We start from the raw sequence: 144,179 nt of genomic DNA, 5'->3' as shown, positions 1-144,179 counted from the left end.
ATGTGAATAGTAATGGTACCTACTTCCTAGGGTTTTTGTGAGGGTCAAATAAAATAATATATGAAGGACTTTGAAAATCTTGATTATACAAATGCTAGTATTATTTTTATATCCGAGTAGGGATTTCCATGATCTACTATTCTAAGAACTGTCAAAAAAAGAAACAAGATTAATTAAGTATTATGTTCACCCTTTTCTCTTTCACCTCTTAGAATCCCTGGCTTCCTTCAAGATTCAACTTAAGGGGGCAGCTGGGTAGCTCAGTGGATTGAGAGCCAGGCCTAGAGATGGGAGGTCCTAGGTTCAAATCCGGCCTCAGACACTTCCCAGCTGTGTGACCCTGGGCAAGTCACTTGACCCCCATTGCCTACCCTTACCACTCTTCCACCTATAAGTCAATACACAGAAGTTAAGGATTTAAAATAAAAAAAAAAAAGATTCAACTTAAGCACCAATTTTTGTAAGAGGCCTTCTTCAGTTCCCTTAATTGCCAATGCCTTGTTATCTAATATTATCTTGTATGTATCCAGTGCCTATTTCTATATTTTCATGTTGTCCCCCCTGACAGTCCCTGCTTTCAGGGAGCTTATATTCTATTTGTTTTTTGTCTTGGTATCCCTGGCACCTAGTACAACACATAACATTTAAAGGTACTTAAAAACTTTTTGTTGATTGATTATTGCTAGTTGGATATAATCATGTCTTTCCTTCATAAGTATTCTAGAACTTTGTTGGTAGGGTAGGAGACATTTTCACTATTTGAAATATAAGTTTGAAATATTTGCCTTTTCTCCTTTTGGAAAATTGGTAGATTTTCCACTCTCCAGTCCCATATCACATTTTCCATTTGACATGATTCCTGAAGATCATTAATTTAGTGATAACATCCACATATCTTTAGTACCCTGTGTCAGTGATGGAGAACCTATGGCACAGGTGCTAAAGATGGCACACAGAGTGCTCTCTGTTGGCATGTGGCCTCCTTACCCCCAAGTTGGCTACTAGAAAGGCAAAAAGACTCAGGCAAAGCTGCTCTCCTCCCCACCTCCACTGTGCCTAATGCCATTTTTTCATATCCCCACCCCTCTGCCCAGTAGCTCAATGGGAGTGCACAGGAAATAAAGTGGGCATCTTACAGGCAGCAGAACTGGAGGGGAACAGAATGCACGGCACTCAGTCTGGGGAGTGGGGCCTGGCACTCTGTCTCTAAAAGGTTTGCCATCACTGCCCTATGATGCTGCTTATCTGTGCCAAGTGACTTCAAGAAATTGAGGAATTTGTGGTGCTCAGATACCATTCTTCTTATTATTCTAAGCATTCAACTTTATGTTAATTATTTTTGCCTTGTCTTCTCCATGTGTAAGATATTTTATTTGACAGGAAAAATATAAGCAAAGTCAGAATTAAGTAGGTCAGACTTCTCAGCCAATTGTTATCTTACCATCCATACCAGAGGATACTAGTCCTTTTCTTATCTTCATCTTGCCTGCCACATAGCTAAAAAAGAAAACAAAACACTCTTGGAAGTTATTTTCAGCATTTATTTCAAACTTCAGCTTGAAATAAGTTTTGACCTTCCTTATTCTGTTCTTACAAGACTTTGCTACTTTTGGGGGGGATATTTGCCTTCAGCTTTGTCTTGCTTTGTTTTTTTCTCTTGAATATATCCTTTCAAAATCTGAATTGTTTGATAAGATTCTTGTTCAGTCAAACCAGTCTCTTTAGCTATCTCACTCTTTTCTTTCTTACAAAAATCAATCATGACATTGTCATCATAATTTTGTTTTGAGTGCCTTCTACTTACTAGAGGTGTTCCTCCTTTTTAGAGCCTCACTAAATAGAGCTTTAATATCGAAACCAGGGAAGGATAAAGCAAACAAAGAAATATGGACCATTATCACTAGAAAATATTGTTTCAAATTTTTTTATTACAAAATTTTTTTTAATTTAAAAAGTGCTCCAAAATAGTTTTAATATTATTCACTGTGATACTTTTAGAATCTCAGATCATGAAAGCATGCCTATATTATCTTTGAAAATTTGACATAATACAGTCTCCCTCTCCTTTTTTTCCCAAACTCTAAAATGGCATGTTCACTGACTCCAAGGATTTTATACTTTCCACTACATCAACTAGTTTATACTTACATGGTCAGAATCAGGTCTAGGATTATTCTCATAGAGTCTCCCTTCTTCTGGAAGGTAAAACTTTAACCGAAAAACAAGTCAATAATTCATCAGTTATTTTGCTTTTCTGTGGGAGAGAGACAGAGATAATGAAAACATAGACACGGAGGAGAAAATTGCAGAAGACACTTGTATAGTATGAATTCCTATTAGAATTATAGTGGAATGAGTGCTAAATTTGGAGATAGAAGTCCTAGGTCAAATCCTAGTTTTTCTGCTTACTGTCTATTTGGCCTGAGGCAAATTACATTGATGGTTCTCAGTATCCTCATTTGTAGAATTAGGGGATTAGCCTCAATGACCTTTATGTTCTCTTCTAATTCTATATATGTGACCCTTACCAAAATATACCCTATTGTATTTCACTTTGGGGGGATTTCCATATAGGCAAATAATTTTTTTGACATGCAGTGCTTCCCCATCTTCATTTCTACTTAACCTGAAATTACATCAGAATAAAAAAAAATGTAAAGGAACCTTAGAGGTCATCTATTCTCTTAACCAGAACATGAATTCCTTCTGTGATACACCCAAAAAGTAGTCATCTAGCCTTTTCTTGAAGACTTCCAGTGACAGGGCCAACCCATTCCATTTTTTGCTTCATTGGTAGATGATTCTGCCTTATATTATGCCAAAAATTGCTACTCCTTCTAACATCCACTTTATCCCCAATTTGTAACCTCTTATATCTATTAGGAGAGTAGGAGGTGTTCAGGGAGGACTAGCACCTCTGATCTGAGGGCTTACTAAGCCTTTTCCAGGGTTGCCCATCCACCTTGGGTGTCAACTTTTCACCTTGTGGCTCCAAAAAGCTATAGCATTGGTAGTGGCCACACCACCAAAATCTTTTTAACAGGTTGAGAGTGACAAGTGTCAACCTTATCAGTGAGTTAGGGAGACATTTGTCCCAAGCATCTGAAGACTTCTCTATGTGCAATGGGTGGATGAGAACAATTTGTTCCATGGGGCATGAAGATGGCTGAAGCAGGTATTGTGGAATGCTTAGAGTTTAGTTGGATAGTGAAGATGCCAAGTCATCTACTACATCCCAGACCAACATGAGTTATCTTGACTTTTGTCTTGCCATTGGACTTGGATGACTCTGGAACAGAGAGTAAAACCAATGACTTTGTACAACTAACTCTGCCTTACTTCAATCCAATTCATGTGTAAGTGTGCTCTTTTTATATGAAGAATGAGCAAGAATTATCTATTATACAGTATATATATATATTCCCCTTCCTTTTAAAAAAAACCCTTTTACTTGATCAACCATTCCCCTCAAGCTATTTTATATAATTCCTTCATATTGCAGATTGTTATATGCTGTTTATATATGTTGCCTTTCTTTTTCCTCCTCCCATTCATTTTTTAACTCTTTTCAATGTAGCTTTAATCCATTCAACTTTACTAAAGCTAATGTCTCCACAATGTTTCTTTTTATTTTTACATTGTATAGCAATGGTTCCCAAACTTTTTTGGCCTCCCGCCCCCTTTCCAGAAAAAATATTACTTAGCCGCCTGGAAATTAATTTTTTAAAATTTTAATAGCAATTAATAGGAAAGATAAATGCACTTGTGGCCATCACCTCTCCTCTGGATCGCTGCAGCAGCCACCAGGGGGTGGTAGCACCCACTTTGGAAATCGCTGTTGTATAGGATTTTCTTCTGCAATACTTGATGCAGCTAAGATCATAACTTCTAGATATGTTCTCTTCCCTGGGTTTTCATACTATTATGGTTTTAATCCAACCTGTCAATCTGGTTTCTTTTCAGCTTCCTTTGAGGATTCATCACGTATGTCCTATCACTGTTTCCTAGGCCTTCTCTCTCCATAATCTTGATAATCTCATAACCTCCCATGGATTCAACTAACATCTCTATGCAGATAATTTTAAAATCTATTTATCTGGTCCTTTTGCTTCTTTCTGAGCTCTAGTCTTGCACCTTCTACTATCTGTTTCATATCTATAATTAAATATCCTGTACTTATCTCAAATTCAATATATTCAAAAACAGAACTAAATGTCCTTCCTCTTAAATTCACTCCATCCTCCTAAATTTCCTATTTTTTGGGCTACTATACCCAGTTTCACAATCCAGGAGGTCCTCTTGACATTTAATTTTTACTCCTTCATATCTCATCAGTTGTAAAGTTGTTGATGTCACTACATCTCTTACATTTCTCTCCTTCTCACTCCATATCCACCCTATTTCAGGCCATCCTCATTTTTCTCAAACTATTGTAATAACTTCCCAATTTATTTTCCTAAATCTAGTCTCATTCCTCCATAATCTATGGTGAAAAAGCATCTGCTCCTCCACTTTGTATCCACTGCTCTGCTTGGTTTCAACTCTACAAAACAAAATACTTTTAGTGTTCCATTTTTGCCCCACTCTCATCTTTCCTGCAACCTTTTGTGTATTGTTTTCCTTCATTAGATTGTAAGCTCTTTAAGGGCAGGGACTGTCTTTTTATAAATTGTATTGCCAGCACTTAGCACAGAACCTGGTACAAAGTAGGCACTTAATAAATGTTTGTTGGATATTGGAAGTACTTATTGCATGTCAAGTACTGCATTAAACAAAGAGAGTACAAGACAGTCTCTTGTTTTAATTAAAATAGGAGTCTTGTCATAAGCTTAAGGATTTTATTATGAAATTATGGATAGGTAGAAGAAGGGAGAGAAGATGAAAGTGAGAGTACCCTAATATATATATATATATATATATATATATATATATATATAGAGAGAGAGAGAGAGAGAGAGAGAGAGAGAGAGAGAGAGAGAATGAGAGAGAGAGTTTTGTTTAACCTTTCATATGCCCTCCTGTACCAGTGTTCATGTTCACAATAATTTAGGCTGACAGTTATATGACGTCAGGTATGCAGGTAGTTGACAGGGGATGATGTCACTCACCTTCATGACTCCAGAGGGGGTAAAGATAAATTTCCTTCACACAATCTGCACTCAAGGATCTTGTATTTTTCTATAGGAAAACACATGCACAACATAGTGATGGCCAGGAAAATCAGAGTTCATGGTGCCTGGAATCTCAGGGCAAATATTAGCATGTCCTTTACAGAGTTAATAGCATTGATTTGATTACTATTCTTAGAGTTAGAAGTGGGGGTAAGGAGAAGGGTCCTAGCAAGGATACATTCTACCTGTGATGAAGTAATGAGGGAAGAAAGTGCTGAGGTCTCTAAACCCATCTATTCTCTCAAAATATTCACCAACGGGGACTGGCAGGGGAGATCTTAAGGTTGTGCTGTCAGAGCAATTAGAAAGAAGACACAACTCCCTTTGTAAGCAAGGAAAATGACTTATTTGTACTCTTTTCACTTAGAAGGCCAGTGAGAGTCATTCTTTGTTAGCAGAAACATGTATCTGCTAATAAACAATGTTATTCCCAGAGAGATGGCTACATATTCTTTATTGAGAAAAAAATCCAAATGCTATACTATTCAAAACCCTTCTTGATACTATGAATCAAGGTAGTATCAATATGGTATCCCTTAAAACCTGCATCTTCAGTAAGTAGCACTCCATAAGAATATTTTTTTTATCATTCCTTTTCCCTCTGCAAAATATATCTGCCATGAGTTCTATTTTCTTGGTACCTGGTTGGTATAATTTACTAATTTATTTTGGGTTGAGGAATTAAATGGTAGAATATGTTGGCTTTCCCAAGTAGTATCTTTGCATCTTTGACATATCTTCAAAGTTTCAACATAAAGTATAACTGTAGGGACTTCTACTATCATGTCATAATTCCTTTATGGTTTTTGTTGGGTATTGTTACTTGACTACTTTTATGTTTTTCTTTAGTTTCTTACATTTGTCCCAAGTGAAATTCAGTGAAAAAGTAAACTTAAGCATATTTCTCTGATCAAGATAACATTTTATTAACAGGTCATGAACCTGAGAATAAGACAGATTGATGACTGCCTCAGTTTCTAGACAAAGACCTAGAAATGAAGATACAACTCATTTTTATAAGCATAGAACAAAGAACAAAACAGAATTCACAAATTGGCTGACATCACAGGGGTGAGGGATTATAACTGGTTGTATTAAGGAAAGTGGGGTTACACATATACATGGGACCTTGGATCACCCTTCTTTATATTAAAGTAATTCTTTGAAAATTTATTGTATCCCAAGATCATCGATAGGGAAGGTGGGATAAAGACTCACTGGAGACTAGGAATTAAATTGGCAATGATGAAGCTAAAGATGGGGCAAGGATAACTGATCCACTTTTCAAGAGTAATATAAAAATGCCTTAATTTCTCAGAAGCTAAAGTTATGGAGAATAACAACAAACCCTGTAGATGATGTTGAGATAACAATTCTCACAGCATTAGACAGTTTTATGAAAGAATTGTACTTTTCAGATATAGTTCAGAATTTCTTTTGAATTAGCAGTGATTGTGGGAAAGGCTAAACCTTCAGTATCTAATAGCTCTAAGAGAGGGATTGAACTTTCATACTCATAAGTTTCTTCACTTACAGATAGAGAAGAGTCTGAGGTTTGTTATGTGGGGCTACAGAGTAAAATAATTTATAAAGTAAAATCAGATACAAAATACAGGATTGATAGTTAATTCTTGCATATTTCAAAGCACATTTTTAAATTGCCTTAATTTAAATTGCCTTAATTTCTCATAGGTTTTGGAAGCTTTTTATTTGTGTATAGTTGGATAGAAAAAACGTTAGTTTATTCTACCTAGCTGTAGTCAAATAATTTTAAACCGTGAATCTATTGGGCCTTTATTAGAGTTTTGACATTGAAGTCAGTTTTTATTAGGATCAGTCTCATTTACATGCATTATGGGATATCAGAAATGTCAGTTCTTTGAATCTTCCAGTGGATGGAAATTTAAGACAATAGTTTTTGCCATATTCACAGTCAAATGAAGGTTATATAGCTGACTAATGTTTTTCAGAAGGTATAGGTAAAGGGGGAAAGTTCATAACAAACATATCTTATGTTTATTCCATTTGCAAATTCATGCTCTTCAAAAAAAATTACTAAACTGATAATATATCTTACTTTTTTCTCTCTACATCATTCACAGTGAAAGGTAAACAGGAACCACAGCATTATATTTACTTTAAGTTAGTTAGGGAGACAGGCCTTGACTTCTTGGGTTGACTTTTCCAGAAGTCAGTTTGTACACACACATTGATGTACAATTTATATCAGTCAGTCTATCTCCCAGGTTCCATAACTCTCAGGGTCTCTTGTACTCTCTTTCTATATATACTATCTCCTTATTTTTAGCCCATCCTGCCTAGACCTGCTCTACAGTGCTTGGTTTATGGGGGCAAGTCCTAGATCATTACTCACAGCCTTAGAGTCAAGAAATGAGAATTAATTTACATATTAAAATTGATGAAGAATAGTAGCCATTGAGAAAGATAATACAAATGCTTTCATTAGGGAAAACTAAGTTGAAATGTTAAGTAGTTAGATGCTACATTTATGTATGGAAGCTCTAGATACAATCTTATTAGAACTCAGAGTTAGGCTTTCTTAAGAATGGAGCTCTGCCACTTCCCAGCTGTGTGACCCTGGGCAAGTCACTTGACCCCCATTGCCCACCCTTACCACTCTTCCACCTATGAGACAATACACCGAAGTACAAGGGTTTAAAAAAAATAGAAATAAATACCTAAAAAAAAAAAAAAGAATGGAGCTCTGGGGAAGCAGCTGGACAGCTCAGAGGACAGAGAACCAAGCCCAGAAATGGGAGGTTCTGGATTCAAATATGACCTCAAATACTTTCTAGGTGTATGACCCTGGGCAAGTCACTTAATCCCCATTGCCTAGCCTTTACTGTTCTTCTGCCTTGGAATCAATTGTCTCTAAGATTAGTGGTAAGGATTAAAAAAAAAAAAAAAGAATAGAGCTCTCCACTGCAATGCTTCACAGAATGTGGCCTCAATCAGTATAGTTTTATAAGAATGCTATTGGTAGTATATAACCAAACCCCACTACTTATCAAGGATGGTTATTTCTATATCCAGGGCAGCCAAGTGACACAGTGGATAGAGTTCTGGGTATGAGGTCAGAAAGATTCATCTCTCCAACTTCAAACTTGGCCTCAGACACATACTGGTTATGTGACGCCTGGACACATCACTTAATCCTGTTTGTCTTTGTTTTCTTATCTCTAAAATGAGATGGAGAAGGAACTCACTCATGTATCTTTGTCAAGAAAACACCAAATGGGGTCCTGAAGAGTCAAACAACTGAAAAACAATTTTTATGTCCCATTGCATCCCACACCTCCCTGTCCTGCCCCCCCCTGAACCCCAAGCAGAAACCTACTGCCTTCTGATTGGTTGAGAAAGGTAAATTCAGATGGTTAGAAATTATCATAGGTATAATGAATGGGGATAGGTGATTTCTCCCCTTTATACTCTTTTTCTGGTATCCCATCATGATGCAATGAAAGTAATCTAGGTTTAAAGTAAGAACACTTAGTTTCCATTTTGGTGTTGATATTCATTGCTCTTATGACCTTGGGCAAATAGATTCACCCTGTTGAGGCCTCATTGTCCTCATTTCTAAGTATTCCATGGCCTAATGTAGAGATGGAGGCAGGGCTCACCAACCCAAGCAAAATGATATGTAATATCCTTTCTATTCTATAGCTAAGTAAATCTCATTTTGTTAACTGTTATATGGTCTTGTGAAGAAAGACTCTCTTAGTTTATTTTTAATGTGTAATCACTCAGCAAACTTTAATCAAATCAAGAACTTAAAGTACCTAGCTAACCATTAAGAGAACTCACAAGTCACTTACTAGTTCATACCCCCAAAGGCCACAAGTACTGCCCCCCCACCTTGGACATTGCTAGGCAAATTGGGAAGTTGTGATTGGTTCCCATGAAGTGGGAGAAAGGAAGTGAGGTGGAAAAAGGACTATAAAAGAGGAGACCAAAGGACAAGATTCACTCTTTGCTTCCTTGGTTCTTTGGTGAGGAGACCCTCTCTTGGTTGGCTCTCTGGTGGGACACTCTTCAGTGGGAGCTCTGGTGAGATCCTTGCCAGTCTTAGCCTTGTGTGCGCTGAAGGTTCTTGATGGGTTTTCACCATCTCCTGGCTCTTTGGATTTCTACTTCTTAATTAGGACTTTGGATTCTGGTGAGACTCCCTTTCATATCTGCATTCGTGGTATAGGATTTGGGTATTTGTAGCTAGGTGATTTTTTTTTCCTAACTCTTTCCTATATTTCATATCTGTATCCAGTTGCAAATAAAAGCTGCTAACAGTTTTTCTGACTTAAGAGTTAATATTTTATAAATGATGACTACAATCTTACTTTTAGAATTCTCATACTTAGTCAAACCTAATTTTAAATCTTAAAGTCTTATAACAATTTTGAACCTGAAGCACTAAACCAGCCAGCCTCATCTATAACTAAAAAGGAGAGAGGGGCAAATACCCAATCCATTTTCTAATGAGTCTTTTTGAACTCTTCGCCTTAAGTCTATAAATAGATATATAAGGGTACTTTCAATGTTTAAAAAAAATCTTTGTTTCTTTGTTAGGGAAAGTAGGAATCACAGAAATTAGTGAGACAATATCACCATTATAAAGTCTCTGGTCTCTATACTATTCAAGGTTTATATAGTTTGAATTTGGGTTTTCTCAAGAGCCTCTCTTCTATTCATAACATTGTTCCTAAGGTACTAACTGTACTTGATATTATTCCTTCACTTAATGTTATACTTTATAAAAGTAGGGAACTTAGGATGTGCCTGTATTTGAATAGAACCTCTAATTAACCAAGAATAACAACCATCATTGCTATTAAGATTAAAAATATCATTGATCCAGCCATACCACTATTGGGTTTATACCCCAAAGCGATAATAAAGGAAAAAGACCCATACAAAAATATTTATAGCCTCGCTCTTTGTGGTGGCAAAAAATTGGAAAATGAGGGGATGTCCTTTGATTGGGGAATGACTAAACAAATTGGAGTATCTGCTGGTGATGGTATACTATTGTGCTAAAAGGAATACTGAACTTGAGGAATTCCATGTGAACTGGAATAACCTTCAGGAATTGATGCAGAATGAAAGGAGCAGAACCAGGATAACCATATACACAAAGACAGATACACTGTGGTAAAAGCGAATGTAATGGACTTCTCTACTAGCAGCAATGCGATGATTCAAGACATTCCTGAGACACCTATGAGAAAGAATGCTATCCACTTCCAGAGAAAGAACTGTGGGAGCAGAAACACAGAAGAAAAACAACTTCTTGATCACATGGGTCGGTGGAGATATGATTGGGGATGTAGACTCTAAATGATCACACTAGTGCAAATATCAATAATATGGAAATAGGTCTTGATTAATGTCATATGTAAAACCCAGTGGAATTGCATGTTGACTATTGGAGGGGGTGGAAGGAGGGGAGTGAAAGAACATGAATCATGTAACCATGAAAAATTTTTCTTACTTAATCAATAAAAAAGATTAAAAATATCATAAATGCAATGTAGCAGTTGGTAGTTTACATATTATTTGGCAATTTTGTAATATAACTATAGTTATAAAAGACAGACTAAATTTTTAAATGAAAAAATTATCTTACGTGTTGAAAAAGAAAAGAAAAAACCTTCAGTTTTAGGTAAAGATAACTTTTTTAAGAATTGTACAATGAGCCTTTTGGGAGAGAATGTATAACTATATTTGTTCCATTAGGTTTAGGATAAGCTAAAGAGAGTTTTTTCCTTTTTTTAAATATAAAATATCTTTATCATGATGATGCTATCATTTTATATATGAGTAAAAGTAGAATAAACAGTTCAAAATTAGGTAGAATCCTCTGAGAGAAGGGGACAAAAAGAAATCATAAAAATAAGTTAGTTACCAAGACCTTTTGGGGAGGAAAAGGGGAAATCTATGACTAAGGTAGATAGTCAACATCTGGCTAGAATTTTAAACTGGATAAATTATTGGAGAATCCTGGGGACAGAATTCTGAAAGGATATGAATGAGGACAGTAGACTATAGACAGAGTATAAACTAAAGTTAATAGCTTAAAAGACCATAACTTGTGTTTGTAAAGTTTGTCATTCTCAAATGTCTTTCATATGTAAAAATTTATATTAAAATGAAATATACAGGGGCAGCTACATAGCACAGTGAATAGAACACCAGGTCTGAAGTTGATAGGACCTGGCTTCAAATTTAGCCTCAGTCACTTCCTAGTGCTATGACTATGGGCAGGTCACTTAACCTCCTGCTTAATACTTGATGCTCTTCTATCTTAGAATTGATATTAAGACAGGTCAGGGTTTTAGAAATTACAAAACAAAGTATACCACCCTTTTTAAAAAAAACTATTACCAGTTATAAGAAATAAGATATGCATAGAGAATCTCCAAAATGAGTACAGAACTGAATTTTTTTAAACGAAAGGAAACATAAAAATCTCTAAAATGTCAGAAAATAGAGTTCAATGATAGTCAGAAATGATCCATTTTCCCCATAGTTTTCCCATTGCATGCCTGAAAATAGAAACATACCTTATGTCATTGCCTTTTTTTGGTCTCTTCCTTTATTGCCTTCAACCCCTAATGAGTTTGGGACAGGTTAGTTAGCTGGGTTTATCAGGGCTTAGGGTTTTAGATGAACAAAGAGCCACAACTGGGGAAGTGGTTAGCAATTAATAGAAGGGTATGAGTTTACTGGAAAACACTAAAGATACAAAGATAAAGGCAACTTAACCATGACTTAAGAGAAGTTATGGGGTTAGAGGGTTATGACATTAAACAGATACATACAATAAACTGTGGAGAATGAAGGGCTTACTAAATGTTTGTTTCTCTAGATGGTCTTAACCCATGGAAATGAAAATTTTTTCTTTCAGATTTTTCATTCAGTCTTGGCTTTCACCTTATTTACAAAGAAGAAAAAACTGGAAGTATTTTGATAGAGTTAAAAGAGAACTGGATTTGAAGATAAAAGTTGGGTTCAAATCTGGGCTGGGCAATTACCTAACTGTAACTTCCTTATCTTTAAAATAAGAGGATTGGCCTAGATAACTTCTAAAGTCCATTGAGTCCTAAAATTCTTTAATTCTAAATAACGCCTTGTCCTCGGAATAAAAAAAATACACACACACATATATGTAATTAGGAGTCTATGAACATTAATTTGCCATCATTTTATTATCCCTGGCTGTGATTTTTGAAAGGAGTATATATCCATTGATATCTTTTGTTGGTCTGTTTAATAGCCCTGATAGCTATTTAATTGCTATTGGTATACTTGTTTAGGATTTCCAGATCTGTCTGACTTCAAGGACTGCCTTATCCTTCTAAACAGACTGGGAATCATTACTATAATTCACTGTTTTCAAAAGGGTCCATTTCTACATGCTGAATGTCTTGATAACCATGAAAGATATAGTAGGTTGTATGAGCTGATACGGAACGAACAGAATCAGAACAATTTACACAAAGATCACAATAATGTATAGGGAAAAAAACTGAAAGACTTAAGGATTCTGATAAATACAAGGACCAATCAAAACTTCTAAATATTGTTGATGAAGCATTGATCTATAGTAATTTCTTGGAGGTAAAGAGACATATTTGTTGGTACAGCCAATGTACTAATTTGTTTTGCTCAACTATACTGATTGATTTTAAAGGAGGAGGAAGTTGTTGTATAGTAAAAGTGATTCAAAAAAAGGAAAGAAAAGAAAGAAAAAGATTCATGATTAAAAAAATATGGCAAAGAAGTTATAAAGACAGAAAAAACAGGGAAGTTTGCTTTTATGTTAAATTTAACAAGTCCATCAATTAATAAATCTTCCTGTCTTTGGTTTTGAAGCAGTTAATTGTTTTTAAGCTTATAATTAAAAATTAAATAAAATTAAGGAGGACAGCAGGCAAATATTGTCCAATGAGTTCCAGGGTAATCTTCGAAATCAGGAATATAAGAACATGCATTATTTTTTGTTTGTTTGTTTTGTTTTTAAACCTTTACCTTCTATTTTGATTCCAAGACAGAAGAGTGGTAAGGTAAGGGCTAGGCAATGGGGATTAAGTGACTTGCCCAGGGTCACACAACTAGGAAGTGTCTGAGGCCATATTTGAACCCAGGCCCTCCCATCTCTGAGCCTGTCAATCCACTGAGCCACCTAGCTGCTCCCTACATTGTTAAAAAATAAATTAAAAAAAAAAAGAAGAAAGAAAGAAAGAAAACTGGGGACAGCTGGGTGTTTCAGTGGATTGAGAATCAGGCCTGGAGATGGGGGGATCCTAGGTTCAAATTTGGCCTCAGATACCTCCCAGCAGTATGACCCTGGGCAAGTCACTTAACCCCCATCGCCTAGCCTTTACCACTGTTCTGCCTTGGAACCAATGCACAGTATTGATTCCAAGATGGAAGGTAAGGGTTTTAAAAAACAAAACAAAACAAAACTGTCTACTTGATATAATTTAACAAGCTTTTCACCTTGTGTGTGCCAAGCATTGTGTTGAGTCATGGGGATACAGAACAGAAATGAAGTAATTCATGGTGTCAAGGAGCTTATAGCATTCAAACTATTAGTAGCAGTGTCAAAAATAGAGGTATTCTCCATACTTATTTCTGAAGTGGGAAGTGGTTACAACTCTTTTCCAAAAACATTTTTTTTTCCAGAAAAGGTTTAGGAGTAAAAGTCAAAACCTGAGAAGAGCATGAGACTCTTAAATCCATTAACATTTCTCTTTAAAACAGCCTCAATCAAGCCACAAGCTACAAAAGTTGTTGATTTTAACATGAACATATTAGGTTGTATGTACACACACACATAGAGGTATCAATATCTTTATCTATAGTATAACATCTCACCATCTTATCATTGGATGAATTTATTTTCTATACTCCTTTTTATTTTCCATGATTCTTTCTCAATGATTTTTAGGTTAGTAAGCTTGTATTTGTCTTTTCTTTTTTATAAACCCTTATGTTCTGTCTTAAAATCAATACTAGGTATTGATTTCTAGGCAGAAGAGCAGTAAGGACTATGCAATTGGGGTTAAGTGACTTCTCCAGGGTCACTCGCTAGGAAGAGTCTGAGGCCACACTTGAATCCAAGACCTCCCATCTCCAGGCTGGGTCCTCTAGCCATTGTGCCACCTTGCTGTCCCTTTTTTATTTTTTAAACTTTGTAGTACAATGAATAGAGTGCTAGAACTGAAGTCAGGAAGAGCCAAGTTCAAATCTGATCTCTGATACTTCTTAGCTCTGTGACCCAGGGCAAATCACTTTCGATCTCCTCATTATAAAAGGAGGATAATAATAACATTTAATGTCTGTGGAAGTTTTTAGGATCAAATTAAATACTTGTAAAGGATTTTCCAAATCTCAATGTGCTATATAAATGCTAGTTATAATAATTATTAACAATAATAATAAAATATTTGGCAGAGAATCTTGGTTCATGTTTTAAGCACATGAAGGCAAAATTAGACAATGTACCCTTGAAGAAAGAGTGGTATAGTGGAAAAGATGCTGGTTTGGGGATCAGAGGACTTGAATTTAACTCCTGGTTCTGATTTACTAGTTGTATGACTTTGGGCAAATCACTTGACTGGTCCTCAAGTTCTTTATCTAGGTCCTATCAAGTTTTATATTTATGAGTCTCTTTCCTCATAGCTCTCAGCAGCATAACATCATCCCCCAAATTCTCCTAGTGGATACACTTTCTGAAAGAAGCTATTGAGGTGCACAGAAGGAAGCCACTAGGGTAGAGTGAAATGAAAGTCAGAAGGCTTTATTGATGTCTTTCTTTTTTTTTTTTAGGAAGGACATTGATAAAAGCCTGAAAGCATCTAGAGGAAAGCAACAGTCATAGGAAAAGGTCATGACATCATACTATATTTTGACCAGGTGAAGGATATGGGAATGTTTATCCCAGACTGGAATTATCCAAGTGGAATGAGCTTCCTTGGTCATAATGGCTACTTTAATCAAGGGTTGAATGACCTCTTCTCCAGGATATTGTTAAGAAGACTTAATGTTCAGGTATAGATGAACCTAGGTAAGTAATGTGTTTTCTTCCAAATCAGAGATTTGTCATTTCTATAATTCTCTACAATAACTTCTGGGGGAAAAAAATCTTCAAACTCTAACATTTTAGGAACCACTGAGTTTTTACAAATTTGGGAACATTAGCATCCTTTCATAATAACACCCATTTCAGGCTAGTATAAAAAAGTAATTATACTTAAGAGAATTTAATTTTCTTCTTTATGTATTCAAATTAATCCCTTAATCCAAGTTTTGTCAAAGAAATTTTTAAAGATAATAGAGATACTATTTTGGCCCCCTTTGCACCATTTGTAGCAATATATGCTTATAAAAGACATATTGATTTCTCAATTAAAAAAATGAGGCCTTTGAATAAAATATTTCCCTGACTCTGTGATCAAAATTCCAAATCTCCTTTTTAATGTAAAAAAAAAAATCAAGCATTTAAAAATTATAAATTCTGATCCTCTTCTTACAAAGTGTTTACTCAATTTAAGAAATTAAAATTTTTCTCTAAAATACTGTCAATTAAGAAATGATGTTATCCATCAATTAAAGAAGTACTAAATACATGACAGTAGACAAATGTGATATAATACCACTGACCCTATAAGAAAAGACAAAAGGCATCTATTCAGAGAAGTCTGGGAAAATGTGTATGGACTGACACAAAGTGAAGTGAAAATAACCTGGTGAACAATTTATACAGCAACATCTCAAAGACAAACAACTTTAAAAGACTTAAGATCTCATAACAATGAAATTGCCATGATTAAGGAGACCTGATGGAAGTCTGTTACTTCTGGATAGTGAGGTGATAGATTCAAGATGCAAAGAATATATACTTTTTTGGTCATAGAAAATGTAAGGATTTATTTTGCTTCACTGTACATATATTTACTACAATAATTTTTTTGTTTTTCTTTTAAATTGGGGATGTTCAGGAAAGAAAAGAAATGCTTCTTAATTGAAAAAAAAATAGAATGAGAAAATAGCAAACTTTCATCTTCATTAAAAGTTTATTAAAGTATTATTCCCAACTGAAATTTATAGAATCATATAGAAAGACTATTTCAAAGTTTTAAAATGAGTAGTAGTTCACATATAGGAATGGATTATTCCTATGAATGAGATGGAAGAATATTCAGAAGAATATCAAATATGGTTTTAACTTGACCCCTATAATTATAAATGTCACTAAGCTGGGCCTCAATGTCCAGATTTATATGATGAAGAAGCTAGAGTAGAGTGTTGTACTTGGATTTAGGAAGATCTAAACTCAAATCCTGTCTTGGACAATTAAGAACTAAGACCGTGGGCAAGTCACGTAACCTTTCTCAGGCTCTTTCCTCATCTTTAAATGAAAGAATGGGAAACAATGACCTCCAAGGATCCTTCCAGCTCTAAGATCTATGATCCTCTTTGTATCTTTTACATCACAGAACTGTTGTAGAGCACTCTTTCTCTATACACACACACACACAAGATCTACTTTCCCTCTCATTGTATAGACATATCTAAACATATTATAAATTATATGTGTATATCTTCATGTCTGTATAGACATATACATATATGTATACTTATATACATATAGAGGAACTGGATCTGTGCTGTCATTGGTCCAAGAAATTATCCCAGTGCAGGAATCTTCTCTACCAGTACCTATTGAGTCAGTACTTTCTATGCAATTTATAGTTTAAGAGTTTTATAAGGCACTAGAAGGTTAATTAACTGGTTGAGGACATCCTGTCTGAGGAGTCCCTTTCAACACACATACACACACACCATTTACCTTGACATGCAGTAAGAAGAAAGAAAATAAGCCAACCTGCCTTCTTAGTTAATCAACCAAGAATGAATTTTCCTGACCTTTTTTCTTAGTCCCTGAAAACGTAAGGATCTCAGGAGAGCTTTACAATTTAAACTCTGTTGCTTTGCTGTTTTTATTCTTCTTAAGAAACAATCCATTTAGCCATGCTCCAGACACACAGAATAGCCCCAGGGCAAATCCCATTCTCCTCCATTGGGAAACTGCATGTCACTGAGATTCTTAAGGGATCTGTTACTATCTTTTATTAGATAGCCCACATTATAGGAGGTTCTGAAAGAGGTCTGTGGATAAGAGTGTTATATTATTACTTTATTAATGACCTTTTCCCAATATTCCTAAGCATATTACCATATCTTTTTTTAAGTAGAGAAGGAATATTGATAAAAATAACTTCAAGTAATATGACAGAATTGAACAATTATATATGTCATATATATATATGTATATATGTGTATATATTCAAGTAACCATCAAGCATGCTTCTATTGGCGAGTTAGGTGGTGTAATAGATAGAGTACTAGAACTGGAGTAAGGAAGACTCCTTTTCCTGAGTTCAAATCTGACCTCAGACATGTACTGGCTGTGTGGCCCTGATCAAGTCACTGAACCTTTTTTACCTCAGTTTCATCATCTCTAAAATGAACTGAAGAAGTAAATAGCAAACCACTCAAGTATCTTTGTCAAGAAAACCCTTGAACATGTCTGAAAATGACTAAATAACAACATACTTCTATTGTACTTATACACTATTTAGTGCTTGTGGAGTTATTTTCATATTATCTTTGTGGAATGTGTAACATTTTCCCTTTTTAAAGACATGAAAATTGAGACAGAAAGGTTCACTAGCATGTTTTAATGCTCTTAGACTAGTCAAATGATTCTCTATTTAATACTTTTCCACACTCTTTCCATCTGACTCCAGACATATTCAGAATTCATGAAAAATAACATAAAACTTTCTAGATTCCCAAATTCACTAAATGCACTTTACACAGTCAATATGAAACAACTTGAACAACTATGCTTTCATTGGTATGAGGAACTCCCAGGGAAGAGGAAACACCTTAACTGATACAGATTGACTCATACTCTGTAATTCAGAAGACTTCTAAGAACACTAAGAGGTGAAGTGATTTGCTCACAGAGTCAGTATATCAGAGATGAAACCTAAACACAGGTCTTCCTGATGCTGAGGCTGTCTCTCTATCATGTGATATTGGAAATTTGGGGTTCCTTGAGGCTCTTTGAACTGATTTTGAGGTCCCTGGCCTAACTTCCTATGGACATTTAGGACTCTTTCAAAACTACATTTCCCATAATTCCTGTTGCATAATACAGGTGGGCAGAAAGTGTGATTACGTAGAGAGAGGTATAAGATTCAGGATGTGATTGGGACATGCTGCTTTCCTAGGAAGCAGCCAGAGGGTAAATCATGGCGGGCATTTGAATTAGATCTTAGCAGGCATGTGGTTTTCTTAATTATCAATTAGACTACAATAAACCCGTAATATTTTACTATATACCCTTCTATATCAATTTTATTTGTCACAGTTATGGCAACCACATTGAAGACATAATTCTCAATTTTTCTGATAGCATAATAAGCCACGAAATTCCTGCCATGGTTTTCTACCCTCCCCCCACAGATGGAACTCTGAGACACTTCTGGAGCCTCTCTGGAGTGTCAGACCTGCTCTTGTGCTATTTTTGGTCACTCTGCTCAGTTCTTTTGAGCAACATTCAAATAGGAGAAAATTTTTGGATTTGTTTTTTCTCTTCTCCCTGTTCTCCTATGCTATGCTATATTAAATTTTCTTTAACAGTTAGAGAAGGAATGATCTGCCTATTAAAGCAAGGCTACTTATCAAGAATACTGTAGGGTGGGGATTGAGGACTTTAATAGGATTTAGACTATATGTCTTGATCCAACCCTATGGTTCTTTTATCAGGCATCTACCTATAGAAAGGGGAAGGGAATTTTTTTATGTAATTAGTAGTTAGGGGTGTACAGGGTGTTCAGGGAAGACTAGTATCTCTGAGGTCTTGCTGAGCCCTTTTCAGGGTTGCTTTCTTTCCCTGGTGACCACCTGCCACCCAGTTCTCACCTATAGCTCCAAGAAGCAGTAGCATGGGCAGTAGCTACACCCTGGTAAAAATGTCTTGATAGGCTGCTAAACCAGATGGAGGGTAAATGACAGACCTCAAACTTGTCCATGATTTGGGGGGGCGGGTATTTATTCAAGGCATGTTAAGACTTCTTCCAGGAAAATGGGCAGATGAGAACAATTTGTTCCAAGGGCTCTGAAGGTGGTTGAAGTGGGCATTGTGAAATGCTTAGAACTTGGTTAGGCATCAAAGAAGTCAAGGTCGCCCACTATATCCCAGGCCATCACCACTTGTCTTGACTTTTGCTGTGCCATTGAATTTGGATGACTTTGGAAAAAAGTGAGACTGATAATGTTGTACAACTCTGCTTCACAGAAATCTAATTTATTTGAGAGGCAAAAGACATGATTCGGTGATGTCATTTTGGTACTCTTTAAGCAAAAAGGACAACCACCAGTGGCATGAGCAAGCTAATGGGTTACTCATTACCAATAAAGAATTGTGTTGGACCAGTGTTAAAGATATTTCCAGGGACATAGATGACTGAAAAAAAAAGGTAATCTCATCACATGTAAAGAATAAAGATATCTAATGGTTAGTCCATGTGTTCCTTTAGTCATTATCAAGAACTCATATTTATATAGTGCTCTAGGGATCATAAAATACATCTATCATCTCATTTAATTTGGGAAGCTCAGTATTTCTATTATTCTTATTTTACATTTGAAGAAAATGAAGCTCTTAGAGGTTAAAGAATAATATGGATATTTAAGGTCTAAGGCAGAATTTGAGCTCATCTTTCTGACTAGAAGTCTAATATCCTACCTACTACTGCCACTAGATGAGAGAACTTGTTATGATAGGACAAATATCTACCAGGGTTTCCTCCTATATTGCCTGTAAGTTAGTTGACCTCTAAAAAGGATAAAAATGTTCTTAGGACTTGATTGGCCTGGGATGCCTAAGGCTCAACATGTACCACCCTTATACAACTTCCTGGTAGTCTCTGGTCATACTGATGGGGCTTCCTTGTCACCTAAGAACACAAAACAGCCCACCTTTGAAGTCCAGGCCCTTTTGATTTGGTAGATGCCCCAAGACAGAAAGCATCTTCATACTAACTTGCTGACCAGAGTGAGGATATGCTTACTCAAGTGAAGTACTAATCGAGCAACTTTAGTTGAATATCTTTTCTATGCTGTGGCTAAGTAAACCTCCTTTTGTTAACTGTTGAGTAGCACAGGAGTACCTCATTTCATCCCAGCATCAAACCTATATTAATGGGATACCAGGCTGAGATAGGCTTGAACCACTCATCTGGACAAATCATTTAACCTCTTAGTGCTTCAGTAATCTATAGATTATAATATTAACTGTAAGAAGACAAGAATCTGACCCAGATTTTTCTGAATATGCTTTTATAGTCCAATAAACTATTCCTTCAACCTTTTGTGGGGATCAACACCACTCCCCTCCTCACTTCCCCCACCCCAAGATGTTTTACTGAATGACAACATTTGCTGTAAAAAGGATTCTTGCTCATGTAGAGATTGAACTAGATGGTTTCTGAGGCACCTGACAGTGATGAGATTTTTATAATACTCCAATATAAACAAATTGAGGGTAGGTAGGTGGGTAGGTGCTCTTGGCAATCTCCTCCCTATCTTTGGTTTTTACCTCTCTCTGGACTATTTCTGCCTTTATCCTTCCCAGCCCAAAGACTGGTATTTAAGGTAGGTTAATATTTTTTCTTTATTTTATTTCATTAATAAATTTACACATAAGTTTTCCAAAGTTAAATGATTCATGTTGTCTCCCTCCCCTCTTCCCACTTCCCCCATCCCTCTGGAGTTGACAAGCAATTCCATTGGGTTATACATGTATTATCACTCAAAACCTTTTAGGTAGGTTAAAAAGAAGGCAAATAAAACATATGGAATTGTACCTTCTCTCCAAAGTCTTTGTAAACAACCTCTGCTCAGTCTTTTTTTTTCCCCCCATAGCAATCATCGGGCTGGAGCTAGGTTCCTTTGTAAAGGCTCTCTCATCCATGGTCTCTCTCTTCTGGCTAATAGAAGCACGTCTCCTTTTCACTCGCCCTCTCCTTTCCCTTTTATAATAGAGGCTGAGGCTGGCACTGTTACAGCTGTTTCTAATTAACTCACCTCCCCCATGCTCAGTAAATGACTCAGCATGATTCAGCAATTTTGCTTTCTTGGGGTGGCCAGATTTTTTTTTTTAGTCACAAACAACACAGCTAAATTATTGAAATGGTAAGGATATAGGTTGGTCAGACTTGGTCCCTTCTCCCAGGGGCAACAGATTTTCAGAAATGGCCAGAGTGACTTGGGAATTCTTAAGTGACCACTGAACACCAAGGGAATTGTACTAAATGGGAGTATGCATTTTTATTTGGCTTCTATTTGGAACATTCATTGGTGCATTTGTTAAATGTATCTGAGTAGCTTATTTACTCTTGAGCATAAAGGAATTGGTTGGGAATGGGGGATGGGGAGGGTAGCAAGAGAAAAAGCAACCACTTAAGATCTGCTGCCTTAGCAAGAGAAATGAGCTCCTGATTGGATCTCGTGTGAAATGAGACTCTGGATCACAGGAAGTATACATATTCTCATTGTATCTTTTGTTTTCTTATCCCTAACTGTAGTTAGATTAAGTTTTCCCAAGTGTGAGCTCCCTCTCTCCTGCCCTCGAATACTTATCAATAATCGATAAGAATCATTATGCTAATTAAAAGGCAGTTATACTGAAGAAAGTTTGTTATGGTATCCCACCATGATGAAAAATGATAAAAACATAATCATGTGGATTTGACTCATTTAACATCTGTAGTATCCACAAATGGTTCGTAATAGAGTGATTTGAATGGTTGCCATATAGAAGAGGGATGAGATGATACAATGGAAAGTGCTATGTGACTGGAATCTGAGTACCTGGTTTCAAATCCTACTTTTGAAACTAAATGTATAGCCTTGGAAAAATCATTTAACATTCCCCAAACTCAGTTTCTTCATCTATAAAATGAAGAGTCAGACCATATGGCTTCTAAGGTCCCTTTTAGGCCTAGATCTATGACATGTGAAAGGATTTATTCTTGGTACCAGAGAGCATAAGCTGGAGTTATAGATAGTTACAATAAAAGATTTTAGCTTTGGTTGTCCAAAAATGGAAGAGGCTTCCTTGAGAGCTAATAATTTCCTCTTCTTTGGTGGTCTACATTTTGTGAAACATTGGACCAGCTGACTGCTATGGTTCTTTCCACATCTCAGATTCTATGAATATAATTATATTTAAGTATAAAAGATTTCTTCATGCACATGACAGAAAAACGAGTATGCTAAGATTATTGTACTTCTTCCCTCTACATCACAACCCCAAGTTTAGCAATGTCTGTCCTCCAGTGAATGAATGAATCTGGGGTAATGAATGGTTATATGAATGAATCTGGGGAAAAGAAACTTTATAGGTAAGGACAATATTTACTGAATACTTGGGAAATGCCTATTTATGAGGAAATTACATTTTGTAAATGGGTTTAAAATTTCAGTATTATTCTAGAAAACTTTATTTTTCAGAAATGTGTTGATATTTTCACATTCAATGTATTATGTTAATAACAAGGAGACATTTAGAGAATTCTATCATATTTCTATCTTTAATTCACACAAAAACATTGCTTATGTCTCCTAAGTAAGCTTATGTCCTTTTAATGTCAAACAAATCAATCTGTCTTCAAAATGGTTTTCTTTAGGACAAATAAACATTAATTTCAGCGCTATAGATGAAAAAATATTAGAGCAATTAAAATGTTTTGTTATTAGTTATTATGATTTGACATTTACTAAGAACCTAAACCAGAAAGACACAAGATTCTAAGCAGTAAAACATTTTCTCTCCATGAAACTCCAGGAGAGTATTTCCTATATGATCCTAATTCTCATCTCATCTTTTGAAGTAAGGCAGGAACATATCACACAGAGACTGTGTGTCATCGTCAAATATGAATGATACATAGTGTAGGGATCAGAAATCGGAAGGGATATGTTACAAAACAAAATCTTCCTGCTATGTACTACACTGAACATGGACTTGGGAGCTTAGCATTATGCAGTGAGGAAACTAAATACTTGCCATTCAGGTGAGAGCACAGCATGGGCCAGTCAGAAGAAAATTCAAGACCTCTCACGAACATTTGTTGAGTACCCTCTGAATGTTAGGCCAATCAGGCCATTTGGCAAGACTTTGTAGTAGAGTACATGACAACCTGTGATAGATTGCATGCTTTTCCACTGAGGCCCAATCTAGAGAGGGGCTCATTAATGACTTGGTCAAAGGGTGATGAACTTTTCAACCACCGGTGATCTCAAGGACCAGCTGGACCAAGTCTAAGGAGGGTTCTGGTCTAAGGCTGGAGGATGTACTCCCACCAGTGAAATCAATAACTATTGACATATTGATATATTTGCAATGGTGAGACAAAACAAAGTCCTAGGGTCATAAGCTATTTACGGCCCTACCCTAGTCTGTAAGTTCCTGTTAGCAGTGGTAAGGATGCTATTTTATACAGGATAAACATGAGATCAAAGAAAGGTCATATATTATACTGAACTCCCTTACCTGTTTGCATTTCTTCCATTTTTTCTCCTGATCTTGTGAGTCTGAGAACTGCTGCTTTACATATCTGAAAATAATATAAGGTAGTTTCTGAAAAATGAATTTAAAATTGTTATTCCTATTATAAGGCATGGCAAAGGGGGATAAAATTCCCATTGTTGGTGGAGAGAATACCCACATTGATGAAATTATGGATCCTAAAAGTAATCCTTGAAAAAAGTGAATATAAAGAAGTTAATTAAATATAGTTATTAAATGTGGCAGTGACTGAATAGAGTGTTAAACCCTAGAATTTCACTTTCAGCTCATGCCTTCCATACTCTTTTCTGACATGAGAACTTAGAGATTTTTGTGTATTGGGTCTAATGCATCCCCTTTTCACTAGGTGCAAACAGTTGTTTCATTAGCACACAACAGAAAATATTATTCTTTTGATTTTCCCTTAGAAATTATATCTGTTGTTTAGGTGGATATTCAGGCAGAAAGGGTAATAATTGATACCATAAGTCCTTAGACAAATGAACATTTTTCTTGAAGTAATGTGCAAAGCAGTTTCAAACAACAAAAGGTTGGCTTTCTTTATACCCTTTCAAATTTACAGCAGGGAAGTGCTGGCTGCCTTTTTGTCCTGTCTTTCCTGTCTAACTATGTATGTTGCATACATAGTTATATATATATATACATATATATGTAGTACATAGCAACATAGCAGGAAGATTTTCTCTTTTGTAACATATCCCTTCTGATTTCTGATCCCTACACTATGTATCATTCATATTTGATGATGACAGTACAATATGATAATCACAGACTGTGTGATATGTTCCTGCCTTACTTCAAAAGATGAGATGAGAATTAGGATCATATAGGAATCATGTATGTATGTGTGTATACATAACTATGTATGTTACATACATACATATCATGTATGTTCCAGGGAAGAGGTACTTTGGACCAAGTCAAATTCCATATTACATTTTAACAGGTCTTTAATGTGTGTATTTCTGCCATTTTCTCAATTCCAATTTAATTCTTTTAAACACCTCCTATTTGTCTGGCACAGAATAATGTCCCGAGGCTACAAAGACAAATATAAATAGCCCCTGTCATCAAGAGACTTAGATTCTTTTTTTTTAAATATCAAAATCATCAAAAAAAAAAAACCAACAATTAAACCTAGAAATCAAGGCTAAGCTTTTATCCACTAATTTACAAGTGTATTTTAAAAGTCAAAAAATATTTAAGTGCCTACTGCCAATACACCAATACACAAAGGAAACTTTGTATCCCCAGTGCCACACACTGTGATATATAATGAGTACACAAAGAAAGGTAAAAAGTTCTTGCTCTCAAGGAGCTCACAGTCTAATTGGGGGAAATAAGCAACTAGGTACAACCAAGATACACAGTATACAACATGAATTGGAAAAAATCAATAGAGGGAAGGTACAAGAATTAAGGATACAAGAAAGGGTTTGAAAGAGGTGTATTATCTGGACCTTGAAGGAAGCCAAGAAAGTCAAGAGGAGGATGGAGATGGGCTTTCATTCATCAGTTCCATAAAAATTATGTGAATATGAAGACCTTGTTTGATTCTAAAATCTCATTGCTGTGTATGTACCAGTGACATCACCCACCAGATTCAGAATAAAGAAAAATAAAATGCATTCATAGAGAGAAACTTTAAGTGACAGTCAAAAGAACCCAGAAAGAAACACCATTCCCACATAAAATGTTTTAAAACAAACAAAAAACCCCCAGTCCTCAGTCCTCTCATTGATAAAGGAAAGTTTCGCATTTTTTTTAAAAGAACTAATTGAGAAATTAAAGAGAATAGAGGCCGGGTTGAACTTTTTCCATACAATTGTCCTTGATTTGTTAGCCAAAATTACCTTGCTCTCTCTAGGAAGAGCTTGGTAATGTTAACTCTGCTTACCATAGTTCTCTAGTTATCTCAAGTCACAGGGAAAAACTACTTTTCTTTTTCCTCCCTTCTACCTCTTCTCCAGTTGATCTTCCATTTCTCCTCCTTCATTCAGTAAACTTAAGATGCATTGAGGGCAGAGTCTGAGCCATCCTGCTCTCCCCGCCCATTTCCCGCTCCATCCCTAATTGTTCTTAGCCCAGGCGCCCGCTCCAGCTTCCCCAGCTTCTCTCAAGCTCCCCCTCCCCCTCGGAATCTAAAAGCCTTTCCCTTCCCCCTCCCCCTCCCTCGGTCCCTCACTCTCCGTGCCTCCTCCCCCCTCTCGCCTTGTGACACATCCTGGGCTCTCCCCCTCTCAGCAGCAGTAGCCGGTACAGCAGGAGCAGCAGCTTCATCAGCAGAGGCAGCAGCGGCTGGCCCCTCAACCTCTCTTCCCATCTGAGCTTCTGCTGCAGTCATGGCTGCTGATGGAGTGGATGAACGCTCTCCTTTGCTGTCAGCATCCCATTCTGGAAATGTCACTCCGACTGCCCCGCCGTATTTGCAGGAAAACAGCCCCCGAGGTAAGGCCAGCTAGGCTGCTTTCTGCTTTGCAAGGAAAAGACTGGAATCCTGGAAACTGGGGAGTTTGGGCTCTGAGAGCCAAGCCTCTCTCTTGGGCTTGGTGAGGGAGGTTTGAAGAGGGGGGAGGAAGAAGAAGAGGAAAAGGAGGAGGAGGAGAGGTGGGGGAAACAACGATATTTATTGTGCCTTCCAAAGCCGGGGACTCTTTCAATTACATTGCATTGCAGGGCTTCCTTTTGTGCACATTATACAAGTACTTTGTACTTAGGAGGAAAAAAAAAAAAGACCTGAAATGTATTTCCTGAGTGGGACTTTGCCTTTTTGCCTGAGCCTTCAGTGTACTAAAGCTGGTGTGCAAATCTTCCAAAATCATTCACAAATCCTTTAGTGGTGCTGTGAAACAGGGACTGCTGCTCACCTTGATATCTGCCCTTGAAAGGGCTTAGCTTGGAAAAATATGCAGTATGTCTTGATTTTCGTTCGAACCACCTCCCCACCGCCTCCTACCACCCACCCACTGCCCTGGTGAATCAGGGATTTCCTTTACCAAAAGGAATTGTTTCATACAACCAAAGTAGGAAGATGTTTGGGTTAGTGTATATCTGCAATTTCAGTTTTCACGGAGTAAAGAAAACATATGCCTCTGTGGTCCTTAGAAGTGATAGCTTTGGGTGTGTGGGAAGGGGGAGCAACCACAGTTTGATAACTGTGAAGACATTGTGTGTTTTTTGCACACCTGGGTGATAGGAAAATAACTTCTCAAAAGCGACCTCTTATGTATTAGAAGAAACAGGTTAAACTGTCAACATTTCCATCCTTTTCCTAATCAATTAATCATATAACATTAATGTTATATTATGTCATGAATAAATCATAAATAATTTGATGTGGGCTTTTTTTGGGGAGGGGGAGATGAAAATGTTTTTAGTTATCACCTTTACAACAGGAAAGAGGGATGTGAGAGGGTAGGTAGGCTATTTTCACTTCAATGAAGTGAAAGGAGAGGACCATATTTTACCTCAAGAAACAACACTGAAGTCAGAAAGACTTTTGATAGCTGACAACTGCTGATATAGTTTAAGTACTATATCCCATTTGGCAATTTGGAGGAAGTATGGAGAACCTTAGGAGACAACAGGGCACTGCTTTTGAAAAGAAGGGCAGGTCGTGTTTCTGGTAACACTTAACTTTTTCTTTTTAGTTCTAGTGTGAAATAGGAGCAGCTGCAGAGCAGGTTGAACTCGTCTGGTTAAAAGGCTCATTTAACACATAGCTTGAAAGGTGACCATCTAGATGGCAAATCCTTATTCTATTAGAAACAGGACAATGAAAAAAAAAGTTCAGCACTGAAAAACTCAGGGTGAGGGGTGGGACCAATGATGCAAGATGGAATAGACATAAAAGAAGACCAATTTGTTTTTGCTGATCAAGAAAAAAAAATGCTTATATCATAGATACTAGGTGGTGAAATTTCCCTTCTTCGACAAGTCTAATATTAATATTTTTATTCTTGTTAAAAATTGGGTGGACTGAGGTTGAAAAATGTTGGTAGAAGGTTCAACTTAATAAGCTTCCTCATTTGAGGGAGTGTATTGGAGTCTGAACTTGCAAGTTTTTGTCCTGTCCTATATGTTCTGTTATCTTTGCAACACTATTTTTGAACTATTCAAAATGATCAAGTGGTACATCATTCCTAAAATGTTAAAGATCATGAAGCCTCAGAGGCTACATATAAATAATACTTGTCAACATTTTTACCTTGTGTCCCAAATGTCAGTATCATTTTTAAGCTTAAGTACTTTAAACATTAAGACTTCTGGGACATGCTGTATAGTGCTTTAAAGTTTGTAAATGCCTTACAAACTTCATCTATACCATAAACCTGTAGATACTATAGTTCTTGTCCCCATTTTTATACAGATCAGGAAAATAAGGTTAAGACACCTTGAAGTTGTAATGCTTTGCTCCCATGGTGGTAAGTTTCAGAAGTAGGATTCTAATCTACAGCAGGAGCTTCAGTCTGGCCACTAACTCTCTGGAAACTTGGAATATTAAGTTTAGAAAACAGACTTGAAGGTCAGGAGATTTTTTTCACCCCTTAACACTGACACAATATAAACAAATAAATATGGTAATTTTATGTGGTTAAATGTCTAGAGATCAGAAAGGATAAATGATGAATTAAGATGTACTTTTCTTTATTAACTAGCTTTAAAACAGTTTAGAAGGGTTTTCTTAGTAATTAAAACATTCTTATCAACATTAAACAATTCAGATAATATAGTTCTAATCCAAAAGAAAGGTTTTAAAACCACTATAACTCATATATAGTTTGACTTAACTCGGCAAGACTAGGTCTAGTTGTTATTATTTTGAATTATTGTAGCAGCCAAAATAATTTAGCCCAAAGTAGTGGAATTAAACTCATCTGAAGCTAATATTACTCATGCCAACTTTTGGTTTTGAAGCTGCTTCCATCTACTTTTGAGCTGGCTTCCTTTTAATAAAAGCAAATACCCTCTTCAGAGAGGGTAAAAAAGATATTTCATTGTTCATGCCTACTATAGGGAGATACTGAACCTAACTGAGACTCAGCATTTTAGGTTGAAAGTCATTGGAGTGTTTATTTTGAGACAGGTTATTAATAATGTAGAGGGCATGAATCAATGTGAGTAGATTTAAAACCAGAGAGAATTATCTTTGGCTTGAGCGACAATCTAATTCAAACTTTAGGTGCTATGACTGGATAATTCTCTACTTAATAAATATATTAATAAATTTATAGTGTTATAGGGAAGGTATAGCATCAATAATGTGATCTCACTTTTCATGAGATTTCATTCATAGACTCTTAGCATTAGAGGTGGAAAGAACAAGGCTTTGAAGAAATCTAGTATTATCTTATTTTAGAGATAAAAAGAAAACAAGATTTGAAGTATGTAGCAAAGTACAACATAGGTAGTACTATGTGCTGGGGTTCAGGGTTTGAAACCAGATTCTTTCATTCCGAATACAATGATGATTCTATAGCACTTTTCTTTTTGCCACATAAAGCTTATCTTTAGAGTTATCTAACTATCTACCTGCTAACTATAGGAATAAATTTTTAGATATCCATTCATAGGCAGCTGGATGGTGCAGTGGTTACAGTATAAATTTCCTGGAGTCAGGAAGACCGACCTGAATTCAAATTTGACTGCAGATACTTCCTAGCTGTGTAATCATGGACGAATCCACTTACTACTGCCTGCCTCAATTTCCTTAATTATAAAATGAGGTTAATAATAGTACCTACTTCCCAGGGTTGTGAGGATCAATGAGACATTTGTAAAGTGCTTAGTCCAGTTCCTTGCACGTGGTAGGCACTTAAACAGTGCCTACCTTTCCTTCTTTCACTGATATTCCTAAGAAAATGTTAGATATTTTAACACAGAGTTTTAAAATTATTTATGTTTTTAGAAACAATTTGATTTTTATGTACTAGTTCTTATTAAGAGCTTTCTAATAATTTTTCATTTGAATCCAGAGGTGACAGAAAGTAAACTTTTATTTTAATTATAAAACTTAAGTTGAAATAATTTCATTTCCATCTCATAATAAAAGATCTCTGATGAAACTTAAAAAAATTCCCTATGCTCCCTTTGTTTCACATTTTTATTTTGAAAAACTGATGTTGAGGAAGTGAGGTTTTTTTCATTGACTAGTAATCTCCTTGACTTTTTAGAGAAAGCAAAATATTTCACACATAACATTCTCTTTGAAAATCTGCCACATTAAATAATGATTCCATTATGTTGTATGAATAGAAAAATTGAAACGGAGAAATTGTCTTGTATATAAGGTCATACGTTTAGATTAAGGAAATTTAGAATATTATTTTGTTCCTGAAACAACTACTAGATGGTAGAGTGAACAGAGTACTAAACTTGAGTTGGGAAGATTAGAATTCAAATTTTGTCTCAGACACTGACTGTGTAACCCTGGGCAAGTCACTTAACTTCTCTTTGCCTTAGTTTCCTCATCTGTAAAATGGGGATAATAAGTAGCATCTACCTTTTCAGGGTTGTTGTAAGGATCAGTGAGATAATTTGAAAATGCTTAGTATTGTGTCTGGCAGGTAATAGGCACTTAATTATTTATTGATTGATTCTTATTCTTATTAAATTTTGTGCTAACCATCTGACCTTGGCTATAATAGCATATGTAATTAGTCAGTAAATATGTTATAAATGCCTACTATGTGCTAAACTCTGAGAGGATCAAAGAAAGGCAAAAGACAGTCTTAAAGATCTCATAGTCTGATGAGGAAACATTAGACTGTGGACTCTGAGGGCAGAGACTGTCATTTATTTATTTATTTTTTTTGTATCCCAAATGCTAAGAACAGTGCCTGGAACTTAATGCCTTAATAAATGTTTTTTGACTGACTACTGACTGACACCTAAACAATTATGTAAAACTGGATATGTAAATTAGAGATAACCAACAGTTACAGTAAGGATCTAATGAGATAGTCATTGTAAATGTTAAGGTCCCAAACAAGTTCCAGAATTACAAAGACAATGATGATGACTGACAGGTGATATTAATGAGGAAAAGATGACCTCAGATCAAATTCTGACTCATCTAAATTAGGTATATGTGATTCTAGGCCTTAATTTCTTCATCTGTAGAATGAGGGTGTTAGAGTGGGTGATTTCCAAAGTTCTTTTTAGCTTTAAATCCTATGACACTTTGATCACTTCCTCTGAGCTATACTATTTGTCTTAATCTTGGCACTATGAAGTATATTTTTATTAGCTTTTATGTATATCAGAGTATAGCAAATCCTTTTCCTTTTCAAATTATAATTCATCCACATTCCATTTATAACTTATGCCTTAGGCTCCATGTTTCTTCAAGCCTATTTAGGATTCTTATACCACCTTTTAATTCATGTCAACATGTCTCTTAACATTTGACTGAAAAGACTGAGTATTTTGGGAGATGAAGTGATCTGCTCCCAATCACTGCAGACTTTTTTTTTTAAGTACCTCACTCCTTACATCTAAGACTATTTTATCAAGTTTATAGTTAAAATGATAAAGAATCTTAAAATCAAAGACAAACCTAGAAATTGGAATGTAAAGATAATGGTGTAGGTTGTCAAAGTACTATATTGGAAATTACCCAAATAAAAACCCATATCTTTGCTTTGGAGAAAGTCAAATAGGCTTGTACTTGGTTCCTCGGTAGTCTTTTCTGGTCTAAATTTATGTACTCACTAATAGTTGTTTGATTTATTATGACTTAATTTCCTCTGACATGTACTAGGGAGAGATATCTCTTATGCTAGTCTCCTTTTGGGGGGAAAGGTGCTGTTGCCTTGAGGGCTGAGTTTGTTGTGTTAGAGTAGTTTTCTAGGATACCTTCCTGCTCCCATTGATGTTGTCAACCTCTCCAACCCTAGTGATATTGTTAAAGAGAGCTTCTCCTTTTCTAGTGGCAAACAAATAACTGTTGATAAGAAGAGGAGATAAAAGTTTGATTCCTTACTTTTAAGAAGCAGCATGGCACATGATAGTGTTGGACTTGCACTCTGGGAGACCTACAAGTTTAAATCTTGCCTTAAATACTTAACTACCTTGTATTTGACCCTGGGAAGATCACTTAACCTTAATTTGCTTCACTTTGTTCAACTATGAAATGGGGATAATAATAGCACTTACCTTCTAGGGTTGTTATGAGGATCAAATAAGTTAATCTTTGTAAGGTGCTTATCATAGAGCCTGACATATAATAGGCATTTATTAAGCACTCAATTTCCTTCTACATCCCTTCTTTCCCCTTCCCTCCTTCCCTCATTTCCCCCCTCATTTCCCGCAAGTCATTTAATCTTCCTGAACTTCAGGCAACTCCCTAAGACTATGTAAGATGTAGAACATTTGTTCATCTACAATGGTAGAGAGAGTTTTCCTCCCTTGATATTTCCTATACCAGTGAAAAAATACTCTCTAGATTAAAAATATAAATGATCACATATTACTTTATATTAAATAATATAAATACAAATACTCTTTATTCAATAAAAATATTTGCTATCAAATGATGTTAGGAATTTGGAGGTGCTTTTATGAAAACATTTGTGTCTATAAAAGTGATTTTTGAACTTCCATATTATTTTGTGCTTATTGTCCAAGGACTGTTCCCGCTGGTTACGTGAGTCAGTTCTTTGAGTTAGTCTCATCAGTACATTTAACTTCAAGTGGAACTACAAGCGGACAATGGGGTGTTGGAGAATTGAAGAGGAAGAAGAGAAAAGGCTCTGTTGCTTGGGAAATTACATAGAACTTTCAATCATTTTATGCTGTTCTTTTTCATGCAAACTCTTTTTACTACTCATATCATCTGGTGATGTTCCCTGGATAGGAATCATGGAAGACTGCATTTGCCAAGAACAATTAAGTGGTAGAGAACCCAAAGAATATTAGACATATTCTAGATACAAATATACAAATAGAGTCTAAGCTGTTATCAACAATGATTTACATTCAAGAAGTACCATAAGAATTATGTAGGAAAAGAAGGTGAGCTGGGCGAGTTGCTGAAGTGAGGGGCATAATGGGAAGCTATCTGTGGAATGTTCTAAGACCTAAAGGATGTCCTTCAGTGTAGCATGTTGGAAAGCTCTTTCTTGGTGGTTTTATGGCAGAATCACATAGGTGAGGAGGTGTATATGAAATGTGATCTATGCCATTGAAGAAAGGACTTCTAATAGTAAAGTTGAAATATTGAAGATTCAGTGGACTACTGAAGTATTTTACTCTCTTACTTTTCTTGCTTTAAAATTTTCTTTCCATTGTTACCCCCTGTTAGCTTAGAAATTAATTTTGTTAATCTTCTGGTTGTTCTTCCTGCCTCATATTTTCCTACTTCACTTAGCTTTCATACTACTCTTTCTGACTCTGCTGCCTACTCACCCTTATTTAATAAATTCCATTGGCTCCCTATTAGTTCCAGGATCAAATATAAAATCCTATTTGGCTTTTAAAGTGCTTCATGACCTGATCCCTTCTTACCTTTACAATCTTCTTGTACTTTATGCTCTTCTGTGTTCTCTGCAATTCACGGACACTGACCACTTTGCTGTTCCTTATATAATATTCCGTCTACTCCCTGTCCAAGTCTCCTAGTTTCCCTGACATTCTTCAAACCCAGATAAAATCTGGCCTTCATCAAGAAACCTTTCCCAAGCCCCTTTGATGCTAGTTCTTCTTTCTAAAATTATCACTAATTTATCCTGTCTATATAGTGCTTGAACATGATTTCTCCTATTTCCCTGTGAGCTCCTTGAGAACAAGACGTGCATTTTACCTTTCTTTGGATCAGCACAATGCCAGACACATAATAAGTGCTTGATAAATGTTGTTTACTTGTTGATTTAACTTGCTTCTATTTTAAAATTCTCCTTATTATAAGCTATAGAAGCCTATGTGACATTCCTGGGGAAAATATGCTCACAGGAAGGCTGACCAGTGAGTGCCCCAGCCTATTTCATCACTAGTACAAGCATCCTAGAAATATAGCAAAAACCATTTTCCTCTTTATTTTTCTTAAAAACCAAGAGTTGAAACTACTGGTGAACATATAGTTTGGAGCTTGCTCCACTGACTGAAAAACTATGAAATGCCTTATTCTAATCTTGGAAGTCTGATTCCTAGAAAAGCTTTCTCCTCTTTCCTAATTTACTCATTATTGTTTAGGATATAACAATTCTTTCAATCACAGTGGCTCCCAACCTAGGTGGCATTCTCAATTTCTCATTCTCTCAAAATGATTTGTCCAAGGTCATACTGACAGTAAATAACAGAGCCTTCTTCAAGCCCAGGTCCATTTCTTTCTCCAAATCCGTTTCTGTTTCCATTAACCATATGGCTTCTTCTACAGTATATTCCAACACACATTGGACAAACCTCCCATGCATAACAATGACTAAATATTTCAGTTCTCAACTCCCATCTAAAAATACAAACTACAAATGTTGCTGGGTAAATATGTATCAGGAGAGTTAAATAAGCTTGAGGATTACGAATTTCATTAAAGAAATAGACATCTTGAAAGGTTCAGCAATCTGCATAATCTGTTCTCATCTCCCATATACTGTATTTACTAGTCACAAACTGCTTTAATACTCTTAACTTTGTATCACAAAATTTCTTCTGTTTTTAAGGTAGTTTCTTAATAATAGGAGAATCTGGGCATGCTTTTAGGTTTCGAAGTTAGTAGATAAAGATAAATTACACATCAGAGAACAATCAAGCAGGCAAACTCTCATAAAAGGGTTTAAAAAAAAATTCAATACTTATTGTTTTTACTCTACCATTATTGCTAAATATACCTCTGCCCTACTTACCCGGGGAGTTGTTTTTATAGTATTTTTTTTAGGAGTTCAGAGAAAAGCAATCACGTATCAGCCCCAACTAACAGTGAAGGCAACATTCTACATTCATTTTTTTCTCATTTCTCTATTGAAAGGTAGAAGGCATATTTTCTTAACTCTTCTTTAAGGGTCAAGCTTGATCATTATAATTGCATAGCATTCAGTTCTGTTTTATGTTCCTTATGTATTCATTGTGCATATTGCTTTCATAGTTCTGCTTATTTCCCCCTCTGTAGGCTTATATATGCCTTCCCTTGTTTATCGATCGCCTCATATAATATTTTATTGTACCCACACACCACAATTCCTTTAGTTATTCACCAATCATTGAACTTATATTTTTAAATAATTCTTTGCTGTCACAAAAACTGTTAATATGACTCGTTTGCCATTTTGGAATTTGTTTTGTCTGTAACTTCCATGGGATCTATGTCTAGTAGAGAGTTTTCTTAGTAATAGGATGTGGACATTTTAGTTACTTTGTTTACATAATTCTAATTGTTTTCTTTTTAAACCTTTAGCTTTTGTCTTAGAATCCTTGCTAGTTTCTGTTCCAAGGCAGAAGAATAGTAAGGGCTAGGCAATTGGGGTTAAGTGAATTGTCCAGCATTAAACAGGTAGGAAGTGTCTCAGGCCAGATTTGAACCCAGCATCTCCCATTTCCAGACCTGGCCTTCTATCCACTGAACCCCCTAGTTGTTCCACTTCCAATTCCAATTGCTTTCCAGAATGATTGGACTCATTCTGAGAATTCCAGAATTGTCATGTCCACTCAGTGTATTAGTGTTTGATAACTTTCCAACATTTGTGATTTTCAACTTTTGTTATCTTTGAAAATTTGTTGGGGGTGAGATGAAACCTCAAAGTTGTTTTAATTTATTTACATTTATGTCAATTTAGAGAAATCTTTCATATGATTGTTAGTAGTTGATAATTCATCTTTTGAAAGGAAGAGAAGGGAGAAGGGAATAAACATTTATATATTTACTATGTGCCAGGCACTGTGCTAAGCATTTTTTACAAATATTATCTCATTTGACCCTCATAGCTAAGAGACCAGTTCAAAGTCACTTCCCCCTATTTAAAGCTGTCCCTCACCTTGAATACGTAATCCAAAACAGGAAACCCGTTGGACCATGGGAAATGTAGTTTTAAGGTCCCCACGTGTCCATAGAAAATATATATATATATAATATACTTTTAAATGGCATCTCCCAAATTCCAATTATACAATTCCCCCTGAGATCCGGCAAAAAAAAGGTTGGCCCTTTTTTCTTCGCTGGATCTGTAAACATAGACAACTTCTAATTTTCAGGAATTGGGGTATAAAAGAAATAGATGAACGAATGGGTAAAATTAGCCGCATTGACAAAAAACCGATTTGGGGCAGTCCCCTATTGGCATAACAGTGTACATTTAAAACAATATATTTAACTTAAATTCAAGTCCCCATAAATTCAATTAACTGCACCCCTAGGTTCAGTTTTTGGTCTTCATGGTACAGTGAAGGCCTTGTGATGTAGATGTGGGTTTTTTGTATCTGTGAAAACTGAGGCAAACAACAATGAAATGACTTGCCTGGGGTCACACAGCTAATAGTCTGAGGCTGTGGGGGCAGCTGGGTTGCTCAGTGGATTGAGAACCAGGTCTAGAGACAGGAGGTCCTAGGTTCAAATCTGGCCTCAGACACTTCCTAGCTGTGTGACCCTGGGCAAGTCACTTAACCCCCATTGCCTAGTCCCTACCACTTTTCTGCCTTAGAACCAATATATAATATTTATTCTAAGGTGGAAGGTAAGGGTTTAAAAAAAATAGTCTGAGGGGGCAGCTGGGTAGCTCAATGGATTGAGAGCCAGGCCTAGAGACAGGAGGTCCTAGGTTCAAGTCCGGCCTCAGATACTTCCCAGCTGTGTGACCCTGGGCAAGTCACTTGACCCCCATTGCCTACCCTTACCAATCTTCCACCTATAAAGTCAATACACAGAAGTTAAGGGTTAAAAAAAAAATAGTCTGAGTCTGGATTTGAACTCTGATCTTCCTGACTCAAAGCTCTATTCTACCATTTAAGTGCCTTTGGAACATTTGTCTAATGGCACATGGCTCTTGGTCACATATTTGTGTTAATTTCCTGTCAAATTTGGATTTCAGAGATATATTTACAAAATTTGATGCATTAATTTTTATTCCAACAGAAAGTTTCTTTTCTTATCTCAGTTATGTACTTTTTATTTGTACAAAAACTTCTGAATTTCACAATATTGAAGCTATTTATTTATTTATTATCTCCAGTCAGCCAATCATTCAGCAAGCATGTAAGTACTTAAGTATATTCCAAGAATTGCGCTAAGCACGGAGAGTATAAAGAAGAGTAAAATACTCATTAGTCTCAAGGAGCTTACAGTCTAATAGGGAAGGCGCATTTATCCTTTGTTCAGTGAAGTATAATCCACCAGAGTAATATAATTATACTTTAGGATAGTGTCATAATTTATGATATTTAATAAAAGTGAATTTATTAAGAAGCTCAGCAGAAATGTCTTTATGCCCAGTCTGGCTAATGGAAGTGCTTATCAAAAAGCAGACTACAGTAGCACCTTCCTATAAAGTATTTTGCATATGTTGAAGACAGACCTCTTATTATTTTATTAGAATGTATACTTTCTTAGAAACAAGACTGAAAGAAGAAAGCGAGACCCTGTAAACAAAATGTTAATAAAATAATGTTAAAGCATAAATCATATCAGGGAACCCAGGGATTCTTGATTTTTCTTTTTTGTTTTAATATTTAATTTTAATTTTGTTTTTTCCTCAATTAAACGTAAACAAAATTTTAGCATTCATTAAAAAGATTTTCAAATTCCAACTTCTCTCCCTTCTCTCCCACCATTCCCCCTTATCTTTGAGAAGGTAAGCAATTTGATATAAATTATAGATGTATAGTAATGTAAAACATTTTCATATTACCCATGTTGCAAAAGAAAACAAAGTTAAAATATACTTCAATGTGCATTCAGAATATCTGTTTTTTCTTTGGTGGTGAATAATATTTTTCATCATTAGTTCTTCAGAATTATTTTGGATTATCATATTGCTGAGAATAGTTATCATAGTTGATTGTTGTACAATTTTGCCTTTAATGTATACAATAGTCTCCTGGATCTGCTCATTTCATTTTATTTCAATTCATGTAAGTCTTCCCAGGTTTTTCTGAGAACATCTCAATCATCATTTCTTGTATCACAAAAGTGCTACAAAATAAATCATTTTTCACAACTTGTTCAGCCATCCCCAGCTGATGGGAAACCCCTCAATTTTCAATTCTTTCATACCACTAAAAGAATTGCCATAAATATAGGCCCTTTTCCTTTTGTTTTGTTTAATCTTTTTGGGATACAGACCCAGTAGTGGTATTGCTGTGTCAAGGCTAAGTTTTGTAGTCCTTTGGATATGGTTTCAAAGAGCTCTCGAGAATAGTTGGATCAGATCACAACTCTACCAACAGTGCATTAGTGTTCCTATATTTCTACCTTGCCTCCAACATTTTAATCATTTTCCTTTTCTGCCAAATTAGCCAATCTGATTGTGAGGTGGTACTTTAGAATAGTTTTAATATGCATTACTCTAATTGCTAGTGATTTAGAGCATTTTTTATGACTATAGACAGCTTTGATTTCTTCTTTGAAAATGGCTTGTTGATATCATTTGACTGTTTATCAATTGGAGAATGACTTGTATTCTTATAAATTTGCCTCAGTTATCTAGATATTTGAGAAATGAGGTCTTTATCAGAGGAACTTGCTGTAAACCCCCTCACCCAACCCTTAGCCCCATTTCCTACTTCATTTTGAATCTTGATTTTTAAAAATAACATCAGATATTACCAAATGAAGGGAATAAAATAGAATTAATTCCTGCATTGCTGTAGAAAATTTAATCATGTTTTTCAGGGCTTCCTAATTTTTTATTTACACAATTTATTCTTCATAAAATGTCAGCATTGTTTCATTGACCATCAAAAAACAGGGTGGAAAATACCCCGGTTTCAGTGTCATAGTAATAATAAAAATAACTAGGATTTATGTAGTATTTTAAGCATAATAAAGGGCTTTATATATATTTTCTCATTTTCCCTCACAATAACCTTGTAAATTAGGGCTATATTCCCATTTCCAGATGAGAAATCTGAAATTATGAAAGGTTAAAGAACTTATCTAGGGTCCCACTGATAGTGAATATGTAAGGCAGGATTTGAATTCGGGTCTTCTGACTATAGACTGAGCACTTTACTTCACAACTAGGCATGAGAAGCTGGACAAATCATTTTGTCAATCTGTTTCTTAGCTGCCTCCTTTGTCAAATGTGGTCAATAATATAAACACTCTATACTTCCTAGTTATTTTGAGGAAAATACTTTGTAAACCTTAATATATATAAATATATGTATATATACAAATAGTGTACCTATAAATGTATTTGTACCTGTGTGTATGTGCGTGTGTATATGTAGATGTCTTTCGTCTATTTATTAGGGAAGGAGCACAGCATTGTGAGTAGTAGAGGCCAGCCAGCCAGCCTTGGAGTCAAGAGAGATCTAGGGTCAACCCTATTTTAACACATACAAGCTATTTGACAAAGGGTCAGTTCATCTTTCAGTATCTCAACTTTTTCTTTTTTTTTAAAACCCTTACCTTCTGTCTTAGAATCACTACTGTGCATTGGTTCTAAGGCAAAAGAACAGTAAGGACTAGGCAGCTTGCCCAGTCACACATCTAGGAAGTGCCTTAGATCTGATTTGACCAGGACCTCCCATTTCTGGGCCTGAGTATCTCAATTTTTTAAGATGATGAGTTATTGATATGTGTGGGAGACTTGGATTTAGATCCTTCCTCACATGCTGTGTGATTCTGAGTAAGTTATTGAATCTTTCAGTGTCTTAGCTGACTTACTGACAAAATTATGAAATGAAGGGATTAAACTCATTGGCCTCCAAAATCCTTTTTAACTTTAAATCTGAGATTCTGTCATTGAATACATCTGCTGCCCCTAATCTTCTGTGTGTTTCCTTGGAGGTTTTTTCTTCATTCTTTTCCATTGCATGCTAACCGAACATACATTTCTGTTGGTTGTACACATAACTAGCTACCACACAGTTGTCTAGTGAATCTCTTCAAGCCCAAATCTGATCACATCACTGTATTACAGAATAAACTCTCAATTAACTCTATAAAAAAAAATATAAACATCTTTATTTGATATTTTTAAAGCCTTTTATAACTCAATTCCAAACTCCTGTTTAACCTTATATATTCCCATTTATACACCCTATGGATCAGCCACTGTGACCTTTTTGATATTTCTCAAATAAGATACCATCGCTTGTCTCTTAGCTTTTGCAGTGAATATCTTCCATGTCAGAAAAGCACCCATTTCTCACTTCCACCTCTTAGAATCACTAGTGAAAGAGTTTTGCTTTCAAATGCCGAGGTTTCCTACTTAGTTGTTTTTCAGTCATTTCTGACTTAAAAAAACAAAAACAAAAACAAAACAAAAACAAAAAAAAAACCCTTTTAAGTACTAGTTCTAAGGCAGAAAAATGTTAAAGGCTAGGCAATTGGGCTTAAGTGAATTGTCCAGGAAGACACAACTAGGACCTCAATCTGCAGGCTTGGCTCTCTATCTATTGAGCCACCTAGCTACCTTGTTTCCAATTCTTTGTGATCTTCCTTCCTTCCTTCCTTCTTTCCTTCCTTCCTTCCTTCCTTTCTTTCCTCAAATGGTTTTCCATTTCCTTCTCTCCAGATGAAGAAACTGAGGTAGAATTAAGTGACTTTTTCCAGAGGAACATAGTCTTAAGTATCTAAGACTAGATTTGAATTCAGATCTTCCTGATTCTAGAGGACTCTATCCTCTATGCCAGAGATCTCCAACCTTTTGGAGACTGTGTGACATGCCCTGCCCCCAGAGACCATGTGCTATGCCCTGCCCCCCACTCAAGTGCTGGGCTTGCCCCACTCCCTCTTTATCTCACACAGGGGAGGGAGGAAGTGCTCCTAATGGGCTGTTGGGCAGAGGGGTGGATGAAGTGAGGAATGTCCTCAGTGAGTGTTGAGAGGGGGAGGGGAGTAGTACAAGCTCTTTGCTCCCCTGCAGTTCTACTTCTGCTATCTGTGAGCTGACCACCTTACCCTCTGTGTGCTCCCATTGGGCTGTTGGGCTGGGGGATGGGTGAAGTGAAAAAATGTCATCAGGCACAGTGGAAAGGGAAGGGAAGCAGCTTTGCCAGAGTCCCTCTGTTTTTCTAGTAATCAATTCTGAGGAGGATGAAGAGGGAGGGTAGCTGCATGCCCACAGAGAGTGCTCTGCATTACATCTTTGGCACACTGCCATAGGTTCACCATCACTACACTATGCCATATAGCTGCCTTTTTACCCTATAGCTAAAGATCTTCTTTTCAAGTTGTGAAGAATCTGGGCAACAACGCATTTTATTTAGAACAATTCTAGAAAATGATGGTGGTGGAAACGATGGAATATCTATACAGACAGTTCACAGAAACTATTTTCTCATATAATATTGGATTCCTTGAGGAGCAAATACAAAGCAATAATGATCAATTACTCAAAATGCCTTTAAAGAAAAGAGATTTGCTTACCAATAATGTGTTGTCTGTCTACACTAGAGAGGCTTTTCCCGTTTATTCTGTAAACTGGAGTAATAGCATAGCCATGGATAGAGAATTGGTCTTGAAGCCAGGAAGATCTGGGCTTAAATCCTGACTCTGACATATATGGACAGTGACTGTGGGAAAGTGATTTAACTTCTCAGTGCTCCAGGCAACTTTCTGAGGCTATAAATTACAGGGAACATGACAACCAATGTTAGTACAGAGAGTTCCTTACCCTACATCTATGAAATCAGAGACCTAGTTCATCCGCTTACTGTCTAGTAAATAATAGTTAATGACTTATGGGAATTGAATAGTGAGAAAAACACGCTAATTTTCATTCATTCATTCATTTATTTATTTGTTTGTTTGTTTATTTATTTGTTTATAAGCTCTTACCTTCTGTCTTAGAATCAATACTGTGTATTGGTTCCAAGGCAGAAGAGTGGTAAGGGCTAGGCCGTTGACATTAAGTGACTTGCCCAGGGTCACACAGGTAGGAAATGTCTGAGGTCAGATTTGAACCTAGGACCTCCCGTCTCTAGGTCTGGCTCTCAATCCTCTGAGCCACCCAGCTGCTCTCTATGATAATTTTTATATTAAATAATACTCAAATGTACATTTGAATTACTCTTGAGCACATTTTTAAAGCCATTTTTGTATCATAGAACACTGGCAGTCTGGTAAAGTTTGTGAATTGCCTGACAGAATAATGTCTTTAAATATATAAAATAAACTAGATTGTACAGGAAATTAATTGAAACATAATTATCAAATCTTAGGGAAAAAACAAGCTTATGGACACCACATTAAAAACTCCTACTCTAAAGCTTAGGATGACAAGATTAAATATGACAATCAGTAGGCTGAGTCCTACAAGTATGTATGGTTAATCCAGATCTCACAAAACTTGTTACAATTCTATGACCTCAACCAGCATTCTTTCTATCCTTCTCTAGTCTCAGTCTATTACCCATGTTATAGGCTCACATTGTTCTCTTCAATCTTTCAAGCCCATATTTAACCATTTCAGTTCCATAATGTCTTCCATATTTAAAACTTTAACTTCCTTGTCTAAACATTATTTTAAGTTTTTAAAATAAAAATTTAATCACTATTTTTATTTTAAAATTTTCTCTTATTACTATGAAATTTATGAGCATTAACAGAAATGAACATTTTCATATTCAAAGAACAGAAGAGAGGACCACACATGAAATTGTGGATCTCTATTACATACAGCTTTTAAAACATATATTTCAAATTTAACATAGTAATTTCAACAGTGCTTTACTTGTTGGCACCAAAATTTCTCCCAGTACTTTTTCCCCTCCATATCCTAGAGAGCCATCCCATATAACAAGTAGTATTTTTAAAGAAAAAGAAAAAGAAAAACTGACCAGTATTGATCAGTTGCCGATACATTGGCAACCTGAAAATTTGTGCAACAACAAACAAAAAAAACATCTGTGGGCCTACCACCTCTGCAAGAGTGTGGTGGAGGTAGTAATATTTCTTTCCATATCTCTTCTTTGGAGCCATGCTTATTCTTTATAATTTTACAAAGTTTACTTTGAATTGTTTTGTGGTTGTTCTATTTTCTTAGCCCTGCTTACTTCTGTCTCCATCAGATCCTGTAAATCTTTCCATGTTTCTTTGTATTGATATTTTCTTCTAGGACAATATTATTTCATTACATTTAGGTTTAGCCATTGCCTAATCAATGGGCATCTATAGTGTTTCTAACTCTTCATAGTTTCTTTCATAACAAAAACATAAATGCTTGGAGTATATAAAGATATTCTTCTTCTCATAAACCTCCTTGCAATATAAGCCTGGGAGAAAAATCATAAGGTTAAGGGTTATGGACATTTTTGTTACTTTATTTGTATAATTCCAAATTGTTTTCCAAAATAGTTGTACTAGTTCACAGCTCCACTAATAATACACCAATGTGCTTATTTTCTTATAACCCTTCCACATTGACTATTTTCTTCTTTGCCAATTTGTCGGGTATGAGGTAAGACCTTAAGGCTGTTTTGATGTGCATTTTTCTTATTTAGTGATTAGTTACATTCTTTCATATGGTTGTGAATAGTTTGTAATTCTTTTGAGAACTGTTCATATTTTTTTGTCTACTTATTTATTAGGGAATACCTAATGAGTATATGTGTATATACTTGTGTATGTGTTTGTTAATTTTCTGTGTATCTTGGATACCAAACTTTTGAAAATTTGATACAAAAATTTCTTTTTATATTCAATTACCTTTCCTGCTTATCCCAGATAAATTAATTTTATATGTATGAAAGATTTTTATTTTCGTGAAATCAAAGCTATCTCTTTTGTCTTTTGAAATTGCCTATATATCTTGCTTGGTTAAGAATATATCTCCTACACATACAATGAAACATATATAATCAACTTCTCTTGATATTTTAATCACATGATATTTAATACTAATACTACAAATTCAGTTAGAATATATCGTGGAATATGATGTAAGGTATTGATATTGAAATAAATAAATGAAATATGTGGGTTGGGGAAACAGGTAAAACACAAGGGTGCCAAACACAATCAGGACCACACTCACACACCCTGTGACAATGGGATTAAATGTAAGGACTAGTTAAAGCTACCTGAGTTGAGCCAGGGGCCGGGAATGAATGAAGCAAAAGCTTCAGTCTCTGGTCCTCTCTTGAAAGGAGAGTTCCTTCACAGAATCCAGGAAGATTTAGTCTTTACACTCACCATGTGTAGTTTTAAGGGAGAGATTAAGAGCAGTCTCACCTAGTCCAAGGTATCAGCCAGCACTTCTCCTAGTCCAAGACATGAACAAGAAGAGCTCCTTCAGGTCCAAGATATGAACAAGAAGAGAGCTAACAGGAAGTTGTCACTTCCTTTTAAAGGGGCTTCTTTTGTATCACTTCCTGTGCCTTCCTCTTAGTTTACGTGTCCAATCACAACAGATGCTTTTCTTAGGACTGCCCTGGGGACCTGATTCATCACTCACTCTTGCACACATGGGTCACAGACTTCCCACGTGAGAATTAAGTGGGGTTGTTTTCACCTTTGGTGATTAAATCTAAGAATGGGCAGGGTAGATTTAATCTCATTATCACAACCCACAAGTGGAAAGGATACACAAGATACAATGAAACCTACACAAGGGATATGGGAAATGGGTAATGACACACAAGCTTGTAAATGTCTGTTGACAGTTACTGGTCTCTACTCAAGCCAGGGAAAATCAGAGTTTGAAAGCTATCTTTCTGTGGGTCCTTTCTTGGGGTTGAGAAAGACACAGGAAGTAGATTAAACAGTTTAATAATGAGTTTAAGGGGTAGGTATTAAAGGATAGTTCACTCTAAATCTACTTGTCTATGGATAAGTTTAAGGGACTGGAAGGTGGGACAAACACTACACTGACTCTAACACAGTCAGGTCAAGCCTGTAAGGTCAGAAGGAAATGGGGGGTCTCACTGCAGGGTCCTCTTCAGCTCCAGTGATGATCTCTGCTTTCCAGGAACCACAGGAAATAAGTCCACAAAGGGATTAAGACAGGGAGCTGAACTTGTCTGGTATGTGGGCCAACCAGAACTAAATTCACTACTCCACCTGATCTTCCTCACAGGGCAGATGGTTTTTGCAGGAGACAATCCACTTCCTGGGCTCTTCACTTCAGACAGTTAATCAAGCACCTAACTGCCATCAGCCACACCAGAGAGTCTCTCAGAAAAAGCATCCCTTTTCTTCTCACTGTTCCATGATTGGAACTTTCAGCACTTACCTGACAGCACTGCCTGCTCACTTATGTTTATTGCTTAAAACTCCTAATTTCCTCATAACAATATATGCCTACTTTTCCCTAGGCTCCTTCCTAGTTTTCCAAAAAAAATTTATGAAATAGAGAAATCTTTACTAAATAATTTTTTTAAACACATGATTTTTTGAATTCTATTGTCTCATTCTTCTTTGTCTAATCTATTCCATTGATCTACTTACCTATTTTTTAACCAACATCACGTGGTTCTGATGGCTACTGCTTTCTAATATAGTTTGAGGTCTAGAAGTGTTAACTGCCTTTCATCTCTATCTCTTTTCATTATTTCCCCTTGATATGCAGGACATATTTTTCTACAAAATTCTGAATTCTTTAAAATATTCCTTTGATGATTTGATTAGTATACCACTGAAACTTTAAAAGAAATTTGGTAGCATTGCTATTTTTATTATACAGACACTGCCAAGCTCTGAGGATTGAATATTCTTCCAAATATTTATATTGAGTACTATTAAAATATATTAAAATATTTTGTGTACATTGATAGAATGATACTCAAATATTCTATGCATTTTGTAGGTATTTGGAAATGAGCTTCCCCTTTCTATTATTTATTTCCTGTTAGTTTTTATTATATTATGGAAATTCTATTGATTTTTGTGGATTTATTTTATAACTTGTCACTTTTTTTGAAGTTATTGTCTCAATTAGTATCTTTACTAATTCCTTAGGGTTTTCTAAGCAAACTGTCATATATATCACCAGCACATTAGGATAGTTCTATCTTCTCTTTATTTATCTCTATTCTTTTAGTTCCTTTTCTTTTTTGTCTTCTTGTTATTATCAACATTTATAGGACAATGTTAAATAATAGCAAAGTGAGCGAGCAGCTTTGTTTTATTCCTGTATTCATTGAGAAAGGTGCTAGTGTAGCCCTAATGCATATGATATTTGATTTGGATTGTAGGCAGTTATTTTTATTATTTAAAAATAAAGGTTCCTCTAGCTATATACTTTATAGATTTTTAAAAAGCAAAAATAAATGTTGGAATTTATTGAAAGATTTTCTTGCATCTACAGAGAGAGAATAATACTGTGGTTTTGGATATTTTCATTTTTTATATGATTCAACTTGATCATAATGAATGATTTATTTGATGAATTACTATAGCCTAAAGGGATTTTATTTAAAAATGTTTAATCAGTATTCGTCAAAGATATTGGTTTATAATTCTTCATCTGAGCTTTATCCTTCACTGGTTTAAGAATTAAGACTACATTTTCCTCATAAAAGGAATTGGCTAAAGTATTTTCTTTCTCAAGTTTTGAGGATGATTTGTATAGTATTGGTACTATGTTCTTTAAAAGTTTAATAGAATTCTCCTATGAATCCATTAAGATCATTTTTTTCCCTTGATAGTTCCTTTACAGCAACATCTATTGCTTTTTCTGAGACTGAATTACTGAAAATGTTTCTGAGTCTTTTAGTTGAGATATTTTATATTTTTGAAGGTATCTCTTTATTTCTTCTGTTTTTACTTTTTTAAAATGCACATAACAGTAAATTTTAGGTTCTGAAATTTAAAAAAATTTCTTCAAATTTTGTTGTGAGTTTACCTTGATAATTTTTTTCTATCCTCTTTTTAATCAGATTGTCTAAAGGTTTATCAATTTTGTTAGTTTTTCAAAAATCATTTTTTGTTTCATTTATTATTTCTATAGATATTTTGGTTTTCACTTTGTTTCTTTTCTAAATTTTAGTATTCTTTCTCTATGTCTTTTTTTGATATTGGCTTATAATTTTTTAAAATGTATTTTCAGTTCTTTAATCTTCTGGTTTTCTATTTTGTAAATATATGTTTTTAGAGATAATTTTTTTGAGAAGTACTGCTTTAGCTGCAGAATTGTGGGATACACCTTTAATTTTTAATAAATTTTATTTGTTTAAAATCCTTACGTTCCATCTTACAATTGATACTGTGTATTGGTTACAAGGCAGAGCTATAATGCGAGGCTTGCCTAGTGTCACACAGGTAGGAAATATCTGAGGCCATACTTTATTTCTTCATTATCATCTTCTTCCACATAATTTTAATTATTTTTATTGTTGTCTCTATTTTGATCTTTTTTTTTGTATTCCTTGAACTGGTTGCTACTTTTACTGAGTTACAGTCTTTAAAGGATGTGTTTACTATTGCTACCTATTATTTGCAATATCTCCTTGCCCTAATATAGTCATTTTTTGTCAGAATTCATGTGGTACTAAGAAATGTGAAGTCCCATTTAGAAGACTTCAGAAACCCTTAAGATCTAGATTCTCCAGTAATTTGTTCAATCTTATAATTTGTTTTCTGTTTATTTTGCTGTTAGATTTGGCTAAAACTGAAGGTAATTAATGTCTCCTAATAGTGCTGTGTTATTGTCTATTTTCTTGTAATTATCTTATTTTTCTTTTATAAATTAAAAGCTAAGTTGTTTGGAGCACAGGTGTTGAAAGTTAGTATTGGCTTGTATATTTTCTTCAACATAAAGTATTTTCCTTATATGTCTTTTTATATTTTGAATTTTTGTTTTTTATTTGACTAATAGCATGATTGTAATGCCTACTTTTTCAGATTCTTGATCTTTTATGGATTTTGCCACTGTCAACAATGCTATCTTTCTAGGACCTTTTCCTTTGGCTTCTAAAATACTCTTTTCTCTTGATTCTCTACTTATTTATCTGCTTCTTTTCAGTCTCCATCCATGTCTTAACCCCCCCCTCCCCCAAATGGATGTTTCTCTCTGCCTTGTCCTGGCCCCTATTTTTCTACAATTTTTCCTTGATGGTCTCATCTACTTTTGTGGGTTAAATTACCAACCTGATGCAATTTATTCCAAAATCTTTATATCTAGCCCTAGACTCTCTTTTCAAATTTAATTCTGTATCTCTAGTATCCTATTAGATATCTTCACTTAGATTTCCTGTCAGAATCTCAATCTTATCAAATCATTGCTCAAACTGAACTTATAATCTTCCTTAATGTTGCATTTCTTCCCATTTTCTATTTTTTGTTATTTTATTGAGGATACTATTATTCTTCTAGTTGCCCAGTTTCATTACGCTGAAGTTTTCCTTCTCTCTTCTTTCTCATTCTTCCTATACAAACAATTTCCAAGTCCTATCAATTTCACCTTCAAAATATCTCTTAATTCTGTCTTTGTTCTTTACTCTGTCAAAAAAAAAGTATTTATTAAGTGCTTAGTATGTGTTTGGCATAGTACAAGAGATTGGTGAAAGATAAAAACAGTCTCTGCTCTTAAGGAGTTCATATTCTGATTGGGGGAGACAGCTTGTAAATCTCTAGGTGAATGCAATATTTATACAGAGTAGATGGAAGGTGATTTTAAAAGAGAAGGTACCAGCAGTTGAGAATGAGAAAGGCCTCATTAAGAAGATAGTATTTGAACCTAGTCTTGAAGGGAGCCAGAGAAACTAAGAAGTGAAGGTGAGGGAGCAAGCATTCTATGCATGAAGGATAGCCAATGAAAGATGGTGTCATACAGAGCAGCCATACAAAGAATCAAGTGAGTAGGCCTATGAAGCTAGTTTGTAGAGAATATAGAGGATAGTGATGTTTAAGAAGGCTGGAAAGGTTTGAGAGAGTCAGATTATGAAGAGCTTTAAATGCCAAACAGAGGGCTTTTTGGTTGATTCTAAAGTAATAGGAAGCCAGTGGAGTTTATTGATTGGGGAGTGGGATTCTGGGAATGGCCTACACTTTAGAAAGATTTGAGTGGAGAAGAAGAGCAAAATGAGTTAGAGAAAACCATTTGAAGGTTATTGCAGTAGTCCAAGAGAGAAGCCGTAAGGGACTGAACCTGGTCATGGCAATGTGAATGGAGAAAAGGGGATATATATTAAATGTATTGTGAAGGTAGAAATGACAAGAATTGGCAAAATATGAGATATATAAAATGCATGAGAATGAGAAGTTGAGAATAACACTGGGTCTGAGTGACTGGGAGGAATATAAGGCTATTGACATTAAAAGAGAGGTTAGGAAGAGGGAAGGATTTAGAGAGAAAAGATAAGTTCTGTTTTTGACATGTTTAGTTTGAGATAATAATAGGATATACCAGTGATGGGCAAACTTTTAAAAGAGGGGGCCAAATGCTCATCTGTCAGTCTGTTTCTAAGGCAACTCTTTCGAAGTTTCATTGTATTGTATCCTACTCCTTGTATTCGTCAGATTCGAATAATGTCGCCAGGCCAGATAGAACATTTCAGGGGGCCACTTCTGGCCCGAGGGCTGTAGTTTGCCCATCACTGGGATATTCCATGTAAGATATCCAAAAGACAGTTGGTTATGTAGGGGTAGTACTCAGGAGAGAAGCTTGGACAGGATATTTTGGTTGTGGCAAGTAAAATTGCAACAAAAGCAAGCTGAGATACAATTTTATCCAGGGCAAGATAATATTTTGTACCCCTTTTTGACCCCCAAAATGGCCTTTTTATCTTAAGGCTCAAATAGTTTCATTTTAGGACTGAATCTCAGACTGTCCCTCATCTAGGCCATGAATGGGGACCTCTCTTCTTTTCTATTCATCTTTTGTCTTTGGAAAGGTTTGGCAGGGTGGAGACTAGTTCCTTGTTTTATCTGAAAACAAGAAGTCTCTTGGGTGGTGAAGTAACTAAATCAGCTGGCAGCCCATGTGGGGAAGAGTATGCAAGGATTGTTCTTAGTGTCCAAACCCATCTCTTATCCTGATTGAGGTATGAGTCCTTTAATAAGAGAGGCTCTGAAAAAGAACATCATGAAGAACTTAAATTGATGGAGAGTACAAGAAGACCCCCCTTTTTCCTTGGAACTTTGGACTAAGGAGAGTGTGTGGTCTGGCTCTGGACTTGCTTAGTTGCTTATGTAGCAAGTGGTTGAATGTGTGAAGCAAGTGCTGAATGCACTACTGGGTAGCCCCAGACTCTTCTACTCCAAGCTAGCCAACCAAGCAGCTTATACTTCTCACTCTCTGGCCTGCTTTTTGCTATTGAATAAATAATAATTGTATTATTAAAATACAGTCTCCAGAGAATTTTAATCATTACAGCCTCCTCCTGAAACTAACCTCTTTCTGTGATGAAGTAATGAAGGAGGAGTTAGCATCTCTAAGTCCACATTCTCTGTGGCTGTTTACCAATCAGAGACATCTTAGGAGGTCCAGTGGAGGGATTGGATGATGAGGTCAGAAGGGGAATATAAAATATGCATTTAAGGTTCTCCATTTCTTTGCCCTTCTCTTTGGCCATGTCTTCTCTCTTTTCTCCTCTCATACTCTTTGGTGTCTGTTCAAATTGTGGAGGAAGTCTACTGGCTAGTTTAGATCTTTTTAAGTGATGAGTTAATGAATCGTTCTAAAATTAAGAAATACCTCTTGAGAATTTTAATCATTACACAGTAAAATAGATCATGTTGCCCATCTCAGCCAAAAAGCCAGGTTCTTGAGCAAGATCAATTTATGTTAGACTAGCAATAACCAAAGAATTAGGTTAGTGGCTTCTCTCAAAGATCAAAAACCCTAGATGAGACCTGATAAGGTCTTTGAAACCTAGATATTTGTCATCCTTCTGATTGCCCTAAAAGTGCATCATTTGGACCTCCCCTTGCAAAGGGTAGATAATCTCTCTTGTAGACATTTTAATGAGGAGGTGGGTTAAGAGTAACTTCAAGTCCACCTGAGTCATCCTCTGGTGATAGTGATAGGATTTGTCTGCTGCTGGGGAAAGTGGATTGGCCTGCTGGGGTGCCTAATCCCACCACTCTCTTGTAATTAAAGAATGCTCACTGCTTAGTGGGCATCAATTACCTCTAGTAATATTGGCTAAATAATCAGAATGAAGCAATCAGGATACCTCTGGTTTGCCCTTGAAGACTAAATAGTCCCTCATTTTGGCCAGGAGACATAAGGATAAGAGAGTCAGGAGTTTGACAAAATGGAGAGGAGGATGGTATACATAATAACATTAGTTATTAAATAATACTTCTTAAAATTATTAAATAAAACAACAATATTAATTTTTCTTAAGATTTGGGAATCGTGTCTGTGGAGATCATAATGGAGTCTGTGGGAGCTAATGAGATCACAAGGTGAAATAGTATAGAAGGAAAGGAGAAGATGACTGGGAATTATGGGAACACCTATAGTTAGTAGGCATGACATGAATGAAGATCCAAGGAAAGAGACTGACAAGGAGCAGTTAGATAGAAAAACCAGGAGAGAGCAATGCTGTAAAGACCTGGAAAGGAAAGAGTACCTAAGAGGAGAAGGTGGGATCCTGGCAAATGCTAGAACAACATCAAGAAGCATTAGGATAGGGGAAGCTAAGTAGTATAGTGTATAGAGCTCCAGGCCTGGAGTCAGGAGATTTCAAATCTGGACTCAGACACTTCCTGTGTGACACTGGGCAAGTCACTAATCCTAATTGCCTAGCCCTTACTACTCTACTGTCTTAGAATTGATACTTAAGCATCTCTCTTTAACTATGTATGAAAATTAAGTTAGAGATAGCAGGAAGGGTCACAATTAGTATTGATTCTAAGAAGGTAAGAATTTACATAAAATAATAAACATTAGGATTGATTTTTTAAAAAGCAAATTAGGCAATTGAGAGATTGTTGCTAATTTTGGACAGAGCATTTTAGTTGAATGGTGAAGGATAGAAACCAAATCGCAGAAGGTTTAGAAGGGAATGAGAGAAGATGAAGTGGATAGCATTTCATGTTTCTCTCTAAGATTAATATAATGCCTTCCTAATTGACCTTCCTGCCATCAGTATTTCTTTTCCAGCCTTTCATTTACTTGCTGAAACAAATTCCTTAAAGCCTAGGTCTGGTTCTATCCACTTTCTTGTTCAAAAATCTTCAGTGTCTCTCTAGTGTCCTTATGATAGAATAAAATCTCTCAAACTGGCTATCCATAATCTTTCTCTAACCTACCTCTGAGATTTTATTTTACTCAATATTCACTTTCACACACTGAATTCTAGCCAAAGTGAACTAGTTGCCGTTTCTGAATTCTTTGTGTCATTTCTACTGCTTCTGTGAATTCCTAGAGTCCCTCCCTTCTGCTTGGATTTCAGACATGTAATCAAGAAATATTTATGTAGGAAACCATGAACCAGACACTCTGCTAAGCTTTCTCCAAGACTTAGCTTAATGCTACTGCCTCTGGAAAGACCCCTCATGCCATTAGCATTTCCTTTCTCCCTTTTTTCCTTTCTTCCTTCCTTCCTTCCTTCCTTCCTTCCTTCCTTCCTTTTTTAAACTCTTAGCTTTTATCTTAATATCAGTTCTAAAATAGAAGAGTAGCAAGGGCTAGGTAATTGAAGTTAAGTAACTAACTTACCCAGGGTCACTCAAATAGAAAGTATCTGAGATCAGATTTGAACCTAGGTCCTCCCCACTCAAGGCCTTGTGCTCTATTCATTGTGCTACTTATCTTCCCTTCCATTAGCTTTTTTATTTTATTTTATTTTTTTATTTTAAACCCTTAACTTCTGTGTATTGACTCATAGGTGGAAGAGTGGTAAGGGTAGACAATGGGGGTCAAGTGACTTGCCCAGGGTCACACAGCTGGGAAGTGTCTGAGGCCAGATTTGAACCTAGGACCTCCTGTCTCTAGGCCTGGCTCTCAATACCTTCCATTAGCTTTTAATGAATTCTTTTCTCAGAGTTTTCTTGAAAATGCCTGATTTTTGCTTTGTTTTTCTCTCTTGATTTCCCACTCTGCATTATATTATTTGTGTTCATATAATCCACCCCTGTGGCATGCAAGTCCCCAAGGGCAGAGACTATTTTGTTTCTACCTTAATATCTTCAGTTCTTAGCCTAATGTGTGGGAAAATACTAGTTCATTAAAAAATGCTTGTTGAAGTTTTAAAGATTGAATTCTGACCTGTGCTTTTATTTTAAATATGCTACCTTACACTATTTTTGGTACCAAAGAACTGGAAACAAAGAAGGTGCCCATTAATCAGGGAATAGCTAACCAAAATGTAGTATATAAATATCATGGAAAATTACTGCGCTGTAAAAAATGACAAAGATAAATTCAGGGAACATGTGGAAGGTTTGCATGAATTGACGCACCCCAAAAAACAGAAAGAAGAAAATAATACATAGAAGGGCTACCACAACCTAAATGAAAAGAACAATAACAAAACTAAAATGACTTTGTGTAATTATAGTGAGGAAACATATCCCCTGAGAGGAGTTATGCAGAGGCTGCTCTCTCATTTCTCTGCAGAGGGAGTAAATATACATGTAGAATGTTTCATATATGGTTGATGTATTTGTTTTTAGCTGAACTATTTTTTTCTTTCCTTTTAAATCTTTGTTATAAGGGATGGCTATTAAAATGAATGTGAAGGGGCAACTAGGTAGTTTAGTGAAGAATGTACCAGGTCTGGAGTTGGGAGGATCTGTGTTCAAACCTTGCCTCAGATATTTCCTGTCTGTGTGACCCTGTGCAAGTCACTTCACCCCCATTTGTCTAGCCCTTGCTTTTCTGTCTTAGAGTCATTATTAAGACAGAAAGCAAAGGTTTAAAATAAATAAATAAAATTAATATGAGGTAAAAAAATAAAAATCTTACATTAAAAATAAGAATAAGTAATATATCTTGCATGATGCAAAGACCACATTATATGACATTCCCAGCTTGCTTCAAGAAATAGAAAAGGGACACAAAATTATGGCTGAGTTAGGTTCAGAAGATTCTAGTTCAAATTCCATTTTGGATACCTGTGACTTGTATGATTTTGAACAAATTGGTTTAACTTCTCTGGGCCACATTTACTTAATTTTTAAGATGAGGAGGTTGAACTAGATGGTCTCTAAAGACCCTTCTAGATCTGGTTATGATTCCATGAAGCATATTCTTGTATCATCAGTTCTTCATCCAATTCTAATTCAGATTTGAAATCTGTTTAAAAGCCTCTGTAAAATGTCACAATGTCACTTTATCATATCCCTGTTTTAGGGATTTGGATGTGATAAAAATTTGGCTGACTATGAATTAGAATGGAATAATAAGGGCAGCTGGATAGCTCAGTGGATTGAGAGCCAGGCCTAGAGACAGGAGGTCCAAGGTTCAAATCTGGCCTCAGGCACTTCCTAGCTGTGTGACCCTGGGCAAGTCACTTAACCCTCATTGCCTAGCCCTGTAACAAATAAAATTAATATAGAAGGATATATATATATATAAGATATTAGGGTTTAAAAAATTATAAAAAAAAGAATGGAATAACAATAGTAATAAACATTAATGCATGTGCCAGACACCATGCTAAGTTCTTTAAAATTACTATCTCATTTATCCTCATGACAACTCTGGGAGGTAGTTGCTATTGCTATTATTGTTCCCATTTTATAGAAGAGGAAACTGAGGCAAGCAGAGATTAAGTGACTTGCCCAGGGTCATAGAGAGAGTAAGTAATGTCTGAGATTGGATTTGAATTTAGATTTAATGCTCTATCTACTGAGCCACTTAGCTGCCCAAAAAGCTTTTGTTAGTAAATTTTGGGGGATTTCAGTATATTTTTGATAAACCTGAGGTCACCAAGTAATAGCATCCTCACTGTAAATGATCAAGAAACTTCCCCCTCACTCCTTTTTCTTCTCTTTAGTTTAGTTACATACTAACCTATGCTCAAGTCTTAAGGCAGCATTACTTAATATGCTGGTTAGAAATCATTTTACAACATCATGAAATCTAGAGGCTAATTTAGCTGATTTAACCTTTGCTACTGGGAAATTATTCCATCAATATTTCTTTATACCATTTAGAGTTTCAGATACATTTTGCAATGTGGTAGAGGCTATTTTGAATATTACTGATTGTCTTGGGTAGTGCTACGTACTTTATTTAAGTCTTATCTCATTTGTACTATATTATTGGGTTTTAATATTAATAGTATAACACTCACATTTATCTAAAAATTTAATGCTTGTTAGGATCACATATAACATCACAAAAGATTTAGGTTCTACAGGTATTATTTACTTCCATTTTATAAATGAGGAACTGAAATTGAGAGGGGAGATATGCTGGGTGGCTCAGTAGATCATGTTGGATGGGGAGTCAGGAATATCCAAGTTCCACTCCTGTCTCAGGCATTTAGTAGCTATATAATCCTAAGGATGTCACTTCATGTTTCTCTGCCTCAGTTTCTTCATATATAAAAGTCTACAATCATAGCACCTACTTTGTGAGAACCAAATGAGATAAAAAATCTTTTAGAGACCAGCAAATTCAACCTCCTTATTTTACAAATGAAGTGAATGAGGCCCAAGGAAGTGGAAACAACTTGCTCAAAGTCATAAAAGTCACAGGTAGCCAAAGTGCCATGCAAATCTTTTTTAAAAATAATTAATTAATTTAAAAATATTTCTCCATGGTTACATCATTTATGTTGTCTCCCTCCCTTCTTCCCTACCCCTTCTTGGAGCTGATGACCAATTCCACTAGCTTATATATGTATTTTCCTTGATATCTATTTCCATATTATTCATTTTTGTAATAGAATAATCTTTTAAAACCAAAACTCAGAATCATATACCCATATAAACAATGATGAATCATATGGTTTTTTTCTGTGTTTCTACACCCATGGTCATGCAAATTTTACGGCATTAGATAAAAGCTAATTATTAGCCAGCTGTTTGCCCATGGTCACACAGCTATTAATTCTCTGAGGCAGAAAACAAACTCAGATTTTCTTGACTCTAAGTCCAGAGTTATATCACTCTTGCTTCTATACCATTCCAACACAATACTAACTTTACTGCTAGGAAATACATATTTTATGAAATTTAGGAATTTTTGAAACATTTTTAAACCTCTGAGGGATTGTTCATAGTTGAAATATATATTCATGACTGTGTCAGGCCTGGGACTTTATATATTAAAAACTAGGATAGTTTACAAGTGGGGTTCTTAACTATTTCTGTGTGATGGACCTCTTTGTCAGTCTGGAGAAACCTATAGACCAGTTTTCAAAATGTTTTTAAATGCCTAAAATAAAATATATATTGCAAAAGATTGCCAAGAAAAGCAATTATAATGGAAGACAATTACTGAACTAGTTTTCCATCTGAGTTCATGATCCCCCTGAAATTTGTCCATGTACACATGTTTAAAAATTCCTGGTTTAGAGGAATATAGCTTGGGTTATTAGTTTTTACAATAGTATAAAAAGAATACTGGAGCATTCCACATCTTAATACTCAAACTCCAGTATTCGAGGTCCATTATGTGAGGGTTAGTACTTTTCATCTCATTTTATCTGTTTGTCTTACCATGTTAGACTGTCAGTGATCATTTCAGTCCTAATCTAGCCTGATTTTTCTTATTTCCTTAGAGGAGGAAGAAACTATCCTGTTTCAATATGGTTGTACTGCTTCCCTCCTTTTCTGGCTGAGGTTCATACCTTTGTATCTGCCCCTTTTGTGTCTATTCCTTAAGCTGCTGACATTGTGATTTTACCAGAACCTTCATCATCCTGACTTGGCACTCCCACAAAGCCCCAATTCGTGAATATTGTCCATCTCAATTTAACACTGTGGCCCAAATACCCAGATCCCTGCCTTTTATGAATTATCTTTATTTTAGTAATTATATGTAATCCATAGCAGAATTATGTATTTACAAGGTGAGGAAGAGTGCTTAGGTGAATATGTATGGGTGTGTGTATTAGGGAGGAGGGAGTGCCAAGAGATGTAAAGGAAGAGTCCAGACGCTAAGATTATAAAAGAACCAGGAGCAGGGCTGCTCAGGATGCCAGCATGAGACTGTGAGAAGGGAAGAGAGATCAGAGTGTTTCTCTTTTTTCCTATCAAATCTTTGTCAGTTGATTCCTGAAGGACTGTCTAAATGCATAAATTTACCATGTAAGTATAGAAGTCATAGAAGTCATAAGTTAAAGGGTCTGTGCTTCTTTACATAACAAAAGAGCATTTGCAGCTGCACAACTAGATCATAATTTAATAATTTGCTTTCATAGGCATTTTCTGTAAATTTTATCTCTTCTCTCAATATTGAGCCAAGGATTTTGCATTAAGCACAGAGCCATACTGACTTTCACTGGATTGTAGCTGAAAAACTTTCTGGTAGAGGTCCAATTGAGCAGCTAGGTGGCACAATGGACAGAGTGCTAGGCAGTGAGTCAGGGAGACTTTTCTACCTGAGTTCAAATCTGGCCTCAGACACTTACTAGCTGTGTGACTTTGACATTTCACCCTATTTTCCTCAGTTTCCTCATCTGTAAAATGAGCTGGAGAAGGAAATGGCAAACCACTCTTGTATTTTTGCCAAGGAAACCCCAAATGGGGTCATGAAGAGTCAGACATGCCTGAACCACCAGTATTTAAGAGGCCCAGTATAGGATTATTTTATTATCTCTAATTATATCAGACAATATAGACTTTATGTCTGCCAATAAGGACTAAACTGGATAAGTTTGGAGAAACTTCTATGTAGAAGTTCAACCTTTGACGATAATATTGTGTTTGTGTATGTAAACAATAAAAGAATTGTTTAATAATGATCATAATGGCTGGTAATACAATGGGGAGAGAAGTGATATGAATGCAATTTTAATCACCTTTCTTTTGAAATAAGGACTGAAGTTGTTCACTGGATTTGACTATAAAGCCTAATAAATAGGAATTAGAAACTAGGACATTGTGAGTGAGCCTTAAGAAAATCAGACATGAACTCAAAACTAGATTATATATATATGTATGTGTGTATGTATATATGTATATATGCATATCTATTCATATATAGATATATGTGTGTATACATTCATATGTGTATATGTATGTATATATTAGACTTTATCTTCTGAAAGTAATTTTGAAGAGCCCAGCTTAGGTGACTTCTTTAAAAGAACAGGACTAAAAGAACAGTAGATTTTCATTCCTTATTATTCTTATCGAATACTTAAGAGGTACCCAACATGGCCTCTGAGTTCAAAATAAGCATAATTTCTCTAAGAATCTAGTTTCCCTTTAGCCTCTTAACATTGACCTCCCCCACCCACATTTCCATTTTTCCAGGAATATGATCCAGGAATACCTGCTTTTTTTTTTTTTTTTTTTTTTTTTTTTTTTTTTACTGTTTTTCATGCAAGATACTCCATCTCCCTACATTTCTACTATCTTGCTCCCATGCCTGAAATGCTCTTTCTCCTCTTTAACATCTCCTGGCTTCCCTGGCTATTTTTTTTTGAGAGTTAGCTAAAATACTGCCTTTTACAAAGAAAACTTTTCTAGTCCTACTTAATACTAGTATCTTTAAGTTTTTCTCCAACTTAGCTTATATAGATCTGGTTTGAACATAATTGTTTGCATTATCTCCCCATTGTCTCACCTAGACAGGTAGGTGGTGCAGTAGATAGACCACTAGACCAAGAACAAAGAAAACAAGTTTAAATTTGTCCTTAGCGTGATGCTGGGCAAGTCCCTTAATCTCTGTCAGAGTTTCCTCAAATGTAAATTGGGGATAATAAGTGAGATAACATTTGTAAAGCACTTGGCACAATGCCTGACTGGGTAGTTGTATAATAAATGCGTAGTCCTCTTAGATTGTAAATTCCTCAAGGGCAGGGACTGAATTTTTTTCCCCCTTGTCTTTGTATCCCAAGTACTCAGTACAGTGCCTAGCATACTGTAAGTACTTAATAAATATTTATTAATTGACTCCTATCTTTTCAGCGGAACTCCCACCTCCTTACACAGCCATTGCCAGTCCAGATGCCAGTGGTGTTCCCATAATAAACTGCCGTGTGTGCCAATCTCTAATCAATTTGGATGGCAAGCTTCACCAGCATGTAGTGAAATGCACAGTCTGCAATGAAGCTACGGTAAGGACTTTTTATTTATTTTTTTTCCAACTTACTAAAGTATCAATTGATATGTAAGTCCTTCTATCCAAATGAAACATATTAATAGCATTACCCTAGTAACATTCCTGCCTAGCTGGGTAGGAATACAAGCACAAGGACCCCTTTATATGACCTAAGTGATTTACTGAAGCCAAGTCAATTAAGAAGTCCTCATGATTGTTTTGAATGGAATGTATTTGTGTGCTTCTCACAAAAGCCAAGTCAGAGAACAGTAGGTTGGGACACTATTACTTATTGTCCCCTCTTAGACTGTGTTCCCATCACAACTAGGTCCATTTTCTTTTTCTTCTTTTAATTGAAAAAAAATTTTTTATCGGGCACTTCTCTAAATAAGAGGTATTTAGCTATATGGGCAAAACTATTTAAATGTCTTTCTTGCATTAAGAGTCCTCAGATGAGTTTTCTTGACCAGTGTCAGCAATCATTTATTGCTGGTAACTAAACCAAAGCCTTTTTTACCAATAATTTGGGGACTCTGATACACCCACTTTTATAATGTTTAGTTGGTTTGCAACAATATTCTAAGGCACAAACGTTCTCTTTCCTACACACCCAGCTGAATATTTCTCCTTCCCCAAGTTTTGCTAGAACATTTTGCCTGAACCACTTCTTCACCCTTAGTACTCTCTCCCACCTGTAGTGCCATTATCAGTGCTTCTCTTCCAACTCCCCTCACTCCTCTGCACAAGCTTCTTGAGGACAAATCCTTGAGACTAATACAGTACTTTGTATATAATCAGCATTTGTTGAATTGAATTATTGAATTAAACTGAAAAATAAAAAGGCTTAGGTCAATGACATACTTTGAAGAAATATGTTTATATCAGATTTTTACATTTATCAACCCCTGAGAAGAAAAAGTGATATAAGATAAATGTTTGTCATTACGGTCATGAGTAAGGTAGATTTTTGCTTGGAGATAATTATTAGCCTCTGTAATATCCTAGCCCTTTGATCACTCTTTTGTCCCTAGAGTGAGTAGGAAGAGTGATGCCAATTATGTCTCTTAACATTGGGCCACAGGGGCAGCCTCAGTGGATTGAGACCCAGTCCCAGAGATAGCAGGTCTTAGATTCAAATTTGGTCTGGGACACTTCCTGACTATATGACCCTGGGCAAGTCACTTGATCCTCCTTGCCTAGCCCTTACCACTCTTCTTCCTTGGAACCAATACACAGTATTGATTCTGAGACAGAAGGTAAGGATTTAAAAAAAAAACCATTGGGCCCACCTTTGGTTACTCATTTAATTACATGATCATTAATTCAAGAGGATGGGAGGTGGAGGGAGAGTTATGAGAATTTTTACTCTCTCCCGATGAGTTGTTACAAGCAAGTTTTGATGTTTAGCTATTCACAGACAAATGAAGAGAAAAGTAAGAGACAAATGAACTAAAAAAGAAAAAAAACACTATAGAACATCTTAAAAAATTATCATTTAGACATGGAGAAAGAATTAAATTTAATAATCATTAAGCATAGATTATATACAAGGTACTATGCTAGATATTGGCAATCTAAAGACAAAAATGAATAATTCCTGCTCCCAAGAAGCTTATATTTTATTATTATATTTTTATTATATACTATCCCATGTACTTATAAATATAAGATAATTCAAGGAGAGAGAGAGAGAGAGAGAACTAAAAACAGGAGGATCAGAAGGTTCCTCCTGTAGAAGACTGTATGTATCTCAGCAGACCCCTGAAGAAAACGCAGGATTCTAATAGGTAGAGGTAAGGAGAGAATGCATTCCAGGCATGGGGAACATCTACCTTTGGGATAGGGAATATTTTGTTCAAAGAACAGCAAGTAGTCTAGTTTGGCTAGAATATATGTGAATATGTGAAGTCAGATTAGTAAAGATAAATGACAAATAAAAATGGGCTTTTATTTTTCTTTATAAACAAAGCAGGGGGGAGGAAATAAGCATTTATTAAGTACCCATCATGTGCAGTATGCTAAGTGCTTTACAAATATTATCTTATGAAAACCAGGATCCTTGGACCCAAACATTGTCTCTTTGGATAGTCCTTCCCTTTCTCTCTCTGTCTCTCTGTCTCTCTCTCTCTCCCCCCAACTGGGGGATTTTGACTTGGACTAAAAGGAAACTAGGAATCATAAGAGGCAGAGGTGAAAGAAGGAGTGTCTACCAGATGTATGAGACAGTCTGCAAATCCCCAGAGATGGGAGAGAAAATACTCTGTGTAGAACAGCAGGAAATACATAGTAATTAAATAAATCATTAGCCCTCCATTCTCCTTTCTTTCCACTCCAAAATGTATTCGAGCTTTTGGTTGTTGAAATTTTAACTGTTATTTCTATCTAACCTCTTAGAAAGTTTTCTATTTAAAAGTTTTTTCAATGAGTTGACAACATTAGAGATAGATACTTTCTTAAACTAAGTTAAGCTTTGATAAAACATAGAAAATCTCAGGTCTTGAGGTCCCTTTTACAATTTAAAAAGAGGGAAGAAGAGTATGACATCTATTTTCTATTTAATGGTAGCTTTCTGGCGAGGTAGCTTTCTGGGATCAGAAAGACCCGAGTGCAAATATGGCCTCAGATACTTAGTAGCTGTGTGATCCCGGACAAATCATTTAATTACTACTTGCCTCCATTTTCTCATTTCTAAAATGGGGATAATTATAGCACCTACCTGTCAAGTTTGTTATAAGGATCAAAGAAAACAATATTTCTAAAGTGCTTTACAAACCTTAAAAATGATGTCAATATTACTATTATTATTTTTTAAATAACATGTTTGGCTTCCCCCCTTATATAGCCAATAAAAAATCCACCAACAGGGAAGAAATATGTTAGATGTCCATGTAATTGTCTCCTCATCTGTAAGGATACATCTCGGCGAATAGGATGTCCGAGACCTAACTGGTAAGAATTTAAGATGAATAAATTCGGTATTTCACTTTTTGAATAAAATGAGAGCTGTGAACTGTGGACTTGATGGGTAGAACTGTCTTTGTGTATATAGTCTTGAATAATTGATGAAAATTTTCCTAATACTAGATAAATATTTCCTTTAGGCCCCTTGAGTTAAATTATTCTGACTCATTAGGTTGACATCCTCAAAAATGACAAATTACTTCACCTTTACCATATTAATTGCTTTCAAGTATCAAGCGCTTAATTGATGTATTTCACAGTGTGTATATAAGCATATGCTATACGTAGTTTATTTGTATTAATATGTATGCGGGTGGGTGTGGTAAATGTAATAAAAGTATACTTGTACCTATGCATATCAGGACCTTGTGCCATCTCCTTTTTCTCTAATTTTTGTATTTTTGGAAATTTTATGAGTCATTTGTCTCTCTACCACCAGGCAAACTGGAGGAGGAAGGAACACCCCACTTAGTTATTTTTTGGAAGTATTGAGATAAAAAGCTTGGTAGCAAAAGGGGTTGAACTTTTTTGGCCAAAAAGATAATTGCAGAATATTTATAGGTATCCATGTTATGCCATTGACCCTACTACCACAAATAACTGAATTAAGTTTCACTGGGTTTGTGGAATGAAAAGATGCAATTTAATCATTATAGGACTGGAATATACGAGCCCAATTTTAATATTTACCCAGCATTTCTTTCTAACTTTATAGAAAGGAGCTTTATCATTTTCATGGTATGGAAATTCCTGTTGACATGATATAGATGTAATATTAGAAAGCATTAGCCATTCCTGTTACTTTAAGAAATCCAGCCACTGTGACGATGGAACAATTAAAATATAACATTATTCCTTTATAAAATTAATACCTTATTTAGTTGACATTATTTTTTATGTGGTCTTTTTACAAACTAAAAGTATCCTTCTGGTGCTTTTAGGAAGCATCAGATATTTTCTCTCCTATTTCATAATTTTTCAGGATCTTAGTAAATGAGGGGTCAGGATTGGCCCATAAAAGATTTGCTAAACCCTTGCAAAGAAAAAAATTATTTCCTTTCATGCAGAATGAGAGAGTTTTACTTTTATTGCCTTTGTGGAAAGTATGTTGATACCATATACTATGTAACACTGGAATCTTTAAATTTTTTCCTTCATAAGTCTCTTTGTGGGATGAGGAAGCTGTTTAATTTTCTTTCCACAGTAGACGCATTATTAATCTGGGCCCAGTAATGCTAATTCCTGAAGAACAGCCGGCTCAGCCTGCATTACCAATCCAACCAGAAGGGACCCGAGTAGTCTGTGGGCACTGTGGAAACACATTCCTGGTAGGTACCTGGAATTTATTATAGAGAAACAAATCCACAACTGGACCATCTCTGATAATGTTCCTTACTGGAGGGCTTCACACTAAGGCTGGATAACCATTTGTTGTTTGTAAATGGGATTTTTGTTCATGCAACAGTTTGGATTTATGAGCTCCCTTATAATCCTAAATTTGGTGATTTGCCCATTCAGTTTTCAGAAATAGTCATACTTAATCTTCCAAACAAGGATGGTAATGAGAGATTTTGCTATTTTATCACATGAGCTGCTATTGCTTAGTTCTGAGTTTAGTTATGTTAATTAAAACTTGACCTAATTTCTGTGAGGAAGCTAATAATTTAAAGTATAAGAGAAATTTTTCATAGGACTTTTTTTGGTCAAAAACTTTCTACATTTTTGTATTGTCTTTTTTGGAAAAAGATACTTATACATATAATACAAATATTTTTGTTATCCTTATTCACTGCTAGGATCCAAAAGGGCAAGCCTGTATTATAAAATTAATTTTACAAGGTTAAGAAAAAAGTGAAAGCTAATTTTATTTGAGTAAAAATTATGTAACTTTTTATTGTAAAACAGTGAAGTTTAGACAAAAAAGTTTTGCAAAGGAATTATTTAATGAAGATTAATTTTGTCAGGAAATATGACCTTTTGTTTTTGATATGAACAGCCTATTCTACTCAACAAACTCCTCAGTAAAGAATTCCTCAAGTACCTATTTTTTTGCAAAGCTCTTTACCAGGTTTTGGGGATATGAAGACAAAGATGAAATTTTCATTGCCCTCAAAGAGTTTATATTTTACTGAAGAAAAAAAAAAGAAAATCCAACTTACTTTGTAAGGTATTTCAAACTTATTAGAAGAGTCCTTCTTAGGAAAAGGCATAGGAAGAACTGAATTAGAAAAGGTATGGGGCAGCTAAGAGGCTCAGTGGGTAGAGACCTAGGCCTGGATGATGAGAGGTCCTGTATTCAAAAATGACCTCAAATACTTCCTAGCTGTGTGACTCTGGACAAATCACTTAACCCCAATTGCCTAGACCATACCACTCTTCTGTCTTGGAGCTGATATAGCATAAAAACAGAAGGTAAGAGTTAAAAAAAAAAGAAAAAAAGATTTAAATCTATAAAAGAGGTCTTGATTTTAAGTGATGAAGAAGTCTAGAGGAGGCAGCTAGATGCCAGTGGATAGAGGGCTTGGCTCAAAGTCAGGAAGACTCATCTTCCAGAGTTCAAATCCAGCCTCAGATACTTACTAATTGTGTGACCCTGGACAAGTTACTTAACCCTGTTTCCCTCATTTTCCTCATCTGTAAAATGAGCTGGAGAAGGATATGGCAAACCATCCCAGTGTCTTTGTCAAGAAACTCCCAAATAGGGTCACAAAGAGTTGAACAAAACTGAAATGACTGAACAACAGCAAATAGAATAATTTCCCACATGCATGTGTTACAGAAGGCAAACCCCTTTCCTTCATTTTCATCATAACTGTCATCAATATGAAGTATTTATTTTCCTATCTTCATTTTATCTTCACAACAAATCTGTATGATGTTTTTAGAAAGAACACTGGATTAAAAATTGGAAACCCTGGTTGAAACATTGTATACTACTTATTACCTCTGGGATCTTGAGCAAATCACTTAATCTCTCTAGACAATCATTTCTTCCTCTGTTTTTTTGAAGAACTGGATTAAATGATTTGTAAGGTCTCTTCCACAGCACTCAATCCACTGCCATCTTATGAGATGGAGTAAATGTATGTTGATGATGATGATGGCATTTGTATATTACTGGGCTTCTTAACCATTTTTTTTCCTGGACCCCCATGGCAGTCTGGTGAAGCCAATGGACTCCTCAGCTTAATGTTTTTAAATGTATAAACTACATAGGACTAGTTACTCTGAACTATAGTTTATCAAAATGTTTAAAGAAGAAATTTTCAGCCCTCTGGTTAAGAACGCCTCAAATAATGCTTTAAGTTTTGCAAAGTGTTTTATGACTCATTTATATGTACATATATATGTATATATAAGTACACTGAGGTTCGGTGTGACTTGAGTGAGGTCAGGAATGAGTGGACACGTATGACTGATAATATTTTTCAGGGAATGCCCTATATACTTTTGTCATTTTAATAATTCAGTATTTATTTTTCCCTTTATAGAATTCATTGCCAGGTAGCCTGTGAATACTAAATTAATATCAATTGAATTGAATGAAAATACATATGTCTGTAATTAATAATCCTTTTTCTTTCCACATATTCCAATATATTATGTCCTAATGAAAATGACATTTAAAACCTTTCAAAACAAATTTAACCAAAAGTTAGGGATTTTAGCCAAACTTAAATATTTTCCTTGCCTCTGACATCCTTGCACCTCAACTGATATTTTTTTTTCATTTCTCAATATCTGTGACCAAAATACTCTTTCCCTTCCTTCTTTAATTCTTATCTACTTCTGTTTTTCTACTCCAAATAGCCAAACATTTTTATAGAATCAGCTTCTGATTCTGAGATTATCTTGTCCAACTTGTAATCAAAGAGAAACCTTTTCTATAAATTCTCCAATTAGTGGTTATATGGAGTCCTTTTGAAGACCAGTCCACTGAAGAAAAATTTAACATTTAAGGTCATATGATTATAAATGCTGAGCTGAAAAGGACTTTAAACACCCCTAGGTACAATTCCCTAGTTTTACAAAACAATAATTGAGACAGATTTTAAGTGACTTGGCCAGGATCTCATACCTAGTCAGTGTCTAACATGGTATTTGAACCCAGGTCAGAGAGACTCAAGATCCAGAACTCTATCCACCATAACACAATGTCTCTCTGTTCAAAGGTGAAAATGGCTACCCATCTATTCTTTTTTTTTTTTAACCCTTACCTTTCATCTTGGAATCAATATTGGGTATTGGTTCCAAGGCAGAAGAGCAGCAAGGGCTAGGCAATGGGGGGCTAAGTGACTTGTCCAGGGTCACACAGCTAGGAAGTGTCTGTGGCCAAATTTGAACCCAGGACCTCCCACATCTGGGCCTGGCTCTCAATCCACTGAGCCACCCAGCTGCACCCTTACCTATCTATTCTTGAACAGCTCTAATTGTTAAGAACGGGCAGCTAAGTGGCTCAGTGGATGGAAATATGGGCTTGGAGTCAGAAAGACTCATCTTCTAGAGTTCAAATCTGGTCTCACACTTATTAGCTATGTTACCTTGGCCAAGTCATCTAATCCTGTTTGCCTTAGTTTCCTTATCTGTATAATGAGCTAGAGAAGGAAATGGCAAACCACTTCCAGCATGTTTACCAAGAAAACCCCACACAGGGTCATAGAGTTAGACAAGACTGAAAATGACTGAATAACAAATTGTTAAGAAGTTTTTCTTTATGTGGAATTAGAAGATAGCTCTCTGCAACTTTCACCCATGGATCCTGGTTCTACTATTTAGTTCCAAGTAGACTTTTTCTTCCATATGACATTCCTGCAGATAAATACTTGAAGACAGGAAGCTACGTAGTGCTTAAAATCAGAAAGTCTTGAGTTCAAATATTGCCTTGAAAACCTCTGCTCATTTCAGTTTCCTCATCTGTAAGATGGAGAAAGTAATATCACCTACCTGTCAGCATTGTTGTGAAGGTTGAAAGAAATAATATTCATAAAGCACTTTATAACCTTAAAGTGCTATACAAATTCATTATTAGATACCTTTCATACTCTTTCTCCAATTTTCTTCACTGGGCTAAACATTCTCAATTCTTTCAAATGATTTTTTTAATGTCCTTCTTGGTTTTCTTACCATTGACTCTCCTGCCACTGGATATGCCCTATTTGAGGGTATCTAGGTGGCATAGTGGAGACATGGAGTGAGGAAGACCTGAATTCAAATCTGGCCTTAGACATTGACTAGCTGTGTGACCTTAGGCAAGTCACTTCCCTCTGTTTGCCTCAGTTTCCTCATCTTTAAAATTAGTTGTAGAATGAAATGATAAACCACTCCAGTATCTCTGCCAAGAAAACCCCAGATAGGGTCATAGAGAGTCTGACTGAAATGACCATACAACAACAAACAAGAAGCCATTTCACCTCATATTCAGCTTAAAGTCCAATAAAATCCTCAGATCATTTTTGATAAAAGCTGTTTTTCAGGCTTTGCCTTGTCCATTGTATCCACTTATTTTACAAGTTGAAATGTAGGATTTTATATTTCATGAGATCAAAGGGCTTAGAGTATAAAAAGGATCTTAGACATCATTTAATCTCTCTCATTTGATAGGTGAAGAAATTCAGCTCTTTAGAGGTTACTTATTTGCCCAGAAATATACATGGGACTAAGTAATACAACTGGAGTTTGAACCAAGGTCCTCTGGTTTTAGATCCTTTTTTTCCCCCACATAGCTCTCCTAAATTAGCAACAGGAGTAGTGGTTACATAGAGCCAGAATGGCCATGGCCATAAAGATTTGATCTTTCTGGTCTAACTGTCCTTCCTTGTTTTAACAAGATTACTATACTAGTAAATGAGGGGAATGTTATAGACCAGTGTTGTCACATTCAAATTAGAAATGGATTCCTGCAGACTGTATATTTAATCAGAAAACTACAAATTAACATTACCTATGTTACACTGTATTTTTATTTGTTTAACTTTTACCAATTATATTTTATTTTGTTCAGGCAGCACTATGGAGTGTGACACTTCTGGACAAGAGCAGTGGGCTGAATTTATTAAAATAAATATATTTCTATATTCCAAACCATTGGGCTCAAAAAATAAGTTTCACCACTACAGGATGGAAAGAGGCATAGTTAGATAAAAGTTTGTCTCAAAAAACATCTGGGGGTTTTAGAGTACATCAAACTCAATATAAGTTATTAATATGATGTGAGAACCAAAAAACCTATTGCAATTTTAGCCTATGTTGAGAGATAGGCGTAGGTTCCAGGAAAAGGAAGTGTGCTTAGTTAGAAACATTTAGAATATTGTATTTGCTTTCAGGTGCTACAATTTAGCAAGGATATTAGTTAGCAGGAGGACATGCAAAGAATGGTAACAGTGAAGAACCTTTAGTTCATGACAAATGAACATCATTTGAGGGACCTGAGGATTGATAGCCTGGAGAAGAAAAGACTTGGGGACATGAGAACTATCATGTTAAAGAGGGCTTAGACACCAAAGGGCAGAGATAGAGGTGATAGGCTCTTCTTCTTCACTGGAATCCTTCAGACAGAAAATAGGATGTTGAATTGTTGAGTATATTAAGAGTTGAGATTTCTGGATATGTTTGGACTGAACATATGCTGACATCTCCAACTCTAAAATTTTGTGATTTTATGAATGAATTATACTATTTTGGACTAGATTAGGGATTCTTAATTTTTTTCCTGTGTCCTAGTCCCTTGTGATTGTCTCTTGAAGCCTAGGGACCCCTCCCTTCTCAGAATAATATTTATTTGTCTAAAAATATGTAGGACTATAAAGAAAACTAATTACAATTGAGATAATATTAATAATGAAATAATATTAACATAATGTTTTGTAAACTTTAAAGGACCATTATGTTGAAAAAAATATAACTTTTTCCTATTCAAATTCATACATCTCCTGGGACTTCTATGGATCTCATGTTAAGAATTCCCTGTATCTAGAGTCTCTGAGCTCCCTTGTAATGCTGAGATTAAGTGAAATTTTATCTTATTAGGTTCAACCCATCATTTTATTCTCCCAAGATCTTTTTGGAACCTGATTCTGCCATTTTGTCCTAATTCTTTCCCCCAGATTTTCATGTTATTTGTTCATTTATGAAAAATGCCATTTATTCCTTCATTTAAGTCATTAATTAAAATGTTGTATAAAACTGGGCATCCCACTAGAGACCTCCCTCCAGGTTGATGTTATTTCAGTAATCAGTGCTCCCTGGGTCCATTCATTTGACCAGTTCTCAGTCTGAAACATTTATTTTCATCTAGCCCACATTGTCCCAATTTGTCTATAAAGTACATCATAAGACAACTTATTTACTTATTGACATACATGTATGAGCTGACTATGGCATTCCCAGTAGGGCAGAAGTACCAAAGGGGAGAATGGAAAGGAATAAGTATTTACATTGCACCCACTATATGCCAGGCACTGTGCTAAATGTTTTACAAATGTGATATCATTAGATGCTCACAACTATCCTGTGAGGTAGGTGCTGTGATTATCCTTATTTTATAGTTTAGGTAACTGAGGCAGAGACTTAAATGACTTACCCAGGGTCATATAGCTAATTACTGTCTGAGGCTAGATTTGAATTCATGTCTTTCTAGCTATGGGTTCAGGTCTCTATTCACAGCTCCACCTAGCTATCTACATAGAAGCTGGTTGAACAAGGCCCACAATAAGCCTTGGTCTGACTACAACCAGGTCAAAATATAATTGGGAAATATTTAACAAAATAAATAAAATACAATAAAACTAAGAAAATATAGGAAATACAATAAAATTAGGGAAACCTGTTGGGATCCTTATTTACATATTAGTGATCCCCATTTCCTTTTTTTTAAAAAACCTTTCCTTTTTGTCTTAGTATCAATTCTAAGACAGAAGAGTGGAAAAGGGCAAGCAGTTAAGGTTAAATGACTGCCCATGGACACATGATTAGGAAATATCTGAGGCTAGATTTAAACCCAAATCCTCTCATCTCCAGGCCTGGCATTCTTTCTATTATGCTACCTAGCTGACCAATGACCTCCATTTCAATTTGAGTTTGATACCACTGCAGTAGAGGATAGAGAAAATAGACTAGATCTATAATTTCATTGGTACAGGGAACTCCCAAGTAAGGAAAACTCCCTCTGCCAGTGGAGCTGGATACCTTTCTATAACTCTATAACTTAAAATCCTAAAAAGTTGCCTATAGCACAGAGAATTTAAATAATTTTCCCAGGCTCACACAACCAATATATTTCAAAGGTGGGACTTAATCCCAGATCTTCTGGCTCTAAGACTAGTTCTCTATTATCTGTGCTATGTTACCTTTCCTGTAATGATAAAGCACAGGAAATGCATTTAGTCTGACATGATCTATATGAGACAAATCCGTGCAGACCCTGCTCACCTTTCTAAATGCTTACAATCAGTCCCCTAATAATATTCAATTAGGGTCAATGAGCATTTTTTAAGTGTCTACTATGTGCAAAATGCTATCCTGAGTTGTGAGGATACAAATAACCAAAACATTACATACATATGGGGCCTTACATGTGGGGAATACAACATGCACTCACGTAGGATGGGGGTTAGACCAGTGATTTCACTGGCATAAGGAATTTCATTACCATTGCAAGTCAGTACCTTTACTCGACCAGGGTCCAAGAGCCAGTGTTTATGAGATACAGACTTCAATAGAGGTCTTCCTAGGTCCAAAGCCAACTCTTTATCCCCATGCCATGCTGTCTCACTTTTACCTAAGACAAATATCTGTCTCTTGGGAAGCACTATAGTTCTGGAAGTTTCAGGTGAGCCCTCACTGGTCCTTGAAAATCTAGGGGAGAGATTGTAAGTCTTATTCCAAGTTGTTTTATGCTCATCCTAGTATCACACCATTCAGATATTCTATGGCTTCACTCCAGATTCAGATGAAGAAATTGTCCTTTTTACTTTTTCCCATCCCTGCTAGCTATAATCATATGTTTCCTTCGTTTCTTGGTTAAATTCAAGAAGGTCTTCTAAAATTGATACCTCCATATTTTTCCCTCTCACTTTCTTCTTAACTTTCTGTAGTCTGACTTCCAACCTCATTGTTCAATCTAAACAACTCTTCAAAATTGCCAATGATCAATCTAAACAACTCTTCAAAATTGCCAATGATTTGCCAAGTAAAATAGCAGGGGCACAGTGGATAGAATGCCAGGCCTGGAGTTGGGAGTACCTGGGTTCAAATCTGGCCTCTCACACTTCCTAATTGTGTGACCCTGGGCAAGACACTGAACCTCAATTGCCTAGCCCTTACTCTGTTTCTGTCTTAGTATTGATACTAGGAGAGAAGGCAAGAGTTTAAAATCAGTCAATCAATCTGACTGCCTTTTCTCAATCCCCATCCTTTTTTTATCTCTCTGAAGCCTTTGACACCATCAATCACCAAATTTTCCTTTTTTTCTGGGTTTTCATGATTCTGCTCTCTTCTGATTTCCTTTTTTTCTGGGTTTTCATGATTCTGCTCTCTTCTGATTCTTTTCCTACATATTTGACCACTCCTTCTCAGTTTCCTTTGCTAGATCTTCATCCAGGCCACATGCAGTAATCATGGTGTCCCCAGATTCTGCCCTGGACCCTCCTCTCTATACTATTTTGCTTGGTAATCTCTTTAGCTCCTATGAATTAAATGATTATATCTATGCAAATGATTCTCATATATATTTATCTAATCCTAACTTCTCTTTTGAAGTTCAGTTTTATATCTCCAGCTGCCTATTGGATATCCCAAACTGTTCTTTTTATAAAAATATTAAACTCGAGATGTCCAAAATGGAATTTATTATGTTTTCCCTTGTCTTCCTTTCTTCCTATCTTTCCTATTCCTGTTGAACATACCACTATTCTTGCAGTCATCTAAAATCACAGATTAGCTCTTATCCTCAACACCTCACTTTCGTCCTCTATAGTCCTTCTTTATCTGTCTAGTGTTTTCCCTCTGAGATCATCTTCAATTTATTTTGTCTTTATCACATTTGTATGAAGTTATTTTCATGAGCTCTTTGAAAGCAAGGATGGGGTATTTCTCCCCCTTCTTTGTATGCCTAGCAGTTAGCAGAGTGCTTGCCACGTAGTAAATGCTTAATAATTTTTTATTTGCCATGACTTCTCCATGCAGCCATAATCTTGCCCCCTCCCATCATTAGATGATTCCATCTTTCATACACATTTCCTTTCTAATCTTCAATTTATTCCTATCCTCTGATTCCTTCTCTGTTGCCTACAAATTCATTTGTTTCACCTTTTTTTTAAACTAAAACCCTCATTCTATTCTACTTTCCTTCTAGTTCTCATTTTATTTCTGTTGTCTTCTCAGAGACAGATGGCTTGGGAAAGCTGTCTATGTATTTGGTATTTTCATTTCCTTTACTTTAATTCTCCTTTAAATCCTCTGCAATTTTACTTCCAACTTCATCACTCAGTTGAACTACTCTCCAAAATTACCAGTGATCTCTTAATTGCCAATTCTAATAACATTTCCTTAATCCTCAACCATCTTGACCTCTGCAGTATTTGACATTATTGATGAACTTCTCTTCCAGAATCAACTTTTCTCTCTAGATTTTCATGATACTGCTCTCTCCCAGTTCTCCTATTGGTCTGATTTCTCTTCATTCTCCTTTGCTCTATCTCCACTCATGTCACACAAACTCACTTAGGGTATGCTTCAAGGCTATGGCTTTGATCCTTTTCCCTTTGCACTTATCTCAACTACTGATCTCATCAGCCTTAATAGATTTATTTATCATCCTTATGCCAAATGATTCCCAGATCTTTATACCCAACTTTAGATTCTCTTGAAAACTAGTCTCATGTCTCAAAGGCACTGTCATTCTTCCAGTCACTCAGGCTCACAATCTCATCCTCTTTCATACATCACTCTTACATATTTAAACCATTGCCAAGTCTTGTCCTTTCTAACCTCCTTCACAAATATTTTAGGTATGTCCCCTTTTCTTCACTCATAGAGCTACTAGCTTAGTTCAAGTCCTCATCATGTTTTACCTGGGCTACTAATAAGTCTTCCTGCCTCAAATCTCTCTTCCACTCTGCTCCATTTTGCCCTTGACTATCAAAACAATTTTTCTAAAACACAGGTATGCCCATGCCAACACTTATATAATAAACTGCAGTGATTTCTTATTATCTTCAGGATCAAATTATTTCTCTGCTTGATTTTTAAAGCTCTTTATAACCTGGTTTCTTCCAACATTTTCAGGCTTCTTACTTCTTACATTACTCCTCTCCATGTACTCTGTCATCTAACCACCTGGCCTACTTACTGTCACTTGGACAGGACATTTTATATTCCATCTCTGTACTTTTCCCTGGCTCTCCTCCATATAATGTTCTTCCTTCCTGCTTCTGCCTCTAGTTTCTCTGGCTTCCTTCAAGATTCAGCTCAAGGGGCAGTTAGTTGGCATAGTAGTTAGAGCATGAGGTCTGGAGTCAGAAAGATGACTGGCCTTAGATACTTCCCAACAGTGTGACCCTGGACAAGTCATTTAACCCTGCCTAGCCCTTGCAGCTCTTCTGTCTTAGAACTGATACTAAAACAGAAGGTAAAGGTTTTTCTTTTTAAAGGACTTAGCTCAAATCCCAACTTCTCAAGGAGAACTTGCCACCATTATTCTCTTAACTGCTAAAGCCTTCCTTTATGAGATAACCTTCTGAATATTTCCTTTTTGTACCTACTTACTACATTTGTCTCTGCCATTAGACTGTGAACTCATTTAGGGAGGATACTATTTTTATCTTTTTTGTGTGTCTCTAGCACTTAGCATGGTGCCTGCACATAACAAGTGCCCAATAAATCCTTTTTCACTGACTAGCCCATACCTGCAGTAAATCTGCAAAGGAAGAAGCTACTGGCATGTTAGAAATGTAGGAAATCAACAAGCTACAGGTAGATGTTTAGGATTTTTTTAAAAACAATATTGGATTGGATTGTTATAAGTAATAATATGTTCCAAAATGGTACACTGAACACACAAGAAGAGAGCTTCAAGCACCCAAGATAAGAGAGGTTGGAGGGATTGTGAGCTGAATTTGTATTTGGAAATTACCAAAATGAAGAAATTGTGGATCATTGTAAGTATCTACTACAGCTGTGATGAAGTATTGGCACATGTGTTGAGCTGGCAGCTAGGTGGGTGGGGAGAGCTGCTCTATTCCTCCTCTTCCAAGAGCTCGAGGACACTTTTTGCATGCCCTGCCCCTTTATCCAGCTGCCCAAAGTGAACACTTCCTCCCTCTACTCTCTGGGGTAATGCAGGGGTAGGAGGGGGCTCACAGGCAGCTTGAAGTTGCAGTTTGGGCACACACACTTGAAAATCTTCGCCAACACTGGTCTAGTTTGTTCACAGTGTAGTTGCATTTGGTTTTAACTCATAATGGTCTAGATACTGTTAGCTGAGTGCATTATCATCATTCATTCAGCACATCTTTATGGGGCATGGAAATATGCTAATTGTTGTTGGGAAAACTAAAATCACAGAAGACTATTTGAACCATAGAATCTGAGAACCTTACAATTTAGGGACATTAGGGAACCTTGGAACCTCACAGAGATTACCTACACCTAATCCAACTCCTGATTTTACAGTTGAGCCTATAGAACTGAAGGGTTTAATTGATTTGGCTAAGGTTACAAAATTAGTCATCAGAGATAATGTTATTAGCCTAGGTCTTCTGGCTTTTAATGTAATATTCTTTCTACTATGCCTGATATACAGGAGGCAGTCTTATTGTCTGGCAACTTGCCACCTCTTTGGAGAGCTGAGTGAGTCATCTACATAAATAGCTTTAGGATAAGTGAATTCAAATTCCCATGACTCCTAAAATTTGTTTAACATTCATGCAACTAAATGAACAGAACAATAGGGGGGAGACAGTTTACTGGATGCCATTTTAGAGTGTTATAAACCTTCAGGTTTAAGAGAAAAGATCAAGTGCTTCTGGCCTATGTGATTAGAAATGCCACTGAAGAGGTAATATTTGACCTGGATCGTCTCAAGGAATGAATTTCAACTGGTAGATTTGGGGAAACAGGGAAAAGAAAGGATGGCAATAATAAGATGACCTGAGTAAATGTTGTTGAAGCAGAAATTTCTGGAGATATGGCAAATACATACAAATACCTATTGCCTTTCATAATGACAATGGCATATGATGGATTTCCATTTAATTAAAAGTGTCTGAATGGTGTACTTCAAAGCACCCTAGCTCTTGTTTTTGTTCTGTATTAACAACTCACATTTCTATAGTTCTTTAAGGTTTACAAAGTGCTTTCTTCACAACAACCCTGTGAGGTAGGTGGTGCATGTAGCATTCCTTCCATTTTACAGATTAGGAAACTGAGACATAGAGATGGTAAATGCTCATAGTCATATATTTAGTCTCAGAACTGTGATTTGAAATGAATCCTCCTGATTTCACAAGTCCTGTGTTCTTTTTCTTCTCTTAAAAAAGATTGATATTATTTTTTTTAAAATTATCTAGATTTCTCCCTGTAATCACTTTACTCCTCTTAGAGAACCATGCTTTAGGAAAAAAAATTTTAAAAAGGATAAGAGGAAGAAGAGAAGAAAAATGCAACAAAACTCTCAATACATTAAAAAATCTGAAGTTATATGCAATAATCTACACTTGTAGATTTGCAAAAGAGTAGCATGAAGTATCTTCACTTATTTCTTCTTTGGAGATAATATTGTTCTTCATAATTTCACAACTTTGATTTTTTTACTATTTTATTCTTTTCATTCACATTGTTGTAGTTATTATGCAGACTATTTTCTTGGTTCTGCTTACTTCATTTTGTATCTGTTAATCTAAGTCTTTTTATTCTTCTCTATATTCATCATGTTCATCATTTCATACAGCATTGTAATATTCTTTTACCTTCATGTAGTATAATTTGTTTAGCCATTCTCCAATTATTGGGCATTTGTGTATTTTGTTTTTAGTTCTTTACCACCACAAAAAAATTGCTGCTATAAATATTTTTGTCTACATGTTTCCTGTTACTTTCCTGGGTTATGTGTTTAGCAGTGGAATCTCTAGGTTAAGGTTATATAACAACTTTAGTCACTTTATTTAAATAATTCCAAAGTGCTTTCTAAAATGGTTATAACAATTCAAATTCCCATCTTTTATTATCTTAATTAATTTGCTTGGTATAGGTGAGACTGAAGGATTTTTTTAAATGAACATTTCTCTTATTAGAGATTTGGAGCATTCTTTCATATGGTTGTTAATAGCTTGTAATTTTTCATTTGAGAATTGATTGTTCATATTCATTGATCACTTATATATTTGGAAATAACTTCTGGTCTTCTATATTTCTATAATTTATCCTATCTAGAGGGGATGTCAAACCCTTATCAGAGATATTAAACCTATTTTCTTTAGCTTCTTATCCTAGGTTACCTAATTTTATTTGTATAGAAATTTTTCAATTTCATGTAATCAAAATGATCTATTATATCTTTTGTAGTTGCTTTTAGTATTTGGTTAATTGTTTATTGCTTACCAATAACTAAGAAATGTCCATGATTTGCTTCTCTCCTAATTTTTATGGTTTTATCTTTAATATTCATGTAATATATCCATTTTGATTTTGTTAAAAAATGTATACTGGTCTAATCCTAATTTCTGCCAGACTGTTTTTCATTTTCTTTGGAGGAAGTAGTAATCATATTGGACATTCTTTTCTAGGTAACTTATGTTTTTAGGTTTATCAAACACTAAACAGTTTCCATTATTTCTGTTTGTTCATTGGCAGTGTGTGTGTGTCTCATTTCTATAATTAAATTATGTAATATTGGGTAAAGGGAACATCTATGTTTTGCTCCTGGTATTATTGGGAAAACTACTATATCCCTACTTCATAAGGTGCTTACTTCATATAATGCTTTGGGTTTTAGATACTTTTTATGATGTTAGAAAAAGATCATTTTATTTCTTTCTTTGTAGAGTTTTTTCCCTCAAAAATGAGAATTATATTTTTTCAAAGGCTTTTTCAATCAATCATTCTTTAAACATTAAAAAAATATTAAGCAACTAGTATGTGCTAGGCACTACACTAATTGCTGGGGATACAAAAAAAGAGGCAAAAGAGAATTCCCCCTTCTGTTGAAATAGTTATATGATTTTGAATGTTTTTGTTAAAATAGAGTTCATTATTTTGATTTCCTAGTGTTGAACCATCTTTATATCTCTGGTATAAATATAGCTTTGTCATAATGAATGATTTGTGTGTGTGTGTGTGTGTGTGATCCTGTAATTTTTTTATTTTGAAATTTTGAAAATGGATATTCTTTAATGATATTGGTCTTAGATCTTATGTGTTTATCTCTTCTTTTCTAGTTTAAGCATTAGTATTATTTTTTTATTCTAAAGAAGTCTAAAAGAATGCCTTTTCAATTTTTGAGTATAATTTGTAAAGCATAGGCATTTATTGTTCTTTAGAATTTTGATAGAATATTTATGTAAATCCATGAGGACCAGAAGTTTCCCACTCTAGTTTTTGTAGTTTTTATGCATCTAGTTCTATTTCCTTTTATGAAATTGGATTATTTGAGACAAGAGTTCTTTCTTGAAGTCCATAAACTTAAAATATTGTTAATATTTTGATCATGTAATTTTGATGATTTAATAATAATAAATGTAATAAAATGTAATAAAATAATAAAAAATGTAATAAAATTTGCAAAGGCAGAGTAGCAAGATGAATAGCAAACTCTTTTATGGTGCCATGAACATTTAAGACATAATCCCAGAAAAAGAGAATGACTCTAAGATACCTACAAAGCAAAGTGTCAAAGAAAAATATACTTTGGGCACAAATTCAACTAGCATTCCTGAAAGAGATGAAGCAAGAGTTAAAAAAAAAGTTTAAATATTTTAATAAGTGAAATGAGCCTACTAGAGGAAAAAATGGAAAATAAATTAGAGTTACAGGAGAAAAAAGTAGAAAGTGAATTAATAGCTTGGCATAGGAGGCCAAACAACAAACTCTGAAAATCTGAATGTACCAAACATAAGCTCATGGTTCTGTGTGAGAAAAAAGAAATATTAAGACTGAAAAAAGGGAAAGAATATAAAAGGTGTCTCATAGTAAAACTAAACCACCTGGAAAACAGTTTCAGGAGAAATAATTTAACAATTATTGGATAACTTGAAAGTCATGACCAAAAAGGGAGGCTAGATGTTATATTTTTATTAGCACACTTTTTGAAGTGCATATTTCTTAAATCAATGTTTGAACTATTTTCCAGGTCAGTTGTTTATGTGTGTGTGTCTTATATTTCATTCTATTTTTCAGTATTTTGATTTTTTTCTATTTCTTGTCTCATGGAACTGCTAATTTTTATTTGTTTTATTCTAAATTTTCAGGGAGCTCATTTCTTGGGTAAAATTTATTGCTTTCTCTTTGAAGCTACTCATTCACCTCCTAATTCTTTCCTTAAGGATCTTTATTTCATTTCTTTTCACTTGCTTCATTTCTTCATTTTATTTATCCTAGTTACACATAAAACATTTTAACATGTTTTCTAAAACTTTGAATTCCAAATCCTCTCCCTTCTACTTTCCTCCAATCCCCAAAACAGTAAGCAATCTGAAATAGATTTTACATGTTCAATCATGCAAACATATTTCCTTATTAGTCATGTTGTGGAAGAAGGCATAAAAAATCATAAAAAATAAAGTGAAAAATAATATGCTTCATTTTGCATGCAGAGTACATTGATTCTTTCTTTGGAAGTAGATAGCATTTCTCAAATCCTTTATAAGTGTAAGGATCAGTGTTTTGCTGGGAATAGCTAAGTCATTTAATTGATTATTGTACAATATTTCTGTTACTATGTATAATGATGTTTCTGATCACTTCACTTTGTATCAATTCGTGTAAGTATTTCCAGGTTTTTTTTCTGAAATCATCCTACTCATCACATCTTATAGCCCAGTAGTATTCCATTATGATCACATAAGACAACTTGTTCAGCCATTCTCCAATCGACTTGCTTCATTTCTTCCAAGGATTCTTACTGTCTTTGTGGAAAATATTTTTCCTTTTCCCTTTGAGTTTTTGCTTGTAGCTGTTTTAGAATTAAATATACAAAAAAGTTGACATAGTTTTGATGTGTTAAAAATTTTTCTTTTTTTATCCAGCTTTAGTTCCTGAAATAGGGCTTTGAACTAGTACCAGGATCTGCCTCCTGCTTCACTTTTGTATGGAATTATTTACGCTAATTAGTCTCTCTCTGTGTCCCCTGGGTTCTGATGATGACCTTTGCACACTGGGGTTAGCCTTGCTTATATTAAGATTCAGAGGAATAGCTCATCAGAGATCTCTTGACATCACAAGACAGAACATTAGAAAAATCAGAATCTCTGGACCTATGCTATCTAAGCACTGGGGCACAAGTTACTACCAGCCTCTGCTCCCTGGGGCTTCCAAAGTCTCATCCCTGGGACTTTCTAACCTCCCTGGGGGTTTCATCAGAGTAATACTTCATTCTTATTGCTATTGGTCACAGAAACAGGAAGATTATAAACTTCTTCCTTCTGTTCTCTGGTCACATTATTGCTTCTTTTCCTATTCCTGTGAACTTCTGGATGACTTTTTGTGCACTTTCAAGGTGGAAATTATCACTTACTGTAGTTTCTTAATGGATTTTTTGGTTATTATTCAGCCTGGGAAAAATTTTTATAGTATGTATAAAGGAGGTAGGTACCCTACCTCCTATTCAGGCAGCAATTTTGTATGGAAAGTGTTTATTAATTAGGTCCTTTCCTTTTAAAAATTTAGCAATGATTCTTCCCTATTCTGGTTCAACATTTAATTGAAATTCCTTCTTCCTCTCCTTCCCTCCAATTTATTTTTCTTATTTCTTTTCTTTTCTGGCACCTTTTTCTAAGAGAGGATTCTTTATTTTGCTCTTTTCATTAATTTTCTGCTATTTTTCTCTGTTCTGTGTTATTATTCTTTTCATGATGGTTTTTAAATTTATTCATTCTTTAATCTTTTTTTGTGTGTTTTTTTTTATGGAATTAAAAATCTCTTAAAGGTGGAGTTTGAGTATTCTGTCTTAACTAAATTCTCTTATCACTTTTGTAGGTTATGAACCCACACCTCTTTCTTACTGTTGTTCTTCACTTTTAGAAGTATCAATTCATTGAGGATAGAGTCATTGCCCCATGGTAGAAATTTCCCCGTGTTCCTACTCATTTGTTCCTATTCTCTCCCTTGCCCCACCACTTCCATGATCATTCTCTTTCCACTTTATTATGAAAATCCTTTTTTTAATCATGTTTTCCTTCCCTTCTTGGTATTGGTTTTACCCCTTGGAGTTCTGATTTCCCTTCTCCTAAGGCACTATGTTGTCTGTGGAGGCACAACATTCTTTCAGAGGAAGTGATCTCCCTGTACACTATATTTATGCATAATAGAGTATCTTTTACCTCATGGAAATTTTTTTAAATTTTTATTTAGAATATTTTCCATGGTTACATCATTCATGATTCCTCTCCCCTTCCCACTTTCTCCTCCCCCTTCCCAAAACTGACAAGCAGTTCCACTGGGTTATACATGTATCATTGTTCAAAACCTATTTTCATGGAAATGTTTTTCAGTGGGATGTCTTCTCTCCTTGGGTTGAAACATTCTACTTTCATTTCCCCTCTTTCATCTCTCTTTTTGACACCTCTCTCATCTCCTTAGCATTCTCCTTGCTGTGAGACTTAAGGAATTATTTTTCTATTGTTGTTCTCCCAAATGTTTGATGACAGCATATCACTCATTTTATTCTATCATCTACCTTCCTTCTCTCTTTTATTCCTTCTCTGATTTTTCATTTTAACTCAACAAAATCTATAAAGAGGACTATAGGGCTTAGTCCGTGGTCATGGGAGAAGGGAAGGTTGATAAACTTGAAGACACAGTGTGTGAGGGCACACTATTGTGGACATTGAAGCTTCCAAGATAGAGGACAAGGGTTGGAGTGGAAAGAAAAAGTGAAGTCCAGAAGTTTTTGAGAGAGGCAGGGAAATGATCTACAGAACGAATGAGAGACTACAATTCTCATAACAATTCCTAGAGCTTAGTAACAAGCATCAGGATGTAAGGACACAGGTAAATGGAGTGAACCTCAAAAGAAGAAAGGTTGCTAAGTGAAGAGAGCTAAAAGAGGGGTATAGGTATGGCTACTGGAAGTGAGAATTATGCTGACTCCCCATATCCTCTCCAACCCTAGTTCGTTGTGGGGCACAAGAGATTTGATAGTAGGGCATGAGAGCATCCAGCACTGAGCATCCATAGTTCTCTTAGCTTCATCTCTAAGTTTTTCTGGCTTTTTTTCAAGGTCCAACTTAAAACCAGTCTTCTTCAGGAGACTCTTTCTGGTCCTCATAGCTGCTAGTGCCTTCCCCTGTAAAACTACCTTCATCTGCTTGAAATGTATCCTCTATTTACCTGGTTATTTACATGATGACTCCTTATCAGAAAGGATGGTCTTTCTTTGTCTTTCTTTGTATTCATGATGTTTAGTTAGGTGCCTGGTACATAGTGTCAATTTATCTATCAATTAGTAATTATTTATAGAGGGACCACTATATGCCAGGTACTATGTGCTAGGGATTCAAGTGCAAAGACTGAAGCAATCTGTTTACATTAGAATGGAAGAGATGAGTACATATACAAATGTATGAAGTATAAATATAAAGTGACAGCAAGTGGTGCAGTGGATAGAGCATGGGACTTGCAGTCAGGAAGATCTGAGTTCAAATCTTGCTTCAGATATTTATTAGCTGTGTGACTCTGGGCAAGTCACTTAATCTGGATCACCTCAGTTTCCCCATATGTAAAATAAACTGGAAAAGAAAATGGCAAACCACTGGAGTAACTTTGCCAAGGAAACCCCAAATGGGACAATGAAGAGTCAGACAGGATTGAAGTGACTGAGCAACATAAAATGAATAAATAACAAATACATACAAAATAGCTCAGTATAAGGTTTTTGAGAAGCAGAACACGTACAATTGGAGAGATTAGGAAAGGTTTCATGCAAAAGATGGTATCTGACCCCAATCTTAAAGAAATAAAGGGACTCTGAAGCAAAGGTTATTCCAGGTTTGGAAGATGACTAGTGCAAGTAAAGTAAGTGCTTAATAAATGTTTGTTGATTGATTGAATAGGATAATGCTAAGGGATGAAATGTCTCCTAAAGAATGAGGAATCTAGTGCTTCATGGTGATGAAGAGATGAGTCTAGGTGTTGTCAAAAATTACACTAGCAGTACACAAGCTCTTAAATGTCATATCAAGCTAGAAAAGACTCAAGGATAATAGATTATGAATATAGGGGTTGAGATCTATGTCAGTGAAGTTATTCCTTTCATCTATGAAATCATGGAACATTTGAATTATTTGGAAAACAGAGGACAAGATATTGTTTTTTATGTGGCTGGTTGTATGAATTAAGTATTTAACATAACAGCATCAGCTGTATTAGCTCCTAAGTTATATTTTAATATTTTAAACCTATTTTATTTGTTTATTTGTTTATTGATTGATTTTAAATCCCTTACCTTCCATCTTAGAGTCAATACTATGTATTGGTTCTAAGGCAGAAGAGCAGTAAGGGCTACACAGTGGAAGTGTTAAGTGACTTGCTCAGGGTCACACAGCTGGGAAGTGTCTGAGGCCGGATTTGAATCTAGGACTTCCCATCTCTAGGTCTGGCTCTCAATCTAATGAGTCACCTAGCTGCCCTCTTTAAACCTATTTTAAAGAAAAAAAAATGAAAAGTACTGGCAGGGGGCAACTAGGTGGCTCAGTGGATAGAGCACCAGACCTGGATATCAGAGGTCCTCGATTCAAATCTGGTCTCAGACACTTCCTAGCTTTTTAAACCTGGCAAGGTACTTAACCTCAATTGCCTAGTTCTTACCACTCTTCTGCCTTAGAACCAATACTTAAGAGGAAAAAAATGTTTTTTTAAAGTATTGGTAGCATTATTTTATGCATTTCAATGGGAATCAGGAAATTTAAAATCTAATCTACTACTAACAAGGCGTGTAACCTTGAGCAAATTTTATAACATTTTGGAGTCTCAATTTCTTTATCTTAAAAATGATGAGGTAGATTAGATTAATTCTAATCTTTTTTTCTTAGAAAAGTATTTAATTTGAGACCTAATTTGATTGAATCATATATTTATCCCTGGAAGTGCCTCCTAGAAGCATTTTAGTTCTTCTTCATCACAAAGATGAGAAGAAAGCTGTGGCCCAAACAAATTAAGTGTTTTGTGTGTGTGTGTGTGTTACAAAATTGTGTAACAAAGTTACACAATTAGTTAGGACCCAGTGATCTTTCCAAATGTTAGTCAATTTTCTCAAATTCATAAAATTATGCCAGGTATAGAATTTGGATTTTAAATTCTAATTTTTGATTTGTCGTCCCATGACTGACCTATCAGGAATTCTTCTCAGATATGGAATACCTAAGTTCATGATTTGTAAAGTGGGAATTGAGACATTCTAAATCCAACAAGATAAAACTGCCATACAAAACAGGCAAAAAAATCAGCCTATTAATATGCCAGATAATATAGTAAATGCATTTACATTCCTTGCTTCTATTTCTTAGCTTCTCATTTTTCAATCCTCCCCTCAATTGAAATTGCTCTTGAAAGTTATCAGTGATTTCTTAAATTTTTTTTTCAGTCAGTCTATCATTCACTTCTTCTGAGCATTTGATACTGCTGATGACCCTCTTCTCTTGGATATTTTCTCTTATTTATCCTTATATATCTCTGCCGGTTTGTTCCTCATCAGCCTACTTTGCTGAATGAATCATCATTCATATCTTGGCTCCTAACTTCATATAATGCAAAGTTCTGCCCCTCTTTTCTTTCTCTCTATTCTTTCTCTTGGTGATCTCATCAGTCTACATGAGCTCAATGATCACTGTGTTGATGATTCTCAGACCCCACATCTACACACACATACACATCTCAGACACATGCACATGCATATGTGTACAAGCACATTCCTAGTCTCTCTTGAATTCTACTCCAACATCAACAACTTCCTATTTGATATTTTGAACTGGATTACCAATTAGAAAGCAAATATTTATTAAGAACTTATAATATACCAGGCACTGTACTAAACACAAGAGATATAGAGGAAAAAAATTATAAGACATCTCAAACTCATTCTGTCCAAAACAACTCATTATCCTTTCCATAAAACCCATCCTTCTTCTGAATTTCCTTATTAGTCTTTTTTTTTAAACCCTTACCTTCCATCTTACAGTCAACACTGTATATTGACTCCAAGATAGAAGAGTGGTAAGGGTAGGCAATGGGGGTCAAGTGACTTGCCCAGGGTAACACAGCTGGGAAGTATCTGAGGCCAGATTTGAACCTAGGACCTCCCATCTCTAGACCTGGTTCTCAATCCACTGAGCTACCCAGCTGCCCCCTCCTTATTAGTCTTTATGGTACCAATACCCTTCCATTTAACCAATTTTATAACTTCAGTCATTTGACTGTCTACTCTTGCCTCAATTATCCAGTCATTTACTAAATCTTTTCATTTCTATTTCTATAACATCTCTCCCTTCTGTACCCTTCTCTCCATTCACACAGTCTGAGTCTGGGATATAACCTACTAAGAGTTTTCCTTGCTTTATTTCTTCCAAATTCTGTCTATAATCGACATAACTGTCAAAATGCATTTCCTAAAATGCATATTACTTCCTTATTCAATGAACAACAGTGGCTCCCTATTATCTCTGGGGGAAATATAAACTCTTTCATTTGTGTTTAAAGCCCTTCACAACCTTGCTACATACCATTTCCACTGTTACTACATATTAATCCCCTTCATGCATACTCTGTCTGCTCAAATTGGTCTTCTTACCATTCCTAACACTATACATAGCACTCCATATCCTTCATCCCTAATTTGTATTAGCTCTCCCAGAATATCCTTCTTCCTTATCTTCGTGTCTTAGAATCCCTAGTTTCCTTCAAAGCTCAGCTCACACACCACCATCCCCTTAGATATAAAACCATCTTTGCCCCCTATATAACCTTTTATCTAGTTTGTATCTACCTTTATATATACATACAGCCTCTTCTAGCTATATAAAAGCTTATCATGGGTAAAGACTATTATGCTTTTGACTTTGTATCCCCAGAATTTAGCACAGTGTCTGACACATAGTAGGTGCTTAATTATTTGTTTATTGATTAATTTTCTATCTATTTCTGTAATGCAATGTATTGCAATATAATCTGCTAGGCAAAAGTTGGCACAAAATGTCATAGTTTCTTACAGGAATAGAACATTATGGTCACAAAGGTTGGCTTAACATTCTTGGTTGTTGAAAAGAATTCCTTTAATGTGAAATGACATTATGAAGCTCATTGGCCTACCTTCATGACCAAGGAAGAAAGTACACTCTAGGGTTAGCTGATTCCTTAGAAGAGGGGAAAAAAGAATCTGAGCAAATGAAGATAGATTTGTTCCTATTTCTAAAGTTCTTCTTCAAGGCATAAAAAGAGCCTAGTAAAAAATATTTTTCCACTATATCCTCTATTGCGTGGACATTTGAATTTGTATAACTTTGGAGCACCAGAGAAAATTAGAATCCAAAAGTTCTAAAAAAAAGATTAATGAATGTTCAGTCCAAATCAAAAGAATTATTTCAGTAAAGCCAAATGATTTTTTTGATGGAGGAGAACTCTGAACTACTTAAAATTTTCCTCAATAAATATGAGACTAGCCCTTCAGTGAATGGAAGAAAAATAGAAAATGGGCTTAATATTCTGGGTGCCTTTGATAATGTATTCAGAGTTTTTATATTGTCTTCTTTCCAAAATCCATAAATTACTAATTAACATAAACTATTTAGTTATTTAAATACCATCTTCAAAGTTAAATAGCAGGCTCCAATCTCTGCATTTACAGGTAGGAACCTGAAATAGGTGTGTAGTAAATGTCTCTTCATTAACATCATTAAAAGGAACATTGCACTAAAATCTAAGAGTCCTGGCTTCCTCTCTGATACTTCACACAACACAAACGTCTCTAATGCCATTCTGACTTTTGCTGCTTATTTTGTTCATAGCTCTGCTAGTTGAGTTATTATAGTATGTTATAGGACCTCAAGATTTGTTTCTCTAGAATGCTGACTCTAAAGATTATGTGGAGTATGTGGAGAGTTGGTTATATGTGGAGAGAACAGGGAAAAGGAGCCTTCAGGATGAAGAGTGTCACTAAGTGCAAGGGTTCACTGTTTTTGATAGTCCCATTAGTAGTGATCACTCAGTCCTAAAAAATGAAAAAAAATGACCTTAATTATGGCCTCACATCCAGCCTAGGTTATAAAATGAACCTGGATTACGTCAAAGAGCCTGGGGAAAGTCATGGGAACTGTGTCATGGGGGAAATGTCAAAGCTGTTCCATTTAAGGAATAAACAGAATTGGGGGAGGCAGACCTTAAGCAAGCATGAGAAGCGGGATGTTTTTGCAGTGATCCTTGGTGACACTGTAATGTAAATATTTTCTCAGGTCTGATTTTTTTTTCCAACTGTTTTCTTCTCATTTTCTTTCTTTGTTTTACAGTGGATGGAACTGAGGTTCAACACTCTTGCAAAATGCCCACACTGCAAAAAAATGTAAGTTCTCTATCAGGAAGACAATTGGAAGTAAAGTGCTTCAGACCAATTGGAAGAGCTCAGAATTGCCATTTTAGGGATGTACTGATTACAGACAGATGGGAGAATATCTCTAATACTTTTTCAAACCTAGAAAAACTTGCAGGAACATACCCTTAAATTTAATTAATCTATTCTGATGTGAATTTTAAGTGATTTGGTTTGATTATCCTTCTCTGAGGCTGTAGTCAATTTCAATGAAAAAAAAGAATTTAAGTAACTGACAGTATCATAGTTGGAAATTTTTAAAAGGCCTTGGAGATTAATCATGATTTGAAAGAAGTCAGGATTTATCTTGATGTTTTACTAGGATTTGGGAAAAGAGTAAAGCTGTTTTTATGAGTTATTCTGTGGAATATTGCTAGTTTCTGTCCTTTTTCATGGTTACATTGTCATCTTGTGATACAGACTTTATATAGGTCATGTGTTCTTATTAGAAAAACTTGTACGTTGATTTTTCCTATGGAATGGATATCAGACAAGAAAGTAAACAACTAGCATTTATTAAGTGCCTACTGTGTGCTAAGAGTGGGGAATACAAAGGCAAAAATGAAACAATTTTGCTTCTCAAGGAGTTTACATTCTACCAGAGCAGACAACTTCTAAACACATAAGTATATACAAAGAAATGCAAAATAAATTTGAGGAATAGGGCAGGGGGCACTAGTAGCTGAAGGGATCCAAAAACACTTTTTTATTAGAGATATCACTTGAGCAGAGATTTCAAGGAAACAAGAAAATCTAAGAGATAGAGGTGAGGTGGGAATGCATTTGTTGGAAGATCTCCTACTTATAGCTTTAGCAAAAGGCATTCCTTTCTAATTGTGGACAGCTCTAAATCACTGGAAACATTTCCTTATATTTACATATGTGGTGATTATACAATTTCAACCCATTGCTAATTGGTTCTACCCTTTGTAACCACGTAAAATAAACCTAATCTCCCTTCTATGTGGCATTCCTTCAAATAGTGTAAACTGCTAGTATGTCCGTATCCCTCACAAATTCTTCCCTTTTCCAGGCTTCAATGAACAATGTAATCATGATTTCTTTAAGTAACAACAACCATCACCACTACCACCAGAGTATAAATATTATTTAATTTGATCCTCACAATGACCATGGGAGATAGGTGCTATTGTTATACAATTTTATAGATGAGGGAACTCAGAAAAACAGAGGTCAATTTACTTGCCCAAGGTCACACAACTAGTAAATTTCTGAAACTAGATTTGAATTCAGGTCTTCCTGATTTCAGGTCCAGAACTGTGTCTTCTACACCAGTGGTGGCAAACTCAAATAAAAATGGGTGACACTAATCTATACTAAGGAACAGGCTTCATGTTAACTTAATTTATTTTTTAATTAATTAATTAATTAATCCCTTACCTTCCATCTTGGAGTCAATACTGTATATTGGCTCCCAGGCAGAAGAGTGGTAAGGGTGGGCAATGGGGGGTCAAGTGACTTGCCCAGGATTACACAGTTGGGAAGTGTCTGAGGCCAGATTTGAGCCTAGGACCTCCCATCTCTAGGTCTGGCTCTCAATCCACTGAGCTACCCAGCTGCCCCCCATGTTGGCTTAATTTAAAAAAATAATGTTACTTGTGTTTTATTGCATTTTTATTTGTTTCATTAAATATTTCTGAGTTACATTTTAATCTTTTTTGAGGTACACTTGGGAGTCCTTCCAGCCATGTGTTTGACACCTCTGCATTGTACCAACTAGCTGCCTCCATTCTTCGATATCTACTCTCTCCTTAATCCTCCCGATTTCTCCTCTATCTTTAATACTGTTTTCTCAAAGGTCAAGAATGGCTTTCTCATTATCAAATCCAGTGATTCTTCTCCAATACTTATGTCTCCTTGACGTCTCTTTGTATCAATGTCTTGATACAGGTGTCTATAATATCCTTCTTTCCAATCTCCCTCTTTTGAAAAACCTAACTTTCCTTAGTTTCTGTGATTTATTACTTTCCTGATTCTCTTTCTCCTTTTACTTGACTACTAATAATGCTCCTCTTCTTTGATAGCTAGTTATGGAAAAAGCACTAGACTTGAAGTCAGAGTATCTGAGTTCCTACCCCAATTTTGTCACTACCTATATGAACTTGAGCTAGTCATTTGACCCCTTTTAGATTCAGTTTCCTTATCCATAAAATGAAGAACTTGGATTAGATACCTTGAAAGTTCCTTTCTAGCTTTGAGGAGATGGTCTTTGATCATCCTCTGTTATACAAAAATGTGGCTATTCCACAAAGTTCAGTCTTCGTACCTCTGTTTTTCTTGTCTCTACTTTTTCTCCCTTAAAGATTATTTACCTTGCCTATCTTTAGAAAACAAGTCAAGTTTACTGAGAGAACAAGATATCATCATACACAACAGACACATTAAATGTGAATTAATTTAAGGTTCGCAGACTGTGTATCTGTTTATCTATTCTATATATGTGAATCAAGAACCTTGTCCCCAATACTTTATTGCCCCCTCTTTTATTCTTTAAAAAAAAAACAAAACTTTTACCTTCCACCTTAGAGTAAATACTATGTATTGGTTCTAAGACAGAAGAGTGGTAAGGGCTAGGCAGTAGGGGTTAAGTGACTTTCCCAGGGTTACATAGCTGGGAAGTATTTGAGTCCAGATTTGAACCTAGGACCTCCTGTCTCTAGGCCTCGCTCTCAATCAACTAAGCTACTCAGCTGCCCCCTGCCCCATTTAATTCTTAATAATTACTGGGTCAGGGAATAAATTATCTTTATTCTAGTTTCCTTCAGAATTGGATATGTAGGTTTGGACATCATTCTTAGTCTGTATAAATGTATCCAATTACCCATAGAAGAAAGTATATATCCGTAGGAAAGAGGACTGAGGAAAAAGCATTTTGAAAAGTGGCAACAAATTACTTATATTTAGGCTAAGGGAAAAACAAAATGAAGGAGCCAGGAAGGGAGGAATCAAAGAAGTGGTAAGAAAAATAGGATAGTTTTTAAAGAGCTAAGAGTTAACTATATTTGGATGGATTTAAGTAAATTGTCTGCTTTCCCAAAGTCTCAATTCCTCATATCTAAAAATAAGATTCTTGACTCAGTGGCCTCTCGTGTTCCATCTAACCCTTAGCCTATAATTGTTTGATTTATCCTAATAAAGAATGTTGTTTTTAGTTATTCCACATCCCAATACTCACCATCAAATTACAAGATGTTAGAGTAAGAAAGGATGTCAGAGCCAACCTGATACCCCCTGTAATTGAGTAGGAATCTCCATTTCAATATCTCCAAGAAATGGTCATACAATCTTATCTTCGAGACTTCCATTTAGGGGAAATTCTATCCTAGAGGCAGCTCATTCCACTTTTGGATGGCTCTCTTCATATTTTCTTTCTCCGCATATATCTGAAATCTACTTCTCTATGGCTTCCAACCATTGTACCTAGTTCTGCTTCTCATGCAATTATCACATAACAGCTGTAACAGTTAAATTTTGGTTTTGCCAATAGATGTTAGAGTAAAAATGTGTTTGACCAAGTATAAGAGTTTAAAAATGAGACTGTGGTCACCGTTTATAAAATAATTTACTCTTAAGTCAAATTAGCTGTTAGTAGCTTTTTAACAATTTAGTGTAATATAAATATAGCAAAAGAAAGAGATGTAGGGAAGAAGTAGAAAGTATTGCCTAGCTAGATACCCTATAATTGCTGTCAGAAGATGTCTAGCTCACCACCTGGCAAGGGCTCCCTGAAGTCCCGATCTCCACATGGAGTCCAGGTAGTCTCTTCAGCCAGAAGTCCCGGTGGTGTCTTCAGCAAGAGTTCCACCAACACAAGCCTCTTCCTTCAGCTCGCCACTCACCCAGCAAGCCTCTCCAGTGCAGCAATCTCCAACCCAGAAAGAACCCATGAGAAAGGTCTCTCTCAAAAACACCAGGAATCCATCCACAAGAAAGCTCTCTTCCAAAAGACCAGAAATAAATCCATCTTCTTTGGGGTCTTGCCTTTTATATCCCTTTTACCACTTCCTATCTCTCCCCTCTTCACGGGAATCAATCACAGCCTCCCAATTTGCCTAGCACTGCCCAAGGCTTGTGCTTGTGGCCTTTCTAGTAAGTGATATGTGAACTCTCTTACCTAGTGACCTACCAAGTGCTAAGAAGGGGAACTTCAAATTCTTGATTGATTAAATTAAAGGTTGCTGATTGAATACATTAAAAATAAACAAAGAGAGTTCAGTTCTCTCTTCACACTGCCCTTTAAATATTTGAATAGTTCTGATGCTCTTCTCTCCCCCATCAATTGATGTATACCAATCTTAACCTAGAGTCAGGTAGATAATGCAATGGATAAATATCATTGGACCTGGAGTCAGGAAGACCTGAGTTCAAATCCAGCATCAGATATTTGCTAGTTATCTGATCTTTGATAAGTCACTTAACCGCTGCTCCAGTTTTCTTACTGTAAAATGGAGCCAATAATACCACCTGCCTTCCAGGGTTGTTTGTGAGGATCAAGTGAAAGCAATACTTGTAAATTACTTTGCAAGCCTTAAAGTATATATGTATATAAAGTATATAAAGTATATGCATATATAAAGTATAAATGCTAGTTATTATTATTATTAATTCTTCATTCTTTCAATCAATTCTTATATCATATGTTCTCTGCTGTTTTGGTCACCCTTTGAATGCAATCCAGCTTGTCATCATATTTCCTAAAGTGCCATATGCATAACTGAGCACAAAACTCCAAATGTGGCCTTCAGAGAACTATTTACTCCTGTAATTCTGATGTTGTTTCTTGTGATGTTAAATAACAAGTGGTTTTTTTTTCCTTATGATCCTTGGAACAGAACTTAATCAGTGTTGATTTGCATATTGCTGTGTGACAGTAATGGATATGACCTAGTGTTAGGTCATTATTGGAAAGACCAAAACTCTTAAGATGAAAAAGGCTTATTTTGACCTCAGTTCTATTACTTTGGTGAAATAAAATGTTTGGGACACATAAGCTTTGTACTTTAATATCTAAAGTGACACATAAACTGAAACACAAATATTAAAATATGTCAATTTAAATAAAAAGCTTGCTATTTAAAAAAAATCTGTAGATATTCATAAAACCTATTCTTTTTTCCCCTACACAATAGCATGCTGGCAAGGTTTTAATTATTTCTTAAAGATAATGCCATTTTTTCACCAATTTAAAAAAATCATTAATAAGCCTCTACTAGCCAATTAATGTTTAAGTTGTCATCACAAGCCAGTATGTTAATTAAAAGAACAGAGAAACTTGGGGTATTGTAATACTTTGCAGAGAAATGCCAGTGGAATGAAATTACTTAAATATTTGGCACCATTTCAAAAAATGAATGTTTATGGCATTCTAATCATATGCTAAACATGTGAGGATAGGCTTGTGTTCTTAATTCATTTGAACAAGATATTGTTTGTATCATATGATTATTCAGTGCTGGTATGACTCTTTCTTTAGTGAATCTTTAAAAATACCAGACAAAAACAATATACAAATGCATTGAATAAAATATATTTTCTTGGTCAGAATCCTCTTTCTTTAAGGTTAAATTGAAAACACAGTAAAATTATTTTTAGTATCTTAGAGGAACAAAATTATCTCCATGCTTTTCAAAATCCCCATGTCTAACACAGTGTTACATACATAATGAGCATTCAGTTCACAAAATCACAAATCTGAGAGAAGTGTTGAAGAAAAAACTGTATAATAGTATATTCTTTACTGTGGCTGGAAATCTACTGGAAATAATTAAATTAATTAATCATTATTCTAATACAAGCATTTCTAGATTAAAGGGAGAAATTCCCAAACTAGCTGAGTACCCCCATGCTCTTGGATATAGTGCCACACAAAATAATTTCACAATATGATAAAAAATATGATTATATAACTAAGAGTAAGACAAAGCTTAACATTTTTATAAATTGAACAGAAAATTAATCACTTAATCTTCTAAGCATGCCCTTGGAGAATTATTTCCCTAAAACCACTGAGTTCCTCTATGACCCTGCCCTTCATGAGCTCTTCCTGGACAGTTGGTCACAGGTCATAAAAAGTAATAAGAGATTCCTTCCTTCTTTTTGATGGTTCAAAAATCCAATACCTTTCAGATTATTGGGGAATAGTCTACTCCCCTTAAGTGGATCAATCAAGGATCACTTGGTCTTGGCCTCTATGGGTCACAGCCCTGATTGCTTCAAAGGAGACATATTTCTAAGATGATTTAGGGAGAAGAGAGAAGGATGTTGTTTCAGAAACTGATAAAAACTGATAAAGATTTCTCTTGCAAATTTATCCAAAGGTTTCAGACCAGGATAATTTAAAATGCTTTCTTTATATTACTAAAAGGAAGAGGGAGAAGAGTTTGTTTCCTTCATTGGAAGGAACCTCAGCAACCATCTTGTCCAAAGAAATTTCCACAATAACATACATAAAAAGTAGTCATTTCACCTCTACTTGAAATTTTTCAAGGAGGCAACTCCTGTCATCTCTTGAAGCAATCCATTCCTCTCTGAGATTGCTCTAATTTTTAGGAAGTTTTACATAACTTTAGACCTAAATTTGCTTCTTCACAACTTCTACCTTTTGCTGTTCTGAACTCTGGGAACACCTGGAGCAAATCTAATCCCTTCTCGATATGCTGTTGTTTGGTCATGTCCAATTCTTTGTGACCTCATCATGGTCCATAGCACTCCAGTACTGTCAATGAGGATTTTCTTGTCAAAGATCCTGGAGTGGTTTGTCATTTCCTTCTCTAGTGGATTAATGCAAAGTGGTTAAGTGACTTTCATGCAGCTAATGGGTGTCTGAAGGCTTATTGGAATTCAGGTCTTTTTGATTCGAGGCCCGGCACTCCATCCACTGAGTCCCACATGGCAACCCTTCAAATACTTTAAAATAGGTATCATGTTCCAATTGAGCCTTCTCTTTTCCAAACTAAACTTACCTTGTTCTTTCAACTGATCATTATGATGTGGATGCAAAGTCCTTCACCATCTTGATTAACTTCTTTTGGTCACTTTCCAGCTCATTAATGTCCTTCAATTGTGCTGCCTCATACTATATGTAATATTCCAGATGAGGTTTAATGAGAACATAGTTCTGTCAACAAATCAAGTTGACAAGCATTTATTAAATGCCTTCAATGTGTTGGGCATTTTGCTAAGTGCCAAGGATCCAAAGAACAGTGACCCCCACCCCAAAACAAACAAAAACCAATTCCTGTTCTCAAAGAGTTCACTGTCTAATGAAGGATAACAGTATACAAATAACTATGTATAAAAAAGATACTGACAGGATACAATGGAAATAATTGTAAAGGGAAGGCACAGTGGGACTACCACCTCAGTATTCCTTGAAGCTATATGTCTCTTAATTCAGCCTAAGTTTAAATTCACTTTTTGGGTTGCCACATAATACTTCCAACTTCTATTGAGCTTGAAGCCTACTAAATAATCCCTCAGATCTTTTTCAGGACAACTATTATATATCTATGCCTCTTGAAGTTGAATTTTTTTTATCCAAAAGGAAGACTTTACATTTATCCCCATTGGATTTCATCTTGCAATTGTTAATAATAGTTAGCATTTTAAGGTTTCCAAAGTATTATGCAAATAATATCCCCTTTGGTTCTCACAATAACCCTGGGAGATTTGTGCTATTATATTTCTATTTTTCAGATGAGGAAACTGAGGCAGACAGAGACTTGTCCCAGGTCACAGAGTTAATAAATATCTGAGGCTACATTTGAACTCAGGTATTCGTAACTCCAGCACTCTATCCACTGTGCCACCTAATTGACTTTTTAGAACCTGATCTAGCCTGTCAAGATCCTTTTGAATCATGACTTTCATGCCTTGTGTAGCTATCTCTCTCAGCTTTATGTCTTCTGCAAATTTTAATATGCATAATATCTATGCTTTTTATTTTTTATTTACTTTTGAATTAATTTTTTTTAATATTTTCCCATGTTTACATATTTTTCTTTCCCTCTCCTCTTCTGCCCCCCCTCCCAGATCCAATAAGCACGTTTACTGGGTTATATGAATGTTATCACTTATACCTATTTCCATATTACTCATTTTTGCAATAAAGCAGTCTTTTAAAACCAAAACCTTGAATCATATATCCATATAAACAAATGATAAGTCATTTGTTTTTCTTTTGTTCATCTACTCTCACAGTTCTTTCTCTTGATGTAGATAGCATTCTTTCTCATAAGTCTCTTGGAATTGTCTCGTATTAGCAAAGTCCACATTGTATTGTTCCACTATATTTTACTTTCTGTGTATAATGTTCTCTTGGTTCTGCTCATTCCACTTTGCAGTTTCTGTAGGTTCTTCCAGTTCATATAGAAATCCTTCAGTTCATTCCTTACAGCACAATATTATTTCATCACCATCATATACCACAATTTGCTCAGCCATTCCCCAATCAAAGGATACCTCCTCATTTTCCAATTTTTTTTACCACCAAGAAGAGCATGGCTGTTTTTCTACAAAATTTTTTGTACAAATTTCCATTATTATCCCTTTAGGGTACAAACCTAGTAGTAGTATTATTGCATCAAAGAGCAGTCATTCTTTTAAAGCCCTTTGAGCATAGTTCTAAATTGCCTTCCAGAATGGTTGGATCAATTCACAACTCCACCAGCAATGCATCAGTGTTCCAATTTTGCCACAACCCCTCCAACATTTATTATTTTCCTTTACTATCATACTGGCCAGTCTGCTAGGTGTAAGCATTGTTTTGATTTGCATTTATCTACTTATGAGAGGTTTAGAACACTTTTTATGTGCTTATTGATAGTTTTGATTTCTTTATCTGAAAATTGCCTATTCGCGTCCCTTGACCATTTGTCAGTTAGAGAATTGCTTAATTTTTTTTTTGTACAATTGACTTAGCGCCTCATAAATTTGAGAGATTAGACCTTTGTCAGAGGTTTTTGTTATAAACTTTTCCCCCAATTTGTTGCTTCCCATCTATGGCTTTTTCAAAGTCCTCAATAAAATGTTACTACCTGGAGTACTTAATTAGATACCCTTTCCCAGAGTGACTTTGAACCATTAAAACTTAGGCTTTGAGTATAGATATCTACCCAGTTCTGAATACATCCAATTGTATTATTAGTTAATCCACCTACATCTCTTCATCTTTTCTAAAAGGATATTATGAGATAACTTATCAAAAACCTCGCTGATACCTAGGTAAACTCTTTCCACAGCATAATCATCATCATTTAGTTTATTAATCCTGTCAAAAAAAGGAAATGAAATCTGGCAGGATGTGTCCTTCATGGAAAAGAATAAGCACTTATAGCTTAAGTGGCTGAGGTTGGATTTGAACTCAAGCGATGTAGTCATATTGCCTTTTTGTAATCACTCTTTCCCTTTCCAGAAATTTGCCAACAATCTCTACTGATCTATGCTAGAATTTTTCCAAAAATAAAAGAAAAACTCTCTGACCTACAGATTTTAGACTATATTCTTCTATATTTTGAAAATTGAGATGTTTGTCCTTATCCTATCTTGTGACAATACTTCCACTTTAAATAGGCTTTAAAATATCACTGAGAGTGACTCAGTATTCATATCCACCTGTAGTTCCTATATATCTTAATCATTTAGTTTGGACCAAGTGTCTTGAATTCATCAAGGTTAGCATTTGTCCTCTACTTATTTCCTACATACATAAGGTATCAGCTCCTACCATTTAGCACAGTGCCTGGCACAGAGGATCTGCTTAATAAGTGCTTATTAGCTGACTGAATTCCTTATCAATGATTTTTTTCTGTCATTTCTGTTATAAAGATCATTCTCTTTTTGTGTTTAAAAAAACAACAGAAACAAAACATGAATTGAGCAGCTCTACCTTCTCTCTAGTGTTAGTTATTATCTTGTCTCCTCAAAGCAAAGGTCTAATCCTTTCTCTGAGCCTGCTTTGACTTCCCACATACCAAGAAAACGTTTTGGGTTTTTGTTGTCCTTAGCTTTCCTCACCAGCCTTATCTTATTCTGAGTTTCAGCATTTCAGCATGAGCTAGGTGGCACAGTGAATAAAGTGCATGGCCTAGAGTAAGGAGATCCCAAGTTCAAATTTGTCCTCAGATACTTACTAGCATTGTGACCCTGGGTAAGACACTTCACCCTGTTTACCTCAGTTTCCTGGTCTGTAAAATAAATGGAGGAGGAAATGGCAAACCACTTCAGAATGTTTTCCAAGAAAACTCCAAATGAGGTCATGAAGAGTTGGAGACAGCTGAACAACAAATTCCTTATATTTTTTTAGGACTATGATGAGTTATTGCCTTAAATGATATAGTAACAAGAACTAACATTTATATGGGAATTTGAAATACAAAGTTTGTATACTCTCTCTATTTCTCTGTCTCTGCCTCTGTCTTTCTTTGCCTGTCTCTTTCTGTCTCTGCCTCTTTGTCTGTCTCTGTTCTCTGTCTTTTGCTCTCCTATATCTATTTAGTCTCATTTAGTCCTCATACAATCCAGTGACGTATATAATTCTGAATATTTCCATTTTATAGATGAGGAAAGTGAGGCTCATAAAGGTTAAATAAATTGCCCAAGATCACACAGTTCATAAGTGGTAGAGTCAAGGAATGAACCCATTTCTTCTGACTCTATGGCCAACCCTTTTCCCACCATACAACAGTTTTTAACTCTTTCTTTTCAAATCAGAACTGAATTCATTTTCTTCCTTGTTTCCTCATCTTCAATCTCAGAAGTAGACACCAGCATGGAAAACATAGTGTTATTTTGGCTCATTAGACCTACAAGGACCAGGTAAGATTATTGAATCTCCTATAAATGTAAATGAATTTCTATTCTAAGCATATTCCTGCTTTACACAGGAAAATCATCTTAGGTCATGGCTTCACAATGGTATTAGTAATTATAGGACATTGGAGAAGAAATAAAAACTCCCACCTTCTCTCTGTTATAGATGGGTCATACAATTCAATTTGTAAGCCACCCAGCATTTGCTCAGCATTGCACCAGGCATTACTGGAAGATACAGTAGTATTATAAAGCAATGTTCTCTATTGAGGAAGCTTACAGACTAAGCCATAAAGCTTCCTGTGTAGAGCAGCAAGACTTGAAATAACCACTTCCAGAATTGTGAAGAGAGATCATCTAGTTTGAACATCCCTACCATAGCAGTGATTTGGGAGCTATTCCATGAGAAAACAAAATATTATAACTATTAATATCCCATGTACAGCTGACTACTTTCCAAGACAGATGAGAGAAACAATATAAGGACTTATAGACTCAGAATTTTGGGACTCTGATGAACCTTAATGATCATCTAGTCAAACCCTTTCACTTTATAGGTAAGGAAGCTGAGATCCCAAAGAGTGAAGTTGCACACCTAGTAAACCAAAGAGTTATGATTAGATCCCTAAAATGTTATAAAGATCCTGATCAGAGATATAGTCAGAGCAAGTGAAATAAAACTAGAAATTTGTATGGAAATGACTTGTTAGGGAAAAACTTCAAGATGGAAACTTGAGATGAGTCTTAAAGAAAGCATAGAACTCGATCACATAGTGAAGATAAGAACAAGATAACGAAAGTTTTGTGAATAAGCTTGCCATTTTGGAAGGTACTGTGAGGAGACTGATTTTCACAAAGACTTTGTGTTGAGGGGTATTGACATATTGAGGTCTTGCAATGGAGACAGATTGTGTAGTCTATAGATCTCAATATAAGGATTTTGGACTTAATCCTGTGAATATTGGAAATCATTGTAGTTTTTTTTAAGTGGTTAAAGAAAATATTTTGAGACTTAAAATTTTTTTAAGTAATAATATGGTATTGAGCTAGGTAATTTTCTTCTTTCTCCTCACAAAAGTACTTTGATGAATCCGTTTTCTTTTTTTTTTTTTGCCAGAATTTTTCTGATAATACAGTAAGTATAGTTAAAGAAATCATAGAATTTGGAATCACCAAGATCTGAGTTTGAATCCCAGTGCTGCTACTATTTCCCTATGTGAATCTGAGTACATCAGTTAATCTCTCCAGTCCTCAGTTATCTCTTTTATCTCAATTATCTGGGATAATGACACTTGCAATATATATATATATATATATATATATATTACAAGGTTGTGCAGACTGAATCTGAAATTAGTAGGCCTGACTTGAAGTCCCAACTCTATCACTTAATGTCTGTGTGACTTTGAATAAGTCACTTCACTTTTCTTGGCCACTGTTCCCTCATTTATAAAGTAAGATTGGATTAGATTATATCTAAAATCCAACTCTACAAATGTATGGGAATCAATTAAGGTATATACCTCATTTGATTTATGATTCCATTTATGTGAATATTCTTTCCAACTGTACAGATAGCATCTAATCCAACTTTGCTTGCCTGACCTGTGTAACTCCTGTCCACATCCTCCCATAAGATTATTACAGAGGTTTTACCCAATATTTTAGGGACCTTCCTGGTATTCTATATGCATTATAAGCCTCAAGTGCCTCAAGTAAATGTCATGTGCGACACTGAGTCACTTAACCTCTTGCATCTGTAGAGTGAAGAATTAAACTCTATGACCTCTAACTTACCAGTCAACTTTAAGTCTAAAATCTTGTGATGTAATCCTATCACTTTTGTGATCGTGCATTATCACTTCATTACTCAGTGACTCAAGCAAATCTCTAAAACTATAAATTGCAGAGCAGGTACTAATCTCATTGGTTAAGACAATTCCCTAAGTAGCAATTCCCTACACTGATGCAACATCAGATCAGATCAGTTAAAAAGATGAAGGTATTGGAATAAATGTTATTCACCTATAAATCTTAAATGTACAGAGCTGTGCTTATAGGTATCTATTTGCTTCATTAGTCATGAGAATTTTGTCAACACTTCTTTTCTGTAAATATCCCTGGTTAATGTAATTTAGTTGAATAAGCTATTGTTAAACACTAGTTATATGCTAGACACTGCTAATTTCTGGGGCTATAAAGACAAAAATGAAAACATCTATCCTCAAAGACCTTATAGCCTACTATGTGTACAAAATAATTTTGGCTGGGGAATATTAGCAGTTGGGAAGCTTAGGAGCCTCAGGGAGGAAGGCCATATAGTTTTATATTTTTTTATTTTTTTTTAAAACCCTTATCTTCTGTCTTAGAATTTATACTGTGTATTGGTTCTAAGGCAGAAGAGCAGTAAGGGCTAGGAAATGGGGGTTAAATGACTTGCCCAAGGTCACACAGCTTGTTAGTATCTAAGGCCAAATTTGAACCCAGGACCTTTCATCTCTGAGCCACCTAGCTGCCCTGAGGGTACTAGTTTTAGAAAGAGCAACTGGTACATCAGCAAGTTTTCTGATTTATACCAGTGAAAGATTCTTTTTTCCTATTTTCTATCATTTAATTTCTATAGAGTGATGTGAATTTTGACAAAAACTGAGGACCTAATATACCTTTGTTATATAACACTTAAGTGGTGATTTCTGCTTTTGAGCCAAACATTGAGTGTCTCAAGTAAAATTCTGTCAAGCATAAAGAAACCGAAAACCCATTGAAACAAGTTCAGGATAATATATAATTATTCTTCAGAGAAATCCTGATTACTGAACACACCAGTAATGTGTAGGTGCTTCTTAACATATGTGAGGAAGATGAGAACTTCCTTCATTTTAACATATGAAGAGACTTGGTTGTAGAGAAAGTTAAGTGAGTTAAGGGTCCTAGTTTTTCTTAAAATTTATTTTTATTTATTTCATAAAAAATTTCTCATTTAGATTTTTTTTAACATTCTTTTAAAAAATTTTGAATGCCAAATTCTCAATCTCTCTCTCCCTTTCTCCTTCAGAAGGTAAGCAATCTGATTTCAATCATAACTATGAGGTCATGCAAAACATATTTCTGTATTAACCATGTTACAAAAAACCCAAAATTAACAAAATTAAAAATTAAAATAGTAATAAGAAGTATGCACCAATTTGCATTCAGAGTTTATCAAGTTTTCTCTCTGGAGATGGATAGCATTTTTCATGAAGGGCCCTTTGGATTTCTCTTGGATCATTGTCTTGATCAGAGTGGCTAAGTCTCAGTTAATTGCTGATTTACAATATTGCTGTTACTGTATCCAGGGATCTTGAGACTCTTCCTCACTTTACTTTACATGTGTTCATTTAAGTCTTCTCAGGTTTTTTCTGAAACCATCCTGCTTGTAATTTCTTATAGTACAATAGTTTTTCATTTACAATTCGTTCAGTCATTCCTCAAATGATGAGTATCACTTCAGTTTCTAATTTTTCTTTGCTACCACTGAAAAGGCACTTTCAATGTTTTTGTACAAATATGTCCTTTCCCTTTCTCTTTGATCTTTTTGGTTTACAGACTTAGTAATGGTATTGCTAGGTCAAAATGTATGCAGAGTTTTATGGTCTTTTAGGAATAGTACTAAATTGTTCTCCAGAATTATGGGCTGGTTTATAACTCTATCAATATAATGTATTAGTATCCTGATTTTTTCACAATCTTTCTAGCATATGCCAGTTTCCTTTTTTGTCCTGTTGACCAATCTGGCATATGTGAGGTGATATCTCAGAGCTGCTTTAATTTGCATTTCTCTAAACAGGAGCGATTTTGACCATTTTTTCATGTAGCTATTGATAGTTTTGATTTCTTCTTCTGAAAACTGGTCGTTCATATCCTTTGACCATTTTTCAACTGGGGAATGACTTATTTTTTTTATAAATTTGGCTCAGTTTCCTACATATTTGAGAAATGAGGCCTTTATCAGAGAAACTAGCTACAAAATTTTATCAGTTTCCTGTTTTCTTTCTAATTTTGTTTGCATTAGTTTTGTTTGTGCAAAATCTGTTTCATTTCATGTAATCAAATTATTTATTTTCCTTCTTATATTCCCTCTTTCTCTTGTTTAGTCCACAAACTCTTTCCTTATCCATAAACCTAATAAGCACCTTTTCCCATGACCCCCTAATTTATGATATCACTAAGAGTGGTAATATTATATAGTATAGTTTCCCAACCTTTTGCATACCTGAACTCCTTTTTAATGGTATTTCACCAAATCTTTGCTGACAGGAGTTTATGTCCATGGATTGAGAAAATATATAACAGCAAAAAGCTACTACAAATTCAGTAACACTTTTAAATGAATGTGTATTTTAGTCTGTGATATCTACATAGATTTAAAACAAGTAATATAGAATTTTACTGAACATATTCTTTGGTCTATATAAGGCATATCTGTATGTTTATAGATTCACTTATAGATGGGACCAGATGGTTCAGATAGGGCCAGGATCAGCAGATTAACAGGTTTGGGAAGGCCAACCAAGCCCAGTGCAGGCAGAACCTGACTCTGAGATGACACACACAGACCACTCAGTAACACGGATGGATTTATTATTTATTATTCCTACCCCCAGATCTAAATGTCCTGTTGCAAGGAATCTTCAAAGAGTTTGGGCTATACTATCCTTACCTAACTGTCTAAAGATCCCAGGTCCTAGTCTAGATAAGCCTGCACTAAACCAACCCCTCTTTGATGGTAATAGAAGTAGAGATCTGTGGCAAACTTAAAAGGGTCCAGGGAGAGATCTTGGATCCCTAAGGACCCCAGGACCTGATCTTACAGATGGATGGTTCAAATGGTTTAGGATCACACCAGGAAACTCAGTAAGTCACAGCAAGCAGCAGATAAGCAGGCAGGATGGGAAATCAGGGTACTACAGGGTAGTACAGCCACTAAGGAAAAGCAGGCAGTCCCCCCAAATCAAACCAGAGAGAGACCACTCCAACCTTAGTTAACTGTCTGAAACTACTTTTCCATTCTAGAATTCTCTCCCTATTAGTCTCATGCCTCTGTCCTTTGCAAACTTACTCAAACATTCTCTTCCTTATAACACACATAAGTGTTTTATATACATGATAGACCAAATACATATAATATATTATATGCAATATTAACAATATATAAGTCCACCTATGGCTACTAACTGCATGTATAATCTCTTCCTCCAGGATCTCTGAAGAAGCATAGTTAAACTACTCACTAGACAGATAGTCGCTGGCATTTGTAGTGGTCCATTGTTTATGTTCTTGGTATTCTCAAAACATTAGTCCTGATTCTGAATTCATGGATAGCCCAGCATGACTCTTCACATTTTCCATATCATTGGTCTTTAATTCCAATCTTGAACTTGTTTGTGGTTCAGGCTGGCCTAAAGTGTGTCAGACTCTATAGGTGCTTCTAATTCCCTGAGAAATTCCATAGTTATAATATTAAGGAGGGCAGCAGACTGTTTTGGGGCTCAATTCTCTTTTCCACCTTTCCACTAAGCCAAAGTCTGTCTCTTATATGACTTCTAACTGACCCTCAGAGGAGTACAAAGATGCAGGAATAAGGGGAATGAAATTTGAGTCCTTGAATCATATTCTTATACCCCTACATCATGCAGTTGCTCTCATTGATGCTTATCTAAGAACAATCAAAAAAAGATGATTAGTTCAACCCAACAGCAAATAAGAGATTGGGATTTCTAGGCCAAGGTTTAAAAGATGGAAGTAATGGACCCTCAGCCAGAAATGGAATTTACCTCACAAGGAAAGCTAAAGATGCATTTATGTAGAATCTTAAGTATTTAATTGAATAAAGGAGTTTAAGTTGAAAAGAGTGAGACAATTATATACCTATCTATCTCCACTCTTTTTCTTTTTATTTCCTTTTTCTACCCCCTCTCTTGTTCCTATTCCCCTACTCTTTTCCTTCTTCCTTACAGAGACACATATAATCAAGTTAGATATTGTTGTCATATTAATATCATTGATATATATGAAAAGTAGCAGAAGACATGCCCCCAAATTCACAGGGTCCAACAATAAAACTCTTGCCCTCAGAAATCAGTACAGGAGCAGCAATGCAATGACCCAGGACAATTCTGAGGGACTTATGGAAAAGAACGCTACCCACATTCAGAGGAAGGAATGCAGGAGTGGAAACACAGAAGAGAAGCAACTGCCTATACACATGGGTTGAGGTGGACATGATTGGGGATGTAGACTCGAAACTACCACACCAATGCAACTATCAACAATTTGGAAATAGGTCTTGATCAATGACACATGTTAAAACCAGTGGAAATACGCATCAGCTATGGGGTGGGGGGCAGGAGCTCGGGAAGTGAAGGGGAAAGTAAGAGCATGAATTATGTAACCATATTAACTTTTCTAAAAAATAAATATCAATAAATGTTAAAAAAAAAGAAATCAGTACAGGAAGATACTTATTATGGGTAGAGATCGTAATTCAAGGGAGCAAATGTGACCACCCAATTATCACTGAGACTTAATGAGACCAAATCCATGACTAGAGTATGGTTCTGGATGGAAAAAAAAACTCCTTTATAAGTAATAAGTTGGCAAAAAAGTATATCAGAGTAAAAGAATATAGATTATACATGTATGTGTATACACACACACACACACACACACATATATATAGAAAGAGAGAGAGAGAGAGAGAGAGAGAGAGAGAGAGAGAGATTGTGAGGAAATCTAGTATGCAGAGAGGAAAACATACTAGAAAAATATTTGAGTAAAAGTCAATAGAAACAGAAGTAATATTGTTATTGGAATAGATTACCAACTAATAGATAAGGAATTTAGAACATATATCATAAACTAGGAATGGAGAAATGATCTGGTAATGACAGAGTAAATAATTTATTTGAATATCTGCTCGTTAATGCCTGCCAAAAATGTGTCTAAAGTTGCAGTGAAAGGTATAAAATGTTGTATATGTTATCAGAGAGAGTTACTATAAAAGCTTGTTTTGCTTAACTCTTTTTGTTTGTTATATGAGAGAGATTTGAGAGAGTAGAGGTGTGAGTGCTTATGGAAACAGATAGTGATAGAAAAAGACAATAAAACATTAAAAAAAGATTGGTGTCCCATTTGACCTCACCTTGATGGTTATTCTAATGTATTAGTCCAGATGAAAACACTGAAGTCCTAGTTTACAAGAATAGATCCTGACTCCACCAACTTAAAAGCAAAATGGTGATCTCCGCCTAAAACCTCAATAATATCCAGACAAAGACTCAAGTATTTTTTTTATTTGAAAAGCACTCAGGCATCATTTCCAAGTTGAGGCAGCTTTGCAATATGCTTACTGTAACATTTTAAAAGGATGGGTACTTGGAAGATTGAGATCTTATATTGGATTTATGACTTGTAGAAATATGACAGACTAATTTTTTAGAAAATTATTTAGCAGTAACAATTATGTCCTAGGTTGGAGCTATTTGTTCGCAATGATTTAAAAATCGAGTCTCATTAAGAAAATAATTTGTTTCTGAATGATCAATTCTTCAAATGAATATTTTTGTAGTATATAGATGGTTGATATGTGACCTTGAAACTGAATATTTATATATATACACACACATATATATATATATATAAACATTGCCTTTATGTCCCCATTAAAGGCTACATCTTCATGCTTTTCTACTTTACAAGATAGTCAAATATAGTGCTCAGTTCAAAGTTCAAGTCAGAGATTACTGGGTAAACTCTGGGAGTATGTACTTGCCAGTTATAAAACTTTTCCAGTCTTATCATTTCATTAGAGTACTGACTTGCCATGTTATAAAACTTTTCCATTTAGAGTTTCAAGGAGGGAATGCAAAGCCTCTGTACTCAAGACTTCCATTGTCTGCATGTCCTTCCTGTTGTCCTCTTTGGTGGGGGAGGGGTGTTCCTCTATATCTAGCACCAACTATTGACTTTAGGTTAATTTTCTAGTTCTTAGGGATTTCTAAGAAAAGTGGGACATCCTTTCAAAGATGTTGAGAAAGCCCATTTTCTTCCATAAATACTCTAGCCAAAGTTCAAATTTGGTGATGTAACCTACCAAAGCCTTAGCAGAATCCCATTTGCAGGTGAAATTCAGCAGTGATGGAAAAAGTGGACAACATGTGTACAGAGACTGTGGCTCATTGCCAGTGAGACTTATGCTTAATAAATAGATATAGAATATGTATAAATAGATATAGGATACACATCCAGTATGCTTAATAAATAGATATGGAATACAGCATCCAGTATGATTGAAAAATGAAATTGGCCAATTATATAGTGAAATAAGGGACTGTAATTGTCCAATACCACACTGGTTCCCTAAAAAAAGCTTCACATTAATGAAGAGGCTACTCTGACATATGGCAATTTCCCTTCCTCTTTAATTTTGCCTCTTTTTTTCTTAGCTTGTATAGTTTTTATTGTAAGAAATCCTTCCTTAACCTTATCTAATCTAGTTTATTCTCCTATATTTCTTCCTTTCACTGTGAAAACTTTCACATTTAAGTTAACTATCTTTGTCCTTACAGTTCATGGTGGATATACACTATGCCCTATAATTTGGGTTCCACTATCTCTATTGTTCTGAAATTTCTTTTTCCAGGGCGAGAAGGGATCTAATTGCTAAATCAGATGACCTTTTCTCTTCTTTATACCTTGGCCTTCACAGGTATGACTGTCTATGGCAATTATCTGAGACACATGAAGAGGTTAAGTAACTTTCTCAGAGTCATAGAGGTGGGATTTGAACCCATGTCATCCTGATACCCAACTCAGCAGACAGGCAGAATGGATTTCAAATCCTATCCCTTTTAGCTATGTGTCTGGGTAAGTCCCTTAACCTTTATGACTCAAGCAGCTCCTTAGGATCTACTAAATCAAAACGAAATTATAACCCTCATAGTTCTTTGAGCTTTCCTGACAACACTGATGTCTCCCTTATTTTTTGAAACTCTCTCTTCTTGGCTTCCATATTGTTTCACAATTCCCATTCTTCCATCTCTGTCCCCTTCTACAGACTACTTTTCTTCCATACATTTCTTTAATTTGGAGATTTCCAAGACTTATTTTTCAATCCTTAGAGTCTTTCACAGAATTTCAACTATTCCTACCTTTTCTTTTTTTAATTAAAAAAGTTCCCTTTATTTACATGCTGATACAATTTTAATAATTATCTTTTTACTTTTTGTGATACACAGTGTCTCCTTCCTTCCCACCCTTCTGCCCTCCCCAAGATGGCATGTAATATGATATGTGCTGTACAAATGTATTACTTTTTAGCTCTTATCTTTCTACAGATGATTTCTAAATCTAAATGTCCTTTTAACCTTCTCCTAATCTTCATTCTCACATATAACTTCATGCTTGAAATTTCTGGCTGAATACCCCAAAATCAAATATATTTCAAAATGAAGTCATCTTTTTCATACTCACTCCCTTTCCTGACTTCCCTTATGATGGTACTATGATAGTTTGGACATAAAAAAGTGTAATATGATTATTTAGTACAGAGGAATGAAAGCATCTAGGGGTATCATTTTATGACTGCATGGTATGGGAATTGTTCTTCATAAGGATGTTGAGATATCTGAACAAAGTTATCATCTTCTGTTTAAGGAGTAAGTGAAGTTCATTTTAAAAGAAAAGCACTGATGACTCAGAGTATGCCTAGAAGAGCATAACCAGGATGGTAAAAGCTTCAAGTTTACAATATAAAATTGATTAAAGGAACTGGGGATGTTTCACCTGGAGATAAGAAAATTTAGTATAGACATGCTAGTTCTCTTCAATTATATCAAAAATAATTACATGGAAGAAAGATTAGATTCATAGTAGTCTTCTTTATAGTAGCAAAGAACTGAAAACAAAGTAGATGTCTATCATTTGGGAAATGGCTAAATAAAATTTTGTTCCATAATAGTAATAGGATATTCCCATAATATGAGAAACATTTCATTTGAAGAATTCAGAGAATATCATCTGAAGTAATGTTAGTGAAGTAAGTAGAATCAGGAAAATAAGATACCCAGTGATTATAGCAATGTAAATAGAAAGAACAAGAAAAGCAATACCCCCACCTCCCCCCAAAAAACCCAAAACAAAACTAAAGACTATAATCATGATGTTTGAGCTTGGCCTAGAAGAAGAAATGCTTCTTGCATTAGAATATAATCTAGAAAGCAAGGACTGTTTCTTCTTTTTTTACCGCATTCTCATTGCTTAGCACTGTGCCATTGTCATAGTATTGTAGGTACTTAATAAATGCTTCTTGATTAATGGTTATTTTCTCAGTGTAGGTAGATAAATTGATTGCTTTTGCTGTACCATTTTTCTTCCTTTTTCTTATTCTATGCTACAAGGGATAGCACTTTGATTGATTGAGGGTGAGAGATATTTTTGGAAATTAAAGTGATATAAGAACAAGTGTAATTCTCCTTTTATTTGTTTAAAATTGCTTCCACCTATTCCTTTTATTTCTTCATATGGAAGATTTGGATGGGCAAATTTAGGTCTGAGAATATACTAAAAAAAATCTTGATAACTAAAGTTATAAAAGAAAAAATGGAATGCCTTGCAAGGTTTTCCCACCTGACCAAATTCAATGGAGGTCTTAAAACAAAGGTTGGATGACCTTTGGTCCTTTACATTAAAGAAGAGAGGGTGTGTGTGTGTGTGTGTGTGTGTGTGTGTGTGTGTGTGTGTGTGTGTGTTTTCAGGCACAAGTTAAACTTGATGTTCTCAAAGTTCTCTTCTAGTTCCAAAATTCCATGTTTAATCACAAAGGATCACCAGAATCCAGGTGCCTGAACCTATATCCAATACCACATTTTCAAAGAAAATACTGAATTCTTTGTTTTTAAAAAAGCTTTTTACATCTTTCCCTTAACTATGCATTTTTGGTAGGTAGCAGTATATATTTATTTAATATAGGAATAAAGTCTTTATAGTCAATGGTGTTCTCTACCATTTCCTCAAATGACCATATATATGCTTACCTAATTACATGTTATGTTTTCCCAATTAAGTTTCTTGCCTTTCCCCACCTTTTGTTTCCTTGCTGCCCACTTAGTGCCTAACACAGTAGGCACTTGATAAATGTTTATTGCATTGGATTGAATACATGTATGTAAATGATAGGCATAGATGAAAGATCACCGATTAAAAGAAGAATTTTAATTGAGATGTTGAATGTTTTTTGTTATTATATACACACAGTTCCTCAGTGGGTAGTGCACTTCCTCGAAGACGTTGCTGTGCATATATTACCATTGGAATGATATGTATTTTCATTGGAGTTGGATTAACTGTAAGTGTTATGTTAATGGTGAGGTTAATAAAATTCTCGATTTTTAGTTCTATAACAAATGGTAGCTATATGATACAGCAAAAAGGGTTTCTTGATTTGGAACTTTGGGTTTGAATTTGTTCCTTAATATTTATGTGACCTTAGCAACTTACTTTCTGAACCTCAGTTTCTTCATGTGTAAAATGAAGAGCTGGACTATATGACCTTGAAGGTCATTTCCACCTCTAAGGCTTCTGTATTACCCATTGACTCATAAACTCTACTGTGGAACTAATAGGAGTCAGGTTGCTGCTTCTTTTTTCTGGACTAATTTTGCCACTATCCTGAGGCTTATGCTTACTGATACAGTAGGACTATAGGTATGGAGTACAGAAGATTATTTTTCTATCCCCTTAATGCATGCTAAGAGAGAAGGTTCTCATATCAGGGTGGGGAGAAATTATTCTGAGAAAAGAACAAAGCTCAATAGACAAAGAAAGTAGGCTCAAAGACCTTAAGTAAATTAATCTTTTTGTCACCACTTACTATATTCTCTTCTCAAGGGAAATGCACTTGATCTGGTATCATAGACTGTACTACCTGTACCTTCTCTAGTCAGATGGCCTAGATCAGTAATGGTGAACCTATGGCATGGGTGCTAAAGCTTGAATGCAGAGCATTCTCTACGGGCTTGCGGCCACCTTTGCATCCTATCCCCACCCCCACCCCAAGTTTGTTACTAGAAAGGCAGAGAGATTCAGGCAAAGCTGCTCCCTTCCCCCTCTCCACCATGCCTGACAACATTTTTTACATTACTCACCTTTTCACCCAGAAGCCCAATGGGAGAGCATGGGGGTAAGGTGGGCAGCTCACAGGTGACAGAGCTGGAGGGGAGCACACAGTGCTCAGGTCTCTCCCGTCCCCCACTTCACTTGCATTGAGGACATTTTTTTCACTTCATCTACCCCTCCACCCAGCAGCCCAGTAGGAGCACTTTCTCCTTCCCCTGTGTGGGCTAATGGGGGAGGGGGGTGGGTGGGTAGGAGGGGAACAGCAGTCACTGTGGGTGTATGAGCATAGCACTCTGTCTAGAGAATGAGGGGTAGGGACAGGATCTGGCACTCCATCTCTAAAAGGTCCACCATCACTGGCCTAGATGCTTTTTAGAGTTTGTCCTCGCCTAATTTTATAAAACTAGTTGTTAGCAGATATTTTTTATGAGTGAATAAAGATCTGATAATATTGTTTGGGGATTTTTTTGTTATTCTATTTATATATTTTTAGATGCTAAGTAAGAGTGTGAACATTTTTAAAGCAATAATAAGCAATTTTTCATCACTCAAGGTGCTATTTCTTCAAATTTTCTAATCATGGGTTATTTTGTTTTTCTTTTCATTTTAGGTTGGTACACAAGATTTTGCCAGGCGATTTCATGCAACCTATGTTTCTTGGGCAATTGCTTATCTCTTAGGCTTGATCTGCCTTATCCGAGCTTGCTACTGGGGAGCCATAAAAGTCAGTTATCCAGAACACAGTTTTGCATAAACTTGCTTCTAGTGATAGATTGCTACAGGTGAGAATCTCTAGCAGTTCCGGATAAAACAAGGTGGACATTTAAAAATCCTTTTCCTTGATGGATTCCATTCTAAGTACAGTAGTTCCAAGTTGGGGGGAGGGTCTTTAAAAAAAATCCATTGCACTGCATTATATGCAAAGAATTTGTTTTGCTGCTAGATTTCCAAGCTCTGAATAATAAAGCTATGTTTACATGTTTATTTACCTGTCCTAAAAGGTACTTCTAAATTTGTCACCCATATTTTAGGTTTTACATCTCCTTTTCATTATTTTAACTTTTTTGTTGCATTACTTTATGATCTGAGTATTTCAAAGCAAGAAGTGTTAATCAGTGTTTCTAAAATAACCACATACTCATATTTAGATTTTAATTACAACTGTATCAAAGTAGCTTGCTTTAAGATCTAAGCAATAAGCATTCTGCCTGAACTTACTGTAACTTTTACAGATCATAGTGACCTTATTCAAAACACAATGTTTGAATCTACTTTTGAATACTGTGACACTGTTACTAGAAGGAAAACATTTGTAAACACTGTAAGCTTGTTTTTCAGGTAGAAAGAAACAATATTTTGGTAGCATTGAAATAGAATGATGATAAAATAATCATTTGTCCACTACTGGAGAATATGTTGGATAAATGTGTCTTCTCAAGGATCCTAGAAGTTGTGGTTTTTTTTTCTGATTTTATTTGTCTGTCCTTAAAAACCCTAATCTAGATTCATGGGACTTACTTTTAATAATTTGTAGGAGTTGCTTTACCCAGTCCAGGGAAAGTGTTCCATGTAATGTTTTGTAATACATAGCTATCTTGTAGAAAAAGTTAGGGTTACATTGGTTGGCTTCTTGTCATTTGATTGTGGCAAAATTTCCCTTTGGGGGCCATTCTATACTGGTCATATGGAAAGGGAGTTACTGACATTTTATGCTAGCTAAAAGGATGAGTATACACTTAGTCTTACCACTCCATCCTAATAAAGCTGGTCAATTAAATACCCACTTTATATAAGGTGGAATAAGCATCAAGAAGCAACTTAGTTTTCTAAGAATTCACAAGGGTTAAGGGACCAGCTCTCACACTGCCCATCTTTGCAATTTTGAAAATAAGTTTTTTGCAATATTGAGAGAGAATGTCCTGAGCTCTTTATAAGCTAATAGTTCATAAGTAATGGGGTTTGAAGTAAATTAGTTAGATATTCCAGGGATAAGAAAAATATTTTAAATTACTTATGTTCCTAATTTGGTCAAGAAGACACTCATAAGGTAATTTGGAACATAATAAGTGTAAACTTCAAAGGGTAAAGGATGATTAATGTACAAATGCAGTAGCTCAGGATTTAATGTACCTTTTAAAGTACGCTAATAAAGATTATTATTCAAAAGTTCCCTGTTTTCCCTCCATGTAATTATTATTTTTAGTTAAGATGTATCTTCTCTGACTGGTCTGTATCATTTGAGTTTTTATTTCACAGGAACCCTCACTATGAAGGAGTAGATTTAGGACAAATCCTATTAATAACCTCCTTTGTATGTTAAAGTATGGAAACAAGTTGTGGATAAATAGAAATTGATTCCTTTTTTAAATATACTTGGTCTTAGAAAGGTATATTTCTTTACCCTTATTCACAGATGTGATTTATCCTAACAAACAAATATTAATTACTCCTTCTTCAGAATCATACTATTTTCTAAAATACTGTTATGCTCCTAAAGGAATTTAAAGTGGAACATGGGCTATTTATTAATGGGTTTTATTATATTCAGTTGTAGGAAAAAAAAAAACAAACCTTGTCAAGCCTCAGATATTTAAGGGCTTCCAGTTTGTGAATTTTTCAGGCTTATCTTCTTCATTTTCCTTAGGCATTTCTCTAATCCCATCAGAGGATATAGAAATGAAATAAAATTTGGTTAAATCAATTTGGCTAATTGCTAACAGTTCTGATTTGTGATGAGGGATTTAAAATTATTGGCAAAAATTATGTTTAGAAAGCATCTGTTAATTTATTTATGTTACCCATGATCCATCTGTACAGGTATTTGAGAGATTATTTTATTCATCCAGACCTATAATTTATACATTTAGAGAAAGTGCTTTAAAAGAAAACACAGAAAATTACTTAAAGGAAAAGATTACATATAAGCAACTTTAAGAAAAAGGGGTCAACTATAGTAGCAGATCTACCTTGATTTATTCTTCTTTCTTTTCCACAGAATATTGCCATTCCCCTACAGGAGGGCTTCAGGTATCCTGCAATTAACCAAAAACTTGGTTAATACGAAGGACTGATGATTTTAGTTACTTCTTTGGGACTAAACTAATGGAAATCTTAGCAGAGTAGGATGAAGCTCATTTTCCCTGCTGTTTCTCATCAAGCACTTGATTTTTCAAAAGGCCTTAAAGCATAAGGGGACCAGTCAAGTCATACACATCTGTGTTAGGCCTCTTCTCTCCACTTCTTCTTGCCCTTTCTCAGACATTAGAATAGTTGCTCTGACACTGGGGACTCTGGAGATGGGATCCATTGCTGGGTAGCATCTACATAAGGGTGAAAAATATTTTAAGAAATGTAGCTGATATGCTTTTTACACAGGGAAATGGAATGACATGTAGAACACCCAAGAGGTATAATATATAGAGTGCTGGACATGCAATCAGGAAGACTTAAGCTTAAATCTGGCCTCAGACATCTACTAGCTGTGTGACTTATCTACTGTGTGCCTCAGTTTCCTCAACTGTATAATGGAGAAAAAAATAGCACCTACCTCCCAGGGTTGTTATGAGGATCAAATAAAATATTTTTGAAATGCTTAGCATAGTGCCTGGCAAAAAGTAGGCGCTATATAAATGTTAGCTATTATGATTATTATGGTTATTATTGTCCTGGATTTGCCTTATGAATATTGGTCATGGAAGAATCTCTTCACCTTTCAGCACGTCACTTTCTTCATCTATAAATGAAAGGGTTGTATGACCTCCAATATACCTTCAGTTCTAACATGATTCTAAAAGATCATTCATGGAAATTGTTCCAACAAATAAATTATTTTTCCTCACTTCTTCCCTTGTCATTGATTGCTCCTAAAGCTTTATCTCTCCTTTCCTAAATTCTATCCTCTGTCCTTCTTCTGGTAACCTTTTTCCCCCTTTCACTTGGTTCCTAATCCCTATAATATTAAAAATCCAATGTTCATCAACAAAAGCACAGAAAACTAACAGTCAAAATTTTTTAAATAGAAAAATGCTTATTTTCTTCCTTTTCTCTGTATCTGAATGTGACCCATTTTATGTTCGTAATCTCATTGAGACAAGGAATTATTTTTATTCTTCTTTAACCATAATAACTAATTTCTGTGTTACCTAGATAGCTCTATGCTCACATGACACTTAATAAATATTATTTTCATTTTGTATGTGTCTGCTTATGTCCTGTCTCCTTTTGTCTCTCATCAGCATCATTAGGGTACCATTTAATGTGTCTATGAATATGTGGTACTACAAAGGACATGTACAAATCAAATTTGAAAGACATTCTAAAAACTCTAAGTCTAATAGCAAAATTATTATTTGGATAACCATGATGAGCAAACAAAAGACAGAATATAAAAGACCACAAGTCAATTAAAAATATTATAAACCAAGATAGATTTTGATGGATTTGAGTTTGGGAGGTGGGACTGGTGAGAGGAACTTGGAAAAAAGGTAGAAATTGTGCTTTTTAAAATCACCATTTCATATTTCAGGATAATCTTATGGCATCCTTGAAAAAAGAAAGCTTGCTAAAGTGTGTGGAGCTGTGATGGAAAAGACTATGTGATAAAGCATGGCTAGACTAGAACTAAGCCAGAAGTACAGTAGGGGCATTAATAATGGGGAGAAAAGCAGAAGTGATACTAGCAATGGAGAGCATTAAAGATTCTAGCTCATAGATCTGCAGCCTTTCAGAAGGGGCCAAGTTATAAACCTCAGTTTTTGGTGGGTTAAGGTAGGAAAGGAATCTGCATAACAGCTCTAAGTAAGTTAGGAGCTCTGAAGACTCCCCTTCTCAAAAAAGTCATCTCTGTTAGTTAAAGATTCTTTAAAATGCAAATGCTTCTATCAGTAATGTATACCTTAGTGGCTATAATAGCCATAAAAATGAAAGCTCTCAGAATTGCCAGAATCTAAAGGTCACTGGACAGGCATCAGAAAATAGAGATGAAGCTATGGACAGGAACCACCCTAAACTCAAAAGAATTTCATACTTGTTCTAACAATCTGACCTGGAAGAATATAGATCAATTGCCTTACTATAATAATTTTCTTCCTCAGCACTTAGCTGGAATTCACTATTCCAAAGCAATGGGAATTTAGAATGAAAAAGAACAAAAGGTCAATATGAGTTTGGAACTTTGATGGTGGAGTACAGTGGGTGTTCTTAATAGAGGTCTTTGGCAATGACCATCATATGAACGGCAGTGGATTCATGGGAAGGAAAAGAAGGGGGCCAGTAGAGAAATGGGGTCAAGAAATGAGAAAAGATTATGAAGAGTATTGAGGATGAACTTCCAAATTGAGATTTTGCTTAGCATTAATTGATGGTACTAAAAAGTAATATGCCCACTTTGGCACAGAGTTGTGCAAGTTTACTAATGAATATGCTATATATGTAAGATGCCATATTGGTCCTTGGGAATTAAATGTTTGCCTTGACAGAGATTGCTAAAAGGAGTATAGTCTCCCCTTCCCAATAAACAGAAACACCAAGGAAACTCACATACCACTAATTATCTGGCAGAAGTAAGAGTTACACTAAAGGTCAATGATAATCAAAAGCCCTTTTTCCCACTGGTGGGGAGTTTAAATATCAACTAGCAACCAATTACCCAGGTGTTGCCCCCAGAACAAATCCACTTTGGTCCCTAGGCCAAGGATCCCCAATCCCTCCCTATGTCTTTCCTCCCTCCACCCCCACCATGTCTGGTTTTGCTTGACTCCGAAAACAATTCTAAAAATCTTAACAGGCTGGATCAGTTTGGTATCCCTTTTTCACCAGGGTCTGAGTGATATCTGAATTCATATTTGTAGTAGAGAGGTACAATCAACCCTGCAAAAGGCTAACTGCAGAATTTCTGACAGTTGAGAGGGTTTAGAACCCTGACTAGGAGCAGTTGATCCTGGAGGCTTGGACAGAGCGGAAGGGGCAACTGAACTCAGTCTTTGGGCTGAAACCTGGCCTTGAATCTATGCCTTTTCTCTTGAGATTTGTAACTTAGCTAATTCTTCTGGATTTCCCTGACCTTCCCTGTTCCAATCACCATTTCCTTTCCTAATTTCCTGTGGGTTTTGGGAGAAGGGTGGATTTGGGTGGTAGCAATCAAACTTTGAAGACTTAGGTTTTCCCCATAAACAATTAGGGCTTACCCTTGATACAAATTATCTCCTGATTCATTGTGTATAACTTCCCTAACCTTAAAGGCAACAAAGCCTCCCAGGATGAGTGGGAGCAGGCTCTTGCTCAGTCCCCCCATTCCTGTGTCCCTCCCCCACCTGGGGCTTCTCCCTAGGTGGTTGTTAGAGAAACCTTGTATCCCCTCTGTTCTTTATAATCAACCCTGAAACTTAATAAACCCTGTTGTTATTTAATCAAACCTTTTGCTAAATCATTGGTCGGACAATAAAAAAGGGTTAAGGAGAGAAAGGAATTGTTTCTCTGGTTCCTGAGGGGAGCTGGAGGTGTCCATCTTGGAGGAAGTGGTGATCTCTATACTTTCTCTGAGAAGCCCTCTATTTCACAGACAGGGAAGAGCCTCAGGACTCTGTCTTTGTGAACTTGAGAAACTGACTAGAAAGCCCTCTAGTTAGTTTCAAACCATTTCTGACTGGCCCTGACCTTTGCCTGTAGAAGTGCCCTTCCTACCAGAAGGGGTTCAGCCTGTTTCCCTTAAGGGTCCTCTGTCTCAAGCCTGTGTACCCAGTCTGTGTCTCCCTGTTGCAGCTGCCTGCCCAATTACCTCATCATCTCCCCTTGCCCCGCATTATACTTCATCATCTTATATTTCCCTAAACTCAGTCATTCCCTTTCATCTCCTACCACCTCAATTTACTACCTCCACCATTGTACCCTCCCTTCCCACCTACTGACTTAGGGATCCACAAACCCCATCCACTTGCTTTATTCCCTTATTACATATTCCCCGACTGCTCGTTTTTCAGCAAAGTTGGCCTGAATTATTTTCTTTTTGCATGTGCTGTGTTCTCTCATGGTACTCCATCCTTATACTCTACCTTCACTCAAACCACATTGAGATAGGGGTTTGAGAATACTTATAAAGCAAAGATGCAGTTAACAGTGAATACAATTGTATGGAACAAATGATAATATCACTCCTATAGATGTAACTGTAATTTCTTGCCCACATAGCTTCAAAATCTCTCCTGAGTATGGTCCATAAAAAGAAATAAAAGAACAAAAGAGAAACTAATCTAAGATCAATTAGATCCTATTGAACAGCTTTGGGCCAAGTGCTAAGAGACCAATAGACAAGATCATTTTACTCTCAGGAGGGGAAAGGAGCTTGAGGCCAAGGGCCCAGGAAACTCCCTTCTATAACAATGATAGAGTGATTACTGAATAGATAGATCACTGTCTGTTTTGTAACCACTTTTGACAGGATGGTTGCTTACATTCTAGGTATGCGCCAGAGAGAGATTCACCACTGGTTTACCAGAATCTAAAGATCACAAACAGGCTATTCATTGACATGGGCCATCCTAAAGCCCAAAGAATTTTATCCTTGTTCCATCAATCTCTCCTGGAACTACATGTAGTAATGATAGAACATTGACAGTGGAGAATAACCTGATGCTGAACAGTGGATTCCAAGAAAATTATATCCTAGTAATTTTATGGAAGATAGACTGGCCCCTACAGACCTCATTCTAGGAAGTAACTTCTGTGGAGAAGGGGTCAGCAATCCCCACCAACTACCACCTTTGGGGCTAAGAAGCTAGCTTAGCTAAAGTTTTAAGACAACATGAAGGAGAGACAGGAAGAAGCATATGCCAGACAAGTCAAAACACTACCATCACCATTTCAACCACCACATACCCTAATACCACTAATGGAGGTCACCTTTTAGTCTGATCTTCACAGACATCCTTCTGGGAAACAATGTCTTGGGATGTAACCTAGCAACCACTTTTGTGGGTGCTGCAGTCTAAAGATTCAGAAAAGAAAGTTCTAACCACTAAATTTCTTGTCCTTGTAAAATGGTTCAACATAAGAAACTAATATGATTTTATCAGTGGGAATGACATTAAAAATGATACATTACCATCTGCTCTGCCCCTGGACTCTTAAGAACCATGGGACCATTCCATATGACTTACAACTGAATCTTTGTAAAGAGGAAATGTCTTATTTTTCCGTTTGTATCACTAGCACTTAATATATTCCTTTGCACATAGTATGTTTAACAAATGCTTTTTCATTTATTCATTTATATATCCCTACCATCTATGTTGGGGCTAGGGATATATATATATATATGTATATATATATATATATATATATATATTCCACATATATTTAGGAATGGTAGTGATATAGTGATAGAAGGCATTTGGATAAGGAGGAAAGCTAGTTATTTCCTCTGGGTGGGCCCACTCCTCATGTGGTAAGTGCCACATGTTCCCTCATCAACATCTTGGACTTAGCCCCTCAGTGAGATGGGCGTTTTGTTAAACCAGACATAGAAATAATAAGGGAAAATCAGAGGTGCCTGAGGCTACATTTTTTATATCAGATATAGCATCCACTGAGCTTCTCGTATCAGTCTTGTGTGCAGGAGGGTCTTTCAATTCCCATCAGCTACATTTCTTGTACTAGAACTCCATTATTATCATGTTTCCAGGAAACTTCTTCCCCGATAAACTCATCATCCAGGGAGATTGCATAAGCTTTGCTACTTATATATATTCAATGCCCTTAGTATCCTTTGCTCTTCTAATTAGAGAACTGGCAGATGGAGCAAAGAACTCCTCTGAAGCCATTTAAAGATGGCTTATGGAACAGACAATCTTCATTTCCCACCAGCTGTTCCCCTTAGACTTGGACTGCACCATACCCCCATGCCCCCGCCCCAACACCTTACCCCAGACAAGGGAGGGAGGAAGCACTGCCATTGATCTGCTGGACAGAGGGAAGGGGGAAGTGAGGAATGTCTTCAGGCATGTGGAGAGAGATTGGGGAATAGCTTCAACCCAAGTCCCTCTGACTTTCTAGTAACAAACCTTGGAGGCAATCGCAGGCATGCTCACAGAGAGAGCTCTATGTGCCCTTTTACTGCCCTATCTTGTATTTGTGGAGTTGGTTTTTCTTGTACCTATATTCATCTTGTTATTCAGCCCAAGGCTCTCACATGTCAAGATGTTTTTGTCCTCTGCCTTATGGAAGTTGTGAATATTTAAATTAATAAAGCATATGTAAATAATGAAGCAGGTATTAAGTTCTCACTATGTCCCAGGAATCTTGTTAAACACTGCGGATACAAATTCCAGAATTGGAGACAGAGTCTGATTTTAAGGATAACTTATTGAGGGAAAATACATAAAGAGAAGCTGGAAAGAGGATTGGGGCAGTACTCTACTCATACATTCCATGGTTTGGAAATGATCATAGATGTTTGGTGATAACTCATATATAAGAGCAGTGTGAGAGATAATATGAGTTGAGGTTGATAGCTGGAGAACAGGCCTTGTAGTTTGAAAATAGTCAAGAAATGCTATGGAGGCTTGTTTCTGGGCAAGATGAGATGAAAACTCAGTAAAACCTCTTTTATTCACTTTGAGCGGCCATCTGGGAAAGTTCTAGTGATATAAAGAGGAAAAAGAATCTATTTCTGTCTTCTCTATATGCCTTAGCATCTATTACCTTACATTTCAATTGTACTTAATCATCCAGGGACACACACAAATCAGTAAGTACTTCAATGAATGATGATAATGTTTTAGAGAAAGTGGTTTCTTTGGAAACAAATGGCAAAGCATAAAGCAAACCATTTATTTCATTTACTCATACATGTACTTTCCAATTATATGTACAAATAATATTTAACTTTTTAAAATTTTGAATTCCAAATTTTACAAATCATGCAAAACATATTTCCATATTAACTAATGTTATTATAATTCCATATTAACTAACATTAACTAATTAATGTTCCATTTAACTAATGTTTTGAAAGGAAACACAGAGCCAAAAAAATAATACCCTGAAAAAAATGGTATGTTTCAATATGTATTTAGACTCCATCATTTCTTTCTCTGGAGGTGGATAGCACTTTTCATCATAAGTCCTTCAGGATTGTCTTGAATCACTGTATTACTGAGAATAATTAGGTCATTCACAGATGATCATCATACAATATAAGCAAACAATAACTTAAAGAAAAATGATTGAGAATATAGACTCAGTGATCACCTTGCAAGAGTGTGGGAGCCAGTGATGTAAGGAATGGGAAAATAAAATGTTACTAATTCTATCCTCAGCAATAGGAATGGCTATATCCATGTGGCCTTAGTACATACCTCAGTTACAGTCAGTCTTCACATAAATCCTCTTGACAGTTTGCTCCCATTTGTGACAGTAGCAAAATAGTAGCAGAGGTAGGGTAGGGCAATTTTGCCCCTTGCCTTCTGTCCTATCTGCATCATCTAGCTCTTGCTCAGATATCCTATAGATGTCTTAAATTCAACATGACCAAAACTAATCTCATTCTCATTGCCACCTGCTTCTCAAATCCTTCCTTCTTAATTTCTCTATTCTATTTAGGGCACCACCAATTTCTCACTCATCCTGGCTCATAATCTAAGTATTATCTTCAACTGCATATTCTCTCATCCCTCCTTTCCAATCTGTTGCCAAGTCTTATCAATTTCTATCTTCTAATCATCATCATATATACATATATGTGCACATAAACCTATGTATATGTTTGTGTATGACATAACATACACATTATATATGGTTATATATATAGTTATAATTATAGTTATAGTCAATAAATATTGGTAGGAGTCTGATAAAAGTTGTGGAGAACAGTTTGGTATACCACTGACACCTATTTATTCACAGGAGAGGTTAGGATAGGAAATAGAAGAGTATAACTCTTAATCCATATACTATGTCTAAAATTCTAATCCTATACTAAATTCTCTAAAAACTCTATATCTAAGAATCTTCTTGCCTGACAAAGCAGGCCTAAACTAAACCTACTCTGTATAACTAATATTAAATTCATTATCTATCTTAAATAACTAATCAATGAACATTTATCAGTAACAAACTCCTTAAAGTAATTCTTTTATTAACTGTCAATTATAAATTGCCTGTCACACAGACACAGACATAGAAAACTCCTCCCTCAAAGTTTTAAGGAGAAAAGCCCTCAGTAATTAGACTATTTCTCAAATTGGTATCTAAATCCCATACTCTCAAAAGTAACTGTCAGATTTTCTTGACTGAGAGAACAATACCAAAATCTTCAGAAACTCTGCTCTCTAGGAAGACAGAGAAAATGGAACATCTCTTAACTGAAAATCTGTCCTTATAAAAACTGCTCTTAAAGAGAAAGAGTGGGATTATGAACACTTCTGCTCTTTTTTTTTAGACCCTTACCTTCTTCTGGAGTCAATACTGTGTATTGGCTCCAAGGCAGAAGAGTGGTAAGGCAATGGGGGTCAAGTGACTTGCCCAGGGTCACACAGCTGGGAAGTGTCTGAGGCCAGATTTGAACCTAGGACCTCCCATCTCTAGACCTGGCTCTCAATCCAAACACTTCTGCTCTTAAAGAGACAGAGTGAGATTAAGTAACTTCTGCTCTTACATATAAACTCTGCTCTTAATGAGACAGATTGAAATTAAGTAAAACTCTTGATAAAATATCCCCCCCAAGATCCCTTTGGGAGAAATATTTTCCCCAAATGGATCTTTCAAACTAAACTATTCTACATTCTATATTAGAAACAGAGAGAAGGAAAGAAAGAAAGAAAGAAAGAAAGAAAGAAAGAAAGAAAGAAAGAAAGATAGAAAGAAAGAAAGAAGAAAGAAAGAAAGAAAAGAAAAATCTTGCAACATGCAAGTCATACATTACATAAAATTCTAAATATTTACAGTTACAGGCTAACATAATTCAAACTGTACTCTACAGAAACAAAACCTAAAGATAATCATTCAAACTCATTTTACAGTTACTATGTAAAAACTCTTGCAAGAACATTATATACATGTTATATACATTATATACATATTATATACCTACAATATCCTTTCCTGAAGTGGATAATATCCTCCCTGAGGTTCCCTTTAAGGTGGATAATAATATCCTTCCCTCTCTGAAATGGGTGTTGATCAATATTTATAACCCTTTGCACCATTCTATAATCCTATAATAATTATTTGTAAACAGAAATCCTAAATTTTATACCATAATATATACACTTACCTATTTAGTATTACTTATTTTATTTTAAACTTATATACAAGAAAACCTTTTATTGATGCAAAGTTCAGTGTCCTTAAAATAATATCAAGTTGTAGAGTTATAATCCAGCCTACTTGGAAATTGTCTCATTCCGGACTATTAACTTCAACAGAAGGTACTCTCTTTATATGTGAACAATGGATCCATGATGATTTTTCTCCTATCTTGATCGTTGTAGGGGTCATTAAAAGTACTTGGAATGGACCTTCCTCGGATGGCTGAGTTCTTCTAGTGCACTAAAAGTTCTTAAAATAAATAGTAACTCTGGGATATAAATCATGTAGTCTATTGGTCCAGCTTGCATTACAAATCCTGATTCCTGTAGTTCTTTAATCTTAATTTGTAAATATCTTATGTATGTTGCAATCATTGAATCTCCATCTAATAACTATGTGTAAATTGAATTAAATGGTTTTACCTGAATAGGTGGATGACCAAACAGCATCTCAAATGGTGAAATATGTAGGTCTCCTCTTGGTCTACTTCACAAATAAAATAATGCTAATGGTAAGGCATCAGGCCATTTTAAATGCATTTCAGTACATAATTTGCCAATCATGGTTTTTACCTCTTTATTCATTCTCTCCACCTGTCCTGAACTTTGTGGGTGGTATGGCACATGGAATTTTAGTGTAATACCTGAGCATGAATATATTTGTTATAAAAATGAATCTGTAAAGTGTGTCCCTCTGTCTAAAACAATTTTTGCTGGTAAACCAAATCTAGATATAATTTCTTTTAATAATATTTTGGCTATGAATGCAGCTGTATTTTTTTCTTATAGAAAAGCTTCTGGCCATCTTGTTAGTTGGTCTACTATCACTGAACAGAATCTGTAATGTCCAGCTTTTGGCATTGTTATAAAATCAATTTGGAGATGTTCAAATGGTGTGTATGCTAATGGATGTCCCTCAAATGCCTTTCCTGAAAATGTACATTGATTATATGCTTAGCCAATTGCACAAGCTGCACAGACTTTTGATGCGATGTTTGTTATGCCAGGGGCTATCGAGACTTTCTTTACTGAATCTACAATGCCTTGTGTTCCAAAATGACCATTTTTATGTATTGATTGGAAAATTTGTTGATAAAAAGTTTTCAGCAGTATGGTTTACTTTCTGATGCCACCCATACACCCTTAATTTGTTTGGCTTTAAAATTCTGTTTCCACTTCTTGATTTCTTTTTCATTATATGCCAGCGATAAATCTGCCTCATTGATGATTGTTAAATTCAAAATCAATTCAGGACATACTATAGCTGCTAATTTTGCAGCAATATCTGCTTGGTAATTTCCTTTCGAAACAAAGTCAGTTCTTCCTGTGTGAGCAGAGCAATGTGCTACAGCTAGGGTTTCAGGTAATTGGAGAAATGATAGGACTTGATTTATAATTTGTGCATTAGCAATCATTTTTCCAGATGACGTTAAGAAACCTCTTTGTAGTCAAAGAGTATCCACAGCATGACATATCCCAAAGGCATGTTTTGAATCGGTATAGATTGTGGCTTTTTTATTTCTCACACAAGCTTCTTTTAATGCTACAAATTCTGCACCTTGTTCACTTAGATTTGATGGAAGTAATGCCTACCAAATAGTTTCAAATTCTGTCACTACAGCTGCTCCTATATACCATATACCATCTTTCATAAATGAAGAACCGTCCATAAACAAAACAAGGTCTGCATTTTCTAATGGAGTGTCTAATAGATTTTCATGCAGTTTCTCTGCCATTGATACTACTGATTTGCAATTATGAAGTGTTTCTCTGGTGATAGGTAAATCAGGAAGCAATGTAGCAGGGTTGAGTGTTGTGCAGCATTTTAACATGTTGTGTTCATTGCCTAGTAAAGTTATTTCATATCATTTAAACCTTTGGCTTGAGGATGCCTGTGTTCTATGTCTTAATAGTAAAGCTTCAACCTCATGAGGGCACATAATTGTTAGTGGGCATCCCAACACTAAGTCTGTAGCTTTTTTCATTAGCAGAGCTGTAGCAGCAACTCCTCTCAGGCCTGAGGGTGCAACAAAAGCTATTGGGTCTAACTGAACTGAATAATATGCAGTTGGATGCTGTACTGGATCTAAACTTGTATAGCTAGAAGCTACTCCTTTTTCTCATGAAAATGCAGAATGAACTATTTCTTATAATCAGGGATACCTAAAGCTTGAACTGACAGAATAGCTTGTTTTAATTTAGTAAGTGCTGCTAGATGTTCTGCATTTAATTTCAATGGTTCTGTGACTATATCTTTCATCAATGCTATAAGGCAGGGGTCAGCAACGTATGGCTCTCGAGACATATCTGGCTCCACCTCCCGACCGGCCAGTCCGAGCAGAGCCCCAGGATGTGCCCCAGGGGGTCCTTTAGCCCCCGCCCCATATTCCAGCACCTTCCACCTCCATCATCCTCCTTCTGCAGGCGTTTATGGCTCTCACGGCCAAAAAGGTTGCCGACCGTTGTTGTAAGGGGTTTGGTGATTTCCCCATAGAAGGGAATCCATTGCCTGAAAAAACCCAGTATTACCAAAATTGCTCTTAATTGTCTTTTAGTTGTTGGGGTACTCAATTTTTGGATGTCTTCAATACATTTTGAGAAATGAAACATGCACTTTCAGCTAAAACAAATCCTAAAGACTCCACTTTTGGGAGACACCACTGCATTTTTGATTTTGAGATTTTGTATCCTCTTTTATATAATTCTAACAGAAGATGTTTACTGTCTTTTTGGCATGCTTCAGCATTTGGTGAGGTCAAGAGCAAATCATCCACAAAATGGATTAGACAGCTCTCCTTAAATTTGATATTTACTAGATCTTGTGTTAAAATTTGGGAAAACAAGGTTGAGCTTTCTACATAACCTTGAGGCAATGAGCACCACATGTTCTGTGACCTATTCCAGGTATTTTAGAGGAATCTTCATGGATGTATATTGAAAAAAAAGCAGAACACAGATCTACTACTTCAAAGTATTTAGTGTTGTTGGGTATAGAGGAAATAATAGTTGATGGACTGGAAACTACAGGATGTCTTTTGATTATGTTATTGTTACTAGCTTTCAAATCTTGAACGGATCTATATACAGGTTTTCCATTTTGGTCTAATTTTGGTTTTTTAATAGGCAAAATAGGTGTATTGTATTCTGATTTGAAGGAGATTATTATCTTCTGTTTAATTAAAGAATCTATCACTAGGATAATTCCTTCAATGGCTTCTTTTGATAATGGATATTGTGAAATAGATGGAAGTGGGTCACCTCTCATCCTAATCTGGACTAGAACAGCTGATTTTATCAAGCCTACATCATTAGAAGATGTCGCCCAGAGAGCTTTGGGTATGTCTATTGGTATTGTAAAAATTTGAATTTTATCCATTTCTTGATTATCTAAAAAGAGTACTGGGAACAAATTCAGAGATTCTTCTAGTAATTCTAATATAATATCCCCATCTTGATTACATACTATCAAGACTCTTAATTTGCACAATAAATCTCTCCCTAATAGATTCATAGGGGAGTTGGGCATTAACAGAAATGGATGCTCCATGGATAAAGGTCCTACAGACACCATTTGTGGTGAAAGATTTTAGACTTCCAAAGGAGTTTCAGAAATTCTTACAACACTAATAGCATTGATCAAACTACAATTTGAATCAGATGTACTCATTAAAACAGGGCTTTATGCCCCAGGATCTAATAGATAATCATATAATGTATTTCCTACTTTGAGAGTTACATGTGGGTTAGGGCTATCTGAGGGAGAATGAGCTAGTATTAGTGTTGATATTGCATCTATATCTGGAAATTCAAATGTTTCAATATCTGATTCCATAGTCCTTTCTCCCCTGTTGAACCTTTGTAATGGAACATGTGCATCTTTCTGAGATTGCTCTCTTTGAGAAGGATTTACATTTTGGTTTTGGTTTTTGAGTGGAAGTGCCACATTTCTGATATATTGTAACAATTCATTCATTTCATTTTGGTTATTGTGTCTATCATTGTTTATATCATAGTTTCCATAATTGCTATTCCTAAAATTGCCTCTGCCTAAAATTGTTGTTGTACCTAAAATTGTTATTCCTAAAGTTGCCAACATTATTCTTAAAATTACTAAATATTTGATTTCACCATCTCCAATTGATCATTAGATGTCCCCTTTTCCCACACAAATAATATGTTGGTCTTTGGTTTGTGTATTCTCTTTGATTTCCGTATTCCCAGACTGGTGTCAACCCAAAACTGGTATCCCCTTTTTCAAATTTATTAATTTTTCCTTTTAATTCTTTTATCTACTTTCTTAATGCCTCCACAATATCACTATCATCATTGTCATCTTTCTGTTCATTATGTCCATTACAAACTTATATAACTACTATCCATAATTCATCTAAGTCCATGTTCATACAATTTGGACAATTTGTTTTAAAATAGCTCTTTACTATGTGGCAACAATTCTTTACAAATTGTTGTCTGAGGTGTCTGATATCTCTCTCTTGTTATGTCCAAATCAATATATTTTTCTCCTAATCCTATTAGTCTGTCCATAAATTTTGATGGATTCTCTCATATTTTTTGATTCACTTTTTCAAATCTATTCCACTTTCCTGGTCTATCTGAACACCCTCTCATTGCTATAAGAACTGCCTCTCTAACCTTGCATAATCTTTTGTAGTCATGAGAATAGTTCAAGTTCCAATGAGGGTCAGTCTGAGCCTAGGGAATAGTGCCCCAAACCTCATTAGTAATACTAATGACTTTCTCTTTTTGTTAATAGTTCATCTAATAAATACTAGAAATCAATCCAGGTTGGATTGAACTGCTTACAGATGGTTTCTATCTTTTTTTTATCAATGTTATGGGATCCTCCTCAAAGGAAGGATTACTTAACTTAAATCCCTCCCTATTGTGTGGGGTAAATGGTCTGTGGTGCCTAATAGTTATTCATTCATTTTCTGGGTTAAAAGTTGGCACATCTCATAATGGGAAAACAGCTATTATCAGTCTATATAACTTTCTGTCCTCTGACACTTCTACTACCATAGTTCAGGTCCTCATCACCCCATACCCAGACCATTACAATATCTTTTTGGTTGGCCTTCTTGCTTCAATTTTCTCCCATCCTTTACTTAGCTATCAAAGTGATCTTCCTAAAGTAAATATAGGTACAACCATGTTACTTCCCTACTCAGTAAACTCCAGTGCCTCACTGTCACTACTAGAATCAATTATAAAAATCCTGTATTTGGCTTTTATGGTCCTTACTAACTTGTCCCCTTCTGACCTTTCTCGTTTTCTTATGCCTTATTCCATGTACTCTCTGATCCAGTGACTCTGGTCTTCTTATTCTTGGTATAAGATCTTCTGTATCTCAAATTCATTCATGTCCCCACTACCTATAATTCTCCTCCTCCTAATCTCTACTTCCTGTCCTTCCTGGCTTCTTTAAACATTTGGCTAAAATCCAGCCTTTTGCAAGACTCTTTTTTTGATTCTCCTCAATATTTATCTATATCTATATTTATATATGCATATGCACATGCATATGTATATAAAGCATATGTATGTGTGCATATCTTTTGTGTGTATCTTTTTATGTAATTATTTGTATGTCTTGCTCCATTAGACTGTGACCTCCTTGAGAGCAGAGACTGTTTTTGCTTTTCTTTATATTTCTATTTCTTAGAATAGTTCTGGCACAGAGACTCAAGTAGACTAACACTAGAAATTTATGTCCATCAGTGGACACCAGTCTACAACATCCCCCTCCATTTTGTCTGTGCTATAGTGAATTGCAGTTTCCTAGACAAATTGTAAGTATTAAAATGACTTGGTTATGTGCAGACCCAAAAAACATTTCTAGAGTTTTGGGGCTGATTAGACACAACTTGAATTTGTTCAAAGTACTGGAAAACTATCACAAAAATCAAGCTGAAGCTTAGCATCCAAACACTCAGAAAATCTGTGATACATATCCAGATATGTACCAGTAAGAAAATGGTCTGAAAAATAAAGAATTAAAACAGTGAACCCTACAGCTCAAGGAAGGCAGAGGAGTTTGACTTAGGAGACTCTTGAGTATCTGAAGTATCTGAAGATCATATGAAAAGGAAATTTGGCTTGATAGTTGGTTTTTTTTTCACTTTGGGTTGTAGGGTGTGCCAAAGAAGTAATACATAGAATTTAACTCAACAATTCCATATTTGGGGGGTAACCATTTCTGAAAGTTGCCTTGTGAGAGATAGATAACTTCAGGACCCTTATCTTAGTCAATGTTGCCATGGAGTCTCATAGTCCCCATATTTCTCCCATATTATAGTGTAAAAAAATGGGAAGATCTATATGTGTGCGGACATTGGACTTTTCAGTAAGACTCTACATTAGAGTACAAGATTTACTAGACTGCCTAATGAAAAACCAGTTTTCAGTGCTGGACTTGTGAAGCAAATATGCTCAAGTAGGGAAAAGTAAGGAAATAGACATTTATGCTGCGGGATATTGCCATTTGAATGCATATGTCAAGAGATTTCTGGGCCACTGTTCTTTTTGTTTCACATGAAATATGATAGAATTTACTCCGACTCCTATTTTAATTCTGTGTAAAACTTTTGTTTCACATGTGTTTCTGGTAACCACCTTCTTGTTGGTTTCTGTTTTAACCCAATCTGATATCCCTTTCTGTTTTTTGGGTGAGTTTATCCTATTCACATTTATAGTTATGATCATTGATCATATATTTTTCCTCCATTCTAATATCTTATGCTTCTTCTCTTTACTCACTATTCCCCCTCCCTTTTTTTTATAAAGAAGAGAATAGTGAGATAGAAGAAGTGTACTCCACTGCAGTGCTTAGGTTTGATTTTTCTCCTTTGCCTCTCTTCTCTTTCACTCACTCATTTAGAGTCCAATAACAGGGTTTCTGTATTTTCTTTCTTTACTTATAAACCTCTCTTTGTAGTCTATTGTATATATTTATTTTTGCTTAGGATTAATCTCTTTCCTGGGGCAGCTGCATGATATAGCGGATAGCATGGGGAGAGGACCTAGAGTCAGGAAGATCTGTGTTCAAATCCAGCTTCAGACACTAACTAGTTGTATGGCCCTAAGCAAACCACTTCATCCTGTTTGCCTCAGTTTCCTCATTTTTAAAATGACCTGGAGAAGGAACTGGCAAGCTACTCCAGTATTTTTGCCAAGAAAATTCCAAATGAGATCACAAAGCGTCAGACATAACGGAAATGACTGAACAATCTTTCCCTTAACCTATCCTTCCTGTTACAATCCCCATCTCCCTTTTCCTTCCTTTTTCCCTACTGAGTGATATGTATTTCTCTATATAATTATTTCTCTCCTTTATCAGTTTTGAGTAAAGTACGGTTCAAGTATTTCCTACTCCCCTTACTTCTACCCTTTTGCTATTAAAGTCTTCTATTTGTACATCATGAGTAATTGGGAAATCTCAGTTGTACTTATTTCTGCTACTTTGCCATTTTGGTGGTCAGCAATCAAGCCTGTCCTAGTCCTTTCTTGTAGCTCACCAAAAAATAGCTTGATGACATTAACTACTTAGAAACATTAAGGTATCTGGATGAGCTCTTTAGTTTTGGGAAGACATTGGAAGAATAAAAGAAAGTACTCAATCATTAAAACTCTCAGTGAGTAAATCTATGGGCATGTGGTTGTCAAGGGCCAAAATTAGAAGAACAAAAAGAGGCAAAATGGAATAAACCCTCTTACACCATTTGTAAATCACTAAAATGGGAACTTAAGCAACCATTTTAAGACTTGTTTTTACCACCTCAAACATGTGGCAGTGATTGCTTTTAAAAAAGAAAGAATACCATTTTCAATCAATGACTAAATAAAATATAGATGGTATACTTATACATTTTGTAGGTTACATAAAATTAGGAGAGATAATAGTCTAAATGGCAATATCAAAATCACCAGTGCTTATTGATGATTTTGATTTCTTCATCTGAAAATTACTTGTTCATATCCTTTGACCATTTGTCAATTGGGGAATGGTTTGTATTCTTATAAATTTGACTTAATTGTTTATAAATTTGAGAAATTAGATCTTTATGAGAGACATTTGTTATAGAAATTTCCCCCCAGTTCTTGATTTCCTTTTTAATCTTGTTTCCATTAGTTTTGTTTGTACAAAAGCTTTTTAATATAATCATAATTATTAATTTAACATCTTATAATACTCTGTATCTCTTATTTGTTCATAAATTTTTCCCTTCTCTAAAGATCTACAATCCCTTTTCATAACATACCAACCCTACAGTATTATACTGTACATCAACTAAAATTCTTATAATGAAAACATTTAAAAAACCTGAATCTTACCTTCCACTGTGTTAGATGGCAATGTGGGGGCATTACCCTTACTATTTACTAAATTGCTGAAAACCTTTCGACCTTGGCTACCGTCTGAAAACCAAGAGAGGACTTACTGGAACTTTAGTTGCTGCTTTCAGAAGATTCACAGCTGGCAAAATCTCCACATCACTTTCGAGTCCCAAATACTTACAATATAATTTTAGATATATTTGCAATATAAAACTTGAGTTTTTAGGGCAAATAATGAAAATATGTAACAAGTGTACAAGAAGCTCTTTACAATGATAGGGTGAGGATCTATGAATTGATTCAACCATTTTAGAGACCAATTTGAAATTACATCCCAGAGTTATTAAATTGTATATACCCTTGGCCTAGCAATACCAGAATTGGGGTCTGTTTCCCAAAGGAGATCAGGTAAAAAAGGAAAAGAACCCATATTCATATCAGCCCTCTGTGGTAGTCAAGAATAGGAAAGGGAGGATTCCCATGAATAGGTGTATAGCAAAACAAATTATGGTATATGATTGTGATGGACTACTACTAGGTCATAAGAAGTGAAAAGCAAGCTGATTTTTAAAAAAATCTTGGAAAGAGCTACATGAGATAATGAACACTGAAAGGAATACAACCAAAAGAGCACTATCCACAGCTACAGAATGAATACTGGAAGAATAAATTGTGAGTATTACCTCCAAAAAAATGAATTGAAAGGTGAAAATGTGAAAGATTTAATTTATATGTAAATGTTGATCTCCTAGATGATACTTTCTGTGATGCGAGGAAGGTAGAGAGGGGTTGGGACACCTGTGGACAGGATTTATTAGGTAGATATAAGGAACAATAAGCTAAACATAGAAGAAATTTGTGATTTCATTTATGTACAATCGTCTTTTTCTTTGTATATGGAAATGTTTATTTTGTTTGGTTTTGTAAAAATTCAAATTAAAAAAAAACAAAGATAAGTTGACAAGGCCAATGAAGTGCTTAGTAGGATACTAGCTATTCCACAAAATTTCATGCATTGTGCCTCTCATTTTTTTTCTATTGCTCATGACTGCAAATATGGTTGCCAAAATGAACATGAAAACCTTGTTACTACTAAAATCATATGAATTCTTGAAGTTGTGTAATTGGAATCTGAACCCTAGAACTACAATTCCCAGCACCCCACTCTCCTTATCACATGTGTTGATGTGGGCAGGATATAAATTTTGTGTAGCCCTACCTCTCACTCTCTCTCCTTGAGATCACAGGCAGCTGTGGATGTGGGTTTTTTGAGAGCCAGGAGAACTTATTCACATGGGTTTACTTTTGTTAGATAATTAGGTTTTTATACTTCTATTTTCTTTTTATTCCTTCTATTTCAAGTGATTAGTAATAAACTTTATAAAATTAATACTTGAGTGTTGGACATTAATTTATATCTTACAAAATACTGAAAGTTAAAATTATGAATGTTATGGATTGAATACACATTCACTTGGGTATAGAAAATATTGTTATTCAACAAGGAAGTAGGAGGAGTTCAGTGGGTAGAAAGAAAAGACTCACATACAGGAGAGCTACCTTCAAGTTTTGGAAGGTTAATGTGTGGCATTGGTTTCTTTTGCTCAATTTTAGAAGGCAGAATTAGGAACACTTGGCAGAAGCTGGGAAAGAGGAAACATTTAGGTCTCATATAGGGATAAAATTCCTCATAATTTGAGCTGACAAAAAGTGGAATAAGGTGCCTTCGGAGAAAGTGGGTTCCTACATAGAAGAGGTCTTAATGCAAATATGGAGTGAGACAACAGGCCATACAGAGAAGTTATGATCATAATTGAAATGAAGATGATACTGCATATTTTACCATCTTAGACATCAAGGGACTTCTGCCCAAATAAGGATGAAGAATGACTGAATTAGGGAGGAAGGTATGAATCAAAGAGCTGCACTTTAATTGCCTGTTATTCCAATTTGGAGAAATCAAGGTAATTAAGGCCACTCTTAAAATCTGAATCATCAGAGATTGGAGTTAATGGAACTCAGCATGGAATAACCCAGAATTGTGATTGTTGATCCAAGGTCCCTAATGATGCAGAATGAACAATAGTTCATGTCATAAAGACCAGATATATCTGACTAGTGATGAGGATGACATGATGCTCCAAGACAGTGTTAGGTGCCTGGATCTGGCCTGCGGGGAATAGTTTGCCCATTACTGCTCTAAGGTAAGAAATGAAAAAGTTATGTCTTGAGATGATGCACACTAGTAGAATATTAAGTACAGTGTACTTTTAAACTTTAATTTGTTATGTTATATCTGACATTTAACCTATATATTTGGTCTTCTGTATAACTGTTTTATCATGAATTCCTGCACATCCACACTGGTGTGCATTAGTAAGACTACAAAATTTTTACTCGAGGATAGGAGAGAATTATACTATGAGCATGGTCATAATGCTGAAGCAAAACAGCTACAATTCATTCAGCAAAGCTCTAGGACTCAGAATTCTGTGAGATTTGTGCCTGAATATAGGAAATTCAGGAGAAGTCATGGGTTTAGAACAAGGTATGATGGTGACTACATAACCATTGTACAGTCTTCAGAGAGCTTGCTGGATACCAAAAACAAAACCAAAAAAGCCCCTGCAGTGACCTTCTGCTTTTGGTACACATGATCTGCTGACCATGAAATGCCAGTTTTGGGGCCCACACTCAATGAGTTTGGGTTTTAAAGACTTTATATGAGGGAAATCCCAAAGAAGAAGGAAGTTAGTAGCCGGGATATGGTTCAAGGTAAATCAATGTATCCAAGAGGTGATATCAGATCCTAATGCTGGGCATTTAAACCCAAGTTTTATTATTTACCATATGAATCTCTCCATTTCTCTTGGACCTAATCACTTCCTCACTGGCCCAAGTACCTACAGGAGATTATACCCACTTTATTTTTGGTGTGGGAAGTGAGAGTTGGAGAATATTTATTTTTATGAATGAGATGCCTTACTTCTGTTTTAATTACTTTCATTTTCAGATCCAGAAGGGCCTATAAATAGATAGGGTACAATAGACTGAATCTTGAGCCATATTTTCATAACTATGAGTATCTAAAACACTGCACTGAATCTAAGGAAAGTAGGAATTCCAGAGCTGAATGGGGCCTCTGTTAAACTGGGGGTTTGTTGGTCATGATGCAAAGACCTGATCTTACCTTACCTATTCACCAGTACAAGAAATACTTACTATAATTGTATGGGATAATGTGTTAGTTTTTTGATCAAAAAAAATCAGATTTGGTGGTTTTATATAAATTTTGCTTCTAAAGAATTGAAAAAGCTATTTTCCAAGTATAAAGTTGAGTAGGCCTCCAATAAAATTATTCATTTTTTTAAACCTCAACTCCCCTTTTTAAGTTGAGTCAAATAAAAGTCCACAATGAGTGGAGCCCACATTGATGACATTTTTATTGTATTGCTTTTTCTTGAGTATCACACCATTATCACTAGAATCAGAAAAAGTACTAGTTTGCTATCTACTATCCAAAATAGTAACCATACCTCAAATTTCCATGTATACACTTTATATTCTTTAAGGGCACTGGGAGTAGAAGGAGAGACAATATCAATCAATAATTTATGTGTCATTTCAGGGAAGGGTATTCAAAAAGTATGTACACACACACATATATAACCTTTATACTCACATTTGATGCAAAAGGGCTGTGTAAGTAGGTAGGTAAAATGATTTTGTTGATACACCAAGATATTTAATTGCACAAGTGCATGAACATCCACCTTACACTACATGAGACATAATTTTTGCATTGTTATGGATTTTCAATGCCCTGTGATATAAGATTTTTAGCACGTAAGTAGTATCTTTGCTAGGTTGTTAAAACTTTTTGTCCCCCTACAAATACTTTTGAGATCTGAAGGCTAGTACATTAATTACTTTACAAAAACCTCAAATAAGAGGTAACAAACTGAGACATAAGATTCTCATTGGATTTACACAAATTGCATGAGATTCATTTCTTTTATAATTTCTTTAAATATTCATATAAGTACAAATATACATATATTTCAATAAGCAAATATTATCTCTAAATTACATTAGCTATGTTTAAAAGTTAAAAAAGAGATAAACTTCATTTTATATATTTAAATAAAATCAAAATCTTGTTTATAAATTTATTAACTCATTCAAGTTACTCATAAAGAAACTAAGAAGGTGACTAGTCCCTAGAATACTAAAAGAATTATTAGTAGCTTAAAAAACTGTAGGAAATCAATAAAGTATCACCTAAATGCTTAGGAACCAGTGATTTCTCATAACACATTGAAAATCCACTCTAGGGAGCAGCTGGGTGGTTCAGTGAATTGAGAGCCAGACCTGGAGATAGGAGGTCCTGGGTTTAAATCTAGCTTCAGACACGTCATAGTTGTGTGACTTTGGGCAAGTCACTTTACTCTCATTGCCTAGACTAGTGATGAGCAACCTTTTGAGCTTGGTGTGTCAAAATTTGGCAAAAAATTGAGCATAACTTGAGTGGTGTGTCACTTTGAGAAGAACACCATAATTTCAAGATATTTATAGTTTAAATAACAAAAATGTATTATTGTAATATATAACTGTATTTAATAAACCAAAATAGGTAAATTAATATAGGTAGAATTATCATAGATAGTGCACAGAGTGTCTACACTACACTACAGCAAATGTTTCATCCTTGGCATGTGGCCCCATACTTCTCTGTGTGCGGCCGCATGTTATCAAAAATGGCTATGCGTGTCAGTGCTGACACGTGTGTTATAGGTTTTCCATCACTGACCTAGACCTTACTGCTTTTCTGCCTCAGAATCAATGCATTGATTCTGAGATAGAAGATAAAGAGTTTTTTTTAATCCATGACAATATAAGAATAACATTCATCTTGTACTGTAAGATTTTTCATTGGCCAAATTAAATATTGTAATGTTACTGGCACAGTAATAGCAGGCTATGTTTGTCATGAAACCCTACACTCAATTCTGTGTTCAATTGAAGAAGATTTCAAATTTGTATGTGAATTACTAAGTGGCTGAAGACATAGGATACAATAATCGCCAAATAATTAAAAATCATTTTCTCTCAAAAAGTAATGGAAGGGGGGCAGCTGGATAGCTCAGTGGATTAAGAGCCAGACCTAGAGACGGGAGGTCCTAGGTTCAAATCTGGCCTCAGCCACTTCCCATCTGTGTGACCCTGGGCAAGTCACTTGACCCCCATTGCCTACCCTTACCACTCTTCTGCCTTGGAGCTAATACACAGTATTGACTCCAAGACGGAAGGTAAGGGTTTAAAAAAAAAGTGATGGAAGTTGCTTAGTGGATATTAGTAAAAATGAAATTATTTTTTAAAAAAAGGTAACTCCAATAAAAAGGAATAAAAGATGTCATAAATTTTGAATGGGAGCAAGAAAGATGGGCTACTCATGTAGCAAGAGTGAAGGATGATCAATTTTTTGAGTGTGTTTTGTTTGGGTTTTCATGATGACAAGAGAAAATGAGAATGGTATCCTAGAAAGACAAGTGAACCTTTTGTGTCAAAGGTAGTAGAAATCACACATAGGCCACACAGAATAGGCAGGAATAGAGGGGTTGGATTCTACATTGTTAAATACCCATAGCAATGAGATCATTGATCCATGTGAATATTTTGAGTGTTTGATTATCAATTAGTAGTTTGTTGTACTGTATTAGTAATAGAATAACTGCTGAACTTCTAAGTCCTTTGTCTCTCATTTAAGTACCTATGAAAAAAATGGAAAATTTTGTCTCTCCTATCCAGTGTGCAAAAATGAAATGAGAGTTTTAAAAAGTAAACATTTTTTACTAAAAGATTTAAAATACATTAATTCTTACTTGTTTCTAAAAAAAATGTCAATTCTGTTCCCAGGGTTTAGAGTGAGGAAGTTGAGCCTGCTGTGTGAGAAAAATTCTCTAGTATGATACAGTGACAACAAGATTGCATTTGGAACCAGAGGGGACTGGGGTTTAATTCCCACCTCTGTTACTACTTGTAGGTCCTTGGACAAGCCACTTTACCTTTTAGTCCTTCAGTCTCGTCATGTATGAAATGAGATGACTTCTTAAGATCTCTTTCATTGTGAAGTATATATTCTATATGTGATAAAACCTTCAAGAATAAGCATCAGTGGGTGCAAGGAAATAATGTGTTTTCTAAACCATAAAAGTATAAAAACTCACTTGAGAAATCTAATTTGAGGTTTTTAATTGACTATATATGATGTTTCATTTCTCTCTCACTCATAATGAGATGGATTAATATAACCTATTGTTATATTAATAAATAGTTTTAAATAGCACTACAAATCTTAGAATGTTTAAATATTTTCAATTTTACCCTCATTTATAACATGCTTAGTTATAAATATCTATAAATATAAATTATCCAGATTAACACAAGAGGAGCTAGGATACTAAAACAATCCCATCTCAGAAAAAGAAATTGAATAAGCCATCAATTAATTCCTTAAGGAAAAAAATGGTCTTTGCCCTTCATTCCTATAAGTAATTGATATCTACTTCTATCTTTGGAAAAGGGACACTCACTAGAATGTTCTGTCTGGGATTCCATTATTTTTCAGGATTCAGAATCAGATGGATTCACAAGTGAATTCTATCAAATATTTAGAAAACAATTAATTCTATATGAATTATTGGAAAAGAGCCAAATAAGGAACTCTGCCAAATTCCTTTTATGACACAAATATGATGTTGATACCTAAACTAACAAAAAAAAACAAACAAAGAAAAGCATGGTATCCTCAATGAATATTGATGCAAAAATCTTAAACAAAATGCTAGAAGAAGATTACAGCAATATATCATAAGGGTCATATACTATGAACGGGTAGGTTTTATATAAGGAATATAGGAATGATTCAATATTAGGAAAACTGTCAGCATAATTCACCATATCAGTAACAAATTTCTATAAATATGTTATGTCTTTATGTTAAAGGCTCATGAAAAGAAGAGAACTTATTCTTTGGTTAATTTTTCTTTTACTTTTTTTGCATAATAACTTAAAATATCTGGGGAAATTACCACTACAACATTCTACATACTGACACTAATATCCTTAGTAAGCATATATTTTATAATATTAAAATAGGTGGATTTTACTGAAAGAAAACACCAGAACTTTTGAAAACATAATGAAAACAGAACATTCTAATAAGTGTCCCCTTCCCAAAGATAAATGTAGATCTCAGTTACTTATGGGAATGAAGGACAAAGACCCTTAGCACCATCCTGTCCTCCCCAGTCTTTCTAATTCTAAGTAAAGATCCACAGAAATCTGCATAGTTTTGTATTTGCTAGTGGAGGATTATGGAAGTTGAAAATAACATATTTGTTCCAAGTCAGCTAGCACGTTGGGGTGGAGAAACTACTACTGAAATGGAAGCAAAGGAGTTCCAAAGACAGATTAGGCTTAAAGAAATCCTTCTATTTGGACAAAAGTAGCCAACTGTCCAAAGACTGAAAGAGCACTGAAGCCTGGACTAACCTTACCATAAGAAGCATTTCCCTTTAGAGAAGACACCACAGCAATTGCAATTAAGTAGAAGACCATAAGGTGGCAGCAGCAGTTCAGTAAACAATAAACTGGGTTAACCAGTGAAAGGTATAAGAGAAGAAGATGGTTATAGGATGGCAGAGTAGAGCAGAGAGTGGCTTTCAGGGGCTCTTTGGGGAAGCAGATCTGTATCCTGAGGAGAATGAGCTGGTTCCCTCTGCCACCAGTGATGGGAGAATCTGTGGTTTATTGTACCTCTGGGTATGTGTGAGGTTGTTCTTATTTACTTTGTTTCTATTTAATTAAATACCTTTTACTTTATATTTCCTTCAGTCTTGTCTGGTATGCTTTCTGTAAAGTCACAAGCTGGGTTCTGGGATAGAGGCTCCCTTGAACCTGTGTTGAGTTTTCAGGGACTCATACTGGGGAAAGGGCAAGTTATATTTACAACTTAAAAAAATTCTTCTCTCATTAGCTTTCTCTCTTATTCTTAACACCATTGGTTCCAGGAGCATGGTTCATTTGCTTATAGCTACTTCCTCATCTCTTGTTGCTTACAGCAGATGGCCCAGCTCTAAGGTTAGCTCTTTCCTAGCTACACAAATTGCTTTTTAGACAGTAGACCCAAAAACCTCTTTGACACAAACATGTTTAGGATATTGGGGATGCTTTTTGCCCCCAAGGTAAAATATCTCAAGACCTCTTATTTGCTGTAAACAAGTTCTTTCTATATTACAGCATAGTTCTAGTGATAAAGTACCACAGAAGGAACCGCTTGTCCTTTTCTGGAAAGGAGATCCTTGTCCAGATTTGACTTGAACGGTGTGGTTTTTGCTAAACTTTTCAACTCAGTGATTCTATGATTCTATGCTCACTGTGAGTAGGGAGGACCATAATGATTGACAGACAGTAGAAATAATTAACTCTTATTTTGCTTGTGCTTTTTTTTTTTAACCAAGAATGATTGTTAAAGGAGGAAAGTTAGGGCAAAAATCTGTCAACAAGGAACTGGCATCAAAAATAGATGATGAAGATGCTAGGAGAGTGACTTAAAGGTCAGTGATATCAGTTCACTGAGCCTGGAAGGAGAATATTTTTTGGTACAGTGATCCCTCACCTATCTCGTGATAGTTGCTTTCCAGAGACCCCTGTAATAGGTGAAAATCTGTGAAGTAGCAGCATCATATTTATTTTATTATTTATATGTATTTTAAGGCTTTGTAAACCCTTCCCACTCTCCTACAAACTTTTCCCACACTCTTATTAACCTTTCCCAAACTCTTATAAACACTTCATGAACATATGGGCACAGTGTGGAAGAACAAACAAACCAATGCTATAGTCACTGAGCCAATCAGTACCTAGGATACAGAACACAGCACTGGGTTTGGTCACCTTAATTCCATCAGCCAATAGGGTTTGTGTACAATCTCAATGTTGGCAAATTTGCACAAGCAGTAGTAGTGTACTACATTTCCATTGTGTACAGTATGGTGTTCATCCACAATATCCTGCCATATAGCAGAAACTCCGCGATGCAGAATTAGATTTTTTTTTAAACCAGTGAAGCCACAATAAGTGAACCACGGTATAGTGAGGTATAACTGTATTAAGAGAAGTTGGCTACTATGAGGGATTTTGAGAGAGAGACAGAGACAGAGAACAGAAGTGTTATCATAGAACTAGAAATGGAAAAATATCCTGATTTCCAAAAGAAGATAGGAGGGTATAACATAAAATTACCCAAAAGGTAATTTTTTTTAGTTTATATTAACAGGAGTATAGTGTCCAGATAATTCCTCCACCAATTCAGCTTAGCACCTTCTTGGTAACTTATAGTCTGAGAGCGTAACTACAACACGGAGCATTTATGATTTGTCCATGATCAACAAGGCTGTGAATGAAATCACAAGTCCAATCTCTGCCTCTATCCCTTTTATGTCTAGGAGAGAATCGATAATCCTTCTCTAGTTTGCCTTGGCTATGCTATATTTGAAGAATTGTTTTCAGTCATAGGAAACATGGTTTAGGAAAGGTATTGTAACCAGAGTGGTGAATGGTTCTGAAAACATGCAATATTGAAGGTCAAATGGAATAGCTCTGGAGGTCTAATCTGTAATAAAAAAGAGTTAGGAGTGATCACAGTCTTCAGTTATTTGAAGGGCTGTCATTTGACAGAGAGAATAGCCTTATTTAGAACGTTCCCAGAAAGCAAAACTAGGAGCAATGGGTGAAAGGTATAGAGGCATATATTTAGTTTTGATATACTTATCTTCCTCTAAAACTCATACTTTTTCCTAACCTCCCTGGGTTGTTTTTTTTTTTTTTGAGGACACTGTCATCCTTCAAGTCACTTAGATTTGTAATTTTCAAATCATCCTTTATTCTTCCCCGAGCCCCCAAATCCACTATTTATGTCAATTCACCCTCTACAACATCTCTTACATTCCTCAGTCTATTTCCTCTGACTTTGCATACAGGTTATCACTCATTCCTGGAATAACCTTTCCACATTTCTGCCTCTTAGAATCCCTAGCTTGTTCAGTTTTTGTGCCAAATTGTAGAGGAAGTCCTTCTTGGTTTCCTTAGTTGTTAATTCCTTTTCCTACCTCTGAAATTATGATATATGTACATTTTTAAACACATAGCATTCATTTAAGTAGAATATAAATTAAGAATATAAGTCTCTTAAGGTTAAGAATTATTTTTTCATTTGTTTTTGCACAGCAAACATCTAGTACAGTGCTTTGAATAAAGCAGATGTTTAATAAATGTATGTTTTAATTGGATTGGATTGGATTGGATTGGATATAAGGAAAACTTCAGTCATTTAAAGCTATTTGAAAGTTAAAAAAACTGAATTGGGAAGTAATGGGTTATTTATCATGGAAGATCTTCAAGGAAGAGTCTAGCTTATTTCTTTTTTAAATTTCTTTTTCTTTTCTTTTTTTCTTTTCACAACCTTTCCCAATTAAAAAACAAAATCTCTCTAACAAATGTGCATAGTCAAAGAACATTCTCATATTGGCCAGGTCAAAAAGTCTCATTCTATAGATAATTCCTTTTCAAGATATTGTTTAGGTGATTGCTATTTAGGTACATTTTGGACTACATGACTCTTCCATATGTGAGATTCTAGAAATTCCTATGAATATAGTATAGCCTATGTCAAATATGGTATGTGATTTGAAAATTACTGTAATACCCTTTCGTTCAAATATTTACCCCCCTACTTGCTATATCATAATGGCTGAATTCTGTAGTAATTATTTATTTTTGTTCAAAATAGGAGGAATCTTAAAATAAAAACGCATTATCTAATACAGATGTCAAGAAGTCATTTAGCAGCTCCTAATATCTTAGTAATAAATAGTATGTAGAGTAAGTCCTAGAGAGCAAGGGAAAGGAAAGCTTTGATGGAGAAAGGAGTTGGAAAATGTGTATAATATAAGGTATTGGGTAGGAGGCAGTAGATAGGCAGGGAGAATGTGGTATTTGGGGCTGCCATGTTTTATTAAAAATCAGACCACTTTGAGACCACTGAGTGTTTAATAGTGGAGAGGAAGAAGAGAAAGAAGTTAGTGGAATAGCTTACAAGTCAGATCAATGGATAAAGGAAGAATTCCAAACAAGAGAAAGAATATTATAAGATGAAAAATAGTTAACTTTGACTACATTAAATTAAAAAGTTTTGCACAAAAAACCTCAATATAATCAAGGTTAGAAGGGAAACAAAAAATAGGAAAAATCTTTATAGCAAGTATCTCTGACAAAGGCCTTATTTTTCCAATATATAGAGAACTGAGTCAAATTTATAAGAGTACAATCCATTCCCCAGTTGACAGATGGTCCAAGGATACAAAAAGGCAATTCTCAGATTAGGAAATTAAAACTTATCTTTAGTCATACGAAAAAACATATTCCATATCACTATTATTTAGGGAAATGCAAATTAAAATAATTTTGAGGTGCTCATGCCTCACACCTATTCAGACTCACTAATATGACAATAAATGAAAATGATAAATGTTGAAGGAGATATAAAACTGTGGAGCTGTGAATTGATATAACCATTCTGAAAAGAAGTCTGGAACCATGCCCAAAAGGCCATAAAACTGTGGATACCCTTTGACTTAGCAGTATCACTACTAGATCTATATATATCTCAAAAAGATTAAAGATGGGAGAAAGGATCTATTTGTACAATAGTATTTATAGCAACTCTTTTTGTGGTGTCAAAGAACTGGAAACTGAAGAGATGTTCAACAATTGGGAATTGGCTAAACAAGTTGTGATATATGATTATAATGGAATACTATTGTACCATAAAAAATGACCAGTAAGATGATCATGAAAAATCCCAGAAAGATTTATATGAAGTGATACAAAGGGAAGTGAGCAGAACCAGGAGAATGTTGTATACAGTAAAAGCAATAAAATATGATGATCATCTGTGAATGACAACTATTATCAACAAGGTAAGGATCCAAACCTACAGGGCTCATAATGAAAAAAGGCTGTCTATCACCAAAGAACGAACTGACAGAGTCTGAATGCAGGTTGAAGCATGCTATTCTTCACTTTGTTTCCTCCATGAATTTTTCTCTAGTGAATGTAATACATGTCTTATTTCCCAACATGACAACCTATATCATATTGTCTGCCTTCTTGGAGAGGGATTTAGGAGGTAGGAAGAGAACTTGGAATGCATGTCAGAAAATAATTATTAAAACTGTATCAGTAACTGAAAAAAAAGTAAATGTATTTATTTAAAAAGTCATTCACAATTAGTCATACATTATTGCTATTTTTGTGTACATTGTTCTCCTGGTTCTGGTTCACTTCACTTTGTATCACTTTATACAAGTCTTTAAAGTTGTTTTGTGTGTGTGTGTGTGTGTGTGTGTGTGTGTGTGTGTGTGTGTGTGTGTGTGTGTGTATGTGTGTTTTCATTCTGTTTATTTCTTGTGGCACAATAATAGTATTCCATACAATTATATACCACAACTTTAACCACTCCACAACTGATAGATATCCCTTCAGTTTCCAATTCTTCATCACAAAAATACTATAATTTTGTACCTTCTCTGTTTTTTGAAACATTTTTAGTAACATTGGCATGAATTGTTTTTTGAATATTTGATAGAAATTATAAATTACATCAATGTCTTTGGTCCTAGGGTGTTATTTTTTTCCCTTTGGAAGTGGTTCTGGTTTTCAAAAAATATTCTGGTGAAGGAAGATTCTACAGTACTGAAAAAGCTTTGAGTCAGGATCTAGGGATAACCTATAATCTCTTGCAAAAAAAATATGTCTAACTGGGTGCCAGGTAATGAATTATTTTACTATGATAACATGAAAATTGCCTCCTATTGCAGAGAGTGATTGTCATCCTTGTTTGATGGAGCAAACATTTATATCTATGGAATCACTGGTCTTTTGAAGAAATATTTATTAAAAAATATAAGCAGCCATTATTATTTTTAAATTCCTTGCTAGTCCCCTAAACTACATCTTTGCTTATATTCTCTTTGCAGTCTCAGGACTATACGTCACCTTGTTTCCCCTGTTTTAGAATGGAGTATTATTGGTTATCATAGTCATTTAAATATAGTTTGAGCCCCCATCCCAGGCCTTCTTTACCAACATACTAGGTAGGAGCCACAAGTCAAATAGAAAAACTTTTAAAATTAAGATAGAATAACATAGCACACTACAAGAGAAAATCAAAAAGTCTACTCATTCTCAGTTTCCCATTGATAAAAGGTATAAGCTTCTCATTCCAGTAAGGGAGGGATTACTCCCTATATAACTTCTAGACTAATGATTGCATTGCATCTGGTACACATCTCAAGACTTTAGTTTCTAAAAATCTGCTATACTTCATTGTTTCACCATTATTCCTTCACAGCTTCAATTCCCGTCAGACTGTAAAGTTGCTGGTTTTTGTTTTTTTTACCAAGTTGCTGCTGTCATTGATTTTAGTTATATCCCATTGCTAGGACGTCTTTAAAGTGAATGGTTTCATTTTATGAAACTGCTCTTACCAACTTGTTTGAGAGCTCCTAGTCAACATATTTTCAGTCATTTTGTTAGTCAAGTAAACAATTATATGAAGACAGTTTTTTTTTTAATCTTATTCCCTTCATTGGGAAATACCCCTAG

At 35.4% G+C, this 144,179-nt stretch overlaps 1 protein-coding gene across 1 annotated transcript; it reads left to right on the top strand.

The window, feature by feature from the left end:
* The first annotated feature begins 26,201 nt into the window (after nucleotides 1-26,201).
* PIP4P2 (phosphatidylinositol-4,5-bisphosphate 4-phosphatase 2) lies at nucleotides 26,202-110,548 on the top strand. Its single transcript, XM_044658189.1, has 7 exons — nucleotides 26,202-26,307; nucleotides 58,934-59,082; nucleotides 61,909-62,015; nucleotides 63,232-63,355; nucleotides 86,732-86,784; nucleotides 108,934-109,024; nucleotides 110,405-110,548. The coding sequence occupies exons 1-7, from the start codon at nucleotides 26,202-26,204 to the stop codon at nucleotides 110,546-110,548; spliced, it is 774 nt and encodes a 257-aa protein (XP_044514124.1).
* Nucleotides 110,549-144,179: the final 33,631 nt, after the last annotated feature.

Source organism: Gracilinanus agilis, chromosome 1 (assembly GCF_016433145.1).
Source record: "Gracilinanus agilis isolate LMUSP501 chromosome 1, AgileGrace, whole genome shotgun sequence".
Classification (NCBI taxonomy): domain Eukaryota; kingdom Metazoa; phylum Chordata; class Mammalia; order Didelphimorphia; family Didelphidae; genus Gracilinanus; species Gracilinanus agilis.
This window is presented reverse-complemented; position numbering and strand designations above follow the sequence as displayed.

Coding starts and splice junctions, on each gene's coding strand:
- PIP4P2 (XM_044658189.1), top strand. CDS start 26,202: ATGGCTGCTGATGGAGTGGATGAACGCTCTCCTTTGCTGTCAGCATCC. Junction 26,308..58,933: donor GCAGGAAAACAGCCCCCGAG/GTAAGGCCAGCT, acceptor CTATCTTTTCAG/CGGAACTCCCACCTCCTTAC. Junction 62,016..63,231: donor GGATGTCCGAGACCTAACTG/GTAAGAATTTAA, acceptor TTCTTTCCACAG/TAGACGCATTATTAATCTGG.